Raw genomic sequence first — 106,512 nt, 5'->3', positions numbered from 1 at the left:
ATGATTTGCTTAGGTGAGGTACTTGCAGTAATCAGATTCACAGAGATGGAAAGTAGAATGTTGGTTGCCAGGAATGGGAGAAGGGGAGAATGAGGAGATATTATTTAATATGTGCAGAGTCTTAGTCGAAGAAGATGAAAAAGTTCTGTAGATGGATGGTAGTGATAGTTGCACAACAATATGAATGTATGTACTTAATGTTTCTGAATTGTGTACTTAAAATGGTTAAAATGGGGATGCCTGGGTGGCTCAGTTGGGTAAGCCTCTGACTCTTGGTTTCAGCTCAGGTCATGATCTCATGGGTTGTGAGACTGAGCTCTGTGCTCAGGGTGAGGTCTGCTTGAAGATTCTCTCTCTCTGCCCCTCCCCCAACATGCACAGGTGTGAAAAAATAAGTAAATCTCTCAAAAATAAATAAAATCTTTAAAAAAATAGTTAAAATGTTAAATTTCATGTTATGTATATTTAACCACAGTAAAAAGGAAAAAAATATCTTAATAAATTAAGAATATTTATTAAAAAAGAATCTATCTGCATTAGCACTTGCACTTTATCCTCTGCCTTTTTCTGTGGCAGAAGTCACTACATGGTAGGAAATACTGATCTCACCATTCTACAATGTGCCAGCACTCTCCCTGTCCCTCCAGATTCACTTTCTATGCTTCTCTGCCCTACTCAGCCTTCCAGCTGGGTTTCCCTGTGAGAGGCACTGGCACAAGATCAGAAGATGGGAGGAGAGAGAAATTGGTATTAATTCCCTTGGCTCCCTTTTGCCTCCTGTGGCCCAACAGTGGCTACATTTCTATACCGAAGGCCACAGCATCTGGGAGGGACCCCTTTCTCTTGCCTGTGGCTCTTGCTGGCTTCCATAACTGTTCCCTTGCCTTGTCCAGTCAGGCCTAATGGTGTAAACAGCTTCATAATTTTGCTAGTCCCTGGTGCTTTGCTTATTGTTTGTCTTATCCCTGCCCACACCTATATAAAATTTTCTTCATTAAACTGTCTTCTGTGACCCTTTATGTGTGCATGCGTTTTCTGTGGGGACCCTGACTGATACAGTGCCCTATATATGATTTTACAGCATTATCTATTTTTTCACATCTACTACAGTAGTCCCCCCTTAACTGTGGGGGATATGTTCCAAGACCCCCTCTGGATGCTGAAACCATGGATAGTACCAAACTCTACATATGCTGTTTTTTTTTCCTAACATACATATCTTTGATAAAACAATTTATAAATTAGGCATAGTAAGATATTAAAAACAATAATAATAAGAGAACAATTATAACAATATACTGTAATAAAAGTTTTTTGATTGTGATCTCTCAAAATATCTTATTGTGCCATACTCACACTTCTTGTGATGATGTGAGATGGCAAAATGCCTTCATGGTGAGATGAAGTGAGGTGGTAGGCACTATGACCTAGGGTTGTGCTGCTATTTATCTTCTGATGATAATGTCAGAGGAGGATCATCTGCTTCTAGTTGACCACAGGTAGCCGAAACAGTGGATGGGTGGGGCTACCATATATGTTGGGCACCATGTTAAGTATTAGTGATGTGAAGGTGCATTTAACAGGGTCCCTGTTCTTGAGTTCAAAGTCAAGTCAGGGAAAACAGACAAGTAAAAGCACAACTGCAGTACAGAGTGATAAGTGCTATGAGAGAGGTAGAACAGAGTGCTTTGGGAGCATAGAATAAGAATGTTAAAACCTGTCTCGGGTGCAGGTGGGTGTAGGGAAGGCTTCCTGAGGGAGATGACACTTGTGCTGCTCTAGAGGACGAGCAGGAAGAGGTGGAAAGGGGGAAATGGGCTTTCAGGGCAGTGAGAAGAGATTATGAAGGGCACAGAGGCACAATACTTGGTTGTCAGCTCAGGATTGTTTGGCAAGGCTAGAGAAAAGCAGTCATGGTGAAAGCAGAAAATGAGATTGGAGGGCTGCAGAGACCAAGCAGAGACTGGACCATGAGGACTATTGAGTGTCCAAAGATGAATCTTGTTTCTATCCTGCATGTTGAGAGGAACCAATGCCATTTAACCACAGGAGTGACACCATCAATTCTGCCTTTAAAACCCCTTTGGTCACAGGGTGGAGAAAGGAATGGAAGAGGTCAAACTGGAGACAGAGAAAAGAGTAAGAGAGTTTATTGCAAAATTGTAGAGGCTGTCTTTTTGGAAGGGGAGGGACCAGTAATTGGCCTTTTTATTAAAAGAAATCAGTTCAAATGAATATTTATAAAAGTAATAATATTTCAAATATTTACTTAAACATGAATGTTTACCAATATTTTGCTATGGTACCTTTTTGTGTAAATCACATTCATAATGGTTTTTAGTTTTTTTTTTTTTAAGTTTATTTATTTTAGAGAGAGAGAAAACTTGCATGACCATATGTTGCAAGTGTGAGTAGGGAGAGTGGTAGAGGGAGAGAATCCATAAGCAGAATGTCTGCTGAGGGTGGAGCCCTACATGGGGCTCTATTCCGCGACCAAGAGATCATGATCTGAGCCGGAACCAAGAGTCAGATGCTTACCTGACTGAGCAACCCAGGTGCCCCTAAGTGTTTTTTTAGTGGGGAATTTATTTTTTATTTTTTATTTTTTATTTTTTTTAAAGATTTTTAAAAAAATTTATTAATGAGAGACAGAGAGAGGCAGAGACACAGGCAGAGGAAGAAGCAGGCTCCATGCAGGGAGCCTGACGTGGGACTTGATCCCAGGACTCCAAGACCACTCTCCAGGCTGAAGACAGGCGCCAAACCACTGAGCCACCCAGGGATCCCCTTTAGTGGGGAATTTAAAGATAATTGTGGTACAGTCTGAGTGAAAGATGCTTCTAAATTTTTACCAGTTTTTCCCCTCATTTGTTGATGGTTGTCTCAGATACACCTACATTAACTACAGTCATCTTCAGTGAATTTTCCTAATCAAGTCTTTGAAAAGAATTCAGTTTGGCTTTCATAAAGACAACTATCTGTACCCATACTTTATCAGTTTATAGACTACTTAATTAAATTTGAGTTTACAAAGAACAAGTACAACTGATATAAAAAGGTTGGGGAACAACCACAAAATATGCTCTTAGTTGAACACATGATTTCACTCATGGGGTTTCCTGAGTTATCCATTAGCCTTGAACATTTGTGGCTTTATGGTCATCAGTCAGTGATTTCTTTAGAGGGAATGGTGGTCACAGGAAATAGCCCAGGGGTAGAAAACAGCCTTGGAATTTAGAGAAAGACACTATCTCCTACAGCTGAAGCTAAAGCTGTCCCTTGGCTGTTTAGTTACATGAGTCAATAAATTCCTGCTTTGCTTACAACAATTTACATGGCATTTCCTGTCACCTGCTATAAGCTGTGGGATAGCCAGGTAGAGATGATATTGGGCTCAACAGATGACTTGAGAATTCTAAAGAGAGATTTGGGCTGGGCATGTAGAAATGTAAGTCTTGAACATATAGATCAAAGCCATGAGTCTGGAGAAGGTTACCCAAGGAAAAAAATGCACAGTGTAGAGACCAATTAGTGTGAGTGCCATGAAAGGGAAAGCATGGAGCATGATCATTCGTGGGAGCGACGCTTTGTCCCCACTTAGGAGTTTTGTGAGGCTTCCTGGAAGAAAAAACCATGTAGGCTGAGAAGGGAAGGGTAAGTGGGAATGTGCCTAGGAATGGGTGTGGTGAGAGTGGGACAGAGTTTTGGGGAGAGAACTCAGGCTGGGAGATGAGAGAACCTCTCTTAAGGGATGTAAAGGTCACTATGGCTGTAATGTAGAAGGCTCACGTATGAGGGCAGAGCCCGTGAAGTCCAATGCGCAGCGAGCAAAGTGGGGGTGTGTTGTGCCTGGGCTTACATGTCCAAAAGTCCTGGGGAGTCCGCTGAAAGTCTTGAAGCTGGAGAACAAGCAGGACAGAGGCTTCATGAAGGAGGAAGTTCTGGAGAGGAGCAGGGCCAGAGGAGTGGGGTCACTGAGGAAGCTGCAGCAGTATCCAGACACAGTGGTGCCTGGGTCAGGGGAAGGCTGGGGGTGAGTTTGAGGGATATCTTGGGGGAGAATGAGATGAACTTGAGGGTTTGGGTGGATGTGAGGAGTGACTTCTATATCACTTCTGGGCAGGGCAGCTAGGTGGACGGAGATGCCATTTCCTGAGATAGGGGCAGTGGAAGAGGGGCCAGCTGGGGCTTGGGAGGATAGTGAATTCAGTTTGGGGTATGATGAACCAGAGGAGTTTTTTGAATTCAAGAATCTTCTCTGCCTTACTTATTCCCCTCTGTCAGATACACAGAACAGGGTCTTATACATCGTAAGTAAATCTTCTTTGTTCAATACTTGAGTATGTGAAAGGTACCGTATTATTTTATGTAGAGAAATTTAGGAGGCAGCGTTGGTGCTCAGGAGCCAGAAGTGGATTGAGGAGAGAGGTATGTGTGGTCATTGACCTCTACTCATAAATGAAGACAGGAGTGGGAGAGATCCTCACACTTGAGGTACAGGAGGCAGGCTTTGTGTGTGGCCTGGAGGAGGAGCAGCTTTGAAGGACCCTGATTGTCTAGTGTGGTCCCTAACCATGATCTCATCCCTGTCAGCCCTGTTCCTCTTCCCCGACCTCTTAGGCTCTCCTTGGTTCTCCTTTGCTGTGTCTTCTTGCTCTTGCTAGCCACTCTCTCCAACTGAGGGCACACCCCCAAGCCCTCCTCTGTTTCTTACACTAGATTTTCTCTTCAAATGCAGATGCCCCTTGCGCATTGCCAATTGGACCTACTGATGGCACTTTATTTTTCTAATGGCACTTTAAATACAACAGCCCTCATGAGTTTATCTCCTCCTCTCCAAAACAACGCCTTCTTCCTGATGTCTTCCCTCCCCATCACTCACTTTGCAAATAGGAGGCACTTCAGAGAGTTCCTGACTGGAATCTTGAATTAAAAACTTGATACAGATTGGGTCTTACTTCTTTCAAAGTTTGAGGGAGCCAAGCAAGTAAAGATTTCCTAGTTCCCTGAGCCTGATGTCTTAAAGCCAAGCATTTCTTGGTAGAATAGCAAATGGGCCAATAACCTTAGGGTGCCTGATGTTTTTCCATCTCTTCCCTGGCTCAGTGTCCCTTGGAATAATAGTGCTTAATTATTTTTTATTATTTATTTGTATACAGGGTGTACCTGCCAAGGGAATAATATGGAGACTTTCACTGACTATAGATTCTGCACAGCTAATGAATTAAGGAACTTATCCAAAAAGTCATTACAATTCTACTTGGAACACTTAGGGTCTTGCCAGCCTGAGGCACTGGTCTTCATTCTGGAATGTCAGAGACAAACAAACAAGATGGTCCCAGAAATGGTCTGATTCATTCTATTACTTTATAAAGGGAGAAACTGTGATCTAGAGATTTTTACTAAGAAGTTAAAACTCAGAGGGGGAGGGGCAAGATGGCGGAAGAGCAGGGTCTCCAAGTCACCTGTCCTCAACAAATTACCTAGAAAACCATCCAATCATCCTGAAAATCTACGAATTCGGCCTGAGATTTAAAGAGAGACCAGCTGGAACGCTACAGTGAGAAGAGTTCGCGCTTCTATCAAGGTAGGAAGACGGGGAAAAAGAAATAAAGGAACAAAAGGCCTCCAAGGGGGAGGGGCCCCGCGAGGAGCCGGGCTGAGGCCGGGGCGAGTGTCCCCAGGACAGGAGAGCCCCGTCCCGGAGGAGCAGGAGCTGCACCAACCTTCCCGGGCGGAAAGGGGCTCCCCGGGAATTGGAGCAGGATCCCCAGAAAGGCGGGGATGCCCTCGGGATCCCTGGGGACACTAACAGGCACCTGCGCCCCGGGAGATGCGCCGAGCTCCCTAAGGGCTGCAGCGCTCGGCGGGACCCGGAGTAGCTCGGAGGGGCTCGGGCGGTGGCTCCGCGGAGGGGGCTGCGCGGCTCCGGGAGCAGCTCGGCGGCGGCGGCTTGGGCGGAGGAAGAAGCTCCGCGCGGAGGGGGCGGCGCGGCTCCCGGAACAGCTCGGAGGGGCTCCGGCGGCGGCTCCGCGGAGGGGGCTGCGGGGCGGGAGCGCGAATCCAACAGCGCAGGCCCCGGAGCACAGGGCGCCGGGACACAGCCCAGGATCCGGCCTCCCCCGGGACAGGCAGAGGCCTGGAGGGCCCAGGACAGCGAGGGCGCTCCTGCCCGGAGCTGAGCAGATCAGCGGCCCCGCCCCGGAGCCCCCAGGCCCTGCAGACGGAGAGCCCCGGAGCTACTGCGGGAGCTGACTCCAGGGTCCCAGAGCTGCCCCCGCCACTGTGGCTTCCTCCCGGAGCCTCACGGGGTGAACAACCCCCACTGAGCCCTGCACCAGGCAGGGGCAGAGCAGCTCCCCCAAGTGCTAACACCTGAGAACCAGTACAGCAGGCCCCTCCCCCAGAAGACCAGCGAGACAGACCAGTTCCAAGGGAAGTCAAGGGACTTAAAGTACACAGAATCAGAAGATACTCCCCGTGGTTTTTCTTTTTGTTTTTTTTTTGTTTTTGTTTTTTTTGTGTTTTTTTTTGTTTGTTTGTTTTGTTTTGTGCTTTTTTTTTCTTTCTTTCTTCTTGATTTCTGATTGCTTACCCCGCCCCACCCCACCCCTTTTTTTTCTTTTATCTCCTTTCTTTCTTTTTCTTTCTTTTTCTTCTCTTTTTCCCCTTTTTTTCTTCTTTCTCTTTTTTCTTTTTCTCTTTTCTTTCCTTCTCTCTCTTTTTCTCCTTTTCCCAATACAACTTGTTTTTGGCCACTCTGCACTGAGCAAAATGACTAGAAGGAAAACCTCACCTCAAAAAAAAGAATCAGAAACAGCCCTCTCTCCCACAGAGTTGCAAAATATGGATTACAATTCAATGTCAGAAAGCCAATTCAGAAGCACTATTTTACAACTACTGGTGGCTCTAGAAAAAACCATAAAGGACTCAAGAGACTTCATGACTGCAGAATTTAGATCCAATCAGACAGAAATTAAAAATCAATTAAATGAGATGCAATCCAAGCTAGAAGTCCTAACGACGAGGGTTAACGAGGTGGAAGAACAAGTGAGTGACATAGAAGACAAGTTGATGGCAAAGAGGGAAACTGAGGAAAAAAGAGACAAGCAATTAAAAGACCATGAGAATAGATTAAGGGAAATAAATGACAGCCTGAGGAAGAAAAACCTACGTTTAATTGGGGTTCCTGAGGGCGCCGAAAGGGACAGAGGGCCAGAATATGTATTTGAACAAATCCTAGCTGAAAACTTTCCGAATCTGGGAAGGGAAACAGGCATTCAGATCCAGGAAATAGAGAAATCCCCCCCTAAAATCAACAAAAACCGTTCAACACCTCGACATTTAATAGTGAAGCTTGCAAATTCCAAAGATAAGGAGAAGATCATTAAAGCAGCAAGAGAAAAAAAGTCCCTGACTTTTATGGGGAGGAATATTAGGGTAACAGCAGACCTCTCCACAGAGACCTGGCAGGCCAGAAAGGGCTGGCAGGATATATTCAGGGTCCTAAATGAAAAGAACATGCAACCAAGAATACTTTATCCAGCAAGGCTTTCATTCAAAATGGAAGGAGAGATAAAGAGCTTCCAAGACAGGCAGCAACTGAAAGAATATGTAACCTCCAAACCAGCTCTGCAAGAAATTTTAAGGGGGACTCTTAAAATTCCCCTTTAAGAAGAAGTTCAGTGGAACAATCCACAAAAACAAGGACTGAATAGATATGATGACACTAAACTCATATCTATCAATAGTAACTCTGAACGTGAAGGGGCTTAATGACCCCGTCAAAAGGCGCAGGGTTTCAGACTGGATAAAAAAGCAGGACCCATCTATTTGCTGTCTACAAGAGACTCATTTTAGACAGAAGGACACCTACAACCTGAAAATAAGAGGTTGGAGAACCATTTACCATTCAAATGGTCCTCAAAAGAAAGCAGGGGTTGCCATCCTTATATCAGATAAATTAAAATTTACCCCAAAGACTATAGTGAGAGATGAAGAGGGACACTATCTCATACTCAAAGGATCTATGCAACAAGAGGACTTAACAATCCTCAATATATATGCCCCGAATGTGGGAGCTGCCAAATATTTAAACCAATTAATAACCAAACTGAAGAAATACCTTGATAATAATACACTTATACTTGGTGACTTCAATCTAGCTCTTTCTACCCTGGATAGGTCTTCTAAGCACAACATATCCAAAGAAACGAGAGCTTTAAATGATACACTGGACCAGATGGATTTCACAGATATCTACAGAACTTTACATCCAAACTCAACTGAATACACATTCTTCTCAAGTGCACATGGAACTTTCTCCAGAATAGACACATACTGGGTCACAAATCGGGTCTGAACTGATACCAAAAGATCGGGATAGTCCCCTGTATATTCTCAGACCATAATGCCTTGAAATTAGAACTTAATCACAACAAGAAGTATGGAAGGACCACAAACACGTGGAGGTTAAGGACCATCCTGCTAAAAGATGAAAAGGTCAACCAGGAAATTAAGGAAGAATTAAAAAGATTCATGGAAACTAATGAGAATGAAGATACAACCGTTCAAAATCTTTGGGATGCAGCAAAAGCAGTCCTGAGGGGGAAATACATCGCAATACAAGCATCCATTCAAAAACTGGAAAGATCTCAAATTCAAAAGCTCACCTTACACATAAAGGAACTAGAGAAAAAGCAACAAATAGACCCCACCCCCAGCAGAAGAAGACAGTTAATTAAAATTCGAGCAGAACTCAATGATATCGAGACCAAAAGAACTGTGGAACAGATCAACAGAACCAGGAGTTGGTTCTTTGAAAGAATTAATAAGATAGATAAACCATTAGCCAACCTTATTAAAAAGAAGAGAGAGAAGACTCAAATTAATAAAATCATGAATGAGAAAGGAGAGATCACTACCAACACCAAGGAAATACAAACGATTTTAAAAACATATTATGAACAGCTGTACGCCAATAAATTAGGAAATCTAGAAGAAATGGACGCATTCCTGGAAAGCCACAAACTACCAAAACTGGAGCAGGAAGAAATAGAAAACCAGAACAGGCCAATAACCAGGGAGGAAATTGAAGCAGTCATCAAAAACCTCCCAAGACACAAGAGTCCAGGGCCAGATGGCTTCCCAGGGGAATTCTATCAAACGTTTAAAGAAGAAATCATACCTATTCTACTAAAGCTGTTTGGAAAGATAGAAAGAGATGGAGTACTTCCAAATTCGTTCTACGAGGCCAGCATCACCTTAATTCCAAAACCAGACAAAGACCCCACCAAAAAGGAGAATTACAGACCAATATCCCTGATGAACATGGATGCAAAAATTCTCAACAAGATACTAGCCAATAGGATCCAACAACACATTAAGAAAATTATTCACCATGACCAAGTAGGATTTATCCCTGGGACACAAGGCTGGTTCAACACTCGTAAAACCATCAATGTGATTCATCATATCAGCAAGAGAAAAACCAAGAACCATATGATACTCTCATTAGATGCAGAGAAAGCATTTGACAAAATACAGCATCCATTCCTGATCAAAACCCTTCAGAGTGTTGGGATAGAGGGAACTTTCCTCGACATCTTAAAAGCCATCTATGAAAAGCCCACAGCAAATATCATTCTCAATGGGGAAGCACTGGGAGCCTTTCCCCTAAGATCAGGAACAAGACAGGGATGTCCACTCTCACCACTGCTGTTCAACATAGTTCTGGAAGTCCTCGCCTCAGCAATCAGACAACATAAAGACATTAAAGGCATTCAAATTGGCAAAGAAGAAGTCAAACTCTCCCTCTTCGCCAATGACATGATACTCTACATAGAAAACCCAAAAGCCTCCACCCCAAGATTGCTAGAACTCATACAGCAATTTGGTAGCGTGGCAGGATACAAAATCAATGCCCAGAAATCAATGGCATTTCTATACACTAACAATGAGACTGAAGAAAGAGAAATTAAGGAGTCAATCCCATTTACAATTGCACCCAAGAGCATAAGATACCTAGGAATAAACCTAACCAAAGAGGTAAAAGATCTATACCCTAAAAACTATAGAACACTTCTGAAAGAAATTGAGGAAGACACAAAGAGATGGAAAAATATTCCATGCTCATGGATTGGCAGAATTAATATTGTAAAAATGTCAATGTTACCCAGGGCAATTTATACGTTTAATGCAATCCCTTTCAAAATACCATGGACTTTCTTCAGAGAGTTAGAACAAATTATTTTAAGATTTGTGTGGAATCAGAAAAGACCCCGAATAGCCAGGGGAATTTTAAAAAAGAAAACCATAGCTGGGGGCATCACAATGCCAGATTTCAGGTTGTACTACAAAGCTGTGGTCATCAAGACAGTGTGGTACTGGCACAAAAACAGACACATAGATCAATGGAACAGAATAGAGAACCCAGAAGTGGACCCTGAAATGTACGGTCATCTAATATTCGATAAAGGAGGAAAGACTATCCATTGGAAGAAAGACAGTCTCTTCAATAAATGGTGCTGGGAAAATTGGACATCCACATGCAGAAGAATGAAACTGGACCACTCTCTTTCACCATACACAAATATAAACTCAAAATGGATGAGAGATCTAAATGTGAGACAAGATTCCATCAAAATCCTAGAGGAGAACACAGGCAACACCCTTTTTGAACTTGGCCACAGTAATTTCTTGCAAGATACATCCACAAAGGCAAAAGAAACAAAAGCAAAAATGAACTATTGGGACTTCATCAAGATAAGAAGCTTTTGCACAGCAAAGGATACAGTCAACAAAACTAAAAGACAACCTACAGAATGGGAGAAGATATTTGCAAATGACCTATCAGATAAAGGGCTAGTTTCCAAAGTCTATAAAGAACTTATTAAACTCAACACCAAAGAAACAAACAATCCAATCATGAAATGGGCAAAAGACATGAAGAGAAATCTCACAGAGGAAGACATAAACATGGCCAACAAGCACATGAGAAAATGCTCTGCATCACTTGCCATCAGGGAAATACAAATCAAAACCACAATGAGATACCACCTCACACCAGTGAGAATGGGGAAAATTAACAAGGCAGGAAACCACAAATGTTGGAGAGGATGCGGAGAAAAGGGAACCCTCTCACACTGTTGGTGGGAATGTGAACTGGTGCAGCCACTCTGGAAAACTGTGTGGAGGGTCCTCAAAGAGTTAAAAATAGACCTGCCCTACGACCCAGCAATTGCACTGTTGGGGATTTACCCCAAAGATTCAGATGCAATGAAACGTCAGGACACCTGCACCCCGATGTTTCTATCAGCAATGGCCACAATAGCCAAACTGTGGAAGGAGCCTCGGTGTCCATCGAAAGATGAATGGATAAAGAAGATGTGGTTTATGTATACAATGGAATATTCCTCAGCCATTAGAAACGACAAATACCCACCATTTGCTTCAACGTGGATGGAACTGGAGGGTATTATGCTGAGTGAAATAAGTCAATCGGAGAAGGACAAACAGTGTATGTTCTCATTCATTTGGGGAATATGAATAATAGTGAAAGGGAATATAAAGGAAGGGAGAAGAAATGTTGGGAAATATCAGGAAGGGAGACAGAACATAAAGACTCCTAACTCGGGGAAACGAACTAGGGGTGGTGGAAGGGGAGGAGGGCGGGTGTTGGAGGGGAATGGGTGACGGGCACTGAGGTGGACACTTGACGGGATGAGCACTGGGTGTTTTTCTGTATGTTGGTAAATTGAACACCAATAAAAATTAATTAAAAAAAAAATTAACAACAACAACAACAAAAAATAAATAAATAATAAAAGGTAGAACTAGATGATTTCAAAGACCCAAGGAAAAAAAAAAAGAAAAGAAGTTAAAACTCATGCAGATGGATAAGGAATCAGAGGGCCTCTGGAAACAATCATTTTCACCTGTGCTGCTTAGGGATGTGCCCTAGAACACGCTCCTCTTTGTCTACTGTCTTCAACCCTGGGTCAGCCTTCCAGTCCCTGCTCTTTCTCTGCTGCTTTACCTGAAGGCTTAGAAGATTAAGACTAATGTTGACCCTTGCCCAAGCCAGATGTAAATAAGGAAACCCACAGCCAAACACAAAGACCTTGACCACACCAGCCTCCTTTCCATTCCTCCAACATCCTGCTCCTTCTTACCTCAGGACCTTTGCCCTTGCTCTTCCTTCTCCTGAAACTCCCTCCTCCAGCTTTGCTGATGTTTGCTCCACTCATCCTCCAGATGTCAGCACACATGAGATCTCAGCATGCCCACCACCCAGCCCCCATTAACCTGTAACACACCTCCTCTTAATCTTTCTTCCATAGGATTTATCACACTCTAGTAGTCTTGTTTGCTTACTCATTCACTGTCTTTCCCCCACTACAAATTAGCTCAGTGAATGCGGGACCTGGTCCATCTTGCGGAGTGTATCATCAGAGCCTATGACAGTGCCCATAGCAGCGGCGAATAGATATTTACCGAGTGAGTTATGACAAGTGACATCTCTCCATCAATCTGAGTAATCTGAAATGATCTGTTGGGATCGTGAGTCATGATTACATATATAGCCAATGTGTATTTTCACTATTTATTGTGCAGCTCTGGAAACTGCTTCCATCATGCAAATTCCATTCCTCCCACGTTTCTTTTTTTTTTTTTTTCCTCCCACGTTTCTTCCTCCCTGGCACAAATGTACTGACTCCAGTGTGTGCTTTAAAAAAATGCTATTGCTTTATTCACTACCAGCAGGACTGGCCTGCACAGGGTGGTGGACACTGTGGGCTCAGGTCTGTGTAGGATGTGAGAAGGATGTGATGATTGGGAAGCTGTTTTGAAGGAAAGAGGTGGTCTGGAGGCCAGGCCCAGGAACCCCTCCGATTTACTTCCGGAAATGGGGAGACCTTGTAAAGGAGTCATGGCAAGCTATGGCCATGCCACCAATAAGATTAAGAAATTCTTGGAAATCCAGCTGCCCATCAGAGTTGAGGTCCAGTTTCTTCATCATGCGGTCAAGGACACCAGGGTCCTTCTGGTTCTGCAAAGATAACAATATCTGTAATAATGATGCTATTAATAATACAGTTAATTTCTATTGCACTTTCTAAGATACTTTCCATTATGTTGCCACATTTTAGTCTCACAAGAGTATGTGGTACATTCCCACGTCCCAGACACAGAGGTGGACTCAAACAGGTGAAGTGACTTGCCTGAGGGGAGGACCTGTGTCTGGAACCCAAGTTTTCTGGCTCCCAGTCCAGGGTTCCTCTGTGACAGTTAGAGGTTGTTCAATTTTATAAAAGCAGTGGAACACTTTTTCAAGTATTGCATGTCGCTGCAATGTACAAACTGTACAGAAGTGGAGTTATCTGAGGCGGAAAGAGTATGCTGGCCCCGATCTGCCTCATCCTCCACTCAGCTCCCAACACATACATGCACTCACAGCCATGAGTTGTATACGGCTGTTTAAATCAGGAATTTAGAAAGTCAGTCCTTAAGTGGCACCTGTGCTATTGATAGTGCAGATATACAGAACATTATTTCCATCATCACAGGAAGTTCCATGAGACAGCACTTCCCTAGAGGCTTTGGGATGGAGGAGTAAAATTTGCAAACTATCCTATTACATCATTTACCATTCCATATGCCTCTTCCCCAAATGAAAGAAACAAATCACCATGCCTTGTGTCATGTAGTTTGATAACTTTGATCTTTGAAGTACACCTTATTCAAAGAAAAGAAGAAAAGGTCCTTTAGTGGTCAGAGCTCACTCAGAAGTTTAGGGGTTTCAGCCTTGGCTATGCAGGCCCCTGGCTTGGAGTGAACAAAAAGGAGGCAGGAGTGTGGGGCTCAGCTGCTGGGCCTTTACTTCTAATGGTGTCATTTGGAGCTCTGGGTAGTTCGGGGGCCGGGGGCTAGGAGCAATACCTTTGTGAAGGCAGCCAGTTCTGTATTCATGAAGGTTAGGAACTCTGTCTTGGAGAGTGTGCAGTTGTTACCCTCCTTTCCAGCAAACTTCTGGAAAACAGCAATCAGAGACTCGATGCACCGCTCAGTCTCCGTAGGGCTGGACATTTTTGCCTTCAGACAAAAAAAAAGTCAGGGCTCAAACAACGGACAGATGCCAGAGAACACTCAAGAGAATCTCACACCTTCATTTTGGGGGCAAAGCAGTTTCCTGAAAGAGTAGGTCATTTATTAGGGGGCAGAGGGGCCCAGGACAAACCCAGAAAGTCATATTCTGTGAGCATCCCTCCCCTGTTGGCTCACAGTTTTATTCTAGGTGAAACATAGTGAGGGTATACATAGAGCATGTGGGTGTGTCTAAAAGCAGTAGAGTGCCTAGAGAGAGTGAGTGTGGCAGGTTTCACTTATGCTTCTAGAATTTCTGAGTAAACATATGTATAACTATACATCCACAGATCCATAAGCACATGAAGCACTGTCTAGAGATGAAATAATTTCCTGTTTTCTTTTTTTTTAAAATTTTTTTTGTTAACTTTTATTTATTTATGATAGTCACAGAGAGAGAGAGAGAGAGAGAGGCAGAGACATAGGCAGAGGGAGAAGCAGGCACCATGCACTGGGAGCCCGACGTGGGATTCGATCCCGGGTCTCCAGGATCGCGCCCTGGGCCAAAGGCAGGCGCTAAACCGCTGCGCCACCCAGGGATCCCAATTTCCTGTTTTCTAAGAAGATACAGAGGCTACAGGGATGAATGAAACGCAGCTTTTCACAGAAACACTGAAGGGTGCCTCGGTGGCTCAGTTGGTTAAGCATCCAGCTCTTGATTTCGGGTCAGGTCATGATGTCAAACCCTGTGCTGAGCATGGAGCCTGCTTAAGATTCTCTTTCCCTCTGCAGCACCCCCCTCCCAATAAATACATGAAAATAAAGCAATACTAAATTCCTGGGACTCCTGCATTTTCTTGAAGCAAATTAAATGAACTATCTATTCACTTATTATTATTCTATGTGGGATGGAAGATCTGAGAGTTCTTTGGATGTTCAATAGCAGCTTTCACATCGAAGGTCAATAACCATTAATTTTACACGTGAGGAAATGGAGACATGAGAAGGGAACTGACAGAGTCACCCCTAGCTAGAATCTCAGCCTTCAGGTCCCTTTGTGCAGTCCTTGCTCTTTGTTCCTTCTACTTCCAGACGCCACAAATTCTTACAGGAATGGCTGTAAGGAGGAACTTCTCTGGTCACTTCAAACCACAAAGGTGGATCTCAGGGAGTTCTCAGGTTGCCACTCACAGCAACCCTGACATCTACAGAGTTAAACCTCAGTAGTGGTCGCACCTGGAGGATTCTGTGTTGTGCTCTGCTTTCCTTATAACAAGATTCTTCAGGGGAGTTCTGTTTTGCGAACCTCCAGGTCATTCCTGCCCCCACCCAGTTCCTCTGCTGATTGGGGCTGGCAACTGCAGGCTTTGGGGACAGGTGTCTGTCAGGCCCTTCCCCTGAGGCTTTACCTTAAAATGTTAACGATGAACTTTGGATGGTGCCATTCACAATTTAGGATTTAGTCATTAATTTGGTCTTGGTAGGGCTTCCTGGAGGCTTCCAATCCCCATAGTTAATGTGCTACAGATTGATCTGAGCCCTTAGCTGCTCAGCTTTGGGCTCCTTCCTTCCTCCCTGTAACCTTTTCATCTGCTTTAGCATCTCATAGAGCTGCCCACTGCCCATAGCATGTGGCAATATCTGTAAAGCCCCTTCCGGGGTGGTTCTAATGAACTCTTCCGGAAGTGGATTCTTTCCCAACAGTCATGTTGTTGGAACTTTTTCTTTTTTATTTTCTCAAAGAGAACTTTTTCTTAAGGAAAGAAAAATGTTTGTAGGTCCAGGGTTTGAGAATGAAACAGAATACCCTAGCCTAGAAACTGATGTGTTTGCTCAACAGCCTTCCTTATCAGGACTAAAATTTCACTGTCTTACTAATGTCAGTTGACAGGAAGAAGGTCATTTGGGAGGGCAAGACCTTTCTCTAGACCTGCGTCTCTGCATCTTTTCCTTGTGGAATTCAGATTGTTTTGCTTTTCTAGTTTCAAAGTAGCTTCTGCTTTATTTATTTGTTTCCCCTCCTTAACTTCAGGACTATAATTTAGACTATTTTTTTTTTCTTCTTCTTGCGAACTGTTGCTATTAGCCACACATAGGAAAAATTAAAACCTCTGTACTTCTCTTCAGGGATAATTTTCCAAAGCAAAAGAAAGAAACACAATTACCAAATTACTGCAATGGAACTGCAAAATTTGTAAAGCTGGAGGGGGGTTGGGAGATGGTTCTCGACCATGCTGGGTCTGCCTTTCCAAGGTGTTACTCCCTTTTTGCGTGGAAAGGGAGGAGGGAAGGAGTAGGCAGGGATAAAGGTTGACAGGCTGGAGCAGGGGCTGGCAGCTGTTGTGTAAAGGGTCAGACAGTAAGTATTTAGACCACTGTGGTCCGTGTCGCTTCTGTCACTCTTCTGCACCGGGGCAGCAACCGCACATACAACTCACACAACTCATGAGTAAACGGGCGTGGCCTTGTGCTAATAGGACTTTGTCAATTAAGTTTGATTTTCATATCGGTTCACGTGTCACCAGGTGTTATTCCTCCTCTGATTTTCTTTCAACCACTGAAAAACGTACAGTGTACAGCAAGAGAAAGGACCTGTGGCCCGCGGGCGGAAGTGCTGACCGCCTTCACCAAGGAGGCGGGGAGGAGGAGGATTCTGCAGGTGGGGCTTAGTGGAAGAGGTAGAGGGTGAACTCAGTCGGTGGGCAGGGACTCAGAGGACGCGAGGGCCTGGAGACTGCGGGTTCCGGGCGCCGAGGGGGCGCGCCCAGCTCCTCTCGGGGCGGTACGCAGGCGGGGGCGGCGCTCCGAGACCCGCTACCTCCGGGCTTGCACCGCCGGGTCCCGACCAGCGGCGTTTCCTGCCCTAGCGCCGCCGGGCGCCCCGGCTCCCTCCGTTAACTCGTCTCCAGGCTCCGGGGCCGCGGGTCAGGGGTCTGCCGCCCCGGGACCCCGCCCTCGCCCCTTCCCGAGGGGGGACCCTGCCCTCGCCCCTTCCCGGGGGGGACCGCGCGGAGCCCCCACCCTCCGTTAACTCGTCTCCAGGCTCCTGGGCCTCGGGTCAGGGGCCTGCCGCCCCGGGACCCCACCCTCGCTCCTTCCCGGGGGGGGGCGGACCCCACCCTCGCCCCTTCCCGGGGGGGGGGACCGCGCGGAGCCCCCACCCTCCGTTAACTCGTCTCCAGGCTCCTGGGCCTCGGGTCAGGGGCCTGCCGCCCCGGGACCCCGCCCTCGCCCCTTCCCGGGGGGGCCCCGCCCTCGCCCCTTCCCGGGGGGGGGGACCGCGCGGAGCCCCCACCCTCCGTTAACTCGTCTCCAGGCTCCCAGGGCCCGGGCCTCGGGTCAGGGGCCTGCCGCCCCGGGACCCCACCCTCGCTCCTTCCCGGGGGGGGCGGACCCCACCCTCGCCCCTTCCCGGGGGGGGGGACCGCGCGGAGCCCCCACCCTCCGTTAACTCGTCTCCAGGCTTGTAGGGCCCGGGCCTCGGGTCAGGGGCCTGCCGCCCCGGGACCCCGCCCTCGCCCCTTCCCGGGGGGGCCCCGCCCTCGCCCCTTCCCGGGGGGGGGACCGCGCGGAGCCCCCACCCTCCGTTAACTCGTCTCCAGGCTCCCAGGGCCCGGGCCTCGGGTCAGGGGCCTGCCGCCCCGGGACCCCGCCCTCGCCCCTTCCCGGGGGGGCCCCGCCCTCGCTCCTTCCCGAGGGGGGTACCGCGCGGAGCCCCCACCCTCCGTTAACTCGTCTCCAGGCTCCCGGGCCTCGGGTCAGGGGCCTGCAGCCCCGGGACCCCGCCCTCGCCCCTTCCCGGGGGGGGGGGGGACCGCGCGGAGCCCCCCCAGCCCAGCACTCTATCAACTCCGCCCGGGAGCCAAAGACCCCCCAAGAGGCCGCCCCTCCCCCCGGCCGCTCCCCAGACGTAACTTGGGGCCTCTCGGCCCCAGTTCCCGCTCTCCCCGCCGATTTGTTTTCCCTGCCCTGTTTCTTGCCACGTCCACACAGCAATGGTGCATCAAGCGTGGTGGAGAGCTTCGAAGATAAGAAACAGGTCGGGCTCACCATGTGTTCGCGGGACGGGCACGCAGCGGTCCGGCGGCGGCGGGGGAGCGCAGCGCTGGGAGCTGGGAGCTGGGAGCTGGGCGCGGCGGGCGGCGGGCGGCGGGCGGCGGGCGTGGGCTCCGGACGGCCACCCCGGGGCGGGGCGGGGCGGGGCGGCCCGACTCAGGCGCTCGGGTCCCCTCGGCCCCGGCCCGCCTCCCCTCCTCCCGCTTCCGGGCGCGGATCCCCGCCCGCCCCGCCCGCTTCCCGGGACTCGCTGTTTCTGTTCTGAGGGCCTTGGAGACGGGAGGGACTTTTCGGAGTTGAAAGTTTTGCATGGCGGGCGCGCCCCGGCCGCTGGCTCTTCTCCGCGTGCAGCTCGCTCGCTCCTTCAGCTTACGGAGGCAGAGGATCCGTCTACAGCCGTGCCACGCGGAGAGGGGCCGCCGGGGTCCCCGCCGCCGAGGCTGCCCGTCGCTTCCCGCCGCCGACGGCTCGCAGAGCAGGCAGCGCCGGTGTGTGCGGGGCGCAGCGCCGTGGTCTCGGACGTCTCCCTGAGGGGCCGTGAGCCACACGCCCCGAGCCGCCGCCGCTGAGCACGGCGGGGTGCGGGGCGCGGGGTGCGGGGTGCGCGGGGCGCCCGTGTGCGCGCAGTAGCCGGCGGGGCCCGCAGGCCTGCTCGGCCCCAAGCTCCGGGCCCTCATCGTGGGCCGGCCGCTTTATCGCGGTGCTTTCGGCACATCCCCTCGCCTCAGAGCTCCACTTCCTTCTCCGGTAAAAGTGGTGACGTTGCCTTCCTGTTTCACAGACTGTCTCGACTGCCCGGTGGGACGGCGGCGCCGAGGGGGCTCGCTCAGGAGGGCGAGCGGAGGACGACGGCGCGCGGGTCGCGCCGGCCGCCCCTGAGCGAGGCCGCGTCTCCCCTCGGTTCCTCCGCACGCGCATTTTCTTGAATTCCCTTCAAAGCCCCACCTCAGCCCCAGACCCAATAATTAAAGAAATAGCCTGGTTTGGGGACGCCCGGGTGGCTCCGTTTGTTAGGCGTCCGCCTTCGCCTCAGGTCCTGACCTCAGGGTCCTGGGACAGAGCCCCCTGCAGGGGAGGGTGGGGGCTGCTCAGCAGGGAGGCTGCTGCTCCCCCTGGTCATGCTCTTTCTCTCAAATAAGATCAAGAAGAGGAAGGGGAAGGAGAAGAAGAAAGACGACAACCTGTTTGTCTCCGATCTTCCCCGTCTCTGCTAATGATACTGCCATCCGCCGTTCTTCCATCCTCCCTACCTGAACACTTTGCAGTCAGATTTTGAGTGTAAATCCCTTTCTTACTCCCAAATCTGATCAAGTGCCAACTCCTATCAGTTGTATTTCCATACTCTCTTGGATCTGCCCTCACGTTCTCTGTTCCCACGTCCACTGCTCTCGTTTAGATTTTCATTCCCTCTTTCCTGCACTTTTCCCAACTGGTCTCTTGCCCCTCTAATCTATTCCTTTGACTGTTAAAAACACATTTTCCTACCGTACAGCTCTGATCTAAAGCCTACCTAAAAAACAAACCGCAGCAAAAGAATGCAACAAAATGGCTCCTCCATGCCTTGTATATAAAATATAAGCTTCTTAGACTCTACTGAATTGAAAAAAAGTTCTTTTACCAAATGATGAATGAATTCTTCAATTTACTTATTTAACAAGTATTTTTGGAAACCTACTATGTGCCAAGACCAGTGTTATGCACAAGAAATGCGTATATGAGTATGATATAGTGCCTGCCTTTGATCTGGAAATAGACTTTACTCATGGTGGTTTGAGGGGTGTTCCGTGGATGGCTGCTATGGTCCACAAATATCCTAAAGTTATATATGAACTTTTCTGCATAAGAGATTTTCTTTCTCGGGAATGGTCTATAACTTTCATCTGATTCTCAGAGAAATCTAGGATTAAAAATATTAAAGAATCGTTAGTCTAAATGATTCCATTCTCGAGTCATGGAACCTTCCATACCATAACCCTCTTTAAGGGAAAGCACCTTACTTACAGCCCCTGCTGAAGGGCCAACTTTGTTGTGACTTTTTGCAAGATTTGACTGTGTGCTCACTGTCACAGGTGATTGGATTGAGGTTAGCTCTGGACTCAAGGGACTGCCAAACCACAGAAGACTGCAAGTGGATGTTTCATGACATGACATGGAGCCATGAGCTAGGGCCATTCTGCTTTTTGTCCTTCAATTTCCCTTGGGAAATTGAAATTAGAAACATAGAGAATTAGACATTTAGAAGAGCTGATGCTGAACATTTGCATAGAGAGAGACCCATGAAGTCGTGGCAAATCAAAATTACAAAGAAGTGGACACTATGAATAAGTAGAAGCTATGAAGTTTAGAAAGAATGCACAGAACAGAGGGGAAAATAAATGAGTCACTAGCTGGAAATAAAAGAAGTAGCTACTTGGATTTTAGCTGAGTTGTGTAAACAGTAGAAGCCCTAAGAGCCAGAGCCTACGGTCCAACTTTACTGGTGTTCTTGTTCTTCCCAAACCTGGTGGTTCAGTTTTCCTGATTTTCTGTGAGATACTTATTCATTCAATAACTCATCTGCCCTGTGAGGTAGCTTGAGTGAAACCAAAGGAAAGAACTAAATCAAGTAAGTATGAATTGTCTAGAACCAGGTCATCAGCTCCTTTCATTTAGGACTGCGGTGTTGTTAGCTGCTCAGGGTCGTGCTGGAATGGGTTTATTACTAGATTTTCGTCAGTGGAAGGAGAGTTCGGGATAGATGGCAGGCAAAGGTGGATTTGGCAAAGTAAATAGCGCATCAAACTGAAAAGCTAAAGCAGGCAAGGAGCTGAGGACGAGTGACGGCTGGTAAAGCGATAGCAAGAGACTAAAATGAGGAGTAAAAGGGTGATTCAGGAAATAAATGTGGGAACTTCCACAGTGCAGGCTAATCTGCATGTGCTACCTGAGCTCTGTGCAGCATAGGGTAGATTCTTAGATGGACACAATGGAGTATGACAGACATAATGACCAGGTATGACTAAGGTACAATGACAATGCTGGAAAGGAAATCAGTGCTGTGGGAGGAGGGAAAGCATCATGGTGAAAGTGCTGCTTGAGCTGGGTATTGAGGAATGTTTGAGAATCCAGCAGGCAGTGGCGAGGCTAGGTGAAGTCCGGTATTATGGCAGCGTTCCCAACATACTTGAACTAGAGCGTGTGGTTCAACCCAGTGCTGCAGCACATTATCTCTACAGGCTCCAATGAGACATTTCTCTGCTCTGTGCCTCAGTTTCCTCATTTCCAAGTGGAGAGAATAGTAGTATTTACTTCATGTGGTTGTGAAGATTAAGAAATAATTCATGTGAAATGCTTGGAACTCAGAGTACTGTTCTCAGAGGAGGCCTCACATGATGGCTTGTGTGGAAGTAAGGAGAGCTGAAGCACATGTGTGTTCTCGGGACTTGTGGGCGATTCTGTAGTCCTGTACTTTGGGTGTGGGGTGATGGTAAATGTGAGGCAGAGGCTGCAGGATAGGAGACTGGAGAGATAAGGGTCAAAGTATTAAGGGCAGTGCTTGCAAGTTTGGATTGTATTCTGGGCTATCTATCAAGAACCACCGAAAAGTCTTATGTAGGAGAGTGACATGGTACACTGCACCTTTTGAGAAGTATAGCAAATATACTAGAGAGGAGAGGGACTACAGGCACTGAACATAATCAAATATTGTTGCAATGACCAAGGCAAGATGGCCATGAAGTTGGGGAGAGGAAATTGCTCAGTGCTGAGAAGGCAGAAGCAATTGAACTCGGTTCCTGGGTGGATGTGGGGGCTTTGGAAGAGAGATGAAATCACTGTAGGAGAGAATAGGACTAAGAATATCACATTTGCTTGTAACTGTTTTAAAAAATTTTTGTTTATGAGAGAGAGAGAGAGAGAACACAGGGGAAGGGCAGAGGGAGAGAGAGAGAGAGAGAGAGAGAGAGAGAGAGAGAGAGAATCCTTAGAGTCCCCACCTAGTGCAGAGCCCGTCACAGAACTCAATCCCAGAACTCAGATCATCACCTGAGCTGAGATCAAGAATTGGCTGCTGACTGAGCCACCCAGGTGCTCCTGCTTATAACTCTTCAAATCTCTCTCATCTCAGGGCTTTTGGACCTCTATCTAGGTGCAAAGGTGTCTGTAGTCAGTCATCTTTCTCATTCTCCTATTCATCTGTCTTTGCGCGGGCTGCCATAACCAAACACTATATATTGGGTGGTCTAAAGAACAGAATCTATTTTCTCACAGTTCTAGAAGCTGGAAGTCCAAGAGGAAAGTACTAGCCAATTTTATTCTGAATGAGCATTCTCTTCCCAGCTTGCAGACGGTTGCTTTCTAACTGTTGTGTCTTCATGTGGTGGAGAGAGAGGGAAAGATCTCACTCTTCTTCTTATAAAGACACAGTCCTATTGAATTAGGGCCCTGTTCTTAGGGCCTTTAATCACCTAATCATTTAACCATATTACCTTCTAAAGACCCTGTCTCCAGATAGAGTCACATTAGGGTTTAGAGCTTCAACAAATAAGTTTTGTGGGGGAAGGGAGAACACAGTTAAGTCATAACATCATCCCTCTTAAGACTTAGAAATTGTCTTCTCTAATTGGGCTCCTACATGGCTCAGTTAAGCATCTGACTCTTGATCTCAGGTCTTGCTCACAGGATCATGAGTTCAAGCCTAGTGTAGAGCCCACTTAAAGCAACAAAAATGACCCCCCCCCCCAAAACAAAACCCTGTTTTTTCTTTAAGTATTCCTCATCCTCTAAGGTGGGGCCAGACATCTAATATATCCAGCCCAAGACCACTGTACTTAGAAAGGTCTGCTTGCAAGGTTAGCAGTGGCCCTTGTCTGGCCTCTGGGAACTTGGATTTTGAGAGGTTTCCCACCATTCTCTTACTGTGCCTGAACGTACAAACCATGTGGTTTATGCCAAACACCTCTTTCCTTCTGGGAGTTTGGCTTTTTTACATATGCCAGACAAGATGTGCCTATGCAACCAGCCTCCAGTAAAAACCTTGGATACTGAGTATCTCCTGAGGTTCTCTGGTAGACAGAACTTCATATGTATTGTCACATTTTGAAGCCAGAGGAATTAAGCATGTGTTGTATCCATCAAATGCTCTCCCATAGTTCCTTGTATTGTGCTTTTTACCACACTCTACTATCCTTTTATGTTTACTTGTCTTGCTCATGAGACTGCAAGCTACTTGAGGACAGAACCGGTCCCCTGCTTACTACAGCATGCCCAATACTCAGCACACATGCTAAACAGTTGTATACAACCCTGTAGGGAGGGTCTTCTCTGGATGTGGAGCTGACCTAAGCACTGGGATGATGGTGGCTAACAAGGCAAATGAGTTCTGTTCCGATGGCGCTCAACCTAGCTTTTGTGGATAAAGCAATCTTTAAAGAATAAGGAGGAAGGAAAGAGAAAAATAATCAGGAGACCCAAAGCCTTCTCTGGTGTCATGAAGTCCATGGAAGAGAGATCTCCAAGATGGAGGGAGGGAGTGGTGGACAAGGTGAAGGTCTTCAAAGAGACAGAGTGTGATGAAGCCTGAAATGCATTCCCTGGATTTGGCATTTGTATCTGAGGAGACCTTTGCAGACCATTTATAGTGCAGTGGTATGAGAAAGGCAAATGACAGTGGATTGAGGGGTGAATGGGAGGCAAGGAGAGGAGGCAGGGTATGGATTGCTCATTTGAGAGGACTGATTATGAGAGAAGAGAGGCAAAAGCAGCAGCCAGAGAGGGCTAGCTCAAGGGAGGGTTTAAAAACATCCAGAGAGGGGTGCCTGCATGGCTTTGTCGGTGGAGTGTTGGGGTTGTGAGTTTGAGCTCCGCGTTGGGTATAGAGATTACTTAAAAGAACACGAGAGACTCCTAACTCTGGGAAACAAACTAGGGGTGGTGGAAGGGAGGTGGGCGGGGGGTGGGGGTGACTGGGTGACGGGCACTGAGGGGGGCACTTGATGGGAGATGGGATGAGCACTGGGTGTTATTCTATATGTTGGCAAATTGAACACCAATGAAAAATAAATTTATTTAAAAAATCCTTAAAAAGACACAACAATATCCACGGAAGGCATGAAAAGGTTCACGGGCCATGGAGAAGGAATTCTCAGTGTGAGAAGGCAAATGGACAGGATTGAAAGGAGGTAAAGATAGAGCAAGTTACCCTAGGAGCTGTGAGTGGAAAGAGAAAATCAGGAAGAAGCTGTAGAAAATCCAAAGATTTAAGAGGGCTGCGGAGGAGCAGCTTCTCTGATGCCACTGTCAACATCATGAAGCAGGGGTGAGGACATCCATGGTAGTGGCCAGAGGTCTTGAACATGGAGAGCAGAGCTAACCCAGAACGACTGAGTACTGTCAAAGTGCAGATAACTCCAATTTATAGTGACTCTAATCCACATGTTAGTGTGATTGTTTGGCTGTATTTCTTCAGGTGTGCTTAGAAATCTGGTCATTGGATCCAAGAAAGAGATTTGTGGAGTAGATTTAGGGTTAGCGCTTCCCAGGATGGATGTAACACAAGGATTAAGAGAGTGAAGGAGTGGAGGGTATTGGTGGGAAAACAATCCACTTCATTGCACACTGAGTACAGGACAGAAATGGAAGAAGCAAGGACACAGAGATGGGTGGGCACCAAGTTTCCATAAAGTCAAACAACAAGTGGAAAAGTGGGAAGGAGAATCCTGAGGATATGAGAGGTTATTGATACACTATTATCTTCCAGTGAGTTTAAAGGTATGTTTTTAGGTAGAGCCCTTACGAATGATGGAAAATCCAAGCATGGGTATGAGCATTAAGCTGACCCCAGTTTACATGGAGTGGGCATGAAGGAGGTCAGGAAGCTGTGAGGGGGAGGGTGGGTGGATGATTCCCATCAGTGCTGAGCTTCCTCCAGGATGATGAAGGGGTAGGGATGAGGGCAGAGCGTGAAGCAGATTAGGATCTCTCAAGTGAAACTGGTGTGTGGCACTGACAGGTTGGGGCAGAAGCTGCCACTTTCCTTTATATATGCTATGCTTTAACCAAGTGGAATCATTGGTCATTACCAAAAAATCCTCCATACTTATGTATCTCTTTGCCATTGCTCAAGCTTTCTCTGGGAAATATCCTTTTTGCAATTTTAATTTTTAAATTTATTTTTATTTTTTAAAAGATAAACTTTACACCCAATGTGAGGCTTGAACTTACAACCCTGGGATGAAGGGGTGCATGCTCTACTGACTGATAGCCAGCCAGGCACCCCTGTTTGGGGAATATCCTTAACTTCAGTTCCCTCTGATGAAATTCTATGGCTCCTTCAGTGAAGCTTCTCCTTCATGAAGCTCTCCTGATCTCCACCACTCCTCCTTGGCTCCTCCAACCATATTTCATAAATTTTGTTTTGGAAGAGAGGGTTTTGATATTCTGCTATATATTAAAGGGATTTATGTTAATAGATGTTTTATCTTTTCTGATACCATGTAAGTTCCTTGAAATGATAGGCCAATCTGTCTTGTTCATCTTTGTATCATTAATACCGGTTTTCACAGAGTAAGTCCCAGCGAGTATTTGTGAAATTGACTGAGTGGTACAGTTTCAGAGTAGGGGTTGTATCTGTTTTAATTTTGTGTGATTAACCCTAAACCTAACCCTAACCCTAATCCTAACCCTAACCCTAACCCTAACCCTAACATTCATGACTTAATGTTAAATAACTTGTTGCTCCAAGAATTCTTTGACTCTTTATGTTGTTTTTCTTTTCTGGGGGGAAGGATCTCAAGATATTTCTGTTAAGGGTCTTAAACTTATATTTATTAAGTTATTCAATGAATATTTATTGAGTACCAGATCCTGTGTAGGGTCTGAAGATACAAAGATAAAATCTCACGGTTCTTACCTTCAAGGATTCCCAAATCTAGTTTGATTAATAAAATAGGAATGGGATCTTTTTTGAAACTGTGCCGTAACATCAGAGGGTATTCACTCAGCTTCCAGCGTAAGCTATTTCCATTTAAGTCCTGGCCAGAAGGTTTACCGCTTGAAGATAAGAACTGTAAGGGGAGGACCTTAGGGTTTTCTCATAATCTGCAGCTCTTGCCCTGAGCACCGGGCCACATCTGAGGCCATTGTGGTATAAATGGAAGCACTAGACAGGGAACATAAAGGCCTGAGTTTGAGTTCCTGCCTTGTCCTCCCTTGCTAGATAGGCTATTTTCTACTTCTCAGCTCCAGTTTTCTCATGTGCAAAATGGGGGTAATAATTAAGGAACTAATAAATATAAAAGAGCTCTTTAGATGGTGAGGTGTTATAACCAGTGTTAATTGTTACTGGCAGTAATGCTGTGTTGGTTAAATCAAAGTGTGCTTTGTAAACTCTACTTTACAGTTGGTGGATGTCTTTACTGTTTTCCCTCCAAGCCCTTCCTCTTCACTTCTGTTGCCTCTGTCCCAATTGCTGGCCCTCATTAATTCCCTCAGTGGTCCTATTGTGATGGCATCTAGAGCAGCGCTGGGGACCCCGTGCAAGCTGGAGTGGTTAGCTGTTTGCTTTCCTCCATTATCTGCATATGTCTATATTTTCTTCATGTTCTTCTAGACATCTTTTGTGCTGCTGGTTGGAAACCATTGAAGTCCTCCACATAATTGTTTCTAGATCTTCAACTGTTGTTAGGTAGAGTTGAGAAATTTTCTCTTTCACATTGAGCCAGAGGAAAATTGTCACATTATGTTAAAGTTTCTGCTCTGAGGAGGTGTTAACCATATCAGATCATATCCAATCTGTTAGCTCTAAATGTGTCATCAAAATATTCTCAGTGAGTCTGTAGTGCTTATTATTATTATTATTATTATTATTATTTTGTCTGAATTCTTCATTTTGGAATTCAAGGTCCTTTATGGTCTAAGCCCAGCTGTTCTTTCATTATTTCCCTTCATTCAAACTCCAGTCAAGTGGGACTTTTTTTTTTTTTAAATTTTTATTTATTTATGATAGTCACACACAGAGAGAGAGAGAGAGAGAGAGAGAGAGAGAGAGAGAGGCAGAGACACAGGCAGAGGGAGAAGCAGGCTCCATGCACCGGGAGCCTGACGTGGGATTCCATCCCCGGTCTCCAGGATCGCGCCCTGGGCCAAAGGCAGGCGCCAAACTGCTGCGCCACCCAGGGATCCCTCAAGTGGGACTTTTCACTGTTGTCTATAGTCAGAGTTGATCTTCCAGCTGGTTCTCACTGGTAAGGCCACACTGGTTGTTCAAATATTGAAATTCTTCTCTATTTCCCTTCTTGTCTTAATCCCTGGTCAGTGGCCTCTCTTCTTGTCTGAACCCCTGAGTGTTGTCTATTTGAAGCCCAGCCACCCCTGTTCCTCCACTGGGCCATGCAATTTCTGTAACCAAGTAGCTTAAGGGTTAGTGCACTGTGTGGTGAGGGTCTCCAGGACTTGCTCCAACCTGGCTACCTGCCTGCTATTCTGATTGGTCAGTGTTAGGTCACATTTTGAATACCTTCCAGTGCATTTAGGAGCTTTCCCCCTTACTGATTTTTGTTCTTGTGATTCCTTCCTTTCATCTAGAATATTTTCCCCATCTCCTCGTGTCCAAACTCTACCTATATGAAGATCCAGCTCAAAAAGAACCTTCTCTATGAAGCTTCCTCTTATCTCTTCCAACTAAAAAGCGTCTGTCGCTTCATTGATCTACCACAGCCCTTTATCTGTACTTTTCTTGTGACATGTATTCCAGGTGATCTTGAATTCTAGCTATTTATTAAGTGTATGCCAGTTTTTCCCTGTTAGCCTATCAGCTCCTTGGGGACATGATCTAGTATAATATCTTTTGTTTATGGCAACAACCACCTTCTAGAGGATATTCACAATCCTTCTCCTTACTCAGACTCTGGGTCCAGGACAAGAAAGGGATGGGTTAGTAGTAGGTATGAGACTTCTCTGTGACAGAAGTATTTAAAGGTTCTTGTGATATGTCTTATGGTCTTTTCTGATGGTTTAACATTTTCGTGCAATAGGACTTCCTCTGTTTCATCTCTGCCTGTTTCCCATACTCCCAACTCCCAGCCATTAGAAGGCCTAGGAGTGGACAGGCTAGCTGGCTCTGCTCCCAGCCTTTAGGAAGAAATTGTTTGAGTTAGGGTGCTTTTGGTGAAAGCAATGGAATGTTGACTCAAGCCAGTTTAAGTAATCATGAAATTATTGTTCATAATATCTAAAACAGGAGATCCCAAAGCTGGAGAGTTTCTAGGTCTGATTGATTCAGGAGCTCAGTGATGTTATCGGGACAAGGTTCTTCTTTTTATCCCATGGTCCAACCTGCCCTTGTAATCACAGGATAGCCACCAGCAGTAGGTGGAACATCCAGGGCATACATTTCCTTGTTCACATTCAATGGGAGAGACTTGCTTCTTTTTTCCTAGAAACCCTGAGCAAACTTCTCTTAACTCTCATTGCCCAACTTAATTTAGGACTGCCTACCCTGAGCCAATCCCTGGCTGAAGGAATAGAATTGCTCTCATTAGCTGAGACAGATTGGGGGTGGAATAGGGGCTGAGGTATGCTGTGTTTTTAAAAAATGGCTGTAACAGTGCCTGCCCTCCCACATGCTCTTCTTACACATTGTAAGAAGACAATGTGACCTTCATACTCTTCCCATCAAGACATGGGATCTGTATTTTTTTCCCCTTGAATCTAGGTAGGCTTGTGACTACTTTGGAAGTTACCCTGTTATGATTTCTGACACTAGGTGTTAAATGGTGATACTGAGTCTAACTGGTTCTCTCTTGGGCTCCTCACTCAAGGAACCTAGCCAGCATGCTGTGAGGAAGCTCAAGTTGCCTGGTGGATGCACCCCTGTTTAGAGCAACCAGTGGCCAGCACCAAATGGCCAGCATGTGAGTGGAAGGGGATCCTCCAGCTTCTGTCAAACTGCCCAGCTGACACCGTGAGAAGCAGGAGAGCTGTTGTATAAGTCACTAAGTTCTGGGGTGATTTTTGATGCAGCAATAGATAACTGGAACAGGGACCCACTATAGGAGTTATTGTGTTTCCTCACTGCTTTCTGCAGTAACTTATTAGTGTTTCTGTCACTGGATTGGGTAGCTACCCAGGGAAGGCCTAAGGTGAGGGCTTTGAGAAGCAATGTGAAGCCTAAGCCTAGACTATTGTTTAGTCTAACTTATTCACTAAGTCTGAGAATCCTATATGCGATTTTAGGGTTCAAGTTTCATAATAATCAACAGTAATTTTTGCACATGTCCCTCAAAAATTTGCAGTGGAAGATGGCTGGTTGTAATTTGGATGTTCAAGATCCAAGGCAAGTAATCATGACTAATATCTACTTTATTCTTACCTAAAGTGTGGCCCACCCTGGAAAGAGTACGCATTGTTATGGCATCATTCTCACTGGTTTACTCTTCCAGGAGCCAGGATCCTGACTGGCAGCCAGAGGGTTCACTCAACTAAAGTAAATATTCCCCCAAGGAATTTATTTATGTATTTTAACTGAAGAAGAGAATGATTGAATTCATGCTGTAGAGAAATGTACATATAGTTTTTAAAGTGTTAATGTCATGATAAATCTAAGTAATAGAGTAATAACATATGGTGTGGGGGGTTTTTTTGTATATTTTTTTATTGGAGTTCGATTTGCCAACATATAGCATAACACCCAGTGCTCATCCCATCAAGTGCCCCCCTCAGTGCCTGTCACCCAGTCACTCCGTCCCCCTGCCCACTTCCCCTTCCACCACCCCTTGCTCGTTTCCCAGAGTTAGGAGTCTCTCATGTTCTGTCACCCTCTCTGATATTTCCGACTCATTTTCTCTCCTTTTCCCTTTATTCCCTTTCACTATTTTTTATATTCCCCAAATGAATGAGACCATATAATGTTTGTTCTCTCTTTATTTTTTTTTCTTTTTTTTTTAATTTTTTAATTTTATTTATGATAGTCACAGAGAGAGAGAGAGAGAGAGAGAGAGAGAGAGAGAGGCAGAGACACAGGCAGAGGGAGAAGCAGGCTCCATGTACCGGGAGCCCGATGTGGGATTCGATCCCGGGTCTCCAGGATCGCGCCCTGGGCCAAAGACAGGCGCCAAACCGCTGCGCCACCCAGGGATCCCTGTTCTCTCTTTAAATCTCAGGTCGAATTCGTAGGTTTTCAGGATGATTTGAAAGTTATCTAGGTGAATTGGTAGGGCGGTAAGTTGAGGACCCTACTTCTCTGCCATCTTGCCCCTGAATCTATATGGTTTGGTAACAAATTCTGTCTCTGTTAGGGATCCGACTAAGCTCTTAAAAACTAGACAGCAAGCTCCTAGAAGGCAGAGGCCATACCTTAGTTTTTTAAAACCTGCAACGCATAGTGCAGGTTTGGCCTTCAATGCATAAATGAATGAATGTTTGAGTGAAAGAGTGAGTATGGTGACTGCATATCTTAGATTTTTCTCCTGTGTGTCAACCTTTCTGTTCTTGTCCACGATCATACCTGTGAGAGAATGTGCTTCATTATGTTATAATAAAGACTTTCCTTTAGACACTGTATATATATATATGCCAATACCTGTGCATTTTAATATTGTCTGTTTAAACTAACCATTAGTATTAAAAAAGAAACACAGACTTATTGTGAAAAAATTCAAACAGTACAGAAGGGTTTAAAGTGAAAAGCAAAAGGGTCTCATTCCCTCTAGACTCTCTGTAATCAGTTTTTTGAGGTGTTCTCTCTAGTTGCTTTATTTGATTTATGTATATGGAGTCACACTGCATGTACTCATTTACCACTTGCTTTGTTTTTCACTTAATGATCTATTTTGGATATCAATTCATATCTCCTTAATGACTACATAGTATTCTTCTTTTTAACATTTTTTTTTACTTTAAAGATTGACTTATTAATTTGAGTGAGAGAGAGAGAGAGAGAGAGAGCAGGCAAAAGAGGGGAAGGACAGAGGAAGAGAGAGAGAAGTAGATTCTGCTGGGTGTAGAGCCCAGTGTGGGGCTTGATCCCAGGACCCTGAGATCATGATCTGAGCTGAAATCAAGAGTTGGATGCTCAACCGACTGAGCCACCCAGGTACCCCTATAGTATTCTATCATACAGATACAATATCAAAAGTGAAAGAGTGAGCTTTGAGAGACAGTTACATCATTTCATTTCTTTCCTAAGAAGTGTTCAGAAATCCTGTACACATACAGACCTATCTGAGGAGAAACTCCTGGTAGTAGAATCGATGGTTTCCTACATTCCTGAAGAATATGAACTTTAACATTTTGATAGATATTCCAAAATTGCCCTTTAAGGGTTAGTGGCTTTTGATAAAGAAAACACGTCATTTCTTAGGTCTGTGAATCAGCAAGTCCTCTGAGATGTTTAACACCAAATGGATACAAAAGAAGAGTTTAACAGCAAATGTTACATTCTTGTGTGTGAATGTAAAAACTAGACAGCAAGCTAGTCTCACCCAGAGGTGAGGTTATTTCTGAAGCCCATTGCCTCCAGTATGTTGCTTTGTTTCTGCTGGCTTTTCCAGCTACCATCTCCTAATTTCCCAGCCCAGCCCTGGCTCCAGTTTGAGGCTCTCCATACCAGGCAAAATCCCCCTCTGTTGCTTAGTCACCCCTGGTCAGGAGCAAAACAAACCAGCTACTTGGCGAACAGGAATTACCTGTTTTTCTGTCAGCCCCACCTCCCCCCACGGTCTGTGATCTCTAGTTTTTGTACAGAATGTGGCCACTCCTTGTGGTTTGGTGGGTGCTGTTTAGAGAAAGAGAGAGAAGCAAAGCTCTTTTAAAACAGGGCAGTTGAGTTTTAAGTGGCAAAATTAAGACAAACAAACAAAAAAGTTAAAGAGGATCATGGTATGGAGATGGGGAAATATGTATTCAGTAAGTGTTTATGAAACTTCTACCCTGTGCCAGTTTAACAAAGTGGGTGTGTGTTAGGTGAGAGGTGCTGAGCATGAGTAGGCTCAGTGCCTGCCTAGGCCTCCTGTTCTGCTCTCACATGTCAGGAGTAGAAGGAACCCCTGTCTGTATGTCTGTCTCTCACTGTTCTGTCCCTCCCCTCCAAGCCAGGCTGCTCAGGAATAGACCTAGCTGTGGACAGGAAACTAGTGGTTTTGGTGGTTGGAGTGGAAACAGTGATGTTTGCTTGTGCCAGGCTTGGAGCCTGGAGTAGGGTAGGGGCTGGGAGTCTCCCCAGGAAGTGACTCAGGGACCTGAGATTTTTCAGACGTGGCTTTCTGTCTCTTGCTGGAGGGCTGTGGGTGGGTCTCAGAGGGCTGTACTTGATTTCCCACCTGGGACACCTGAGCAGCCAGGACTCTGAATCAGAGATATGAGCACAACCTGTTGTCATAGGTATTTGGGGGACTCTAAAAACACCAGGAAGTTCTGCCCTTGAAGCTACCAGAGAGAATGCTGTGGTGGTACCTCATTCCTTTACCCACACACATTGCCCACAGTTCCAGAAGGCAGTAGCCTGTGACTTCAACTGCGGGGCGCCATAGCCTGGTTCCCATAGCTCCTGTGGGAGGGGGCAGGCAGACACACCTCATTCATTTCAGGTTTCTCAACTCATGAAGAACTGGTCAGATTACAGGAATCATATGAGGCACTTAAACTCTCAGGAAAATAATCATCACCGTTTACTATCTGTTCCAACGTACACTTTTTATCTAGCTATCTATCTACCTTATAATTTTATAGTTGATAGAAATAAGTAAGAATAAGGAAATAGTAAAAATAACTTTCTTAGACATTATAATAGGAGTTTAGATGTGGCAGACTCAAATTTTTATTCCATATTTTCCTGGATTTGAAAAAATATATATAGATGTTTGCTTATATGTATGTAGGACATATGTGTGTCATCTTATTTGTTCCATATTCACAAAACATTTTCATTTTTAGATTCATAAATATCAAATTATTGATTTTTTAAAGCCAAATGACCAATCTAATGAATGCTTTTATTTATACATCATCTTTCTTCCCAGTTGCTTTGTTATACTCCCCTCTCTTCAGCATTTTTACACTTATAAACTGTATCAAGTAAAATTCTGTGCATAAACCTTAGGTGAAAGAATGCCATATGTCTTTTCAGCAAAGTGGGGTGGTTCAGGTTCATGCAAAATATTGTGTGAGGCAACACTTCCTGTTGAATAACTAACTGGATGAGAATACCATATATCTTTTTTATCCTTAGAAATATACCATTCCCTCATTGATTCTTGCAAGCTTGTTTGGAGGGCAGTGTAGCTACTGTATACCCTTTATGAAGTAATAGTCTTTTCCATTGGGAAGCACCATCTTCCTTGGCTGAGCGTGTGGCCAGATCAGCAGAATGGACCCTGGTAGTCAGTGAGGTGGTGTCCCCTCACTGAGAACATACCTGGTTCTCCTATGCATTGATGTAGGGTGTTGTCATTCAAAGTCTCATAGCATGGACCTCACTTAGATGATCAGTTTCACCATAGCTGTTAGAGGGCTTACTCTGAGTCTCTTTACATTTATCTTTTGACTCATCTGATAATTGTTCTTTTGTCAATTTTCTCCTCTTTGCTGTTACATGAAGAAAATTCTCAATTCTCAACTGTGTTCAAGGAAAGCTAAAACAAACAAAAACCAATACCATACATAAAGATGGTGCCTTCAAACTTTTTCAAGTAACTTTTGGAAAGATGATGCAATACTTTGGGCACTGCCATAGGAAAACTGAAAGGTGACACGGATGATGTTGTGGTGATGATTTATGTCATTTGTGCACTATCCTCCAAGCATTCCCTCCTCTGTTTTCTTGTATCTTGAAATATTTTAAGATATAGAAAAATGCGATCACCAAGACCTTAAAATATAGCTTTGTTTTGTAAAAGGCTCCGTTGGATCCATATGGTAATTAAGGACAGAATGAGTTTTATTCTGTTTTTTTTTTTTTAAAGTAAGTCTTCCCTTTGTTCTTTAAAAGAACTCTAAGTAAGAATAAAAATTATGAAATATAAATCCTTGCAAATAGATAGAACTACTTGAGAGGGAATTCAAAATGTAAAATGTATGTTCTTTTAAAGGTTACAATAAACACCAGTGTTTGTCTAACATCATTATTCCCCTTCTTCCCAGCTTCTGGAGGCTTTGTTAGGGAAGAAGTCAACTATGTATGAAGAGGTAAAGTAATGCGGTCTCCACTGTGGCAGGTGGCTTTAGCTCAGAGCCTGACATGACATTCTTCCCTTACTGTCATGGTTCTCTGAGCACTGACTTGAACCTCACCTCCTTATCTCTGCTTTCAGCCTCAGGCAGTCCCTGGTCCCCACATTTCTCCATGTCAGCTGCTTTTATGCCACTTTTCCTGACCTCCCAGGCTGGATCCCACCAACCACCTGAGCAATCAGTCAAACATTCTCATTTCCCTTCAGTTTTTGTCTATCTAACCAGGTGCCCCCTCTACCTTGCTGCCATCCTTTAGCTGTGGCTGGCCCTGGGGGAAGGTCATGTAGCCATGGATCTGTGTTTTTCTTTCTTTCTTTTTCTTTTTATTTATTTATTTTTTTTTTTTTAAGGTCTTATTTATTTATTCATGAGAGACACAGAGAGAGAGAGAGGCAGAGACACAGGCAGAGGGAGAAGCAGGCTCCACACAGGGAGCCTGATGTGGGACTCGATCCCGGGTCTCCAGATCAGCTCTGGGCTGAAGGCAGGTACCAAACCGCTGAGCCACGCGGACTGCCCTGGATCTGTGTTTTTCTACTTCAGCCTGTGTACCACTCATCAATCCCTTTACTTGTCTTTGGTTAGTTTCCTGATGCCCCTCAGGAGTTCTTCCAGTCTGTCATCCCCCACCTCTGCAAGGGACCTTTCTTCTAATTCCTGGGGGGAAATGCCAGGCACTTAGACACACTTTCCCCCAGTCTCCACCACCCACAAACAGACTTTCCTCCGTACCCATCCTTACATCTCTTCCTTTTGTCCCAGGAACCTGGGGGCCCCTCCAGCCCCTGATCCTGCCTGTTTTGTATTCTCTCTGGCTTTGGCCATGGTTTTCTCCTCTCTCCCCTATTTTTTGACTCCCCTCTTTCAAGGCTCCCCTTTCTCCAATATATTTAGGCAGGGGACAAAAAATACACCTATTATTTTAACAGAAGGACTTGTTTGCTAAGTCACTGAAAAGACAGAGTAGCAGCAATTTCAGGAAACAGCAGCCACCCCCAGGGCTGGGGAGCCAAGGGAGGAGGTGGGAATGGTCAGTTTGGCTGAGGGGCTCTGACACAAGTCTCTGAAGGGACACTTCTTGTGGCACAGGGTGTCTGAGACTGCTCCCACAAGGATGGAAAAACTGCACACTGGATTTGCCTGCCTTTGGGGAGTAAAATCCAAGCCAGTTAAGAGCTTCCCAGTTGTGATAGATAGCATGCTTTTGCGGGGACTCTGCCCTGCTGGGTGAAGGAGCAAGCTGGCACACTCAGGAGCACCAGTAGCTGTAGGGAGCAGGCCCTTCCCGTCTGCGGTTCCCCTACCCCAGCGAGGTTCCCAGCTGGGGATTCCGTGGCAGGTGGAGATGTGGTTTTGGAGTCCCTAGTATGGCAGAGTGTGCACCGAAGAGTAGATTGGAAGCCAACAGACACCAAATTAATGCTCTCCTATTCTTCCTCTCCTTTTTCTTTCCTATACATTCAATACCTGAGTAGTTTTTGCGCAATGTCTGCTCTTCCTTGGCTCCCAGTATTTCCTCAGACTTCTGAAATTTGGCTTTGCTATCATCATGCTACCTAAACTGCTTGGAAAAGGCCTCTTTGTTGGGCAGATCTCAGGGGTGTGTTTCTGTGCTTGTCATTTCCTTTGGCTCCCTGAGTGAGCTGTGTGACCCAGGGGTCTGTTACACACCTCCTGGCTTCTGTGATTGTTCACATGCTTGTCTCCCCATGTACCTGTCTGCCTATTGCTCCCGATTCTCCTCCTGGGTCCCCTCAAGTGCCAGTGTTCTCCAAGCTTCAATCCTCAGCCCCTCTCTAGTTGTGCATTTCTCTGCAGGACACCTCATTCTGGTGCGTGGTTTAATCAGCACCTCTGTACATACAAGCTGACCTCCAGATCTTCATCTCCGTAGGCCAGCAGCCTGTTGGCCATCTCTACTAAGTATCCCATAGCTACTCCAAATTAAATATGGCCAAAGTTGGGCTCAGCATCTTCCCCTTCAAATATGCTTCTCTGCCTGTTTTTTCTCTCTCTTTAAAGATTTTATTAGGCCAGTGAGAAAAATGCCCATTCTCTGTGCTAAGGTATTTTAATAGTTTGGTACTTTGAAGGTAGGAGTATACAGAAATTAATGGAAAACTTCTTTGACAAAATGTTACGATTTCATACGAATACATATTTTATAAACATTGCTGAAGAAAGCATGTGGTGGACTGCCACCAAATAATGCATTTATATATTAATAGTACCTCAGTGAGTTTTTAAAGCATAATGAGGAGCTAATTCTGTCTTTCCTGTGAACTTTTAAACATCTGCCTTCCTGGATTTTAGTTTTTATGTCATGCCACATACAGTCTCTTACTTCTTGGCTTTCATAAAAGCAGGATGGTATTATTGCTTCTCTCCAAGTTTCCATCACTTTCACAGCATCATTGACTTCTGTCTTCTATCTTCTATAGTATTTTCTTCATCTTGAGAGATTGGGAGAACAGGAGACATCAAACCCTTCCCACACACTGTGCTTTTAGCAGGCTGCCCCCACAGAAGTCACACAGCCATGGGATTTGTGGGCCTTTGAACATGTGGTTCAAATCCATCTGGAATCTGCCCCCACTGCCCCATGCCTGCCATGATGTTGTGGCTATGTATTCAGCACTTACTGTGTGCCAGGAAAATCCCTGCCCTGGATCAATATTTTATATTGTGAGGAGGGAGAATTCATTCTCTACCCTTCCAGGTCTTCCAGTTGGACTGGGAACTAAATTGACATGAGACAATTAACAGGAGAAAAAACCCAAAGTTTTATTACGTGTGCATGAAGGCCCAATAATGAAATTGGGACCCAAAGAAATAAGCAAGGCAGGCAGTTTTCATATCTTTCAGATGAAGAGGCAATAAAAGATAAGGAAAACAGATATTTGCAAGCTTTTTTTTAAAAAAAAATATTTTATTTATTTATTCATGAGAGAGACAGAGAGAGAGGCAGAGGCATAGTTAGAGGGAGAAGCAGGCTCCATGCAGGGAGCTTGATGTGGGACTTGATCCCGGGACCCGGGATCACACCCTAAGCTGAAGGCGGATGCTCAACTGCTGAACCAGACAAGCGTCCCTGCAAGCTTTAATTAGCAAAGAATTCTAAACAGAATTTGGGCTGAGATAGATTAGTGAAAAATTAACAAGGTTTTTATTTCTACAGCTTTTCCAACTTTAGGGTTCCTATCTCTGGTGAGAGGGATGTGTTTCTACTTCCCAGTACAGGGAGGGTACCTTTCGTGTGGGAGATGTGTTTCCTGCTTTCAGGGAGTCAGAGGAGGGTTTGAGTGTCCCTCCACTGGCTGCTTCCCAAGTGGCTCCAGTTCAAAATAATCAGCATGCCACTGTGGTGCATTTTGGGGCAGCCTGCTCTGGGCTTTTTTTTTTTTTTTTTTTAAAGATTTTATTATTTAATCATGAGATTAATGAGATTATGAGAGAGAGAGAGAGGGAGAGAGAGAGGCACAGACACAGGCAGAGGGAGAAGCAGGCTCCATGCAGGAATTCTGACGTGGGACTCCATCCCCGGTCCCCAGGATCACGCCCCGGGCTGAGGGTGGTGCTAAACCACTGAGCCACTGGGGCTGCCCCTCTGGCCTTCTATAATATACATTTTCTCTAATCCTCACAATAAACTTGTGAGGGAAGTATTTAAAGCCCCTTGGTAAAGATGAAGAAACAAAGGCTCAAAGAGTTAAAAAAAATTTCACAAAGCCAAAAAGGGGAAGAAGTGCAGTTGGCCCTGAAGCCTTGCCATGCTGCTATGCTGCCCCTTGCCACAGCCTGTTGGTGCCCTGATGTGATATGTGTGCAGTCCGCTTCAGGAATGCTCATGCATACTCTCCACCATGCCGGGGAACCTCTGGCATGTTCTAACACATTCCGTCTGGTCCTCTTGCACCTTTGCCTTCCCCCAGTGCTCCCTAGCTGTCTCCATCCATGGTTTTAGAGATGCTCATGAAGCTGTCTTGTCGCCCAGCACCGCGCCTCCTCCCCCCTCACAGCTCTGCTTAGTTTCTTTCTTTCTTTCTTTCTTTCTTTCTTTCTTTCTTTCTTTCTTTCTTTCTTTCTTTCTTTCTTTCTTTCTTTCTTTCTTTCTTTCTGATAGTCACACACAGATAGAGAGAGGCAGAGACATAGGCAGAGGGAGAAGCAGGCTCCATGCACCGGGAGCCCGAAATTCAACATCCATTTACTGAGCCCTGCAATGTGCTCTTCATTGCGCTAAGTGCTAGGAATAAGGCATCCTCCTTCCCTCTTTGGGTCCTAATATCAGGGGCACTCTACACTGCTGGATCAGCATCTGGAGTTCTCAGTATTACAGCTGGCCATTCTCTGGTTGTATTCTCTTGACAGTTACTAGGTGCCTCTCACCTGCCATGTTGCAGTAGATGTCATATAGAGTGACGACTTTCACAGTTACCTATAGTAAGGGGCTTTGCAAATGTTGGATGACACAATAAATGTTAAAGGCTATTCATATTGCCACATATGTTGAATATATGTTAAAGACTCAACCATAAATATATAAGCAACAACACCGTTTAAGTTTAGCGTTGCAAACTCATCTAGCACATAGCAAACACCTTCAGCCAAAGCCACTTATTTATACCACAGTCTACTGGTGTTCAGAATCACATCTGCGATTTCCCTTTAATATTTATTTATTATTTTTATTTAATAATATTTAACATTTATTTATTCAACATATGCTTATTGCAAGCTTTCCTATACCAGACACTCTTCAAGGTGTAAAGGTTTAGCAGGAAACAAAGCAAAGTCTCTGTTTTCACAGAGATCACATCATACACATGCATTTGCATATGTTGCAAAAAATTAGAAATTACAGATAGGCAAAAAAATAAAAAAGAAAGAAAGGAAGAGAGTAAGAAAACGTAGAGTTCTATCATCCTGATTAATTTTTCAGTATACATTCTTCCTGACTTGTGTTCTTTTTTTTGGTAAAGATTTTATTGAGAGATTTAAAAGATTAAAAAAAAATTTTTTTATTTATTTGAGAGAGAGGGAGAGAGAGAACATGAGCAGGAGGAGTAGAGAGAGAGAGGGACAAGCAGACCCTGAGCTGAGTGTGGAGACAACATGAGGCTCAGTCTCATGACCTTGAAATCATGACCTGAGCCGAAATCAAGTGTCAGATGCTTAACTAACTGAGCCACCCAGGTACCCCGTGTTCTATGTTATAAACATTTGTATTTTACTTGAGTGGAATAAGACTTGACTATTGTAACATAACTAAACATTGTAGATACCTTTTCATGTCATCAATTAGTCTTTACCTTATTGTATTTATTTATTTATTTATTTATTTTTAAAAGATTTTATTTATTTATTCACAAGAGACAGAGAGAGAGAGAGAGGCAGAGACACAGGCAGAGGGAGAAGCAGGCTCCATGCATGGAGCCCGACGTGGGACTCGATCCTGGGACTCCAGGATCATGCCCTGGGCCAAAGGCAGGAGCCAAACCTCTGAGACACCCAGGGATCCCCTTATAGTTTTTAATGATAGCATAACATAGTTGGAGTTTATTTGATCAGAGGTTATAGTTGGTCAAGAGCATCCAATACCTAACTATGAAAGTTTCAACACTAAACTATGTTACATTTATTTACTTCTTAAATATTATTATATTATATTATGTCATAGTAGTTCTAAATATTACATTTGTCTAATTCTCCAACTTAAATGTGTAAGACTTACCTTGGGAACTTGTTAATAGTTGAAATTCTTGGGCTCCATATTCAGAGATTCTAATTCAAGAGGTTACAAATCTGCATTTTTTTAAATAAATTTATTTTTTATTGGTGTTCAATTTGTCAACATACAGAATAACACCCAGTGCTCATCCCGTCAAGTGCCCACCTCAGTGCCCACCACCCAGTCACCCCCACCCCCTGCCCACTTCCCCTTCCACCCCCCCTAGTTCATTTCCCAGAGTTAGGAGTCTCTCATGTTCTGTCTCCCTTTCTGATATTTCCCACTCATTTTTTCTCTTTTCCCCTTTATTCCCTTTCACTATTTTTTATATTCCCCAAATTAATGAGACCATATAATGTTTGTCCTCTGACAAATCTGCATTTTAATGAGTCTCACCAACCAAGGGATTATGGGGTAGGTGGTCCTAGCACCCACCACGAGAATCTTTGGTGTGACTTACAGGAATAGCATTTTATAGGGTCACAACTCCCTTCTTTACTTCATGTGGGTTGTAGGAGTTAGGTCTCCCTCAAGGTAAGGTGGTTAAGCTATACTAGGTATTTGAGAGAATGAACCAGAAGGTTGAATTTGAATTGGTTAGGGACTATTGCAGCCAGAGCTAAGGAAAATACCACTCCCTAAGGGATAGGGAAGCTTTGAAACTAGGGATCAAACTGAAGGTCAGCAGACAGAAGGACCTGTACCAGAATGGAAGCAGTGAGGAAGGTCCTAGATATATCTATCAATTAATGTCCATGGTGCTGTTCTGTGTTTTCTTGGTGCTGTTGGGTGTTTGGTCAAAAGCAAGGTCAAACTGGCTTAAAGTATAGAGTCAAAGGCAATGAGAGTTTGCAAAAGCTCATAACATATGTTGCCCATAGGTCAGACAGAGATTCTATTGAAGTGAGAGAGCTAGGTTCTTGTCTCATGGACTCAAAGAATGAATCTTGTGGACAATGGAGAGTAAGTAAAGTGATAGAAGGGTACAGAGAAAGCTCTCAGAAGTGAGAGGGGTTGATGAAGTTTTGGAATATAGGTGAGGTCCAAAGCCAATGACCAGAAAAGAATTCTTGAGACATCTTTGGTGCAAAATGGAGGTTTTATTAAAGCCTGGGGACAGGATCCGTGGGCAGGAAGAGCTGCTGCCCTAGGCCTGTGAGGGGTGGCTGATTATACACCTGGGGTTGGGAGGGGTTTGAGGATAGCATCCTCTTTAAGGAATTTTGGAAGCAAGGTTTCCAGGACCCTGAGGGGCCAGCTATTGTTGGGAAAAGGTCACTTGTTACTGTCTAATAAAACCTGAGTCATGAGACCCTTCAGATGTATGTCGGTGGGACATTTGCTTGGGGGATGATTCCCAACACATATCTTGGGGGTTTAGAGATACAGGAAATTTCTAAAGGAATTTTTATATGTTAAAGTAGACTTACAGGCTCCTGGGGGTTGGGCTAAGATTGCCTTCTGCCCTTTGCAAAGTATAACATTGAGGAGGCAGTTGGGTCTGTAGAGGAAGGTCCCTTTGCCTGTTTCAAGGACTTGTCAATGTGCTTTGTCCTCAGGTAGTCCTCTGTTTCCTCATCAGAGTCCCAACAGCGTTGCCAGCTTGAGCCCCAAACTGACAGTCTTTTATTTAAAACTGACCAGGGTGCCTGTGGCTTTATCATTTTTGTGATGTCCTGGTTTGAGTAAGGACTGGTGATACCATCTTTAATGGCTTCCTTTTGGGTCTGGTTATTCTTTGTTGATCACAAACGTCTGTCATAAAAAATATCTTTTCTACCCATACCTGGTCTGGTTTGTTCCCTTATTTCTGGTTTCCTTACATCTCAGCATTTTTGGGACTTTGTTTTGTGAGCCTGATTCCATAGCCCCCTCCCTATCTCTCCCTACCTAGCCCTGCCTATTCCTTACTCACTTTGACTCTAAAGACTCAATAAAACTGACTGGAACTATCCCTACACTAAATCTTGGCCAGCAGAAATCTCAAATCTGGTGATCTTGGTGCATCTCGGAGGGGCTCACATTCTTGCCTTATGCCTGCATTGGATTTCAGCCTTCTTGACATGGATAATTCAGCCTCTTCTCAAATTTCCACCAAAAAAAACCCAGTTACACAGCATCTTGGTATTTTTTTTTTTTTTTTTAGGATTTGGGGGTCCTGGGCAAGGTTAAATCACCTTCCATACAGCCTTCCACCATTCATGGACCCCTCCTCACTCTTTCTCTTCTCTCCTAGAACAACCCAGATTTCTCATTTCCTGACTAACAGCTTGCCAGCACACCTCCCCCCTGCCCCGCCTTTTTTTTTTTTTTTTTTTTAAATAAATTTCACTTGTGTGCACCCTCTGGGTCTTGCCTTCCACCTTGAACTAACACCAAGACATTTTTCTTTACAGTTTCAGCCTGAAGAGACATTTTGGTTTTATAATACAAGCCCCTCCCTTTTTATGAACATCCCTGAGCCTGTCCTTGTAGCTCGGGGTGGGTGCAGGGTATTTATTTCTAGCACTTAGTAAGCTGCAGACAGGGTTGGAAGCCAGTCCTAGTCAACAGCTGTGGTCATTAGCAGATGAATAGCTACCTATTAGCACTGCACTGCACAACTCCATTAATGGAAGATCAGGTTATTCGTAGTTACCATTTTGTTCTTTCCTTCCTTTCTTCCTATGTTTTTCTGCAGGGTGGCTGGCATGGGGCCTCTTCTGGGCGGTGAAATTTATTTATTTATTTATTTATTTATTTATTTATTTATTTATTTATTTAAAAGATTTTATTTATTCATGAGAAACACAGGGAGGAGAGAGAGAGAGAGACAGGCAGAGACACAGGCAGAGGGAGAAGCAGGCTCCATGCAGGGAGCCTGAGGTGGGACTCCATCCTGGGTTTCCAGGATCACACCCTGGGCTGAAGGTGGCGCTGAATCGCTGAGCCACCTGGGCTGCTCTGGGTGGTGACATTTAAAGTATAGTTGGCTTTGGACAAATTCATTTTTTTTATTGGTGTTCAATTTGCCAACATATAGAATAACACCCAGTGCTCATCCCATCAAGTGCCCCCCTCAGTGCCCCCCAACCGGTCACCCCCCACCCCCCGCCCACTTCCCCTTCCATCCCCCCCCTATTTCTTTTCCCGGAGTTAGGAGTCTCTCATGTTCTGTCTCCCTTTCTGATATTTTCCACTCATTTTTCTCCTTTCCCCTTTATTCCCTTTCACTATTTTTCAATAGATATTGTTACTCTAATGAGTGACTCCTCACTTCTTTCCCTGTTCATGCTGCCCAAATCCTCCAGCTGCTCCACGGAGTCTTCGTCCTCACCTGGCTCAGTAGGATCAGCCACAGCATAGCCAGTTAGATGCTCCCAAAGGGTCATCACAAAAGATCACTATATGTCGGGAAATCCAACTCCAGTAAAAAAATTCTAAAAACTAATCATATAGCGGGGCGGGGGAGAGGCGGGGGAAGGGGGGCAGTTGTCAGCCTCCCTAATAATTGCAGCAATGTGTTTATGAAAACTTAATAAGTGCAATAGAGTACAAAAGTGATATAAAAAAACAAAAAACAAAAAAACAAAGGACCACATCCCTGCAGCGGCCGGATGGAACTTCACGCCTGGTGCTTGTGCGCCACCTTGTGGTGACTGCCTGCAATGTCCCCGGTGGGCCCATCATTACGCAAGAGGAAACGGAGACGCCTTGCTTTGCTGTCCTGGCCCTGGGCTGACAGTGAGTAGTCAACATCTTCTGTTCTTTCTTGGAACATCAAATAGACAGGGGATCCTCCCCTTATGTTCAGCAGCACCTAGGGTTGTAGAGCAGAGAGTGCTACAAAATTCTTAAATCCAGATGCTTTCTGGATAGGTGGTGTTTCACTTCCATTGTTCTATGACACTGGATTGTAAGAGGAACCATTGATTAAAAAGCAGCATTTTGGGCGGGGGGGGGGGGGGGGGCGCAGAGAAAGCACTATGCTACATATGCATTTCAATTTTAAGATACATCTGAATCTCGAAATTGTTTTAATGTCAATAAATAGGTCTTAGAATGTGGCTTTCATCTGTAAAATCTCCTGGATGTGAAGGAGAGTATCCACTACACATGAAATGAATCTGTAACATGAGAGACTCCTAACTCTGGGAAAGGAACAAGGGGTGGTAGAAAGGGAGGTGGGCAGGTGTGTGTGTGTGTGTGTGTGACTGGGTGATGGGCACTGAGGGGGGCACTTGATGGGATGAGCACTGGGTATTATGCTATATGTTGGCAAATTGAACTCCAATAAAAAAATAAAAAAAAGAGAAATGAATCTGTAGTTCATTTCAGTATCTGTCGTTCGGTATATGATCACAGCCAACGCTGGAGGGCAAGTACAGTTGACCCTTGAGAAACACAGGTTTGAATTACATGGGCCAAGTTATATATGGATTTTTTTTTCAATATATTATTGGAAAATGTTTTGGAAATTTGTGAAAATTTGAAAAACTCAAAGTGCATAGCCTAAAAATACCAAAAAAATGTTTTTAAAGGTATGATTTTAAGAACATAATACATACAACATACAAAATACAAGTTAATCAGCTGTTTACTTTATCGGGAAGGCTTTGGTCAACAGTAGGCTATTAGTAGTTAAGTTTGGGGGGAGTCAAAAGATACAAGGGAATTTTTTCACCTGTTTGGGGGAAAGGGGTGGGCCCCCCAACCCCAGTGTTATGGAGAATTGGGTGCTGAAGCTGTTGCCATTGGCATCTTTCTTTTGATGAACTACATCAAAAGAACCAGCGTGTCTCTCTTGGTTGGTGATCACACCAATTCTTCCCAGGTGCCAGGATAGTGGATGGCATGAGCATCATGAGTCACCAGGTGAGGGATTCTTTTTGTTCCCACAAAGATCTTTCTTACTTTGTACAACTTATACTTGGTCTCCTCAGGTGTAATCTGATGAACAGCAAAGCAACACTTGGTGTCATAGATTAGACAGAAATTCTCCCCAGTCTTGTCAAAGCTGATGACTTCCATAAAACCAGCAGAGTAGGTGATATCAGTTCGGACCTTGCCATCAATCTTAATAAAATGCTGCATACAGATCTTCTTTACTTCATCTCCTGTTAGGGCATACTTAAGTCTGTTCCTTAGGAAAATGATGAGAGGAAGACATTCTCTCAGCTTATGGGGGCCAGTAGATGGGCAAGGGGCAAACACACTGGTGAGTTTATCCAGCATCCAATGCTTTGGAGCTGCTACATGCTTCAGATGTTTCTTGGGACCACGAGACGTGGCTGCACGAGGCATGAAAAGAGGATATCACCTATTCTTGTAGCTTTATTGAAATTTTTTTTGGAGTTTTAAAATGAGTTTATTCTAGAATGTTCTTAGGAAGGCAACAATGTTTGTCATTAAAAAAAAACCTGTTTCTTCATGCTGAAAAGGTAATGCAAGAGGCTACAGTTATAAGCTTCTTTCAACTGGAATTCTGGTAGTATATATAGCACAGTGAAGTCATTTCTGCGATGCTAGAATAAATTTAAAAAAGTCTCTTCTATGCTTCTCTTCAAAAACTCGATGAATAATAACAGAAGATGGCATAAAAAAGCGATTTTTTCCCCTATTCATTCTGTAGTATTGGAGGCAGTATTTTTACCATCACAGGTTACAATTTTCATTTTATCCACTTTAATAAGTTCTGTCACCTCTCTGAATTCAACATTGTTTAATACAAAAGTCCACACGTTATCGCAGAATCTGTATGTATTTAGAGAGCCCCTGAAATTGACTCTGTTCCTAACCCTCTGCACCAATGCTGAATTTATAGCTTTATCAAACTGAAGTAGAACTTGAAGGAAAAGTTGGGGGGTGATCTGTTGAGACTGTATGAGCTCATCAAGGCTCTCCTGGAGACTGTTTCCCAAAGTGGTATTTCTATATAACTGATATGCCCTGGCTTAGGAAGAAGAAATTGTTTTTCTTATTCAGGCTTGCATTGATGTCCTGTGGGGAAGGAGCTTCCTGCCAGGAAACAGACAGAAGTGGAGCGGCCAGCAGCCCAGAAGGAAGCACCCACTTCCCCTATTCTTGTAGCTTTAAATCAGAAAATGATAATTAAATTTCTGTCTTTGGACCAGATCTCTCTTCTGAGTTCCATATCGATATACTCAACTGCTTTGGTGACATCCTCTGGGATGTATCACAAATAAAAGAATTTCACCTTCCAGCTTTAGAGTTTAATATCCAATTCAGAATTCATGAGTTTCCCCCCATGTCTACTTCTCATCAACCCCCCCCCCATCTTAGTAAATGGCACCATTATCCTTTCCAAATTTTCAAGTCAGAAGCTTGGTAGCTGTCTTTGATCTTTCCTCATTTACCTTCCAATCCAGTTGACCACAAAGCCTTCAGTTTCTACCTCCAAAATGTAATTATCAGCTCATCTATTCATTTTCTTTCTCATTGCTTGGATCCCAATCTAACCTATCATCATCTTTGCCTGCACTGTTGTAGTAGCCTTCTCATAGGTCTATTGGTTTCTTCTTTTGCCCCCGTACAATCTATTCTCCACCCAGAAGTCAAATGACTTAAATTAGGTCTTGTTATTCCTCCACTTAATTTTTTAAAACGATTTTTAAATTTATTCATGAGAGACGGGGGTGGGGGGATAGAGAGAGAGAGAGAGAGAGAGAGTCAGAGACACAGGCAGAGGGAGAAGCAGGCTCCATGCAGGGAGCCGGATGTGGGACTCGACCCCCCGGGGTCTTCAGGATCGCGCCCTGGGCTGAAGGTGGTGCTAAACCACTGAGCCACCCGAGCTGCCCCTCCACTCAATTTTTTAATGGCCTTCTGTTATGTTTGGGGGAAAATTTCAATTCCTTAACATGGTCGACAAAGCTCTTCATTATTCAGTCCCAGTCCCATTCACCACCTTCGTCTCCTGCCACCTCAAGCCACATTTGCCTTCTCTTCCAGTTCTTTGAACATATGAAGCTATTTCTTGACTTAGGGACTTTTTATACTCTTCTTCTCTGGAACTCTCTTCTTCTCAGTCTTTGCCCTGCCAACTTCTACACATCCTTCAAGTCTTAATTTATTTTTTTCTTCAAGTCTTAACTTAAACGTCACTTCCTCAAAGCACCTTCTCTCACTCCCCCTTAAAACATAACATTTATCATTGTTTTTAGCTAATCGTTTTATGATTATTTATTGTCTGTAAACATTTTGAAGGCAAGAGCATGTCTATTTTGCTCATTAATCTTCCCCGCAGAGCCTTGAAATATACTTTGTATTTAACCAATGCTAAGTAAATATTGGTTGAATGAGTGAATGGATAAATGTGTGCCAGAATGGTGCCAGGTGCTAGAAATACAAAGGAAAACATGGCAGTCATGGTTGCTCCCTTTACAGACAAGTAAACAGGCAGTTACTACACACTGTGTTCCACGGGGTGAGATGGGAGTAAGTGAAACAAACACCTAAACCCAATCACTTTGGCTGTAGTTAGGTAACAGGTACTAGGTGGTGGCAATAGGGAGAGGCAAGAAGAGAGGTGGGGAAACTAATTAGAACACCCTTGCAGCAATCGAGGTAGAGATACTAGTGGCCTGAACCAGTGCATGGGCAGCAGTTAAGGAGAGAAGTGGACAGGTCTGAGAGAGATTTATTTAGAAGTCAGTGTAACAGGTCTTGGTGATTGAATTAGATGTGATAGAATAGGTCAGAGATGGAGCTGTCAAGGCTAGTGTTCAGATTCTTGGATTAGACAAGTGAGTGGGTGATACTGCTGTATTTGCTGAGATATGGAATGTAGAAGGAGAACAAGATTTGAAGGTAGAGTTCTGCAAAGTTTGAGTTTGGGCTACACTATTTAAGGTGTCTGAAGCTTAGGAGACAGATCCTGACTGGTGAATCGACTGAAAGGCACGGTATCCAGAGAATGGTGGAAGCAGAGACAGTTAGAAGAATTACCAGGGGGAGCACACAGAGTGAGAAGGTAATCCCAGAGAACATCAGCTCTTAAGTGACAAGGCAGAGAAAGAGGAACTTGAAATAATCCTGACAAGATATAGCAGAGAGGTAGGAGGACAAGCAGGAGAGAGTAGTGCCACTGGAGCTGAGAAGACAGTCCCAAGGAGCAGAGTACATGGGCAATGAGAGTGATTGTTCTTCTTACCTCCAGAGCATTTCCAAACTCTTGTTGGAAAAGTTTCTTAAGTTCTGTTCTGGTCAACCTCTGACACTGTCCATCACTCTTCACATGCTTGTGGAAAACATTGGTGATACTGGTGATGCTCCTCAGAAGACAGTGAGGCATCTTGTTTTGCCAACTAGAGTATACCTGGGATGTGACAAAGAATACTTAAGTCAAGTTTCATATTCCTGATTTGTTAAAATCTCTTCTTTCTTCATTTCTTGGAGGCAGATAGCAGTGTAAAAATGTGACCTATCTATAATGCCAGATGTCTAACTGGCTTGCATAAATTGTGAAATTTGGCATTTTTACTTCATCTTTCATTTCCAATGATAATGCTCTTACTATAATTCCCAAAAAGAAGAGGACAGAAACTAAACAGGCCTCCTTGGCTTTGTAGCCCTGAAGTCATCTGGAATGAAGATAGCATGGCCTCTCCTTCCACATCTGAAGTGTCCTCTGTAGATGTGCGGATGGAAGGGTTTCCAAAGGTTGTCTATACTAGACTACCTGGCTTAAGAAGTAAAGAGCAGGCCTAGAGAATCATCTCCGTAAGATTATCTTTTCCTTTGTACTTACTGCTGTTATTACATGTCACGTTGTATATGAATTACTTTTTCTTATTTTACTCCTTTAAAAATTGTTCTGCAAAGTCCAGGACCATGTCCTATCTATTTTTATATTTTTCCTAGTGCCTAGAATATAGTAAAAGTTCAAAAAATGTTTGATGGATGGATGCATGAACAAATGAATGATTCCTAATTTGAGTGGTATGTTGGATTAGGTCTGTGGTTCCCAAGCCTTGCTGTAGTTTAGAATCACCAGGGGATCTTTAGAGAAAAAGACTCCAAGTCCCACCTCCAGAGATAGTTATTTAGTATATCTGTGGTGGGACTCTGGACTCTGGATTTAAAAAGCTCCTGGCTGATTCTGTTGCAGCTTTGAGAACCACTGGCCACCTGGCCTCTGAAGCCCTTTGCAGGTAGAGAATGCTGTGATGGCAAAAGTAATAAACGAACTGATTCAACAAGCACTTGTTAACTATTTATTTTGTGCCAGTGTAGTATTGTACTCTGGGAATGTGAATGAATAAGAAACCATTCGTTTCCTCAAGGAACTCAAAGCATGGAGGAGGAGATACAGAATTACACAGTGCCATTCAATAATGGACATCCAATGGTTAGAGACTAAAACAGGAACCTTTCTTCAGATGTTTCCTTTCTTGAAGACAATAGAGGATTCTGAAAATATTAGCTTTAGGGTGAAGTCCACTAAGATTTTGCTTCTCTCATTCGAATAAGAACATGTCATGGTTGGGAAAGTCATAGAATTATCCCGAAAGGCAAAATTACACAATCTGCACAATCTAATTGTCTGTGTAAGAGTACTATGAAAGAGAAATAGGTATTAAAAGAGAAAAAGAATTTTTCTTGAAGGACTTACCTAGGTTGCCAAGAGAAATGGAGGACTTAGGCTGAGAGCTTGTGGAATACTGATTTGGGGATCCTGGTGCTTATATAGGAGTTTTAATTGCACCCTTTTGCCAGACATCTTTTGTAGACAACTCCTTTGGTATCTAATGGACTGATTCATTGCCAACCAAACTCCATTCCACCTGTTTCTTCTCCAGCAAGCCTTTAATCTCTTTGGCCCAAGTGTTTTTAAAGGCACCTTATTCAGATGGAACAGATGGAACTGTGTTTCTTTGAGTGTCATTCCTATTGCTTTCTGTCCACAGCTTGACCTCTGAGGGACAGGTGTCCCTTACACCCACTGTAAGGCTTTAGCACCACCAGAGTGTGCTGACAGAATGCTGAAGTACTCTCAAGAAAAATCTGGTGAGCCAAGAGTGGCCTCAATTCTTGAAAGTAAAATACATTGGTTCTTGAGCTGTGCCATTTTGGTCCCAAATAAGGTCTTTCTATTTATGATAGCACATGGTTGGGTATGTTGGACTAATAATCCAGTTACATTACATGCTTGCTCTCATGCCATCTTGTTCCCCATGCTGGTGGCTCTGCCCCTCATGACCCCTTTCCTTTTGTCTATCTGCTATACAAGTATAAGATGCTAGCACTGCGGTAGAGATAATGATTTTCTAACAGCAAAAACATGGACCCAGGAGAGGATCTGTGGGCTGCAGAGTTGGTGTTCTGTTGAAATTTCACTGATTTTTGTAGAATTTCACCAGCGGGACCATTTCTATTTGGTTCTATTCTCTTTCACTTCTATTTTTCATTTCTATTTGGTTCTATTCTCTTTCACTATTATGAGCCTAGAAGGAAGTGGTTTTTTTTTTAAAAATGTTTTATTTATTTATTTGAGATACAGAGATTGAGAGAGGGAGATGGAGAAGCAGACTCCCTGCTGAGCAGGGAGCCTGATGTGGGGCTCCATTCCAGGATCCTGGGATCATGACCTGAGTAGAAGTCAGACGCTTAACTGACTGAGCCACCCAGGTGTCCCAGAAGTGTTTTTTTTTTCATTATTATTAAAGACCTCTTTCTTTCTTTCTTTCTTTCTTTCTTTCTTTCTTTCTTTCTTTCTTTCTTTCTTTTTTAAGAGAAAGAAAGGGGAGGGGCAGAGGGAGACGGAGAATCTCAAGCAGACTCAACCTGCAGCATAGAGCCCCACGTGGGGCTCAATCTCAAGACCCTGAGATAATGACACAAAAGCCATTTTCAATTTCACCAGTTCATATGTTGTTCCTTAGTTTCAAAGGAATTATGTATAGTTGGCTGTACTCTCACAGAATCTTATATGACAATAAAAATAATTTCCACTCATCTTTATTGCAGAAGTTTGTAGTCTTCTCTTAGAGATAGCTAGTCCTATAATCTCGTTAATGCTATAAAGTAAACTGTATCAGAGAAACTTGTAATAGCCTTGTGGAAATGGCAAGCTGATAAGAACTATAAAATTAATTAAAATGAATAATGGTGAATTTATTTTCTGGGAAGCACTATAGTTCCTTTTCTGTTAGTTATACTGACTTTGAGAATAGCTCTATGTGCAAATACTTTCATCCCTGTCATAGAAAGAAACACCGAGGCCACAAGAGGTGATCGTGAAACATAGTGAATCACAGACCTGGGTCCCAAATCTTTTTACCTCTAATTTGGTTTGTTTGCTTGTTTTTAAGTCTCTTATATGATTTCTAAGATTGTGTGTGATAAAGACATCTGGAATTTTTTCCCAAAGTTTGTAACAAAAACACAAAATGTCAATTCTACCCAGTTTCTCCCCTGAACATCTCCATGGCTGTGGGCAATTAATTTCAGGGAATTCCCTAAGTATATTATTTATTAAACAAAAGAAAATAAAAATGGCTTCTGAAAAGAGATATTCTATATATGTGACTCAATTACATCCCACTGTTTTTGAATTTGTGTAGGAAACTGTTGTGCCCATATTAAGAGGGTCCCCAGACACTGGCTGAAGTGTTTCCCGCATTTCTGGAGGAGCAAGAGGGAGGCCTGACTCCCGTGACCCAGGAGAAGCCAGAGCTCTGGGTGCCTCAGGGGCAGTGGCCTGATGAATAAGTTCCCTGCAGCCAGTAGTGCCATTGTTGGGATGATTCATTAACAGTAATACAAATAATTATAATTCGTGCTTTGAAAACTTTTCTTTTGAGAATTGTCTTTGTGTAAATGTCTTCCCACCCTCTTGGTAAACCAGGCTTTGGCAGCCAGACTGGCTGCCTCAGGGTTTTGTGTGTGATTAAAGATCTGCTGACCTCTTCTGTGTTTCGCTTGTCTAGTTCCCTGGGTCCCTCTCATTTTCTGATGATCTCTTTTCGTCCTTCCTTTTGTCTTCCCCTCCACTTAATATTTCAATCTCTGTTTTTTGTTGTCCTTTCTTTCTGTGCCTCTTCTTGCCTTTTGTGTCTTCCAGCCCTCCCCCCCTGCATTGCCACCCCATTCAGAATATCTGAAATCTCCATTTTGGTCTTCTCTTTTATCCTTTTGTCTAAAATTTATTCTTTCCCATCAGGGAAGATAAAAGCAGAGTACCCTGGAAATTGATATCTCATGTTCTTGCTATCAGAAGGGAAAGTGACATTTACTGAGCATCTACTCTGTCGCCCCCAAAGATGGAGAGCCTGCCATAGTCACATAGCAGGGTGACTGGGCTTCAACCATGGTCTGTTTTGTATCAGAGCTGATGGTTTTGCCACTATACCACCCACACTGCCATCATACAGAGGATAGTTTCTGACCTGGAGTCCATGGCCAAATGGTGTTACATCGCCACAGCTTCTGCTGTGACAGCCTTCTGGTGGTGTGGCCTTGGCCCCTCAGCAGTGAGGGAGGAACTCTCAGGAATGTCCACAGTCATGTTCAGATTACAGGAGGTTACGAGGTCATTTAAAGGCATTGAGTTCTCTGTGGGAGAAGGTTCATGATTGAAGAAGTCACTGCTGGGGGCGGCTAACCCAGTGCCCATTCCAACTCTGCCTGCTGTACAAACTCAGACAACTTATGAAATTTCTCTGTGTCATAGCAGTCAAATCAGGTGGTCATCATGTCTTGGGTGTGTCCCTGGGCTATTGTGTGGCTCAAGGAAATGCTGTATTGTGGTGTGTTTTAAACTCATCTGGGGAAAAGCTCTTTACAAATCCCAGTTATTATCCTTATTACAGAGCTCAGCATGATTACATGTGAAGCATTTGTTCCATCTGAATAAGGTGCCTTTAAAAACACTTGGGCCAATAATTATAGAAGTTTAATACTTCCATCAATCATGTTCACAATGAGGAAGGGGTGTAGCTGAATGAACTGGGGTGTGAGGTGGACTCCAAGGTTCCTGACATGTTATTGCTTAGCCTAGCCAAGCTTTTCTTGACCAGAAAATGGAAAAGAAATAGAAAACTCTTGTCCTTTGCATCTTCTTGGAAGAAGATAATAAACTCAGTGAACAAATAATGGTGACATTTAACTTTCCTTATGTATCAGGACTTATTTCTGAAATTATGCTTATATGTTATAAGCATATATATATGAAACACATATATTATAAGCACACATACACACACACACACATATATATATGAGAGAGAGAGAGAGAGAGAGAGAGAAAGAGAGAATATATGGCTCAGTATGTATACTGAGTATATGGCTGAGGAATATTCCATTATACCATATCTTCTTTATCCATTCATCTGTCATGGACATGGTCTCTTCCCATATTTTGACTATTTTGGCTATTGCTGGGGATTTTTGACAGATCCACTGCAGGTGCTCTCTGCTGAATAATGGTGGCTAATCAAAGCCTTCAAACAGAGTGGACAGCATCGGTTCCCCAAAGCCAATCAGAATCACCTCATCATTAAATGTTCTAATGCTACGTGCTTGGCTCATATATATAATCATCATATAATGATGATATCATTATATATCATCTATATAAATATATAATATATAATTTCATTATATTATATTCATTATATATTATACATATTATATTCATTATATATATAACATATATATGTTCCAGTATGAAATATGAAATATTACCCAGCCATCAAAAAAGAATGAAATCTTACCATTTACAATGACATGGATGGAACTAGAGGGTATTATGCTAAGCAAAATAAATCAGAGAAGACCGTATGATTTCACTTATATGTGGAATTTAAGAAACAAAACAGATGAGTGTAGGGGAATGGAAGAAAAAATAAGATAAAAACAGAGAGGGAGGCAAACAATGAGAGATTCTTGAAAGTAAAATACATTGGTTCTTGAGCTGTGCCATTTTGGTCCCAAATAAGGTCTTTCTATTTATGATAGCACATGGTTGGGTATGTTGGACTAATAATCCAGTTACATTACATGCTTGCTCTCATGCCATCTTGTTCCCCATGCTGGTGGCTCTGCCCCTCATGACCCCTTTCCTTTTGTCTATCTGCTATACAAGTATAAGATGCTAGCACTGCGGTAGAGATAATGATTTTCTAACAGCAAAAACATGGACCCAGGAGAGGATCTGTGGCTGCAGAGTTGGTGTTCTGTTGAAATTTCACTGATTTTTGTAGAATTTCACCAGCGGGACCATTTCTATTTGGTTCTATTCTCTTTCACTTCTATTTTTCATTTCTATTTGGTTCTATTCTCTTTCACTATTATGAGCCTAGAAGGAAGTGGTTTTTTTTTTAAAAATGTTTTATTTATTTATTTGAGATACAGAGATTGAGAGAGGGAGATGGAGAAGCAGACTCCCTGCTGAGCAGGGAGCCTGATGTGGGGCTCCATTCCAGGATCCTGGGATCATGACCTGAGTAGAAGTCAGACGCTTAACTGACTGAGCCACCCAGGTGTCCCAGAAGTGTTTTTTTTTTCATTATTATTAAAGACCTCTTTCTTTCTTTCTTTCTTTCTTTCTTTCTTTCTTTCTTTCTTTCTTTCTTTCTTTTTTAAGAGAAAGAAAGGGGAGGGGCAGAGGGAGACGGAGAATCTCAAGCAGACTCAACCTGCAGCATAGAGCCCCACGTGGGGCTCAATCTCAAGACCCTGAGATAATGACACAAAAGCCATTTTCAATTTCACCAGTTCATATGTTGTTCCTTAGTTTCAAAGGAATTATGTATAGTTGGCTGTACTCTCACAGAATCTTATATGACAATAAAAATAATTTCCACTCATCTTTATTGCAGAAGTTTGTAGTCTTCTCTTAGAGATAGCTAGTCCTATAATCTCGTTAATGCTATAAAGTAAACTGTATCAGAGAAACTTGTAATAGCCTTGTGGAAATGGCAAGCTGATAAGAACTATAAAATTAATTAAAATGAATAATGGTGAATTTATTTTCTGGGAAGCACTATAGTTCCTTTTCTGTTAGTTATACTGACTTTGAGAATAGCTCTATGTGCAAATACTTTCATCCCTGTCATAGAAAGAAACACCGAGGCCACAAGAGGTGATCGTGAAACATAGTGAATCACAGACCTGGGTCCCAAATCTTTTTACCTCTAATTTGGTTTGTTTGCTTGTTTTTAAGTCTCTTATATGATTTCTAAGATTGTGTGTGATAAAGACATCTGGAATTTTTTCCCAAAGTTTGTAACAAAAACACAAAATGTCAATTCTACCCAGTTTCTCCCCTGAACATCTCCATGGCTGTGGGCAATTAATTTCAGGGAATTCCCTAAGTATATTATTTATTAAACAAAAGAAAATAAAAATGGCTTCTGAAAAGAGATATTCTATATATGTGACTCAATTACATCCCACTGTTTTTGAATTTGTGTAGGAAACTGTTGTGCCCATATTAAGAGGGTCCCCAGACACTGGCTGAAGTGTTTCCCGCATTTCTGGAGGAGCAAGAGGGAGGCCTGACTCCCGTGACCCAGGAGAAGCCAGAGCTCTGGGTGCCTCAGGGGCAGTGGCCTGATGAATAAGTTCCCTGCAGCCAGTAGTGCCATTGTTGGGATGATTCATTAACAGTAATACAAATAATTATAATTCGTGCTTTGAAAACTTTTCTTTTGAGAATTGTCTTTGTGTAAATGTCTTCCCACCCTCTTGGTAAACCAGGCTTTGGCAGCCAGACTGGCTGCCTCAGGGTTTTGTGTGTGATTAAAGATCTGCTGACCTCTTCTGTGTTTCGCTTGTCTAGTTCCCTGGGTCCCTCTCATTTTCTGATGATCTCTTTTCGTCCTTCCTTTTGTCTTCCCCTCCACTTAATATTTCAATCTCTGTTTTTTGTTGTCCTTTCTTTCTGTGCCTCTTCTTGCCTTTTGTGTCTTCCAGCCCTCCCCCCCTGCATTGCCACCCCATTCAGAATATCTGAAATCTCCATTTTGGTCTTCTCTTTTATCCTTTTGTCTAAAATTTATTCTTTCCCATCAGGGAAGATAAAAGCAGAGTACCCTGGAAATTGATATCTCATGTTCTTGCTATCAGAAGGGAAAGTGACATTTACTGAGCATCTACTCTGTCGCCCCCAAAGATGGAGAGCCTGCCATAGTCACATAGCAGGGTGACTGGGCTTCAACCATGGTCTGTTTTGTATCAGAGCTGATGGTTTTGCCACTATACCACCCACACTGCCATCATACAGAGGATAGTTTCTGACCTGGAGTCCATGGCCAAATGGTGTTACATCGCCACAGCTTCTGCTGTGACAGCCTTCTGGTGGTGTGGCCTTGGCCCCTCAGCAGTGAGGGAGGAACTCTCAGGAATGTCCACAGTCATGTTCAGATTACAGGAGGTTACGAGGTCATTTAAAGGCATTGAGTTCTCTGTGGGAGAAGGTTCATGATTGAAGAAGTCACTGCTGGGGGCGGCTAACCCAGTGCCCATTCCAACTCTGCCTGCTGTACAAACTCAGACAACTTATGAAATTTCTCTGTGTCATAGCAGTCAAATCAGGTGGTCATCATGTCTTGGGTGTGTCCCTGGGCTATTGTGTGGCTCAAGGAAATGCTGTATTGTGGTGTGTTTTAAACTCATCTGGGGAAAAGCTCTTTACAAATCCCAGTTATTATCCTTATTACAGAGCTCAGCATGATTACATGTGAAGCATTTGTTCCATCTGAATAAGGTGCCTTTAAAAACACTTGGGCCAATAATTATAGAAGTTTAATACTTCCATCAATCATGTTCACAATGAGGAAGGGGTGTAGCTGAATGAACTGGGGTGTGAGGTGGACTCCAAGGTTCCTGACATGTTATTGCTTAGCCTAGCCAAGCTTTTCTTGACCAGAAAATGGAAAAGAAATAGAAAACTCTTGTCCTTTGCATCTTCTTGGAAGAAGATAATAAACTCAGTGAACAAATAATGGTGACATTTAACTTTCCTTATGTATCAGGACTTATTTCTGAAATTATGCTTATATGTTATAAGCATATATATATGAAACACATATATTATAAGCACACATACACACACACACACATATATATATGAGAGAGAGAGAGAGAGAGAGAGAGAAAGAGAGAATATATGGCTCAGTATGTATACTGAGTATATGGCTGAGGAATATTCCATTATACCATATCTTCTTTATCCATTCATCTGTCATGGACATGGTCTCTTCCCATATTTTGACTATTTTGGCTATTGCTGGGGATTTTTGACAGATCCACTGCAGGTGCTCTCTGCTGAATAATGGTGGCTAATCAAAGCCTTCAAACAGAGTGGACAGCATCGGTTCCCCAAAGCCAATCAGAATCACCTCATCATTAAATGTTCTAATGCTACGTGCTTGGCTCATATATATAATCATCATATAATGATGATATCATTATATATCATCTATATAAATATATAATATATAATTTCATTATATTATATTCATTATATATTATACATATTATATTCATTATATATATAACATATATATGTTCCAGTATGAAATATGAAATATTACCCAGCCATCAAAAAAGAATGAAATCTTACCATTTACAATGACATGGATGGAACTAGAGGGTATTATGCTAAGCAAAATAAATCAGAGAAGACCGTATGATTTCACTTATATGTGGAATTTAAGAAACAAAACAGATGAGTGTAGGGGAATGGAAGAAAAAAATAAGATAAAAACAGAGAGGGAGGCAAACAATGAGAGATTCTTACTCTAGGAGACAAACTGAGGGCCACTGGAAGGGAAGGGAGTGGGGGGATGGGGATACTGGTGATGGACATTAAGGAGGCACTTGATGGAATGAGCACTGGGTGTCATACGCAGCTGATGAATCACTAAATTCTACATCTGAAACCAATAATACACTATATGGTAACTATATTGAATTTATTTATTTTTTATTTTTTTATTTTTTGTAAATTTATTTTTTATTGGTGTTCAATTTGCCAACATATAGAATAACACCCAGTGCTCATCCCATCAAGTGCCCCCCTCAGTGCCCATTACTCAGTCACCACCACCCCCCACCCACCTCCCTTTCTACCACTCTTAGTTCGTTTCCCAGAGATAGTAGTCTTTCATGTTCTGTCTCCCTTTCTGATATTTCCCACTCATTTTCTCTCCTTTCCCCTTTATTCCCTTTCACTATTTTTTTTATATTCCCCAAATGAATGAGACCATATAATGTTTGTCCTTCTCCGATTGACTTATTTCACTCAACATAATACCCTCCAGATCCATTGACTTGGAAGCAAATGGTGGGTATTTGTTGTTTCTAATGGCTGAGGAATATTCCATTGTATACATAGACCACATCTTCTTTATCCATTCATCTTTCGATGGACACCGGGGCTCCTTCCACAGTTTGGCTATTGTGGACACTGCTGCTAGAGACATTGGGGTGCAGGTGTCCCGGCGTTCATTGCATCTGTATCTTTGGGGTAAATCCCCAGCAGTGCAATTGCTGGGTCGTAGGGCAGGTCTATTTTTAACTCTTTGAGGAACCTCCATACAGTTTTCCAGAGTGGCTGCACCAGTTCACATTCCCACCAACAGTGCAGGAGGGTTCCCTTTTCTCTGCATCCTCCCCAACATTTGTGGTTTCCTGCCTTGTTAATTTTCCCCATTCTCACTGGTGTGAGGTGGTATCTCATTGTGGTTTTTATTTGTATTTCCCTGATGGCAAGTGATGCGGAGCATTTTCTCATGTGCATGTTGGCCATGTCTATGTCTTCCTCTGTGAGATTTCTCTTCATGTCTTTTGCCCATGTCATGATTGGATTGTTTCTGTGGTGTCGAGTTTAATAAGTTCTTTATAGACTTTGGAGACTAGCCCTTTATCTGATATGTAATTTGCAAATATCCTCTCCCATTCTGTAGGTTGTCTTTGAGTTTTGTTGACTGTATCCTTTGCTTCTCTTATCTTGATGAAGTCCCAATAGTTCATTTTTGCTTTTGTTTCTTTTGTCTTCGTGAATGTATCTTGCAAGAAGTTACTGTGGCCGAGTTCAAAAAGGGTGTTGCCTGTGTTCTCCTCTAGGATTTTGATGGAATCTTGTCTCACATTTAGATCTTTCATCCATTTTGAGTTTATCTTTGTGTATGGTGCAAGAGAGTGGTCTAGTTTCATTCTTCTGCATGTGGATGTCCAATTTTCCCAGCACCATTCATTGAAGAGACTATCTTTTTTTCAGTGGATAGTCTTTCCTCCTTTGTCGAATATTAGTTGACCATAAAGTTGAGGGTCCACTTCTGGATTCTCTATTTTGTTCCATTGATCTATGTGTTTGTTTTTGTGCCAGTACCACACTGTCTTGATGACCACAGCTTTGTAGTACAACCTGAAATCTGGCATTGTGATGCCCCCAGCTATGGTTTTCTTTTTTAAAATTCCCCTGGCTATTCGGGGTCTTTTCTGATTCCACACAAATCTTAAAAGAATTTGTTCCAACTCTCTGAAGTTAGTCCCTGGTATTTTGATAGTGATTGCATTTATCGTGTAAACTGCCCTGGGAACATTGACATTTTCACAATATTAATTCTGCCAATCCATGAGCATGGAATATTTTTCCATCTCTTTGTGTCTTCCTCAATTTCTTTCAAAAGTGTTCTATAGTTTTTAGGGTATAGATCCTTTACCTCTTTGGTTAGGTTTATTCCTAGGTATCTTGATTTTGGGTGCAATTGTAAATGGGATTGACTCCTTAATTTCTCTTTCTTCAGTCTCATTGTTAGTGTATAGAAATGCCACCGACTTCTGGGCATTGATTTTTTTAAATTTTTATCTATTTATGATAGTCACAGAGAGAGAGAGAGAGAGAGGCAGAGACATAGGCAGAGGGAGAAGCAGGCTCCATGCACCGGGAGCCTGATGTGGGATTCGATCCCAGGTCTCCAGGATCGCGCCCTGGGCCAAAGGCAAGCGCCAAACCACTGCACCACCCAGGGATCCCTGGGCATTGATTTTGTATCCTGCCACACTGCCAAATTGTGGTATGAGTTCTAGCAATCTTGGGGTGGAGGCTTTGGGGTTTTCTATGTAGAGTATCATGTCATCAGCGAAGAGGGAGAGTTTGACTTCTTCTTTGCCAATTCGAATGCCTTTAATGTCTTTTTGTTGTCTGATTGCTGAGGCTAGGACTTCCAGTACTATGTTGAATAGCAGTGGTGAGAGTGGACATCCCTGTCTTGTTCCTGAACTTAGGGAAAAGGCTCCCAGTGCTTCCCCATTGAGAATGATATTTGCTGTGGGCTTTTCGTAGATGGCTTTTAAGATGTTGAGGAATGTTCCCTCTATCCCTACACTCTGAAGAGTTTTGATATGGAATGGATGCTGTATTTTGTCAAATGCTTTCTCTGCATCTCTTGAGAGGATCATATGGTTCTTGTTTTTTCTCTTGCTGATATGATGAATCACATTGATTATTTTATGAGTGTTGAACCAGCCTTGTGTCCCGGGGATAAATCCTACTTGGTCATGGTGAATAATCTCTCTTTTTTTTTAAACTTAAAAAAATTTACTTATTTATTCATTCAGAGAGAGAGAGAGAAAGAGAGAGAGAGAGGCAGAGACACAGGTAGAGGGAGAAGCGGGCTCCATACAGGAAGCCGGATGTGGGACTTGATCCGGGGTCTCCAGGATCACTCCCTGGGCTACCAGCGGGGCTAAACCACTGCACCACTGGGGCTTCCCAGTGAATAATCTTCTTAATGTGTTGTTGTATCCTATTGGCTAGTATCTTGTTGAGAATTTTTGCATCCATGTTCATCAGGGATATTGGTCTATAATTCTCCTTTTTGGTGGGGTCTTTGTCCGGTTTTGGAATCAAGGTGATGCTGGCCTCATAGAACGAGTGCGGAAGTATTCCATCTCTTTCTATCTTTCCAAACAGCTTTAGTAGGATAGGTATGGTTTCTCCTTTCAACGTTTGATAGAATTCCCCAGGGAAGCCATCTGGCCCTGGACTTTTGTGTCTTGGGAGGTTGTTGATGACTGCTTCAATTTCCTCCCTGGTTATTGACCTGTTCAGGTTTTCTATTTCTTCCAGTTCCAGTTCTGGTAGTTTGTGGTTTTCCAGAAATGAGTCCATTTCTTCTAGATTGTCTAATTTATTGGTGTATAGCTGCTCATAATATGTTTTTAAAATCGTTTGTATTTCCTTGGTGTTGGTAGTGATCTCTCCTTTCTCATTCATGATTTTATTAATTTGAGTCTTCTCTCTCTTCTTTTTAATAAGGCTGGCTAATGGTTTATCTATCTTATTAATTCTTTCAAAGAACCAACTCCTGGTTTTGTTGATCTCTTCCACAGTTCTTCTGGTCTCTATATCATTGAGTTCTGCTCGAATCTTTATTAACTCTCTTCTTCTGCTGGGGTGTCGGATCTATTTGCTGTTTTTTTTTTTTCTCTAGCTCCTTTAGGTGTAAGCTTAGCTTTTGTATTTGAGTTCTTTCCAGTTTTGGATGGATGCTTGTATTGTGATGTATTTCCCCCTCAGGACTGCTTTTGCTGTATCCCAAAGATTTTGAATGGTTGTATCTTCATTCTCATTAGTTTCCATGAATCTTTTTAATTCCTCTCTAATTTCCTGGTTGACCGTGTCATATTTTAGCAGGATAGTCCTTAACCTCCACATGTTTGAAATCCTTACAAACTTCTTGTGATTTAGTTCTAATTTCAAAGCATTATGGTCTGAAAATACGCAGGGGATGATCCCAATCTTTTGGTGTCAGTTCAGACCTGATTTGTGACCCAGTATGTGGTCTATTTTGGAGAAAGTTCCATGTGCACTTGAGAAGAATTCTCAAGTGTGTATTCAGTGTATTTGTATTGTGTATTTGCGTATGTGTATTGTGTGTGTATTTGTGTTGTGTATTCAGTTGCGTTTGGATGTAAAGTTCTGTAAATATCTGTGAAATCCATCTGGTCCAGTGTATCATTTAAAGCTCTTGTTCCTTTGAAGATGTTGTGCTTACAAGACCTATCGATTGTAGAAAGTGCTACATTGAAGTCACCAAGTATAAGTGTATTATTATCTAAGTACGTCTTAACTTTGGTTATTAATTGATTGATATATTTTGCAGCTCCCACATTCGGGGCATATATATTGATGATTGTTAAGTCCTCTTGTTGGATAGATCCTTTAAGTATGATATAGTGTCCCTCTTCATCTCTTACTACAGTCTTTGGGATAAACTTTAGTTTATCTGATATAAGGATGGCTACCCATGCTTTCTTTTGAGGACCATTTGAATGGTACATGGTTCTCCAACCTTTTATTTTCAGGCTGTCGGTGTCCTTATGTCTAAAATGAGTCTCTTATAGACAGTAAATAGATGGGTCCTGCTTTTTTATCCAGTCTGAAACCCTGAGTCTTTTGATGGGGCCATTAAGCCCATTCACATTCAGAGTTGAAAGTATGGAAAGATATGAGTTTAGTGTCATCATGATACCTACCTATTCAGTACCTGTTTTTGTGTATTGTTCCATTGGACTTCCTCTTTCTTTTACAGAGTCCCCCTTAAAATTTCTTGCAGAGCTGGCTTCATGGTATCATATTCTTTCAGTTTCTGCCTATCTTGGAAGCTCTTTCTCTCTCCTTCTATTCTGAATGAGAGTCTTGCTGGATAAAGTATTCTTGGCTGCATGTTCTTCTCTTTTAGGACCCTGAATATATCCTGCCAGCCCTTTCTGGCCTGCCAGGTCTTTGTGGAGAGGTCTGCTGTTAATCTAATATTTCTCCCCATAAAAGTTAGAGATTTTTTGTCTCTTTCTGCTTTAAGGATCTTCTCTTTATCTTTGGAATTTGCAAGCTTCACTATTAAATGTCGAGGTGTTGAGCAGTTTTTATTTATTTTGGGGGGATCTCTGTATTTCCTGGATCTGAATGCCTGTTTCCCTTCCCAGATTAGGAAAGTTTTCAGCTATGATTTGTTCAAATACATATTTTGGACCTCTGTCCCTTTCGGCGCCCTTGGGAACCCCAATTAAACGTAGATTTTTCTTCCTCAGGCTGTCATTTATTTCCCTTAATCTGTCCTCCTGATCTTTTAGTTGTTTTTCTCTTTTTTCCTCAGTTTCCCTCTTTGCCATCAACTTGTCTTCTATGTCACTCACTCGTTCTTCTACCTCGTTAACCCTCATCATTAGGACCTCTAGTTTGGATTGTATCTCATTTAATTGATTTTTAATCTCTGCCTGATTAGATCTAAATTCTGCCGTCATGAAGTCTCTTGAGTCCTTTATGCTTTTTTCTAGAGCCACCAGTAGCTTATAATTGTGCTTCTGAATTGGGTTTCTGACATTGAATTGTAATCCAAATTTTGTAACTCTGTGGGAGAGAGGACTGTTTCTGATTCTTTCTTTCTTTTTTTTTAATAATAAATTTATTTTTTATTGGTGTTCAATTTACCAACATACAGAATAACACCCAGTGCTCATCCCGTCAAGTGCCCCCCTCAGTGCCCATCACCCATTCACCCCCACCCCCCGTCCTCCTCCCCTTCCATCACCCCTAGTTCGTTTCCCAGAGTTAGGAGTCTTTATGTTCTGTCTCCCTTTCTGATATTTACCACACATTTCTTCTCCCTTCCCTTCTATTCCCTTTCACTATTATTTATATTCCCCAAATGAATGAGAACATACAAGGTTTTTCCTTCTCCAATTGACTTATTTCGCTCAGCATAATACCTTCCAGTTCCATCCACGTTGAAGCAAATGGTGGGTATTTGTCGTTTATAATGGCTGAGTAATATTCCATTGTATACATAAACCACATCTTCTTTATCCATTCATCTTTTGATGGATACCAAGGCTCCTTCCACAGTTTGGGTATTGTGGTCATTGCTGCTAGAAACATTGGGGTGCAGGTGTCCCGGTGTTTCATTGCATCTGAATCTTTGAGGTAAATCCCCAGCAGTGCAATTGCTGGGTCGTAGGGCAGGTCTATTTTTAACTCTCTGAGGAACCTCCACACAGTTTTCTTGAGTGGCTGCACCAGTCCACATTCCAACAGTGCAGGAGGGTTCCCTTTTCTCCGCATCCTCTCCAACATTTGTTGTTTCCTGCCTTGTTAATTTTCCCCATTCTCACTGGTGTGAGGTGGTATCTCATTGTGGTTTTGATTTGTATTTCCCTGATGGCAAGTGATGCGGAGCATTTTCTCATGTGCATGTTGGCCATGTCTATGTCTTCCTCTGTGAGATTTCTCTTCATGTCTTTTGTGATTCTTCCTTTGAGGTGAGTTTTTCCTTCTAGTTATTTTTCTCAGTGCAGAGTGGCCAAAACCAAGTTGTATTGGGAAAAGGAGAAAAAGAGAGATGAGAAAGAAGAAAAGAAAAAGAAAAAAAAAGAAAAAAAAAGAAGGAAAAAAAAGAGAAGAAAAGAAAAAAAGGGGGGGGGGAAGCAAACAGAAAACAAAAAAACAAGGGGGAGTATCCTCTGATTCTATATACTGTAAATCCTTCGACTTCCCCTGGAACTTTCCAGTGCTGCTTGGTCAATAACTTGTTTTTCTCCTGTCTGTCTAGCTGGTCTTCTGGGGGAAGGGCCTGCTGTGCTGATTCTGAGGTGTGAGTCCTTGGGGGAGCTGCTCAGCCACCTGCCTGGTGCAGGGCTCGGTGAAAGTTGTTTAACCTGTTTATCCTGTGAAGCCACTGTGAAGCTCAGTGGGGGGTGTTTATCCTGTGAGGCCCCAGGAGGAACTACAGCAGTGGCGGTGGCCAGTTCTCCAGCCCTGGAGTCAGCCACTGCAGTAATTTTTTTTATCATTAAACTTTTGTTTTAATGGGTCTCAAAATTCTGTGACAGATTTTTGGTCAAGTTGTTTCCATTAAAAAGTACTGATTTTAAAAACTAATAACTTAAAACTGCCACACATGCACAAAAAAAAAACCCAAAAACAAATGGTCCACAAAACATTCTCCTTTCCTTCTGAAGGTTTTACCATGCATTGTTATCATTAACCAGTCTTTTACTATTAAACTTAAATGGCCAATTGACACAAACAGTTCTGAGACTGTTCTTCCACCACTGATTAAGACTGGGGTGGCAGGTATTGGGGATAATATTCATTTAGCCTTCTGAACTTTCTGGGCAGACTTGGTGACTTTGCCAGCTCCAGCTGCCTTCTTGTCCACTGCTTTGATGACACCCATAGCAACCGTCTGTCTCATGTCACGAACAGCAAAACAGCCCAGAGGAGGATAGTCAGAGAAGCTCTCAACCCACATAGATTTGCCAGGAACCATATCAACAATGGCAGCATTCCAAGATTTCAAGAACTTGGGACCATCTTCCAGCTTCTTTCCAGAACGATGATCTATCTTTTCCTTCAGCTCAGCAAACTTGCAAGCAATGTGAGCAGTGTGACAATCCAGCAGAGGTGCATATCCAGCACTGATTTGGCCTGGATGGTTCAGGGTAATCACCTGAGCCGTGAAGCCAGCTGCTTCCATTGGTGGGTCATTTTTGCTGTCACCAGCCACGGTGCCATGACGAACATCTTTGACAGATACGTTCTTGACATTGAAGCGCACATTGTCCCCAGGAAGAGCCTCACTCAAAGCTTCATGGTGCATTTCAACACACTTTACTTCAGTTGTAACATTGACTGGAGCATAGGTGACCACCATGCCAGGCTTAAGAACACCAGTCTCCACTCGACCCACTGGGGCAGTACCAATACCACCAATTTTGTAGACGTTTTGGAGAGGCAGATGCAAGGGCTTATCAGTTGGACGAGTTGGTGGCAGAATGCAATCCAGGGCTTCAAGCAGTGTGGTTCCGCTGGCATTCCCATCTTTATGGGTGACTTTCCATCCCTTAAACCAAGGCATGTTATCACTTGGCTCCAGCATGTTGTCACCATTCCAAACAGAAATTGGCACAAATGCTACTGTGTCGGGGTTGTAGCCAATTTTCTTAATGTAGGTGCTGACTTCCTTAACAATTTCCTCGTATCTCTTATGGCTGTAGGGTGGTTCAGTGGAATCCATTTTGCTAACACCAACAATTAGTTGTTTTACACCCAGTGTGTAAGCCAGAAGGGCATGCTCACGGGTCTGCCCATTCTTGGAGATACCTGCTTCAAATTCACCAACACCAGCAGCAACAATCAGGACAGCACAGTCAGCCTGCAATGTACCTGTAATCATGTTTTTGATAAAGTCTCTGTGCCCTGGGGCATCAATGATGGTCACATAATACTTGCTGGTCTCGAATTTCCACAGGGAGATATCAATGGTGATACCTCGTTCACGTTCAGCTTTCAGTTTATCCAAGACCCAGGCATACTTGAAGGAGCCTTTTCCCATCTCAGAAGCCTCCTTCTCAAATTTTTCGATAGTTCTTTTGTCCATCCCACCACATTTGTAGATCAGATGGCCAGTAGTGGTAGACTTGCCCGAAATTACGTGTCCAATGACGACGATGTTGATGTGAGTCTTTTCCTTTCCCATTTTGGTTTAGGTTTAGCGGTGGTTTTCAGGACACCTGTGTTCTGGCGGCAAACCCATTGGGAAAAAGAGCCACTGCAGTAATTACCGGAGCTCTCAGTCTGCAGGAGCCTGGATGCTACGGGGGTGGGGGCCGCTGATCTGCACAGCTGGTGGCAGGAAGTGTCCTTGCTGTCCTGGGCCCTCCCGGCCTCTGCCTGTCCCTGGGGAGTACTGGATCCTGGGCTGTGTCCCTGGCACCCTGTGCTCCGGGGCCTGCGCTGCTGGAGTTGCGCTCTTGGCCGCGCAGCTCCCTCCGGGCGGAGCCTCTGCCGGAGCCACCCCAGAGCTGCTCCCGGGTCAGCCGGGGGGCGCTGCAGCCCTTTAGGGAGCTCGGCTGGGGTGTGGCGCTCTCCCAGGCGCACAGGTCCTCTGTTAGTGTCCCAGGGAGCCTGAGGGCATCCCCGCCCTCCTGGGATCCTGCTCCAACTCCCTGCAAGTGCCTTTCTGTCCATCCAGGTCTGGGAAGATTGGCGAAGCTCCTGCTTCTCCAGGACCGGGCTTTCCTGTCCTGGGGGCACTCCCCCCCACCCCCGCCTTAGCCTGGCTCCTTGCCGGGCCCCTCCCCTTTGGATGCCTATGGTTTCTTTATTTCTTCCGCACCCCCCCCCCCCGCGTCTTCCTACTTTGATAGAAGCGCGAACTCTTCTCACTGTAGCATTCCAGCTGTTCTCTCTTTAAATCTCAAGCCGAATTCGTAGGTTTTCAGGATGATTTGAAAGTTATCTGGGTAATTTGGTGGGGACAGGTGACCCTACTCTTCCACCATCTTGCCCCGCCTCCTTCCTAAATTGAATTTAAATGAAAAATATCCCCAGGCTCATGGAGGGGCAGTCACTGACTCCTCATGGCACCTCCTGGGGAGGGGGATGATGGGCTGGAAGGAGGAGGTGGCATTTGTGCAGCTGTTTCCTTTGACTACTCTGTCTTTTTCTTCATGTCCTGTTCAGCATTAGGGACCCAAAACCTACATGTTCTCCCTGAGGTGTAACAAGGAGGTCAAAGCAGATATGTTCCGTGCCCAGGGAACCAATGTTAGAGATCTAGAAGGAGCTAAGGCTGGGAACTCTGGAGGCCAATGGACTAGCCCTGGCTCTGGAAGCTGACCGAGGGCCATTGCATGCACCCCACTTGTGCCACAGAATGAAGGGTCCTGTCCCTCCTCACACAGAATAGATAGAGCAGTGGGCCAGGTGCTACGTGATGTACACATTTAAGCAGAACATAGGCATACACACTAAATCTGAAAGAGGAAATTACATTCCCACACAAGGGGATAAGCACAGTGCAGTCTGTGTGGGCTCTTTATCTCTTGGTGAGTAAGTGTTCCAGGTCCAAGATCTATTTTATGTGGTCAAGTGGGGGTCAACAGAAGTATATATCAGATTGCCTTTCCTAAAGGGCTGGAGAGACCCTTCTCTGGGTCTCAGGCAAACTTTCTGCAAACTAGGAGCTGACCTCTTCTTTCTAAAATTCAGGAATACCTATAAAGGGGTCCTAACATGTCCAGGATTAGTTGATGAACTTCCTGAAAATTTTTGAAATGTTTTTAACAGATGCACAAACAGAAGCACAGAGATGCACAGAGAGGTTAAGTAACTTGCCCAAGGACAAACTGTGAGTGAATGGTAGACCTTGATTATAATCTGAGTACAGGCTGACCCCTGAGCCCATGTTCTTAACTATGATTCCATCCTTTATTCCTCACTTTTTAAAATAATAAATTTATTTTTTATTGGTGTTCAATTTGCCAACATACAGAATAACACCCGGTGCTCATCCCGTCAAGTGCCCCCCCTCAGTGCCCGCCAACCAGTCACCCCCAACCCCCGCCCACCTCCCTTTCTACCACTCCTCGTTCGTTTCCCAGAGATAGTAGTCTCTCATGTTCTGTCTCCCTTTCTGATATTTCCCACTCATTTTCTCTCCTTTCCCCTTTATTCCCTTTCACTATTTTTTTATATTCCCCAAATGAATGAGACCATATAATGTTTGTCCTTCTCTGATTGACTTACTTCACTCAGCATAATACCCTCCAGTTCCATCCATGTCGAAGCAAATGGTGGGTATTTGTCATTTCTAATGGCTGAGGAATATTCCATTGTACACATAGACCACATCTTCTTTATCCATTCATCTTGCGATGGACACCGAGGCTCCTTCCACAGTTTGGATATTGTGGACACTGCTGCTAGAAACATTGGGGTGCAGGTGTCCTGGTGTTTCATTGCATCTGTATCTTTGGGGTAAATCCCCAGCAGTGCAATTGCTGGGTCATAGGGCAGGTCTATTTTTAACTCTTTGAGGAACCTCCACATAGTTTCCCAGAGTGGCTGCACCAGTTCACATTCCCATCAACAGTGCAAGAGGGTTCCCTTTTCTCCGCATCCTCTCCAACATTTGTGGTTTCCTGCCTTGTTAATTTTCCCCATTCTCACTGGTGTGAGGTGGCATCTCATTGTGGTTTTGATTTGTATTTCCCTGATGGCAAGTGATGCAGAGCATTTTCTCATGTGCTTGTAGGATTTATTCCCGGGACACAAGGCTGGTTCAACACTTGTAAAATAATCAATGGGATTCATCATATCAGCAAGAGAAATACCAAGAACCATATGATCCTCTCAAGAGATGCAGAGAAAGCATTTGACAAAATACAGCATCCATTCCTGATCAAAACTCTTCAGAGTGTAGGGATAGAGGGAACATTCCTCGACATCTTAAAAGCCATCTACGAAAAGCCCACAGCAAATATCATTTTCAATGGGGAAGCAGTGGGAGCCTTTTCCCTAAGTTCAGGAACAAGACAGGGATGTCCACTCTCACCACTGCTATTCAACATAGTACTAGAAGTCCTAGCCTCAGCAATCAGACAACAAAAAGACATTAAAGGCATTCGAATTGGCAAAGAAGAAGTCAAACTCTCCCTCTTCGCCGATGACATGATACTCTACATAGAAAACCCCAAAGCCTCCACCCCAAGATTGCTAGAACTCATACCACAATTTGGCAGTGTGGCAGGATACAAAATCAATGCCCAGAAGTCGGTGGCATTTCTATACACTAACAATGAGACTGAAGAAAGAGAAATTAAGGAGTCAATCCCATTTACAATTGCACCCAAAATCATAAGATACCTAGGAATAAACCTAACCAAAGAGGTAAAGGATCTATACCCTAAAAACTATAGAACACTTTTGAAAGAAATTGAGGAAGACACAAAGAGTTGGAAAAATATTCCATGCTCATGGATTGGCAGAATTGATATTGTGAAAATGTCCATGTTACCCAGGGCAATTTACACCTTTAATGCAATCCCTATCAAAATACCATGGACTTTCTTCAGAGAGTTAGAACAAATTATTTTAAGATTTGTGTGGAATCAGAAAAGACCCCGAATAGCCAGGGGAATTTTAAAAAAGAAAACCATAGCTTGGGGCATCACAATGCCAGATTTTGGGTTATGCATTGTTTCTTTGTTATTCTTTTAAATGGCTCTCTTTCTCCCTCAGACTGTATATTCTATGGGGTCAAGAATTATTCGTGTTTTGTTCATCACTATATACCCTGTATATATAGTTCAGTAGATGGTCAATTGTTGAATGAATTAGTAGGTGAAAAAAAAGCCTCCCATGGATTTGGTACTACTCTAGATCCACTGGTAAATAGTATGTATTGAACACTTACTAATGCCAGGGAGTTTGCTGGGCACTTTTATGTAGATTATTTTGTTTACTCTTTTATTTATATTTTATTTTATTTTTAAGATTTTATTCATTCAGGAGAGAGAGGGGGCAGTGTGGGGGAGAGAGACAGAGACACAGGCAGAGGGAGAAGCAGGCTCCATGCAAGGGAGCCTAATGTGGGAGTCAATCCTGGGACTCCAGGACCACGCCCTGGGCCAAAGGCAGGAGCTAAACTGCTGAGCCTCCCAGGGATCCCCTTGTTTACGCATTTCTGTTGGGTTATATATCTGGTATAGAATTACTTGATCATAGGGTTGCATATATTCAGCTTTAGTAGATATTACCCTACTGTTCTCCACAATGACTATGGTCATTGTTTATGCTATCACTACCAGACTGAGAGTTCTAGTCATTCTACCTCTTTGCATACACTTGATATGATCACTTTTTAATTTTGCATATTTGGTAGATACGAGTGGTTCTCAGTGCGGTTTAACTGGCACTTACCTGATATCCAATAAGGTTGGGTACCTTTTCATTGGCTTCTTTGATATCCCTTTTTCTGAAGTGTCTGTTCATGTCTTTTGCTTTTTTTTTTTTTTTTCTTAGAAGTTAGGTCATCTTTTACTCATTGACTTATAGGCGTTCTTTGTATATTTTGGATACAAGCTCTGGTTTGTTTGTTGTTGTTGTTTTGTGTGTGTGTGTTTAAAATCTTCACAATAGCACTGTGAGTGATTATAATGACATTTTACACAGGCAGGTTCTGAGGTCAGAGAGGTTAAGTCAGTTGCTAGTGGACATGTGAGATATTAGAATATAAGAATTATTCCTTCTCTCTGGTAACTTATAATCTACTTAGTTGGGGAGAAAACATTCAGAGAACAATTAGTGAGTAATACTAGCAAATAAGTATTAAAGTACTGATCTAGGTTGTATAGGCTATGAATGACATAGTAGTTAAAGGATCAGTGTGAGCTTCCTAGCAGAGTTAGGATTTAGTAGAAGACTTTAAGGACAGGTATAATTTGAGGAAGTAGAGGAAATGAAAACACATTTCAGGGAAGGTGAACCACAGGCAGGCATGGAAATAGAAGAAATAATGTGACTAACACCTTGCCTTTGAATAGTTCTTTGCAGAACTTTACAGCTGTCTTATGTAGGACTACATCTTCCATGAGGGCAGGGACCATGCCTGTTCCATTGACCAGGGCATGTCCAATGCCCACAATAGTGCCTGGCACATAGCAAGTATTTAATAAATACATTTAAATGAAATGAAAGAATGCATTAGATCTCAACAATATTCCTTTCAACTTAGTAGAATAGGGTTTAAATGATCAAGGTTAGGGATCCCTGGGTGGCGCAGCGGTTTGGCGCCTGCCTTTGGCCCAGGGCGTGATCCTGGAGACCCGGGATCGAATCCCACATCAGGCTCCCGGTGCATGGAGCCTGCTTCTCCCTCTGCCTGTGTCTCTGCCTCTCTCTCTCTCTCTGTCTCTGTGACTATCGTAGATTAAAAAAAAAAAATAAATGACCAAGGTTAGAATTTAGATTAAATGGCCAACCTGATGTCCTTAGTAGGATTTCTAAAGAAACTAGTGGTAAATTGTAATTGGAGGGAAAGATTATAGAGTTTGATCGGTTTAGATTTGATGTGGCATAAAGTGTAAGGTGTCTCTGAGAGGTCTTTTTTTTTTTTCTGAGAGGTCTTGAACAGAGAGAGATGAAATGAAAACAATGTTCTGCAAAATTCTTGAGTTATTAAATGAACGATGGACTAGAAGCAAGGGGCCAAGTTAAGAGGCTGTTGCAATGATACCAGGATTTATTCATTTTATTCAACAGACAACTATTGCAATCACAATACACATTTGGTGCTAATCTCCATGCTAATGAAGGATAGCAAGATGTGTAAGTCGTGAACTTTGCTGTTAAGGAGCTTATAGTCTAAGAGGAGAGCTAAGATAAGCACACAATAACTGTAACTCATGGGAAGAAGTTTGAAAAAGAGACACAAATCAAAACTGTGGAATCAGGGGAGAATCCTGCTGATTTTGCTGGAGCATCAGGAAAGGTTTGAGGAGTCTTCTATAGTAGCATTTTACCTGCCTCTGACTTCCTGCTCCCTTGTCTCTGTCTACTGTGTTTCTTGCTTTATTATCTGGAATTCTCTTGTTTATTTATGGTTGTACCTGTCTGCTCTTTGTCTCTCCCTTCCCTCATTAGAATACAAGCTCCAAGATAGAGAGTACCTGTTTGTCTTGTCGCTTCTGTATTTCCAATTCTTCACCCAGTATTTGGAATCAACATAAATTTTTAAATAAAAATTTTGGAATGAATGAATGAAATCCAACCTTGAACACTGAGATTGTATCCTAGGATAAGCAGGATTTGGAATTCAATAAAAGGGGAGGGAGAGAAATTATTTTAGGTGGAGGGCACTTGAAAGCCAATAGGGAGTGGAGAATGAAGGATGGATCTGGAAAATGGGTTTAAGGAAGACTAGGGAGATACTGTAGTGGATTAGATATGGAGAATAAAAGAAAGTAAGTGATGATTACAAAGTTTATGCCTTTGAAAGAGATAGAATGGTATAGAGAGGACAGAATGAGGAAACTGGGAGGACAAGCCAGTTTAATGGGGGAGTGACTGGCAGTCTTAGGGGTCATATCTTGTGAGCGATTGGACAGATTGGATTGAAGTGCTCGGTCAAGTGTAAACAAGGTGAGTTGCGACTTACCATTGTAGAAGAGACACTAGTAACTTGGGCTAAGGACAGTTTCTCAGAGAGAGAAAGTCCAGAAAAAAAGAGCTTTTGGTAAGAGCCTGCAGTCTTGGGAACTGGATGAGAAGAATCCACAAGAGAAGGGGAAGGACCAGTAAAGTGAGAGGCAGTCATCAGTAGGAACTGCCACATCAGGTCTCAAAACATGGAGGTTAGCGGTCTCTAGGCTTGTCAGATGAAGGGCAATGCCATCTTCAAAGGAAGAATATTTATAGGATGGTGGAAAAAATATTGCTTTGTGGTAGGGATAGAACAGAGGGCAGAAAGAGGGAGAGAAAAATTGGATGGTTGCTTGAGTGTGAAGAGAGTGTTTAAAAACTATTATTTATTTTTTGAAAATGAAGAAAATCTCAAATCAGGAAATAAATGTCATATAGAGATAGCTACTGTTGAGATTTTTGTTCTCATACTCTGCCTATTTATCTATTAATATTTAAGTGGAATCATACTCCATTTACCATTTTGTAATCATTGGAAGCTTAGTATTTTATGAATCCCTTCTCAATTAAATAAAATCTTATAATTCTACAGTTATAATATAATTTCATAATTTGTCATGATTTTTGGCATTCCACAGTATGCAGTGACCATGATTTAGTTAACAATTCCTGTAATGATGGACATTTAGGTTGTTTCTGGGTTTTGCTATCTTTTTTTAAAAAATATTTTTTTGGGTTTTGCTATCTTTAGTACACTACAACTAATATCTTTGTAGATGAATTTTTATACGCATTCCTGATTATTTCCTTATAATGTCATCTGGGAAATATTTAAAAATGCTTTTGGGTGTATTATTGAATTGCCATCTGGGAAGGTTGTACTCATTTATATATCTATCATCTGTATTACAGAGTTTCTGTGTTTCCATAATCAAATCACTGTGTGCTTATTAAAAACAAATAGCATTTAATAACTTGATAAGTGAAAAAACTATTTTTAATCTGCATTTCCTTTAAGTCTAGTGAGGATTTCATATAGTTATTGGCTATCTGTATAGCTTCTTTTGCAATTTGTTACATATAACCTTTGTCATTTTTGTGGTTCCTGACATATATTGCCAGTTGTTTGTGAGAAAGACTGATGAGTTTAAGCTCTAGTATATATTTTTCTTTTTTGTGAGTTGCCTCATGTCTCCTGGTCATTAAAGACTATGTATGTATGTATGTATGTATGTATGTATGTATTTATATTGGTATATTCATTCATGATCAAAGGTAGAATGAACAGAGCTGAAAATGTTGGAGGGCAAGGAAGTACAGGAGAATTTTAGATTCTGGAAGAGGTGTGGGATGGAGTGGAAGAAGATTTAACCTTGAAGGTAGGATGCAACAGGAGATGGGGCATTTTGGCTTCAGGAAACATATGATATCTATTTTACTCTTTTTCTAGGTCATTACTAGCTCTGAGGCATCATCCTTTAATCACAGGCATTTATTTATTTATTTATTTATTTATTTATTTATTTATTTATTTAAGATTTCTAAATTTATTTTAGAGAGAGAGCGTTTAAGTGTACACCAGAGCAGGCGGAGGAGCAAAGGGAGAGGGAAAGAGAAACTCTAGGCTGATTCCGCACTCAGCACAGAGCTCCACATTGGGCTTGCTTTCACAACACTGAGATCAGGACCTGAGCTGAAACCAGAAGTCAGCTGCTTAACCTACTTCGCTATCAAGGTTCCCCTAATTACAGTGTTTTAAAATAACTGCAAATCTCCTAAGATTGTTTTTGTTTCTGAACAGTGTTTCCAAGGCTAGATGGAGAAATAAAGGGGAAAAAAACAGCAGCAGAAGATATTGATAATGAGGTTATTTATTTCCTACTTTTTCCACATTACTGTCAGCAAACCATATAGGTAAACATTTTGTAGGCTTAGTGGATCATTGGTTATAAGAGCTTCTTATGGAATGAAACATACATTAGATTTACATTCTGTGTCTTCTTCATAATTATTCTTGCTTATTTGAGCCAGAAGCTTTGAAAACACTGTGTAAGGAGTGGGATTTAAAGGAATGAATGAATGAATCTGTGGCATAATTTAGTTGCACCTGGATATTAACAAAGAGTCATGAATCTACTCTGATTGGGTGCTAGAAAGTCATAATTATTTTATGTTATGGTGATATCTGAGATTGTCTTGAAGGATAAAATTTTAAGATAAACTTGAACTCTGTTAGGAAATGTCATGAAGCAGAATAATTGGCATATATGAATTAATTTTATTTTATGGGGGTGGTATTGCAGAGTCTCATACTCACTATAGCCACATTATAAAAAGCCAACAAATCAATTGAAGAAATCGACATATGTTAAAGATATGAAAGGATTTTTTTCTATTCCTAGTGACAGGTAAATTGTGAAAAACTGTCTCATGAGAAAATCCATTTTGGTACTTGGAAGTATCATCATATGGTAGGATTTTTGGTGTGATATTTCTTTGGTGGCATCTCCCACTGCTGAATACTTCCTTATTTGCTTTTGTAGAGATCTAGGAAAGGAATTTAAAGAATTATTAATTTGCTTCTCAATGTGTGCATGTGAGCATTGAGGGTGATTGGGAGGGAAGAAGTCTGGGACATGTTGAGATGTATGAAGTTCCTTGGAATTTCTTCTGGGATCATAATGATTCACTGCTTTTTGGTGCTTGCCTCCCTTTGTAGTACTGATTTCTTTTCCTGAGGGTGGCCCTGCATATCTGAGGCTTGGGGAGCTGATGTTCGCTGTGCATCAGAAGGATCTGCATCAGACAGATGTTCCCAGTTGTAATATTGTAATGCTTGGCTGTCACTGAAGATGATGGGACAATCTGAGCCCTCACTGGTGAGGGATGCACTTGACTGGTTGTTGAGGAGCTCTGGGCTTGACGCTCTAGCTGACAGAGCTTGATTTTGCTGCTCCACTGGAGTCATATCCATTTGTTGCAGTATCTTCTCTTGCAGGTACTGGTACAGAGGACTGGAATAGATTGTACTTCCCTCCACAGAACCAGATTCTTGGTCCGTCTGCATCTTCTCTACAAGGCTTGACTGGGGGACTGAAACATCATATCCTTTCTTGGCTGGATTTTGTTGGTCATTGGCTTCTCCTGCCAAATATTGGGGGCCTTCATCCTCCTCTAATGTTGCAGGTTCCTCTCTTTCAAAGTGTGTTTTGGGGGAGGCTGAATTGTCATCATCCAGATTTTTTACTGGAGTCTCCTGGGTCTCCTGTGCTCTACTTTCCTCTCCTTTGGTACTTGGGCTCTGGGCCTTTAACTTTTTTCTGCTGTCTTCCTTTGCTGAAAGCTGTCTTATGGAAGACTGGTCAGTGACATCTGCCTCCAGTGTACCTGGGATCTCTGTCTCAAGGGACTTTCTGTTTTCTCCTCTTGCTATGGACTCCTGGGCTTCTGGATGTCCATCAGGGTGCACAGCTGGACCTTGGCCTTTGGTCCCTAAGCCCTGACTCCTGTACTCTTCTCTGGCAGCCCATTCTGATTCCTCAGTGAGCCTGTCTTCTCCTCTGACTTCCAGCACCACTGCCTCCTGAGTTCTACTTTCCTCACCCAGTGCTACCTGTTTCTTAGTGTCTGGGTTATTATTGTGACTTCTTTCCATAGACTCTCTAAGAGGGTCTACTTTATTCTGGGAATCTCCTTGCACAGGCAGATCAGTTGTCTCTGAGCTGTTGTCACCATCCTCTGGAGTAAGGCTATTGGGAATTTCCCAAGAACTCTCATTATTCTGTGTGATTGTGGCCTCGGGATCCTCTCCCAGATAACCAACATCCTCCTTGACTGGCTTGTCATGAGTCTTGGTGACATTCTCATTTTCTTCTCCAGACTGGTTCTTGAGTGGTGCTAAGTCTTGTGTTCTTTCTCTTGCTCCTCGTGTCCCTTCTGCTGCAGGGGCATTTTTGCTGCTCATAAATGCTTCTGCTATGCCTTCCTCAGCATGTCTTGCCTCTTCTCCTGGGGTGACTGCTCTTTCAATTTCAGAATGATTCTGTTCTCCTTCTGAGCTTGACACTTGTGTTTTAGAATCTTCTACAGCATCCCTTTCTTTTGATGACTCTTGGAGTTCCTGATACTTCCCATCCTGTGATTGGTCTTCCAGGGTTGATAGCTGAATTTTTCTCTCATTTTCTTTCTGCCCTGCTGTTCCATGGACCTCAGGGCTTCTCCTCTTCTTCCTTATAACTTGAACATCAGGTATTTCTGAAACATTTCTGAGATCACCTTGGACAAGCAGGTCCTTTGTTTCATGTTTTTTTTCTTGTGCTGGTGGTTCTTGGGTCTCAGATGCTCTACTGTCATCCCCAGATTCAGCTAGATTCTTTGTTTCAGGTGGTGTCCTATCGGCAACCTCTCCTTGTCCTTGGGTCTCAAATGTACTACCATCATCGTCAGGATCAGTTAGTTTCTCTATCTGCAATGGTTTCTGGGCAGTAGCTTGTTCTGGCAGATTCGTATGCTCTGAACTGGGCTCATATTTTCCTGTCAGCGACAGTTCTTGTGTTTTAGAATGTTCCTTAACATCCTTTTCTGTTGCAACTTTCTGATCTTTGGAAGGCCTCTTTGTTGTTTTTCCTGGTGGAGAACTTTGGAGTCTCAGGTTCCCTTCTTGTTCTCCAAATCGATCCCTTTTCTTCATGTCACTTTGTTCCCCGACTGGTTTATCTCTTTTCCTGGGACTCTCCTTTTCCTGTCCCTCCTGCTTTGTGGGACTGTCAATCTGTTCTGAATCTGCTGTTAGCTTATTTGTCTCAAGTTGAACTCCATTGTCTCTTGTTGCTGATACATCTTGGGCCACATCCTGGCTCCATTGATCTCTTTCTGGGTGTTGGTTCTCAGGGTCATTGCGCCCGGATGCTTCTACTGGCAGATTGTAAGTCTTGGTGTTTTCAGCCCCATTGAATCCAACTGCTCCCCTTCCCACGAAGCTGAGCTGAGCTGATGATGTCATTCCTGAAGGAAGTACTGCTCTGTCTTGAGTTGGTGGAGTTTGTTCTGTCTGCTGGCCAGTGCTACTGGTCACCTGAAGATCTAGATCATCTGGCTTCTCCTCTGGTTTAGACACTTGTCTTGGTTCTAATTTTAGTAAGGATTGTATATCAAGATAGCAGAGGTTCAAAAGGTTGAAGATTGCAAGAACAAATTCATCAAAACTGATGGTGCTGTTGTCAATATTCAGAAGGTTCAAGTTTTTATCCACAGCATGAATTGCACATGGCTGCATGAAAACACAGTGAGAAATCAGCCTATTTATATGAAGTCAAGCACCCATAGTATCTGCATGTCTCCCAAGAATCCTTTTTTTTTTTTTAATAAAAAAACATTATTCCTCAAGAACTAGTGAGAATTTCCCCAAACAGTATGAGTTTGTTGATTCTGGATACCATTTTTCATCAGGGAGCTATGCTAAGAAGGAACTTTTACATCACTCTGAGTTGCATTTAGATGTATACTGGCTCATGACTCCTTTCAGAACCTACTTTGCTGAAGCATAGCCCCAGGGAGGAAAACCTCATTTTCCTCTATAAGATTGATTAAGCAATTGCACCAGTAGGGAGCTGAGATTGGAAAAAATTGTTCAAAATCAGTGAGTGCTGAGAATTGGTAGCCAAATGTAAAATAGGCAGGGATCATCTATGCACATCTTGCATAGATTATGGAGAAAGGGTAAGTGGGGGAGAATTTCCAGAGCTCTGTGAATACCACACCTGAAGAATGTCCCCAAACTCGCCCTGAATGAGCTGTTTCAGCTCTGTGCAGGTCAGTGTTGCCTTGTTACTGTCCTCCTGGGCATACTTGTGGAATGTCTTGATTATACAGAGGACATCTCTCAGGAGCTGAGGCATCTTTCCCAACTCAGGAAACTGTGAGAAAGAACAAAGTTCATTTTTTTCAGGAAGGAGATACTGAGGTTATCCTTTTTTCTGTCCCTCCCACAGTTCTACTGGCATCATAAACTCTATTCTGTTTATCTCTATCTATTAATATCTTGTATCAGAATTTCTTTTTTTTTGTATCAGAATTTCAATGATTAGTTTTGTACCAGATAATGTGGTGAGATCAGATCTGGCACAGGTAGATATTAGAAGCTACACTTCATCCCACTCTGTGGAAAACAATGACATGTGTTCAGAGAAAGCTTTATTGCAAAAAGAAGTGGAAAAAGAATACAAATATAAGTACTGAAATGTGCAAATGATGTTGACAGAATGGGACCAATCCTTTCAGCATTAACTGAGAGTGTCCACCTATTTTCCTCCTACCTTGGCTTGGCATAACTCTTCTGCTTAGGAAAGTATAATTTTTAAAGTTAATAAAGCTTCTAGAGGAAAGAGAAGTAATGCCAAAAATATCAACCCCTATGCAGACTGAAGCAACATGTTTTTACCAAGAAGACATGGCTTAGTGAACTCACTGGAAAAACAAATAGAATCCTGACCCTTCAGTCATTAACCATCACTTAAATGACTCTGTATTTTCATTTTAATATAGCTCTGAGTCCCGGGTCCCGGATCTTGTTAAATACTATTCATGCCTATGTCATACAGTTTATATATTTTTTTAAAAAGACAATGCTCAAAGTAGTTCCAAAGCAAAGAATGCATCTGGGGGGCTGGAGCTCCCAGTTTAGTGGCAGTAATGGTGCTCGATTAGACTTGAGATATGTCTCCTCTGGAATTCTTACACAATCTCACATATAAGCAGAGCAGCAACCGAGATCCCAAGTATGCTCAAGCATATAGCCTATGAGACTTACCTTGTTCACGAATGAGAGCAAGAAGAATAAAATGTGCAGCAGGCTGTGAGCTGACAGCAGGCGTTCAAACCTTTTATTGAGTTCCTAATTGCACAGTTAGGAAGGAGACACCTTCCGGGTGTAATGCTCTGATTCATCACCACCAAACCCAGTTCTCCCCTCCTTGTCTGCTGTCAGCTTCTCTTATTTTTATTTCCTTCTTTAGGGAGCTTCAGTTAAGTCTTGCCTTTAGACTCATCCAAAGGAAGGAGAGGGGATATTTTGTTTCATTCACTGACTTATAGTTTTGAAGGATCTTTGGAGTGGTGTTGGCTTTTTTTTTTTTTTTAAGCTGAGAACACAATTACATTTCTGTTTGACAAATCATAGGGCTGGCAGGGACCTCAGAAGTCATCTGATTCCTCCCTCTTCCCACAGGATGGACTGTATTTGACCTAGCTGGACACATGGGTGTCAATCATGTGTTTAAAAATAGAGGCCCCACTGAGCCATGTGACAAGAGTGGAGATACCAGTTAATTCAGGTGTTTCAATGCTCTACTCTCCTTGCCTAGAGGCAGAGTTAGAAAAAATAAATCTTGCTGGGTGTGCAGAACTTTGCTTACTTACCTAGGATATACCATTTTAAAAAAATGATTGATATCTGCTCTTTAAAGGTGCTTTTATAATTCAAGGAGCTTAGAAATGGGCATCCATAGTCATGTGTTCCTTTTGTGAAAGGAAAAGAGAGACCTAGAAACCACCAATCTGAGGACAAGTGGAGGAGAGACTGAGATGCTAAACTGGTAAATGTTTTTATTACCTTCTGGATCTGGATACCTCTTCAAAGAGAATATTTAATTAGCAGGAGTATTAGATTTGTTGTTTTATTAGATATTTAAAAAGATATAGAGTATGTTTGAAAACATTCTTGCCTGCATTTTTTTTAAAAGACTTTTTTTTTAAAAAAATATTTTATTTATTTATTCATGAGAATACACAGAGAGGAGAGAGAGAGAGGCAGAGACACAGGCAGAGGGAGAAGCAGGCTCCATGCATGGAGCCCGACGTGGGACTCGATCCCCGGTCCCCAGGATCACGCCCTGGGCTGAAGGCGGCGCCAAACCACTGAGCCACCGGGGCTGCCCAAAAGACTTTTTTTAAATGAGAGACACACAGAGAGACACAGAGACATAGGCAGAGGGAGAAGCAGGGAATCGATCCCTGAACCCTGGGATCATGACCTGAGCCAAAGTCAGACACTCAACCACTGAGCCACCTGGGAGTCCCTATTCTTGCCTGCTTGTAAAAGGATGTAAGAAATAGACCCATGAAAACAAGTGTAAAAGGCAAATACCAAGAGAATGGAGGGGTGGAGATGGAGGTAATTTTATAAGTCTGAGGCTAAAGACAGCATCACTATTGAGCAAAACCTTTTCCTGATCTTCCTGATAATCAAAGCAAGTACAAGGGAACTGAGTTTTTTTTTGAGGGGGGCAGTAGGGAAATCCATGTTGATAGGTTTCCACCTGTAAAGAAATTTCTCAATATTGTCCTAAAAGACAGAAACCTCTTTCTGAGAATTGGGATTGGCATGTGAAGATCATCTTAATTCTGATCAGTCAACATCTCCTGAGTACCAACTATTTCTCAGCCATTATGCCAGGCACTGTGGTGTTTAAAGTTGAGTAAGTTCTGTATCCCTGCTCTGGAGGTCACAGGCCAGTTTCATGAGAAGTGGTTGAAGGAAACATTAACATCAAGGCTGGATTAGAAAGAAAAGGGAGCATAACAGCTGTTTTAAAATGTTTGAAGGGTTTTCATGGGGATGAGGAATGGGATGGGAAGAGAAAGGAACTTAAATTCATTGAACACCTAAGACACACCAGGTACTTTACGTGGGCTGTCTTACTTTCTTACTTAATCCTCATAGACCTTTTAAGTAGTTATTATCCTCTTTTAGCAGATAAGGAAGTTAAGGCTCTTAGCTGTTAAGTAACTTGCCTATGGCCATTTGCCCAATAAATGACAAACCTGGATTTAGAATTGAAATTCCTCAAGAATATATCTCTGAGCTCATGGTATCTCCATTATGTTGAATTCCTTATTCTGTGTAAAGCCAGAGAATAGAGCTAGAATCAGTGATTGATAATTTCTAAAAAGAAGTCTTTAGTTTTTGTTAAGAACTCTTTAAGGAGCAGTGTTGTCTGACAATGATGTAGACTGGTCCTAAGGTTAACAAGATCCCTGTCACTGGAACAGTCAAGTAGAGGCTGAATCACAATCCATTGGCTGGGTTATAGGGAAGTCCTGTCACAGCAGGAGGCAAGACTGGAGTGGCTTACTGTGAAGAGCACAGAACTCTTCCAACCCTAAATATCTATATTTTTATTTTTTATTTGTTTTTTTATAATAAATTTATTTTTTATTGGTGTTCAATTTGCCAACATACAGAATAACACCCAGTGCTCATCCAGGTTTGGATCTTGAACAATGTAAGGGCTGTCTCCTCAGCCCTTTTATAGGCATTCCTATTTTTTCAGAGCTTACTTAAGACTTTAATTAATACTTATACTTCTGGGTGGGTAATGACTCAAGGTCTGGCAGAGGCAAGAGAGAGTTGGGAGGAGAGGGTAAGAACACTTTTTTGTTTAAAAAAGTTATTTAGATTGCTATATAATAAACCATAAACAATTCTACTATTACTGAAAAAAAGACCTGGTTGCCCTTTTTTCTTCCGAAAAGAGATCTCTAATAGTCCCTTCATGATGTCCTCTCCCTTCTAATTTTGTGCAGGGACAGTGAAGAAAGGGAGAGAGACACAGTGAAAAGAAATTGATTAATAAAGAACTATATCTGAGGTGCCTGGGTGGCTCAGTGTGTTAAGTGCTGGACCTTTGATTTTAGGTTGGTCATGATCTCATGGAACGCAGCCCCAGCTTAGAGTGGAGCCTATTTGAGATTCTCTCTCTTTCTCCCTCTGTCGCTCCCTGCTCACATGTGGGCTATCCCTCTCTCTCTGTCTGTCTCTTTCTCAAATAAACAAACAAATAAATAATAAAGAACTATGTTTGAAAGTCTATTGTTTTTCAAAGGCCACACCTGAAGTCTTCAGTGAAGGCTCCAAATAAAACTCATATGAAGGCTACTTCGGAAAAGACGGCTAATAAAGCAGTTTTAAAAAAGATTTATTTATTTATGAGATAGCCACTTGTGGGCAGGGGAGGGGCAGAGAAGGAGAGAAAGGGACACACTGGTTCTACCCTGAGTGGAAAGCCTGAGTGTGAAGCCTAGATGTGGGACTGGATCTCATGACCAGAGATCATGACCTGAGCTGAAATCAAGAGTCCTACACCTAACTGAGGGAGCCATTCAGGTGTCCTGATAACACAGCAATTTTTAATGATTCTCTGTAATACTGGAAAATGTAGTAAGCAAAGAAGAAGACTTCAGCTTTTATTTATAATTTTGTTATCTTTTTTCTTATTATAAAAGTGTTCAAGGTGATGGTAGACTGAGCAAGTGTATATTCTTTTGTCTTTCCAGGAATCCTCTAAAATAAAAATATACAAGAAATAAATGTACCAGAATTATAAGCAGAACTGGAAAATTATAGCTTAGATTCAGGAAATTTATGGAAGTTGAAAAGTGGATGCTTGAATGTTCATAATATAAACAAGTGGAGAAAGGCACAGCCCAGAATGTGTTATGAAGGAGGGGCAGAGATGAGAGTAGGTTCAGCCTTCAAAACCTGGAGAAACTCTGGACTCAGAATTAGCGGGTATGATGGAGGTGGGAGTAGGAAGTTGGGCTTTAAATAGGGAAAGTAATTGAGAGTTTATGTGAGGAACTTCTGTTTTAGTGGCCATTCCCATATCCCTCCTCCACTTTAGAGCATAGAACATAGACATCTGGGCATATGCTATATTGCCTAACCTTTCTAGCAAAACCCCAAATGACTCTTTCCTAAAGAAATTGAACAAAAGTCCTAAAAATGTTAAATGTAAACCCTTTGAAGGCAGAACTCTGTATCTTATTTTCCATATTATCCTCAGAAGCTGTATAAGTATCTGTCATATTTGTTGATTAATGGATGGACTGAAAGCTAGAGCATCTAGTGTAGATATTAATGCTCCATGAAAACCCTCTCCATATGGCATTAGTTGAGGGTGGGAAAAGGCAGATATGCAGCCAGACAGCCATTTCTCTGCAAATTGACAGGTTTCTCCTTCAGCCTGCCACAAGTAAGAGAGTTGGTGTGAAAACAGACATATTTATACAAATCAGAAGAAACTCAGATCTTTTAATTGATGTAAAAGAGCAACCAAGAATATTCAGGTATATTAATAAATCAGCAGCATGAAAAAAAAGAGTAAGACAAACAGACAAATTTCCTCTTGGTCCCAGAGGAAATAGATATAATTCAGGAAGTAGAAGAAAAATTGAAAAGAAACCTCTAATTAATATACTCCCAAGAGATTAATTGAGGCAAGACTAGGATGCTCCAAAAGAATAACCAAAGAACAAAAATTAGAAAATAAAATGGTATTTTTAGATGAAATTAAATACAAACATGAAATGAAATAAATAAAAAACAATTAGAATTTTAAAATATCTCACAATATTGACAAAATCCTTTAGAAGATCATTTTCCGGGATCCCTGGGTGGCGCAGCGGTTTGGCGCCTGCCTTTGGCCCAGGGCGCAATCCTGGAGACCCGGGATCGAATCCCACGTCGGGCTCCCGGTGCATGGAGCCTGCTTCTCCCTCTGCCTGTGTCTCTGCCTGTCTCTCTCTCTCTCTCTGTGACTATAATACATAAATAATAAATAAAAAAAAAAAAAAGAAGATCATTTTCCAATAGAACTTTAGATATTTGCACTGTCCAATGTGATAGCCACTAGCTATATATGTGGTTTGAAATGTGGCTAGAGTGACTGAGAAACTAAATTTTAAATTTTATTTAATATGTATTAATTTTCACAATATTAATTCTTCCAATCCATGAGCATGGAATGCCAATGCTACCCAGGCAATTTGCGCATTTATTACAATCCCTATCAAAATACCATGGACTTTCTTCAGAGACTTGGAACAAATCATCATAAGATTTGTGTGGAATCAGAAAAGACCCCAAATAGCCAGGGGAATACTGAAAAAGAAAACTAGAGTCAGGGACATCACAATGCCAGATTTCAGGTTGTACTACAAAGCTGTGATCATCAAGACAGTGTGGTACTGGCACAAAAACAAACACATTGATCAATGGAACAGAATAGAGAATCCAGCAATGGGCCCTCAACTCTATGGTCAACTAATATTCGACAAAGCAGGAAAGACTATCCACTGGAAAAAGGACAGTCTCTTCAAATAAATGGCACTGGAGAAATTGGACAGCCACATGCACAAGAATGAAACTAGACCATTCTATTACAACATATACAAAGATAAACTCAAAATGGATGAAAGATCTAAATGTGAGACAAGAATCTATCAAAATCCTAGAGTGTGGGCAACACGCTTTTTATCTTGGCCACAGCAACTTCTTGCAAGATACATCTATGAAGGCAAGGGAAACAAAAGCAAAAATGAACTATTGGGACTTCATCAAGATTAAAATCTTATGCACAGCAAGAGAAACTGTCAAGAAAACTAAAAGACAACCTACAGAATGGGAAAAAAATATTTGCAAATGACATATCAGATAAAAGGCTAGTATCCAAGATCTATAAATAACTTATTAAACTCAAAAGCAAAGAAACAAACAATCCAATCATGAAATGGGCAAAAGACATGAACAGAAATCTCACAGAGGAAGACATGGACATGGCCAACATGCACATGAGAAAATGCTCCGCATCACTTGCCATCAGGGAAATACAAATCAAAACCACAATGAGATACCACCTCACACCAGTGAGAATGGGGAAAATTAACAAGGCAGGAAACCACAAATGTTGGGGAGGATGCGGAGAAAAGGGAACCCTCTTGCACTCTTGGTGGGAATGTGAACTGGTGCAGCCACTCCGGAAAACTGTGTGGAGGTTCCTCAAAGAGTTAAAAATAGATCTGCCCTAAGACCCAGCAATTGCACTGCTGGAGATTTACCCCAAAGATACAGATGCAGTGAAACGCAGGACACCTGCACCCCAATGTTTCTAGCAGCAACGTCCACAATAGCCAAACTGTGGAAGGAGCCTCGGTGTCCATTGAAAGATGAATGGAAAAGAAGGTGTGGTATATGTATACGATGGAATATTACTCAGCCATTAGAAACGACAAATACTCACCATTTGCTTCGACATGGATGGAACTGGAGGGTATTATGCTGAGTTAAGTAAGTCAATCAGAGAAGGACAAACATATGGTTTCATTCATTTGGGAATTATAAAAAATAGTGAAAGGGAATAAAGGGGAAAGGAGAGAAAATGAGTGGGAAATATCAGTGAGGGTGAAAGAACATGAGAGACACCTAAGTCTGGGAAACGAACACGGGGTGGTGGAAAGAGAGGTGGGTGGGGGTTTGGGGTGACTGGGTGATGGGCACTGAGGGGGGCACTTGATGGGATGAACACTGGGTGTTATGCTATATGTTGGCACATCGAACTCCAATAAAAAATATATACAAAAATAATATGTATTAATTTAAACTTAAATGCAAATAGCCATATTCACCTAGTGGCTACCTCTTTGGATAGTAAAATTTTAGAATATAAAGCAAAAAGAGAAATGTAAGAGGTGAGAGAAAAAGTAAGAAACCTACATAATCAACTTAGTAGAGCCTGCTAATAGGAGCAGGGAGATAAAAGATTAATTTATCAAATTAATATTCCTAGAGATTTCAGATTTTAAAATGTTCAAACAAAATGTTCACCTAGATGTATCCTTGGAAATTTCAGAGCACCAAGGATAAGGAAAATAAAGGTCAAGTGTCTTGCCCAAGGCTACAAAGCTAGTAAGTGGTAGATTCATTTTTCACTCTTAGGCAATCTTGCTTCTGTGCCTAAGTGCTTTAACATAGCAATGTAGACATTTACTGGTTTCCAAGTGTATGTACAAAGCACGGTATATTTGGTTGTGGTTGGAAATGTAAAAGTGGAAGTGGTACTAACAAAAGTTGTTGGAAAAAGAAAAAAATAAGTCTATTATTTTGAATTAGAATGGTAATTGAAGATTAGAATAATGAAATATTAAAAACTGAGAAAGAGGGGGGAGAAGAGAGGCTGTATAAGTGATTTAAATCCCCCCTTTTCATCATGGATATGTCATTTTAATCGGATAAATTTTACTACCAGAGGTTATGCCAGGAGAAGAAGAACAACAAATTTTTAAAAAAGAATCTTTCTCTGAGTAATGGGACTGGGGTTCAAAGATTACTGGATCTTAGGGTAGTTCTACTTTTAACTTTTTGAGGAACCACTGTACAGTTTTCCCATCAACAGTACATGAGTGTTCCTTTTTCTCTACAGTCTCACCAATACTTACTGTTTTCTGTTGTTGATTTTAGCCATTCTGACATGTGTGTGGTAATAACTCATTGTAGTTTTGATTTGCATTTCTCTGATGAGTGATGTTGAGTATCTTTTCATGTATCTTTTGGCCATCTATATGTTTTCTTTGGGGAAATGTCTGTTCATCTCTTCTACCCATTTTTAAATTGGATTATTTGTTTTGGGTTGTTGAGTTTTATAAATTCTTTATATATTTTTGGATATTAGCTCTTTATAGGATATGTCATTTGCAAAGATCTACCATTGCCTTTTAGTTTTGTTGATTGTTTCCTTTGCTCTATAGCTTTTTATTTTGATGTAATCCCAACAGTTTATTTTTGTTTTGTTTCCCTTGCCTGAGGAGGTATATCTAGAAAGAAGTTGCTATGGCTAATGTCAAAGAAGCTACTGCCTGTGTTCTTTTCTAGGATTTTTATGGTTTCAGGTCTCATGTTTAGTTTTTATTTATTTATTTATTTATTTATTTATTTATTTATTTATTTATTTTTTCATGTTTAGGTTTTTAATCCATTTTGAATTTGTTTTTGTGTGTGGTGTAAGAAAGTGATACAGTTTCATTCTTTTGCATGTTGTCCAATTATCCCAACACTGTTGAGGAGACTGTCTTTTTCCCATTGGCTATTCTTTCCTGCTTTGTCAAAGATTAATTGACCGTATATTTGTGGCTTTATATCAGGATTTTCTATTCTGTTCCATTGATCTATGTGCCTATTTTTGTGCCAGTTCTAAATTGTTTTGATCACTAGCTTTGTAATACAACAGTTGTTTTATTTTGTCTTATTTTATTTTAGTTTAATTTAATTTTTAAAAAACATTATTATTTATTCATGAGAGACACAGAGAGAGAGGCAGAGACACAGGAGAGGGAGAAACAGGCTCCCTGTGGGGAGCCTGATGGGGAACTTGATCCCCTGACCCTGGGATCACACCCTGAGTTGAAGGCAGACTCTCAACCCCTGAGCCACCCAGGTGCCCTTACAACAGTTATTTTTTCATTTTTTTTTTTTTACAAAAGTTATTTTAAATCATCTCTACTTCCTTTGGTTATCTGACAACCTCCCCAGCCCCTTACTCTTAGAAGATGGTCCTGCCTGTTTACTTCATAAAGAAAATAAAAGTCATCAGAGGAGAATCCCTTAACTTTCTTCCACCAAACTACAAATTTACTGGCACCTATTTACATGCATGGTTTCTTTTTGTTACATTAGAAAAGGCATCCATCTAAGCCTAATCTCTCTTCCTCTCTGGATCCTGGTTTTCCTGTCTTCTCAGGAAATCCTGTATGTTGATAATTCCCTCTCTTTTCTATGCTGCAGTCTCTATTTGTTTTTTTTTTTTCCCCATCAAAATTTATACCTGCCTAAGTCTCTTCTACTTTATAGAATCCTGCTTTGTGTCCATAACCCCACCCAAACTTCTTCCTCTTCTTTGTGAACATTAAGCAATGTTTAACACTGAGGAATTTTCAAAATACAAAAAGGACTTAGGGCTTCAGTATTCAGAGGGAAGGATGATATGTTAGGTGGGTAGTAGAAACCTTGGACTAAAAGAACTATAAGGGTTATAGTAATTCATGTGACAAATATTAATTGAATTTCTATATTATGCATCATATTCTCACAACTCCTTAGCTTCATAGGGACTAGGAACTTTTGAAATCCTAGATGAAATTATTGAGAATATATATTTTTCTAGTGAGACACTCCACATATTTCAACAGAATTTCATAGAGTTCTATTGCTTATTGTTTATCCTGGAAAGAATATACAAAATAAAGAAGTCCAAAGTGTAGTCTTTGTTTTCAAGGTCTTTACTATCTAGTTGGAAGATGAAGCAAATATAAAGCCAACTAAGGCAGAATATTGTAATCAATTAACGAGTAAGTAGTAAAGATAATAGCTATCTTGGAATCTCAGTGAATATGTGTCTGAATGATTAGGGAAGACTCAAAGGAAGAGGTGGGACTAAATCTGGGTCTATTAAACTAATTAGAAAGTGTCCAGGTAGTTAGGGAGGGAGGCATTCCAAATAGATAAATTATGCCAGTAAGCTTTTGAAAGAAGGACAATCATAAGGTGTCCTGATGACAACATAGACTAGTGTGTCTTTAACAACATGCTTGGTTCAAGAGATATTGAGGGGGCCAGGATTAAAAGATATATTACCTCTAGAGTGTGGAGGGCTTTAAATTCCAAATTGAAGATCTTAGCCTTTATCTTGCAGAAAATACCACACTCATTTTTTTCTTTTAAAGGGGAGTGATGACAAATAGAAATTAAATTTTTAAGTTTTTGTAACTTGAGTGCTTGCCTTGGAAGTCCAGAGGGTTTGGAAAATGATGACCTACTCAGAAATCTATGCTTTACATTAATTTTAGGTTGTTGTATGTGACTGTCAGCTCTTTTTTAAAAAAAAGATTTTATTTATTTATGAGAGAGAGAGAGAGAGAGAGAGAGAGAGAGAGAGAAGAGACATAGGCAGAGGGAGAAGCAGGCTCCCCTCAGGGAGCCCAATGTGGGACTCCATCCCTGAACTCCAGGATCATGTCCTGAGCTGAAAGCAGAGCTTAACCGCTGAGCCATCCAGGTGTCCTGGTGACTGTCAGCTCTTAACTAAGAAGGGAAATGTGCTTATTACATATTACATAGATCACAATCTTCAGAGGCTTACAATACCAGTATACTTGCTGAGCAGACTAATTACTAGGACTGAATGAAAATACTAGCAATGTATAATTAGTGCAGAAGATAGAGCAGAGATGGGTTCATACTTAACTAATGGCCACTGACTTTTATTTTGAGTGGAACCAAGTTCTAGGACTTCATTTTCTCCTCTGAAACAAATGGGAGTAATTAAATGTATATGTGAAGTTCATAAATTAGAGGGTCAATGATTTTTAATAGTACTAGAATCATAGAAAATGAGATAGGTTTAGGGTCTTTTCGCTCAGTGAGTAAGCCCTAGATGATAGGAAAACACTCTGGGGAGGAATTTGGGAGATAAATAGAAGGAACTTCAGGTCCGATTGGCTAGAAAAACAAGATCTTTGAAGCTAAACTAGGCTCTGATGATTACCATCATTTAATTCTTTTTCCTGCTTTCTCTTAGTTTAAGGTAGAAGCTGGGGTGAGGCATTATTTGAGTTGCTTTTAGAAGTTCAGTTTTGCCATGTGGCATGTTCCGATGAGAGACGAAATGATTACTCAGAATCCATTATCTTTGACAAAGACCTGAAGGGGCTACACTGTCAGGCACCGCCAAGAAGTGCAGGTGTCAAGGTGAGCCCCAAGTCTGGGTTGGCTCTGTTTTATTATTGTAGAATGTAAAGTATGTGGAAACAAGGAAGGAAAAACAACTCAAGAAACCAATTGTGTGAGGGCTAGGCAGCATCTGTGACTGTCTGCATGGGTCTCAGAGGAGCATTAACTCAGGGGCTATAGGGATGGGAGAACTGACCTCAGCAGGCCTTGGTGTCTATCTACCATCATTGTTGTTTCAGCATGTACTGTTTGGAGTATGGAGTGATGGCAGGGATAATTGGTTTTTGCTATATGCATAAAACTGTTGCCATTTATGTGTGTCCCCGATTGTTTCTTTTTCCTGCTAGGGTCTTGCTCTCCCATACAGTTGGACAAACTGAATGTTAGAATTATGTTTTTCCAGTCCTAGGAATACCTTGGTAATAACCATTTCAACCTCATAGTTCAAAATACAAAATGAGGCCCAGAAAGCCTAAGTGACTTGCACAAGGATACACAGGCAGTAAACGAAGAAACAGGTGAGAAGGACTATTTCACTACTGTATGCATATTGCCTTAGGATGCCTTGCACATAGCAAGAACTCATTAAATATTTGCTGAATGAATGAATGAATGAATGAATGAATGAATGAATTAACCCAGGCTTCTGGTTCCTTGAAGCAGTCTTTCCACTGTACCATTTAAACTATGGCAGATCTACTAAAATGTCTTTGAGGAACCAGAATCTGCTTATAAGATGTCAAAAGATAAATAAAGGTCATCACATTAAAATACAGATGTTTCGCTAGAAACATAACCTCACCTTATATGATATATTAGTTTGCTAGAGCTATCAGTACAAAATGCCACATGCTGGGTGGCTTAGCCAACATAAATTTATTTTCTTACAGTTCTGGATGTTAGAAGTATAAGAAGATGTTGGGAGGTTTGGTTTCTTCTGAGGGCCATCAGGGAAGGATCTCTTCCAAGGATCTCTATTCTTAGCTTGTAAATGGCCATTTTCTTCCTTTGTCTTCATATCATCTTCCCTCTCTCCATGTCCAAGTTTTCTCTTCTTATAAGGACAGCATTCAATTGGATTAGGGCCCACCTAATGACCTTATTTTAATTTAATTACCTAAATAATGTATCTCCAAACATGGCTACATTTTAATGTGCTGAGGGTTAGGAATTCCCATATGAACCTATAGGAGGGACATAATTCAGCCCATAAAGTGGAGACCAGCTTTTCCATTACAGATCATATATATTCAACTCTCAACCCCATTCCCCAGTAGCAGCCAAGGTGATGTTAATAGAGCTCCCAGTTTATAGTTAAGCAGCCAGTTGCCCAATAGCCTCAAGGTTATGCCCATGCACGTACATTATTTAGGTGGTGCAGGAAGGTTGGCTTGCCAGTATGATCTCCTGCCAATGAATAAAAGAAGAGCTATAGGGCATGGACTGGCTGACACTTTTTTCTAACTACATGTTATTATAACTGTGATGAGACAATACTTTCTTCTTTGGAAATTGGCCCTTTCCTCATCTTGTAAAGTGCTGCAAGAAGCCTGTGGGCTTTGATTGTTTTTTATTATAGGTGAATTGTAGCTTATATGATGAGTATATATTTCAGGAGTATCCTGGGGCTGATATTTATAAGGAGGTGCCCATTGAGAGGATCCTGGAGAAAGCCAGTGAGGCTCTTCCAGGGTTTCCAGGAAGATTAAATAAGGAAGTTTACACTTGCCTTAAGAGAAAAGTAGTTTTGCAGTTAGAAATCATTTGAAAGAGATGAAGTTCCAAGGGCATCAGGGATTCCCAGGTTCTGCCTTTTGTGGGTATCTACTATTTGTGTTAAAGTGAGGGAGACGCTAGTGCTCCTTGCAGAAATTGTCACCTTACTCTATCAGAATGATTCTCAGGAGCTATAGGCTTAGCTTTATTCTCTCCACCATTGATCAAAATGTTAAGTAACTTCGAACATCTCACCTGGGACCTTCACAATTAGAAACGATCCTATCCTGGATTAGGGTCTTCTTGGACTTATTCCTAGTTGCTAAGGTATGAATGCTGAATATAGACTGCAGCAGGTGGCAGAGGGGTGTTTGGATTATTAGATAACAATTTTATACTTTGGTCTGATTAGTATTAAGCATCTTCTGATTGTGTCACCTCAGGGATATGCTGCTTAAGTCAACAGGTCACCTACAATTTCTGTAATATTGAACTGAACTTTCAGGCCATTTTCTACTATTGGCTTATTCAGACATCAGAGACCAAGAAGCTGCTGTATTCTCAGAAGGAAGAATTAACAAACACATTATACAAACAATTTTATATATCCTGACTAGTGAGTCCCTGAAAGAACAGAAAGCTGTGCGGTGAAGAATAAAAACCCCTGGAAAGAGAATTGTAGCTTGGAGGTGGAAATAATGTAGGGCTCACCCTAACAGGAAAAAATGGTTGGGGAAAACAGATTTTTCCCCCTTTTTCATATTTAGACATAGATAATAGTAGCCAAATACCCTTAAATGGGAGCTTACATCAGTTAAAAACCATTAGATCTTGAGTTATTTAATGCTTAATCAAAAGAGACAAAAATAACTATTTGCCAAACTTTTATTGTTTTTTTATATAGTCCACTCATTTCAACAAGAATGTCTCCAGCGTAGTATTAATAGGCCTCAAAGGATTGTGGGCTGATGGGTCTTGCTTCATCTAAGGGCCTCTACAAACTTGCCTTTCTGTTCACAAATTTTCCCTTTCCCTTCCCCAAAATGCTGTTATCTTTTATTGCTCTAAAGCTAAATATATGTTTACAAGATCCTGAGCAGGCTCCCTCTCAGTTAAAATGAACAAAGGTAGTAATATTCTTAACCTCATCAAAGACTGGGGGCACAGAACTGAGCACTACAGACTACGTAGACAGTTTTAAAATTTGAACTCTGGAGTTGTTTGAGAAACACCTTGCCTTTGCTTCATGAGATTTTAAGTGCTTGTGTATGAAAAAATTCTAATTCAAATTCTAAGTCTTGAAGCTAAGCCTTCTTCATAATAGATATTTCTTCCAATTAGGGGCAGATTTTACAGGGAATTTTCTGTAGAAGTCACTCCCCCTGTGCTACTCAAGGATTATAAAGATTCGGTCCCCTTGCAGAATCTGTGCTAATTATACCACAAAAGCGAGCCTATTTGGAGATAAATATTAATGTAGTTAATATTAATTAACTGCGGGAAATGCCAAATGGAACATTAAAAATATCTAAACTCTCCAAAAGATGGACTATTAAAGAAAGACCCAAATCTTTTGAATCCTAAATCATATTCTTGTTACTCTTGAAAGCAATAAATTAACGTTCCCCAAACAAAACTCCTTAAACAAATTAAATGATTTATATTTTTAAAAAATGCACACCACATCTGCACCAAAGAGTAAAGACACCCTGCAGTAAAGAATTACTTGAGAAAGAATAAAGGCGAGAGTACAAGGTATATGAAATGACTATAGTTTAAAGTTTTGGAAAAAAAGATTTTGAAACATCAGAGAGTTCTCCCACAACCAGAAACATCTGAGTTATTTGGTATCCAGTGTTTCCTCATTATCTTTTGCTGGAAGCGTTGGCAGGTGTCGGGATATTGGCAACATCTCTTAAGGGCGGTACTGAGATCTTTGCTCTTGGATGTACTCATAGAGAGGGCTGGAGCGCACCGGGACACTAGCAAATGGACGCTTGCTGGGCTCCAGGGCCTGCCTTCGGCCTTTGTCTCCTTCCCAGACTTGGCTACGGCGCCTCTGATCCTCTCTCTGCTGGCGGCGCAGCTGCTCTTCCCTTTCCTGCAGGAGCTGTTCCTCCTCACGGAACTTCTTGTCACGCTCCTGGCGCAGCTGCTGCTCACGTTCCCTCCTGCGCAGCTGCTCTTCCCTTTCCTGCAGAAGCTGTTCCTCCTCGCGGAACTTCCTGTCGCGCTCCTGGCGCAGCTGCTGCTCACGTTCCCTCCGGCGCAGCTGCTCTTCCCTTTCCTGCAGAAGCTGTTCCTCCTCGCGGAACTTCCTGTCGCGCTCCTGGCGCAGCTGCTGCTCACGTTCCCTTCTGCGCAGCTGCTCTTCCCTTTCCTGCAGGAGCTGTTCCTCCTCGCGGAACTTCCTGTCGCGCTCCTGGCGCAGCTGCTGCTCTTCCCTTTCCTGCAGGAGCTGTTCCTCCTCGCGGAACTTCCTGTCGCGCTCCTGGCGCAGCTGCTGCTCACGTTCCCTCCGGCATAGCTGCTCTTCCCTTTCCTGCAGGAGCTGTTCCTCCTCGCGGAACTTCCTGTCACGCTCCTGGCGGCGCAGCTGCTCTTCCCTTTCCTGCAGGAGCTGTTCCTCCTCGCGGAACTTCCTGTCACGCTCCTGGCGGCGCAGCTGCTCTTCCCTTTCCTGCAGGAGCGGTTCCTCCTCGTGGAACTTCCTGTCGCGCTCCTGGCGCAGCTGCTGCTCACGTTCCCTCCTGCGCAGCTGCTCTTCCCTTTCCTGCAGGAGCTGTTCCTCCTCGCGGAACTTCCTGTCGCGCTCCTGGCGCAGCTGCTGCTCACGTTCCCTCCTGCGCAGCTGCTCTTCCCTTTCCTGCAGGAGCTGTTCCTCCTCGCGGAACTTCCTGTCACGCTCCTGGCGCAGCTGCTGCTCACGTTCTCTCCTGCGCAGCTGCTCTTCCCTTTCCTGCAGGAGCTGTTCCTCCTCGCGGAACTTCCTGTCACGCTCCTGGCGCAGCTGCTGCTCACGTTCCCTCCTGCGCAGCTGCTCTTCCCTTTCCTGCAGGAGCGGTTCCTCCTCGTGGAACTTCCTGTCGCGCTCCTGGCGCAGCTGCTGCTCACGTTCCCTCCTGCGCAGCTGCTCTTCCCTTTCCTGCAGGAGCTGTTCCTCCTCGCGGAACTTCCTGTCGCGCTCCTGGCGGCGCAGCTGCTCTTCCCTTTCCTGCAGGAGCTGTTCCTCCTCGCGGAACTTCCTGTCACGCTCCTGGCGGCGCAGCTGCTCTTCCCTTTCCTGCAGGAGCTGTTCCTCCTCGCGGAACTTCCTGTCACGCTCCTGGCGGCGCAGCTGCTCTTCCCTTTCCTGCAGGAGCTGTTCCTCCTCGCGGAACTTCCTGTCGCGCTCCTGGCGGCGCAGCTGCTCTTCCCTTTCCTGCAGGAGCTGTTCCTCCTCACGGAACTTCCTGTCGCGCTCCTGGCGCAGCTGCTGCTCACGTTCCCTTCTGCGCAGCTGCTCTTCCCTTTCCTGCAGGAGCTGTTCCTCCTCGCGGAACTTCCTGTCGCGCTCCTGGCGCAGCTGCTGCTCACGTTCCCTTCTGCGCAGCTGCTCTTCCCTTTCCTGCAGGAGCTGTTCCTCCTCACGGAACTTCCTGTCGCGTTCCTGGCGGCGCAGCTGCTCTTCCCTTTCCTGCAGGAGCGGTTCCTCCTCGCGGAACTTCCTGTCGCGCTCCTGGCGCAGCTGCTGCTCACGTTCACTCCTGCGCAGCTGCTCTTCCCTTTCCTGCAGGAGCGGTTCCTCCTGGCGCCTCCTTTTCTCGCGTTCCTCCCTCTGCACCTGCTCTTCCTCCCTCAGCTGCTCCCGTTCAGCTGGCTTGGCGTACACTATGTGGCGGTGTCTTTGGCTTTCCTCATCTGGTTGCCACCTCCATTTTTGGTCTCGGCGCTGCTCCTCCTGGCGTAGCTTCCTCCCTTGATCCTCTTGGAAGTTCTCCAACGGGAGCTGCTTCTCCTCCTCACGGACCTGCTGCTCCTGCTCCCTCTCGAGTCGTCGGCGCTGCTGCTCCTCCTCACGGAACAGTTCCCGCTCCTGTGGCTCCTCCGCTCTTAGCTGCCTCTCCCGCTGCTTCTGCAAAGCGGGCCTGGCCCACAGCCTCTGGCGGCGCCTCTCGCTCTCTTCCTCCGCCTGCCACTGCCATTTAGAGTCGCGGCGCTGCTCTTCCTCCGCCTCCAGCAGGCGCACCTGCTCCTCCCGTTGCAGCCCGCGTTCGCGCTCCTCTCCGAGGGGCCGGGCCCCGCGCTGCCACTGGGCGTCCTCCTCCTGCGCCCGCAGCTGCTGCTCGAGCTCCTGGCGCTGCCTCTTCTCTTCCTCCTGCCTGCGGGGCTTGGAGTAAACTTTGCTCTGCCGAGCTTCCGCCTCACTTTCGAGCTGCCACTGCCACCTTGGGGTGCGGCACTTGCCCCGCTCACGTGCCTCTTCCTGCTCCACCTCCTCAGCCAGCTGCTGCTCGCGCCTCTGCTGCTGCTCCAGGCGCTGCTCCTCGCGTCTGAGCTGCTCGCGTCTTTCCTCCTGCTCGCGCCTCAGCTCCTGCTCCAGGCGCGGCTCCTCGCGCCTCAGCTCCTGCTCGCGCCTTAGTTCTTGTTCGCGTCTTTCCTCCTGCTCGCGCCTCAGCTCCTGCTCCAGGCGCTGCTCCTCGCGTCTGAACTGCTCGCGTCTTTCCTGCTCGCCCCTCAGCTCCTGCTCCAGGCGCGGTTCCTTGCGTCTCAGCTCCTGCTCGCGCCTTAGTTCTTGCTCGCGTCTTTCTTCTTGCTCGCGCCTCAGCTCCTGCTCCAGGCGCGGCTCCTTGCGCCTCAGCTCCTGCTCGCGCCTTAGTTCTTGCTCGCGTCTTTCCTCCTGCTCGCGCCTCAGCTCCTGCTCCAGGCGCTGCTCCTCGCGTCTGAACTGCTCGCGTCTTTCCTGCTCGCGCCTCAGCTCCTGCTCCAGGCGCGGTTCCTTGCGTCTCAGCTCCTGCTCGCGCCTTAGTTCTTGCTCGCGTCTTTCTTCTTGCTCGCGCCTCAGCTCCTGCTCCAGGCGCTGCTCCTCGCGTCTGAACTGCTCGCGTCTTTCCTGCTCGCCCCTCAGCTCCTGCTCCAGGCGCGGTTCCTTGCGTCTCAGCTCCTGCTCGCGCCTTAGTTCTTGCTCGCGTCTTTCTTCTTGCTCGCGCCTCAGCTCCTGCTCCAGGCGCTGCTCCTCGCGTCTGAACTGCTCGCGTCTTTCCTGCTCGCCCCTCAGCTCCTGCTCCAGGCGCGGCTCCTTGCGTCTCAGCTCCTGCTCGCGCCTTAGTTCTTGCTCGCGTCTTTCCTCTTGCTCGCGCCTCAGCTCCTGCTCCAGGCGCGGCTCCTTGCGCCTCAGCTCCTGCTCACGCCTTAGTTCTTGCTCGCGTCTTTCCTCTTGCTCGCGCCTCAGCTCCTGCTCCAGGCGCGGCTCCTTGCGTCTCAGCTGCTCCCGTCTCTGCTGCGGCTCGTCGCGCCTCAGCTCCTGCTCGCGCCTTAGTTCTTGCTCGCGTCTTTCCTCCTGCTCGCGCCTCAGCTCCTGCTCCAAGCGCTGCTCATTGCGCCTCAGTTCTTGCTCGCGCCTTAGCTCCTGCTCACGCCTGAGCTCCTGCTCCTCGCGTCTCAGCTCCTGCTCGTGTCTTAATTCTTGTTCGCGCCCCAGCTCCTGCTCCAGGCGCGGCTCCTTGCGTCTCAGCTGCTCGCGCCTAAATTCTTGCTCGCGCCTCAGCTCCTGCTCCAGGAGCTGCTCCTTGCGTCTCAGCTGCTCCCGTCTCTGCAGCGGCTCGTCGCGCCTCGGCTCCTGCTCGCGCCTTAGTTCTTGCTCGCGTCTTTCCTCCTGCCCGCGCCTCAGCTCCTGCTCCAGGCGCGGCTCCTTGCGTCTCAGCTGCTCACGTGTCTGCTCCTGCTCGCGCCTTAGTTCTTGCTCGCGCCTCAGCTCCTGCTCCAGGAGCTGCTCCTCGCGCCTTAGTTCTTGCACACGTCTCTCCTGCTCACGCAGCAGCTCCTGCTCCAGGTGCCTTTCCTGGCGCCTTTGCCGTTGCAGTTGCTCGCCTTCCTCCTCGAGTGCCCGCTCGCCTTGCTCTTGGCGCTCCCGCCTTTGCAGATGCTCTTCCTCTCGCAGCTCCCGCTGCGCCTGCCTCTCTCGCCTTTGCTCATGATCAGGAAGTGTCTCTGGCTCTCGACCCTTGCGCCTCTGCAGATGCTCTTCCTCTTCCAGGCGCCTTTCCTGTTCTCGCCTCTGCAGCCGCTGCTGCTCCCCCTCTGCGAGCTCCCTCTCCAGTTCCTGTCTCTTCTGCCTGTGTTCTTCAAATTGTGTGTCCTGGGGCTCAAATCTCCTTTGGTCTTCTTTTTGCCTGGGATCTTGTAATGGGTTATCTTTTCCCTCACACGTGGCCCCCTTCTCATCTAGCCCGGCAGCCTGGCTGAGAGCGTAATAACAAGCTTGAGCCACCTTGAAAACGAACAGGAGGAATTCATTGAAATCAACCAGCCCGTTACAGTCGCGATCCAGAAGTTCCAGGATCAGATCTACTGTCTCAGGGTCATGTGGTCTCTATGAAAAAAATGAAGACAAAAATTTTACAGTGCACTATTTACAAGTAGTAAACTTTCAGTCATAGACACAATGAATATTTTGTGATATGCTGACACTCAAAAGACATTAAGAGCAATTAGGAAAACATCCAGTGTGTATCAAGTCTGGTCCCCATGTAAAATGTGAACACTTCATTTTAAAGCATACATTTGTTGAAAATTTTTGTAACTTGTAATTTAATGCTGATCAAAAGAATCCATGTTCTCTTAAGCTGGGTGAATAGGAATGAACTAACCTTCAAGAGAGAAATACAACGAAAATTTGTGAAGTTTTACAGCAGCTAGTTCTGTCTGAAATAACCGGTACCCCTGCTTGATTTTTATCCCATGTTTGAAGACAGAACAAAACATTTATGTTTTGTTAACATGTTAACATCATTTTACTAGAGATCAGGCTGATTTTAATTGTTAAAATTTGGAAGTAAATTTGAGTTCCTTCCAAGTTTAGTTTGATCTGACATCTTTGGTGATAACTTCGCATGAACAGTTCATTCACAATGATGTTACCATCAAGTACATGAAGTAGTTGCTAGCTACTTCCTTAGTACTCAGACTACAATGCCAGTTAAGTACCTTTAAACTCAGAAATGAATAAGGGTGGAGTGCCTAAGTGTCTCAGTGGGTTAAGTGCTAGACCAGACTCTAGGCTTCCACTCAGGTCATGATCTCAGGGTTGTGGGATTGAGCCCACAATGGGCTCCATACTCAGCATAAGTCTGCTTTCCCCTCTCCCTGTCTCCACTTGAGCATGTGTGAGGTCTCTCTCTTCAAATAAATAAATAAAATCTTAAAAAAAGAAAAATGAATAGGGAATGCAGTGTGGGGCTGTGATGGTATAAAATAGATAAAAGGTCATTATTCTTTGCTATGACCCCTTCTGAGAAGACATTTTAAACCCTAAATCAATAGATTTTCTTTCTTATTTCTTACCCGAAGGACATCTCCAAATTCCCTTTCAAGGAGGTTCTTCAGGTCTTTCTTGCTTAGTGCTGCCCCATCACAATCATGTGAGGCATATTGATTAAACATTTCAGTGATATTGAAGATGCTTCTCAGAAGTGGAGACATTTTTTTTCTTTCCTTCACGTTCAAGTAAATCTAGGAGAATAAGAAAGGATCCAGAATCAAAACTCTGTTTCTGATCTTGGAGAGACTTCATCCACACTATTTTAGTCAGAGCCCCAAATTTACAACAGTAGTTATTTTTAACCTTGGCTTTCAAAGTTTTTTTTTTTTTTTTTTTATCTTTGAATACTTAGAATGGGGAAGATAGATTCTAAGAAATTTTAAGCCAGGGAATTATTTTCAGACTATCCTGTAGTCAGCTTTTGATTGTCCACTCAATCTGGTTTATCCATATCATTTCCTTCTCTCTTTTCCTACTCCCTAGAATATTTCAGATCAGATAGTGAAGAACAGAAATTTAAATTTGATATGTTGCTACTCATAAGTATCTTCCTCTAAAGTTGAATAAAGAGAATAAGCGAAAGCCAAAAGGTAAAGGAAGATTTGAAAATATTTAAAAGTGAATAGAAGCCATGTAGATCTAATTGTGGCAGCAAAACATTTGGTGGTAACCAGAAAAATTAACAGGGAATATGGATTATTTTCCAACATTATAGAACATACAGGATCTACATGGATAATTCATAAGTCACCAGTTCTAAGATTAAGCACCACTTCTTCCTAGTCAAAGATGGCATTATAATGCTCAGATACAACAATGGGGAAGATAGAATACATGTAATCTGCATCAACTCAGATATGTTGCAAATATTCAGTTATTGGCTGGCTTCTTTAGTTACTTCTCAACTCCAATACCTCAGATGTCATAAATACATGAAGATGGCCCATAGAGAGTAGAACCAATATAAAAAGAGTACTGAGGATTGGTGACTTTTCGAGATGACAGTTTTTAGGAAGATGAACCCCCTTAGAGTCACACATGACCATCCTCCAACCCCTGATGTGCAAACAAATTTATAGAGCTCAGAGCCTTGGCAGAAGAGCCATGTTTCCATTCAAGTGATGGTTTCAGCTATAAGATGGCATGGAGTTAGTTGGAGTATGACATCACTGTAAGATGCTGATCCTTTCTGGCACATAGACCCTCCTCATCCCCACCCAACATCTACTACAGCTGGAAAATGAATCATGCAGAAGAACATGATCCCATTGACTGGGACTTACCCACTTCACCAAAGGAAGCTGAGCCCTCGCTGACACTGCTGGCAAGTGTACTGGGCAACTGGGACCTGGGCCTTTTATAGGGGATTTAATTGTGCCTTGAAGAGCAACTTGGGAAGGAGACACCCACTCTGTGGGATGGCCTGATTCATTCCTAACCAAGCCCAGCTCCACCTCTGTCTCCATGAAGGACTTGTTTATCTCACTATTTGCTCACATAGCTATTTGGCACGAGGTTCACAGACCTTGCTTTCTGACAGTTAAGGTACTGTTCCCACCTGACATGAATGGATAGAATATTTGACGGAATCTGTCATTTTCTTAAAGTGCTAAAATTAAACAATCAAAGAAATTAATGTTCAGAATCTTAATTATGACTTCATAAAAAGTAGTAAAATCTAAGCCATTTACTATATAAAAGATATAAGTTCTAAAGTGGAGTCAAACAGGAACTTTAGCATAACTGATGAGAACCAATTAATATAGCAATTCTAGTATGAGAGGGTATAAGGAATTGATTTCAGTTTTTTTCTCTAAAATGCAAGTGTGGGGGGGGATCCCTGGGTGGCTCAGCGGTTTAGCCCCTGCCTTTAGCCCAGGGAGACATCCTGGAGTCCAGGGATCAAGTCCCTGTCAGGCTCCCTACATGGAGCCCGCTTCTCCTTCTGCCTGTGTCTCTGCCTCTCTCTCTCTTTCTGTCTCTCATGAATACATAAATAAAATCTTAAAAAAATAAAATGCAAGTGGGAAGAAGTTTGCATTTGTATTTGTGGGTCTTATGATGATTTTCCTACAGATTGGGAATTGCCTCCTTGGTAAGCAATTTTGGCATCTGAAAAATATATTTTCATTAATTGTTCACAAGAGAACATGAAATCTATAAAATTTCATTCTTACATCTAAATGAAGTTTGCTCATTTCTTTTCTCATTAACATATCGATGCCCCTAGAGAAAAAGAGCTGGTGTAATGCATTATTGTAGATATAATCATCCTACTCAGCCTAAGTTGCTAATGATTATGACACCTAAACACTTGACTCTGCTTCTCCTGGAAGCACATTAAGATAATCGGTCATTCTAGCCCATTATATCTGTCAGGGCTTTCTCAACTCTGGTGATCATTTGCAATTCTCAGCATTGTTTTATTGTAAGGAACTGGATTTTATCCCTGGTGGTAGTGACTTCCACCCTTACATTTTAGACTATACGAAACTTTGGTTCACAATAGGTTTATGGAGACTATTAAATGATTCAATGGCTTTCAACTTTTCCATCTTCTCCTTTGTCCAATACAACCAACTATTGGTTTTCTGAATTTTGAGGAGACTCTGTAGTGCCCTTTAGTAGAATGTGAAGATTTATAACTTTAATCTTGGTGGCTAGTACATTATGTGCAGATTGGTCCAAATGGAAATAGAGTTGACTTCTATTTCTCCCCTCAATTACTGCTATCCCAGAATTGGGTGAAGAGGAAAGTGGAAGTGGTAAGTCACCAGAAGACAATTGTAAGCCTGGCTCACTTCTGCATCCTTAAGGACTTCAGCACTGCATCCTATGATCTAGGAATTTTCCTGGAATTGTCACCATTTCTTGGGATCAGGTAGTAAACTTCATATAGTAGCTTCTTAGTGAAGAGTGAACATTTTTCTTTTTTCCTTTCTACTTAGGGGTTTATATAGTTCTCTTAATATTTGGATTCTAAGAAAGAACCATCACGAACATTGTGTACAATGTAGCCACAGATAATCTCAGAACCTCTTTTTGTCACAGAGGGATAGCCTTTTTTATGGGTGTCCTTCAAGGAATTCCCTGGACAAACCCTGTTTTATGTCTGATTCTGTTGTTATCTACCAGTGTGTGATCTGTTGGGAACCTCAGCCCAGGTGGTGGGATGCATTTGTCTGATTGCATTATCTTCCTGTAGTCAATACACTCAAAAGGAGACTAGACAGTAATCAAGCTGAGAAAAAAGGGAAAATATTAATCATTCTAAAATCATGGTTGAGCAAGCAAAATAATATAAAGGCAAACTTCCCAAAAAAGTGCCTATGAAGAGCCTTGAAAAAATGGCTGAAATTGCTTTCATAGTAACAGAAAACTCCTCCCCCATTCTGATTGAAGCTTGATCTTTAATCCAATGATGGATTTTTACCCACTTTTGTTTGAAGTCAACACAACATAAGGCAAAATATTTAAAAACCTGAAAAACCTAAGAGAATTAGTCTATCTTTCTTATTGTTCTTTATACATCATCAGAAAAAATATAAGTGGATTCAAATGCTAAATTCTAAAATCAGATTTGATATTATCCTAATGAAGTGGCCCTCATTACTATATAATGTTCTTTTGTTTAATACAGTATCATTATTTTAAAATCCTATTTTAAAAGAAGCTTCTGACATAATGTTTGAATAGGGAAATAATTTTTGCTTTCTAGTTCCTTAAAAGGTTGGTAAATGCCAAAGAATATAGAAAATTATCAAGTCCTAAAAAATTGCTTCAATCTATTTTTTTTTAAAGAACAACTGGGAAAGGTAGCAGTGTTTACTCATCATGGTTAATCAAAAAAGAATAATCTGAGGATCCTCATTATTTTTATAGACAGGAAATCTCATTATCTTTCTTTTATAAGACTGTAGAGGAGGCACTGAGAGGTCAGATAATATTAACTATACTCACTGGCCCAGGAAGAACCCAAATGCCCCTGCTCCATTCTGCAAGAATGCCCTTCTTTATTAAAAGTTAACGCTGTTGGATTTGGAGCACAGTTACAGTACTGTACTGTTACTTGGCTTTGAGACTTGGGCTCTTCATTAGGGAGGAATTGAAAAGAGAAAATAAGATTCATATCACTCAGATGCTTTAATATGATGTCAATCATGAAGCCTTGTCCATGCTGAAATCTCTCAGGGTGTAGCTCTGCTGGATTAACAGAACTAAGGAAATATTAGATTTTCCTTGTCTTTATCCCAAGAGTGTTTGTCCCATTTTCTGTTGTCAGAACCCAGAAAAAATCAATAATAGATTTGGCATTCTGTGGCATTCTACTAGGACCAGGCAACCAAACTACCTGTCTTGGTTTTACTGGAAAACCACCAAAGTGGAAATTTAAATAAAGCATAGAAGGTACTAGTGTCATTGTCAGCCTAATGGGCTTCTCCAGAACACAATATGAGCCACAATAAGGAACTCTGAAAAAATGTCTAAGGAGGGTGATTTTATTTGTTGATTTATTTTTTACTTTTTAAAAGATTCATGTATTTATTTTAGAGAGAGAGAGAGAGAGAGCGAGATGGAGAGAGGGTGCCTGTGGGGGGAGGGATAGAGGGAGAGAATCCTTAAGCAGACTCCCTGCTGAGTGCAGAGCCCCACATGGGGCTCCATCTCATGACCCATGAGATTGTGACCTGAGCCAAAACCAAGAGTCTGTCACTTAACTGACTGAGCCACTCAGGTGTCCCCAAGTAGGGTAATTTGAGATGGCTTTAAAAAAATAAGATTGTTTGGTAAGCTCTCTAAACATCTCTCCAATGAAGACTTTTTTCTTAAGATTATGTGTTAAACCTTTCAAGTTTTCCTTTTTTTTTTTTTTTTTCAAGTTTTCCTATTGTTTCTTCTTATTCACTGATTCACTCAGTGGGACCCCATCTCTGCCAGTCTAAGACCTATTGTATTTTCTTTGAGGCCCTGTACAAGTTCCATCTCTTCCTTGACCTTTACATATAGTGATCTTGCAATTAAAATAATTTTCAGGGATCCCTGGGTGGTGCAGCGGTTCGGCGCCTGCCTTTGGCCCAGGGCGCGATCCTGGAGACCCGGGATCGAATCCCACATCGGGCTCCCGGTGCATGGAGCCTGCTTCTCCCTCTGCCTGTGTCTCTGCCTCTCTCTCTCTCTCTCTCTGTAACTATCATAAATAAATAATAATAATAAAAATTAAAAAAAATAAAATAATTTTCATATCAAGCATAGTCAGCATCATACAATCTAGCACTAGTTAATGTGTATTTTCCACATTTTTTCCCTCTAATTTAATGGAGCCTTGTTTTGTCTTCTCAGTTAGGATTTAAGTTCCTTGAAGACAATACTGTATCTTTTACTTTGACTAGGTGTTTTGTAAAATCCTTGTTGGTATAATTTTATTGCATTGAAGCAGTTTAAATGGCTAGCAGGTCAGAATGAGATGGATTGCTTGATTTGGGATGGGTTTCTATGGGTTTGGGGATGAAGGCACACACCATAATAGAAGTCAGCTCTTTTAGGGCCTTTCTAGTTTCACCATGTATGGGACAGGTGATGGAATAGGTATTACCACTCCACTCCTCTCTGCCTTCCCGCATGCCCATCACTTCACCCCTCTGTTAAGTGAGGAGATGTAAGATATGAATCCCTTCCTCAGAGGACAGCTGTGATAATTACAGCTTGTAAAGCATTTGTGATTCTTAGATATAAGAAGGCTAATTATTATGATCATTAATAATTCTTAATTTTTATCTTCTTTAAGGTAAATTATTCTTACTTTAATTATACCCCCACCCTGGTGGTAATTATACCTCTTAGAGTCAGCAGATGCTTTCATCTTACATCATGCCATGCAGGGTGACTGAGCATGGGTGCCCAGGGAGGGCACTTCTACCTTCTGCTCACTCCTGCTCTCAACTAGAGTAGTCAAGGACTCCTGGCTTTCTTTGTCGTTAAAGTGGTCATAGATTTCAAGTGACTTGTTTTCCCTGTCCTGTAACTATATATCTTAATATGTAGCTCCTCAATTTCACAGAGTGTTGGGATTTATCAAACGATACATTGAATAGGAAAAATGAATTTAATTTTCATAATTTGATGAATACTCTGAATAAAGGAAGCAGGTATCTTTGGTTGGGCAGTGGAGACTTTATGAGAGAGACTTATAGAGAGACTCACAGCCACCAGATGAAAGAAAGGCCATAGCTTCTTAGGGGTCAAGGTGCTGTGTAACATTGTCTTTTGGACTTAGATCTGCTCTAGTACAGTAACAAGTCATTCTTTGGGGTGAGATAAGAGGATTTGTACCTAATGAACTGAAAAAAAATTTTTTTTAAAGAGAGGTTTTGCTTTTCACGGTAAGGTGTAACATAGAGGAGACTGAGAACTGAGGCTTTACACTTAGTAGAAGCTTTGGGAGTAAAAGTCGCAGCCTCCCAAAGGTGCAAAAGAACTGTCAGCACAGGCAGGCATGCTCCAGTCTGCCTTAGAATGTTTTCTCCAGGCCCAGACATTCAATAGTCACTTGTGTCATGAGATAAGTACTGAGCTCTTCTCTTAGGTGTGTTGGTATCCTGAATCCCACCTCATCCTTGAAGTAAGGGTGGAAGTGGAACAAGGAGGAGGCCAGTATTCAGAATTTTTTGGTTTTCATTCTGATGCTTCCCCTGCAGAGGGGCACATTG

The 106,512-nt window shown here is 43.0% G+C and overlaps 5 protein-coding genes and 1 pseudogene across 5 annotated transcripts; all 6 read right to left on the bottom strand.

Annotated features, from left to right (window-relative positions):
• Positions 1-12,725: 12,725 nt before the first annotated feature.
• S100A11 (S100 calcium binding protein A11) lies at positions 12,726-18,266 on the bottom strand. The gene is made up of 3 exons (XM_041757559.1): positions 18,136-18,266; positions 13,942-14,094; positions 12,726-13,051 (listed from the first exon to the last, which is right to left on the bottom strand). The coding sequence occupies exons 1-3, from the start codon at positions 18,136-18,138 to the stop codon at positions 12,896-12,898; spliced, it is 312 nt and encodes a 103-aa protein (XP_041613493.1). The 5' UTR covers positions 18,139-18,266; the 3' UTR covers positions 12,726-12,895.
• A 25,413-nt stretch (positions 18,267-43,679) lies between these two features.
• LOC121491816 lies at positions 43,680-45,304 on the bottom strand (annotated as a pseudogene).
• A 371-nt stretch (positions 45,305-45,675) lies between these two features.
• On the bottom strand, positions 45,676-52,691 carry LOC121491815 (transcription initiation factor IIA subunit 2-like). The gene is made up of 2 exons (XM_041756969.1): positions 52,492-52,691; positions 45,676-46,003 (listed from the first exon to the last, which is right to left on the bottom strand). Exons 1-2 carry the CDS (start codon positions 52,689-52,691, stop codon positions 45,676-45,678), a joined length of 528 nt encoding a protein of 175 aa, XP_041612903.1.
• Positions 52,692-65,178: 12,487 nt separating this feature from the next.
• LOC121490610 (elongation factor 1-alpha 1-like) lies at positions 65,179-66,567 on the bottom strand. The gene has a single exon (XM_041754412.1). The coding sequence runs from the start codon at positions 66,565-66,567 to the stop codon at positions 65,179-65,181; it is 1,389 nt and encodes a 462-aa protein (XP_041610346.1).
• Positions 66,568-75,699: 9,132 nt separating this feature from the next.
• TCHHL1 (trichohyalin like 1) lies at positions 75,700-78,910 on the bottom strand. Its single transcript, XM_041754587.1, has 2 exons — positions 78,773-78,910; positions 75,700-78,282 (listed from the first exon to the last, which is right to left on the bottom strand). The coding sequence occupies exons 1-2, from the start codon at positions 78,908-78,910 to the stop codon at positions 75,700-75,702; spliced, it is 2,721 nt and encodes a 906-aa protein (XP_041610521.1).
• A 14,247-nt stretch (positions 78,911-93,157) lies between these two features.
• On the bottom strand, positions 93,158-99,966 carry TCHH (trichohyalin). Its single transcript, XM_041754413.1, has 2 exons — positions 99,829-99,966; positions 93,158-98,857 (listed from the first exon to the last, which is right to left on the bottom strand). Exons 1-2 carry the CDS (start codon positions 99,964-99,966, stop codon positions 94,202-94,204), a joined length of 4,794 nt encoding a protein of 1,597 aa, XP_041610347.1. The 3' UTR covers positions 93,158-94,201.
• Between the last annotated feature and the right edge of the window lie 6,546 nt (positions 99,967-106,512).

The sequence above is a fragment of the Vulpes lagopus genome, chromosome 5, assembly GCF_018345385.1.
Source record: "Vulpes lagopus strain Blue_001 chromosome 5, ASM1834538v1, whole genome shotgun sequence".
NCBI classification, from domain to species: Eukaryota; Metazoa; Chordata; class Mammalia; order Carnivora; family Canidae; genus Vulpes; species Vulpes lagopus.
The sequence above is the reverse complement of the archived record's forward strand: the minus strand, read 5'-3'. Positions and strand labels throughout refer to the sequence as shown.

Bases quoted from the DNA above. Each gene is read 5' to 3' on its own strand.
- LOC121491815 (XM_041756969.1), bottom strand. From the start codon at position 52,691: ATGGGCACTGGGTTAGCCGCCCCCAGCAGTGACTTCTTCAATCATGAA. The intron at 46,004-52,491 runs GTAACACCATTT...TTCCTAAGCCAG, and splicing joins ACAGCAGAAGCTGTGGCGAT to GGCATATCAGTTATATAGAA.
- TCHH (XM_041754413.1), bottom strand. From the start codon at position 99,966: ATGTCTCCACTTCTGAGAAGCATCTTCAATATCACTGAAATGTTTAAT. The intron at 98,858-99,828 runs GTAAGAAATAAG...TTTTTTTCATAG, and splicing joins AATTTGGAGATGTCCTTCGG to AGACCACATGACCCTGAGAC.
- S100A11 (XM_041757559.1), bottom strand. The intron at 13,052-13,941 runs GTATTGCTCCTA...TTATCTTTGCAG, and splicing joins AACTGGCTGCCTTCACAAAG to AACCAGAAGGACCCTGGTGT.
- TCHHL1 (XM_041754587.1), bottom strand. From the start codon at position 78,910: ATGCCTCAGCTCCTGAGAGATGTCCTCTGTATAATCAAGACATTCCAC. The intron at 78,283-78,772 runs GTGTGGTATTCA...GTTTTCATGCAG, and splicing joins AGTTTGGGGACATTCTTCAG to CCATGTGCAATTCATGCTGT.
- LOC121490610 (XM_041754412.1), bottom strand. From the start codon at position 66,567: ATGGGAAAGGAAAAGACTCACATCAACATCGTCGTCATTGGACACGTA.